Below are 138,634 nucleotides of genomic sequence, written 5' to 3'. Positions count from 1 at the left end.
AAGGCTCTGATCCAAGTCCCCCCGACTCTGGATTCCACTCTCTAACCGCCCCTCACACACACACAGGGGACACAGCGCTGCTGACCAGGATCATCCAAGCAGGAAGAGTGATGAGCAAAGAGCCCCGGGGACACAGATGCAGCAGCCGGCTACCGCTGTGTAACAGCCAGCCCCAACCTAAGGGGCTTAAAGCAACCATCATTCATGTGTTCACACCCCTTGGGGTGCTGATCCCAACAGGGCCCAGGCGGACGGTTCATCTCCGCACCCCATGAGGTGTCACGGGCTCACCTGTGCACAGCAGGTCTGTGGGCCTCACTCCCCTGCATGACATCTGGCTGGCAGCAGCCGGGATGATGGAGGGAATGGGCCCCCCGCTCTCCGTCACCCAGCGGGCCGGCCCAGGCGTGTTCACGTGGCAGTAGTTCCTGGGTGCTCCCAAGAGCACAAAGACGGGGCATGTCCCAACCCTCGAGCACCTTTTCTGGCCTCTTTTTTTTTTTTTTTAAGATTTATTTATTTATGATAGACAGAGAGAGAGAGAGAGAGAGAGAGAGAGAGGCAGAGACACAGGCAGAGGCAGAAGCAGGCTCCATGCACCGGGAGCCCGACGTGGGACTTGATCCCGGGACTCCAGGATCACGCCCTGGCCCAAAGGCAGGCGCTAAACCACTGAGCCACCCAGGGATCCCTCGGCCTCTTTTATGTCACATTTGCTACTGTCCCATCGACCACAGCGGACCAAGGAGTAAGCATCTGGCTGCCTCCTGATGCAGACAGCTACGAGGTGACATTGCGAAGGGGCAAGAGGACAGGGGACAGGGGACAGGGGTTCTGAGGCACTTTGGGTCGATGGCAATAGAGAAGGCAAGGCTCAGCCTTACCCGGAGGACTCTGGGGAGGCCCCCAGGCGTGGGGACATCTGAAGCAGGTGGGCCGGCACGGAGCCCGGAGAGAAGGAAGGTGCCTGCCTGCGTTCACCCGGCCCCGAGAACAAATGGAAGCCTTTCTGCCTGCGCAGTGTCAGACCTTCTTCCCCTCAGATGGTCGCTCCCCGCGCCCTCCCGGGCTCGCTCACACTCCCAGATTGAAGTTACAGCCATTGAGATCCACACAGGCAGCCCCAGCTCCAGCCCTTGATCTCATCCTCTGCCCTAGAGAGACCCCCTCGGGGTGCGGAACGGGTCGGCCACCTGGCTGCCTGTGTCCCAGGCCCCCGGCTGCCACCTGCAAGGAGCGTGCATCCCCTGGTGGCATCTCCCGGGCGTCCTCCTGTCTGTCCTCACCACGGCCTACAGACACCAGCCGGCTCAGGGCAGCAGGCTGGCCCCACCCAACCCCACCACCCCCCACGGGACCCCAGCCCCCCTCTGCCAAGAGTCAGGGTCACAACACCCCAGGGCAGAAGGGCCTTGCAAAGTCCAGCTCGTGCTCACGTTGCAGATGACAAACTGAGGCCGGAGAGCAGAGGGCACAGCTCGAAGCCTCAGGGAGGGCGGCCGGGTGGGGGTTCCAGAGCCTTGGCTCTTAGCTGCCTGAGCCAAAGCCACCTGTCCAGGGCCACCTGCTCCAGGAAGCTGCCCCAATCCGTCCGTCCCCGCTCAGTGCCCGTCTGTGAGTAGGTCCAGCACGCTGCCTGGGGCCCCTCGGTAGCGTCTGTACCCGTGCCGTCCCTGCTGGCCCCCTGGCTGACGGGAGTGCACGCAGACAGCGGGGGCGAAACCCCTTTGTGAACTAGAAGGCCACCCCCGCGGGAGCTGTACGGTGACAGTGAGGACAACGAGGTGCTGCCAGATGGCACAGAGTTCCCTGTCCGTCCTACAGGTGGACTGTGACAAAACACACCGAGGGGTGCTGGCCCCCGGGGTATGTCTCCCCATGGGTCTCCAGGGCCCGGTGGGCGGCGGGGGAGCTGCCCACCCTGATCCTTCCCGCCCTGCGGCATGTCAACGTCCGCTTAGCCCCACAGGGAGTGGCTGCGAGGTGGAGACCAGCCCTACCGTCCTCCGTGCACAGACACACACACGCACACATACGGGTACGTGTGCATGCATATGCGCTCACGAGGCCGTGCCCGTGCCCTCCACCCTGTGTACATGCTCACATATTCCTTGTTTGTACACTTGCCCACGTATGCACACTCAAGTGCACATGCGGACGTGCTATTCCCTCCTTGCACCTGTGTATGTGCAGCACAGTGGTGCGCACGCATACTCACTCTAATGCACAAGCACACACGCCAACCGCTCTCTCGGGAGTGAGGGTGTCACACAGTGAGACTGCAACCAGCCCCCACAGGACACAGGGGCGTGAGACACCATCGTGCACAGTCACCGTTGCTTCTGTTTGGCTTGAGTCACGACAGCAAACTCATCTCACGATTTCAAATACCAATGAAGAGAGAGAGGCTCTTCGGCCCCAAGCAAAGAGGGGAGGCCTAGGGATCTCGGCCAGGACCCAGGGACCGTTGGCCGGGTGGCTGAATCTCCCGGGGGCTGCCCCTGGGCTCAAGCACCTCCACCCCCTGCTCCCCACCCGGAGTCCTGGAAAGCATCCCAGGGCCTGCCAGGGTCCCGCAGCCCTCAGGGGCGCGGGGGCAGCTGGGGTGACAGTCCTGCGGGCAGCATGTCCCAGGGGAGCTGGCAGGGGCAGTCACGTCAGGAAGCAGTGGACGCGGGGATGGAGGAGGGGAGGCGCCCGGGGAGGTGAGTGGGACCCACTCTTCCCCACTAGCCTTCCACCGGCCTTGAGTAATGTGTGCGGGGTCAGCTGGAGCAGAGACGAGGTGCAAAGTGATTCCGTGACTCACCTCCAGATGTGCGGGGGTCCCGCTGGAGAATGAGTCAGCCCGCAGTCTGACACGGCGACCCCCCAGGGCTTGGCTCCTCCTTGAGGCCCCGGCAGGCAGGTGGGGGCCCTGCTGTGCTGCAGGAGGGCAGGGAGAGGGCCTCGCAAAGCCAGGAGCAGTGGCCGGGGTCCCCCAGGAGCAGAGGGACGCCGGGGCCGGGAGGCCAAGGACAGGCAGCAATGCCCTCACGGAGAGAGACAGAGCCTGGGGCAAAAGCAGCAAATGCTGGCCGGGCTGCACCCCAGGAGTCGGGAAGGGGTCGGTCGTGCGGGGTGCTCTGGGGCCCCACGTGGGCGTGGCTAAGGTGCGCAGAGCATGGCCCGGGCCCCGGGAAATGGGAGCCTGCAGGAGGGAAGCGGGCAGAGCCCGGGCTGGGGGCAGAGGACAGGGTCCCCCCAGGGCGAAAGACCTGCAAGGACACACCCCTCCGTGCAACCTTGCAGCCCAGAGCATGCCCAGTGCGCCTGCTGCGTGCAGGCTGTGCCCGGGGGAGCCCCTTGCCCCCGCGCCCGGCTTACCTGGCCTCTCTCCCTGCTGAGGACTCCCCACCATGGGCCCTGCCGGGCACTCCGCTCACCTGTCCACGCTGCTCCCCGGCGTGCCCTCCTAGGTCACCGGTCGGTGCCCGACACTCAGCAGGTCCAGGCAGCTCTGGGCAGGGCAGTGCCGTCAGCAGCAAAGGGCCACTCGCCGTGGCAGGCTCCGGGCTGCAGATGTGCAGGACACAGAGGGACCTGGTCACCCACACAGGGGCCGGGACAAAGCCCCTGAGGACGCGACCCTGGCACCGGGTCACACAGGCTGGTCTGGGTGGACAGAGGATGGAATACGGTGCCGGGGGCAGACAGAGCAGCTTGGAAGAAGGCCTTGGAGGCCTGAATAGCGTGGCCCACCTCCGGGGGCGGCAGAGGGGGCAGCGAGGCCCCCCGCGGGGACAGCAGGGGCTGGGCAGGCCCACTGAGTCACAGGACTGAGGCACCCATCCTGCCCTTTGTGCCACACCAGGACCTGAGCAGCGGGCGGAGCCTCGATGGACAGTAGCAGGCACCCGGGTGTCGTGCGGGGAACCGGTGCAGGCAGGTGCCCCTGGCTTCTCAGTGCAGCCCGTAGGTGCGCAGGCGCCTGGGCCCTGCTGACCGAGCTGACGGTGGAGGGGACGGGCCAGCCACTGACCCCTGGGGTCTCCAGACACACTGTGGGGACCCCACAGAGAGTCTGGGCAAACTGCCTTCTCTCCTGGAGGCCCTGATTCTGGAGAAGCTGCGGGGTCTGCAGTGACCCACAGTGACCCACCACTGACCCGCAGTGACCTGCAGTGACCACCACTGACCCGCAGTGACCCACAGCCGGCCAGGGACACACAGAGGAAGAGGCTTTCCAGTGTGAGGCAGACCCTGCCAGCCCTTCATGAGGCATGGCCGACGGGCCAGGACACGTCCCCAGTCCCCAGGGCCTCACCCCTGGCCCTGCTTGCCAGCCTGGAGAGGCACGAGTCCCAGCGAAGGTGGCACAAAGGCCGCAGAGCACCCGCCTCCCCCTGCCCTCAGCTGCAGGAAGCAGGGAGGTGGGGCCTGGCATCCTCTGTGGCAGGAGCAGGGGTGGCGCCTGCAGGTCCTCAGTGTGGCAGGGTCACCAGGCCCTTTGCTCTGGGAGCCACAAACAAGCCTCAGTATCCTCCAGGAAGCCCCCGGGCTGCATCGGGCTGGCAGAGACCATCTCTAAGGGCCTGGTCTCAGAGGTGCTGTGCAGTGAGGGGCCCACCCACCTCCCAGAGGCCCCTGCCCACCTCTCCCAGTGGCATCCACGGGCACCTGCTCTAAGTAATGACCCCACTAGCAGGGTGCACAGCCATGGGCCCCCCCCAGACACCCTGGGAGCACACCTCGGGCTGACCTGGGGAGGACGCTCTGCAGGATCAGAGGCACCGAGGGGAAAGTTAGCCACTCCAGGCCCCACCCGGGCCCCTCCGCCAAAGCCCGGGGGAACCACAGCCCAGACGGCCCCTGGGACCCCCAAAGCTTAGGCCTGGGTGAGGAGAAGACACCCGATCACCCACGGGTGGGAGAAGGAAGAGGGGCAGCTGCCCGCAGACACGTGGGAGGGGCTGGCTCAGGGTGAGGGGGTCGGGTGTCCCGTGGGCGCTGCGGTGACAGCCTGCGGGGTGTGGGGTCGGAATGTCGGGCCTGAGCCAACATGCAGCCCTGGAGAGCCAGGCCCCGGGGCCCAGAGCTGCTGCAGCCAGGAGAGAGGGCCAGATTTGGAGGCCGAGCGCCTCGCCCCCTCTCTCCCCAGCGCACCCCGCCCTCCACGCGGGGGCGGAAGGATGAGGCCAGAGCGCCGGTAAGCACCCCTCTGGAGCCCCTAAATCCTGCCCGCACACTCTGTGCCACTCCTGCAGCCCGGCTAACGGCCCGCCAAGGCGTCTGGCTGGCCCCAGGGAGCACTCACCGCTGGCGCTCAAATGTTAAGTGAGCCCCAGGCCCGCCTCCTTCCAAATGTCACTTTCTATAAAGGAGACGAGCCTGAGCCACTGCCGCTCCCGCCCCAGGGACGGGGACCCTGCAGCAGGACCCCGCGGTGCCCTTCCCAGCGCCCCTTCCTCGTTCGGGGGCAGAACAGGGCTCCAGGGCCACCCCCGCCATGGACATCCCACCACAGTGCTGGGCACTGAGCATTTATCAAGCGCCAGCTGCATGCACCTCGATGGTTTAACCCCCGCAGGCGCCCAGGAGAAGACGGTGTTCCCCATGGTGAGCTAAGAGGCAGTCCCTGGCCGCCACCACCGGGTCCATCCGCTGCCCCAGCTCCCCAGGGGCTGCCTGCCGGGGCAGATGCCCCCCACCTGTGGGCCGAACCACTGGGCAGCCAGGGGCTGACCTGCACTCAGCCTCCCTGTTCCCGGGACCGGCCACGGGAAGCAGACGCCCTGCCAGTTCCCTCACTGACCTTGGCCGAGCGAGACCCAGGGCGCGAGGTCCGAGAGTGCGGGCTCCCAGGCCTGTGCTTCCTCCAACCCAGCTGGCGCCCTCTGTCCCACCGTCCTCACCTCCACGCCGGGCACGTGGGGTTCCGGTAGGTTCTGCCCAGGAACAAATGGAGGGGAAGGCCTGTCTTGGAACCGAAGGCACCTCTCAGGTCCTCCCCAGGTTTCCACCATCACCGCGTCCCTGGGGCGGTCATCCCGGAGACTGCTGAGCGGGCCGGCCCCCCGAGGCCCAGGTGCCCGCATGCTAACAGCCAGATGGCACCCCCTGCTGCTTCCTGGGACCCCACAGGCCCCAAAATAAACCACATGCACTCAATTCCCTGCTCAGAATGTGCTTTTAGGGGCACCTGACCTAAGGGGACAACCCTCTGAGGCATCTGTTCTACAATCGAGGAAACCGAGGCAGGGAGGGGCAGGGTGACAAGGGTCACAGCCAGCCAGCGGTGGATGCTGGGTGCTGGGCCTTGACGGCGAGGCTGGCTCTGCTCTGGCACAGGGCCTGTGCCCTTGGTGGCTCCCGCATCCCACCTCCTCTCCAGCCGGCATGTCCCGGGAAGGGGGTGCCACATCCCATCCTGCATCCTGGTGCCTCCACCAAGGTGTGTGGTCAGGGCGGCCAGGACGGACAAACAGAGCCCCCGTGCGCCTGGCACCCGCGTGGCCAAGTGTGCACCCCAGCCGCCTGAGGACATTTGTCCTAACAGAGCCTGGCCCTCCAGCGCCCCTGGCAGCGCGGCCCCTCCCGGTCAGCCGCTGACCCACGCGAGGAAAGCTGCGGTGTGCGCACGGGCCGGGAGGCCACGGCCACGCAGCACTGGCACCGGCTCACGTGGACAAGCCTGGGGAGCATCTCATCGCGGTGGTGTGGGGGCCGGTCGCAGCCGGCCTCATGGTGCTGACGCCCCGTGCATGAAGCGTGAAGCATGGACAAACCTACAGAGGCTGCCAGCGGGTTCGCGGTTGCAAAGCCAGTTTGGGGGGGGAGCGGTGTGGGCAGGGGAGGCAGGGGTGCGGCCCAGGGAAGGACCTCTCCTCTTGGGGCCACAAAAGCATTCTCAGATGCCCGTGGTGACGACCACGCAGCTCTGGAAATGCTGTGAAGCCCACGGAGCCGTGCGGTGGGGATGGGTGGACAGGACGCGGCGGGGAGTGGACCTCAACACCGATCGTTGTTTCAGTGTTAACAGCTTTCTTCAGGCAAACCCAAGCTGAGTCCTTCGAGGTCACCCGTTGCTCCCAGACACTCTCCGGCCCACGGCCTGGCCCTCCCGGTGCCTGTGAACTGGGCCCCCTCCACGCCCCTGCAGACTCCCTGCAGGCCCCCCCCAGCAGGGGCAGCCGCCCCACGGAGGCCCACAGGCCGGAGGGGCTCCCCACGGTCCATGTCCTGTCAGGAGCCCCCGCGGACAGGGGAGGCCAGTGCGATTGTAAAAGCAGAGAAGAAAAAGAACACTGGGTCCCAGCACTAAGGACTGGCGAGACGCTGACGCTCCGGGCGCGGGCCGCGGGCGGCGGGCGGGGGCTTCCGAAGGACAGCGTCCTTGTCGCCAGGGCGGCAGGCGGAGCGGCAGGTGGGGCACGGAGAGGAAGGGCCGAGGGGGGACGTTTCCTCTTCATTTGTCCCCTTTCATGGCTGATTTCCGCCTCGATTTGGGTAATTACTTGCTACTCAGCATCATTTCTTTCCCTCTTTCAAGGAGGGGAAAAAACACCCCAGAATCTCTGTGGGGGAAGGAGGCTCAGACTCTGCAGCTGTTCCTCCGCACCAGGGGGCGGGGGCTCTTCAAAGTTGCTCCGACTGCCGTCTCCTGAGAGCCACCCTGTCCTTCCTCACCACGTGGGGCTCTCTGGAGGCCGGGCCTCGGGTCACGGGGCGATGCTTGGTCCCCGACACCGGCCAGCAGGTGGACGGGAGCCGGGGCGGGCATCCTCGCCGGGCAGGGGTGAAGATGCAGACAGGGAGGGCGTGCAGGCCGAGGCCCCGGCGGGTAAGGAGTGTCCGCGAAGTCCCGTGCCTAGCTGGGAGCACCCCGCTCCTGCCCTCGCCAGGCCGTGAGGACACGCTGCACCACGCGTCTGCCCAACGTTTGCCGGGCAGCTGGGTGTGCGGCCGAGGGACAGGCCGGGGACGCTGTGGGGAGTGAGGCCTCCGGGGGCTCAGGTGTGGTCGGGAAGGGGGAGTCAGACATCAGGGCACGTGGCTGCAGGGCGGGCACCAAGCGCAGAGCCGAGGCTGGGGAGGCGGACACAGAGGCCCCACCGGGCACCCTGCTCAGGGAGGCTTCTCAGAGGCGGCGACAGTGGGGCATCGGTGGGCCAGGGCCCCAGAGGAGGGGTTCCAGGGGGCAGCCAGGTGGGAGCTGCGGCGGAGACCAAGACTGGGGTGAGGACGGGGCAGGACGGGCCTCAGGGAGGAGCCCTGAGGGACCCCGGTCTCCCTGTTCCAGGAAGCCCTCCCCGACCCTGGGGCCACCACACCAAGCGCCCTGTGCCCCCCACACAGGCCAGGGCACCCTGAGCTCTGCGCAGGAGGCCCTTACGCTTCCGCACCCATACTGTCCATCTGTCCCCCTCACGCCCGAGGCCGTGTACGGTTTCCTGGGGCGGCGGCAACAAAGCACCACAGCCCGGGTGGCATCACCACGGGGCAGAAATCGATGCCCCCCCCCCAACCCCGCCCCGTCCTGGAGACCGAGGTCTCAAGTCCAGGTGCCAGAAAGGCGGCTCCTTCCGGAGGCTCTGACGCAGGCCGGCTCCTGGCCTCCGTGCCGCTCTGGCTGCACACGCTCCGTGCCAGTCTCTGCGTCCAAACGTCTGTCTCCTTACGAGGACGCAGTCACACGGGTCAGGGGCCCACCCCACGTTCCGGGCTGACCCCATCTGAACCCGCTTTCCAATAAGGTCACCTTCACAGGTACAGCTTCTGAGGATGGCTCGATTCAACCCACATCAGTCGGGGAGCTTGTGTGCACGGAGCGCGGGCCCCCGGATGTTTGATGATCGACTCACGGACCAACCCCACCGTTGCCACCGCGGGGACACAACTCCCCGCACCCTTTATGCAAGACGACCCCCGCCCAGTCCCCGGAGGCTTGTCTGAATGTCTGAGTCTGCAGGCGAACTGGGGTCCCCGCCCGCACCCCCGGAGCACGGCGACGCCCAGCCCGCCGCCGGTTCCCTGGGAAGACTCCCCGCGTGGACCCTCCCGGGAGGCGACTAAAGACACAGCCGCTGCACAGACTCAAACCCCCCTGGAAAAAACATGCCGAACGCCAGAGCAGTTAATATGATTTATTAATCTGCCAGGGACTTTTCAAGATTTTAATGTGGTATTTAGAGTCTGTTTAACTGGGTAACAAAACCCCCGGCACCAGGAACCGTAAATAATTATCACATCCATCGGGTCTTTCATGTGTGGACGCGGCGCCTTCCTCCGAGCGGCTCCGCGGCAATTTCAGCGCTTCTCCCTGCGTTTGGAACAAGCTCCCAGTTCATCAAAGAAGGTGCCAACCCAGGGCTCCAGGAAGCGCCGAAGACGGACCCCTGCAAGTCTGTGATTAGAATACAAGAGGGAGGATCAAGGTAATTAATTTTTTTTTACTTAAAAAAAATTTTTTTTGTTTAGTTTCTCCATCAGCCCCAGCAAAGCCGTGTGAATTATATCTGCTTATGTAAATAAAGCTAACGGGCGATTACATTAATTAGCGGCATAAAACTTTTGCTCATCTGGCTGGAGATAGCAGGTAGTTGGGGGAGAGGATTAATTTCTATTTTAATTAGAAATTTACATTTTTGGCAGCTCGGCCTCCAGCAGTGAACAATGTCAGTGCCCAGCGAAGGATCCCAGTTCCTTCCAAAGGTGTCTGCATCCGAAAGGGCACCGGGGGCATCTGCCCACCCCCACCCCACCCCCACCCCCGCCAGCGGACTCCTGGTTCCTGCCCAGCCGGCGTAGAGCCCACTGGTGAACCACCCGGTGGCAGGATGGGAGCCGCCCTGCGTGGGGCGGGTTCCTGGGGGTCCACCCACCCACCTGCCATCTCTAGCCCACAGGAGCCCTCGGGGGCCCGATGGGAGGGCAAAGGGGAAGCTGTCAGGGAGGACGCAGCCTCTGTGGGGTCACGGGAGGCTCTCACCTCCCGCGCCCCCTCCCCTACCTGCCCCTAACAACCAGCGAGGTGAGCCCTGTGTCGGACCCAGCGGCATCTTCGCTGCGGGACGGTGGGGGGCGAGTGCCATCCTCACACCCTCTGCTCACTGAGATGCACCTGCAGCCCCAGCCAGGTGAGCAAGCGGGGCCCCAGGTGGGCCCTGGTACTCTGCAGTCTGAGGGGAGGGGCGTGCTCTGTCCACACGTGCGTTCTGTGCACGTGTGACAAGCAAACCACACCTTCTGAATGAGGTTTGTGTGTCTGTGTGACTCGTGCCACAGAGATGTGAGTGCGGGGAAGTGTGTCCGATGGGGATGTGCGAGCAGGGTTGGTGTGATGGGGATGCGCAGGGGACCGGGGATTTGCTTCTATGCGTGTGTTCATGTGTGTGCGCACACATATGTGCACATGAGGGTGTGGGTCCGTGTGGTGGATACATGAGGATGAGGATACAGTGTGAGGATACATGCCCCGTTTGTGCAGTGCACGGGATGGTGCTAATTTTGTATATATGCGTGCTGGTGTGCCGGTATGTGCGAGTGTGAGTGTGCATTCACGTGTGTGTCCGTGTGTGGGTCTGTGCATGTGTGTGTAAGGGGTAAGGCCTGGGCCCGGTCACCCTGAGTTCACACTCTCTCCATCCTTCACTAGAGCCATGTGGCCTTGGATGGACACCACAGCCCCCCGTCCCTCTGTCCTCATCCAGAGGGTGGGAGGGAGGGCACTTGTCTCACGAGACCGTCGCTGAGGACAGAGATGAGGACCCTGAGCCGCTGGCACGAGGGAGGCGGCCAGCGTGGGGGAGGCCCCCGTCCAGGCGCACACCCGCACAGCTCTCCCCAGAGGAGGGGACAGGCCCCTTTCCCATCTTTGAGATGTCACCTGCCACTGCTCTGACAAGCTGGGCCTTCCTGTTTCGGGGACACTGCAGACGGGCAGCCCACTGAACACTGGTACATCCCCGCCACGGCCCTGGGTGTGCAGGGTGGGTCCAACCCATCTGTGGGACCCCTCTGCCTGGACACGCAGGGGGTGTTGCCCAAGGTCTTCGCGGCTTGCCCTCCTGTGTGGAAACCGTCTTTCCAGATGGCTCCCGGGTCCTAGAAGACCAGCCCGGGGATGTTTGGATGAAGGAGACGTTCTGGTGCTTCTGAGCACCTTATCTCATAAATCGGGACCTGGGGCCACAGGTCCCCCAGGGTTAAGGCAGAGGTTCTGGGGGAGGAGTTGGTGACAGGTGGTGAGGACACCGAGGGTGGTGCTTCAGAGTCCCCCCCCCCCCCGCCCGAGAGCCTCCCCGCCTTCACCATCCTAATGCCATCCTGGATGAGAAAGCAGCAGAGCTCTCCCTTCATGGAAAGCCCACCTTGCTCCCCTCCCCGTGGGGCAGCAGCTCAGGCCACAGGGAGCTCTGGGAAGAGCCTCTAAAAGGAGCAAGTGTCCCCCCAGAAGCCTTGCCTAGCTCTGCGCCCCCCTCCCCAACTGGTAATTAGGTTCCAAAAGGGAGACTGACGGGAGCCGCAGCAGGTAGACACCAGGATAGACAAGCAGGGGGACTTTGTGTACCCCCAGGGGTGCCGTAGAGTCGGGGGCAAGTCCAGGGGAGCCCCCAGCCCAGAGCAGGTCTCCAGCCCCACCCAGGTTCTACCCACACGCCCATGTCTAAACACCGCCGGCAAGCTGGGCCAGACAGGGCAGGGTCAGCCTCAGCCGATGCCCCTCCGTGGGGCTGCCCACCGGCCTCCACTCGTTGACCACGCTGATGACTGATGTCAGGTTCCCGGCTGGACCTGAGATCCAGAGGGGGGACCTAATGAGGGTCACTCACCTCTGAGTCCCTGGATCTCACCGGGTGCCGAGAAGATGTTGGATCATAATCATTAACAGCCAACACGTGGGCACCTGTCTGGGCCAGGCATTTTAAGGACCTTAGATCCATGGCCCCATTGAATCCTCCCAACCACCTGCTAAGGTGGGACCTCCCGCATTTCACAGATGGGTAAATTGAGGCACAGGGAGATTAGTGAATGGAGCCAGAAGGCAAGTCAAGCAGCCCCTCCAAGGCCATGCCATGAAGAGCTGTACTAGGAAGAGACCTCATCGGTGGATACTCCTGGCATCCCCCAGAGTGGAGGGGAACCCCGAAGTTGGAAGGAAGAGAAGCCTGAATGGGGGCTGATGGAGAAAAAGGCAGGCATGGCAGAAGGAGGGGAAAAGCAGGCTGGGCCAGGCCACAGGGCCCTGGATCTAAGCTAAGGAGCTGGACCGCTTCCTGTGTACAGGCAGGGTCATGTGGAGACTCACTCTCTGAGCCTGAGTGTGCAGAGCTCCGAAGGATGAGCTACTTATTGACGTCAACCTCCTCCATTTCATAGATGGGGAAGTTGAGGCCCAGAGAGCCCCCTGGTTCATAATGAGCCAGCCCAATTTGAAGTGAGAATTCAGTGTCTAAGCCAGTCATAGATGGACAGAGGGGTGGTGGATGATACATGGGTGGGCAGGTAGATGGATGGATGGGTGCATGGTGGGTGGGTGATGGTTGGATGGATGATTGTTAAGGGGTGGGTGGGTGGGTAGGTTGGTGATGGATGAATGGATAGGTGAGTGGGTGGATGGGTGTTGGATGGACAGATGGGTGGTGGATGGGTAGATGGGTGGTGGTTGGACGGATAAACAGATAAGTGGGTGGATGGATGGATGAGTGGCAGGGGGTGATGGATGGATGGGTGGTGGATGGATGGATAGATTAGTGGATGGGTGAGTAGGTGGGTGTATAATGGATGGATGGATGGGTAGGTGATGGGTGAATGGATGGTGGGTGCGTAGGTGGGTGGTGATCGGACAGATAGGTGGTGGGTGAGAGGATGATAGTTGGACAGATGGGTGGTGAGTGGGTGGGTAATGGGTGGACAAGTGGGTGGCGTGTGGGATGGATAAACAGATAGGTGGGTGGTTGGATGGATGGATGGAGGAGTAGAGGGTGGATGGGTGATGCATGGACAGATGGGTGGTGGTTGGGTGGGTGGGTAATGGGTGGACAGATGGGTGGTGAGTGAGTGGGTGTGTGATGGACGGATGGATGGGTGGTGGGTGGGTGGAAAATGGATAGATGGACGGGTGGTGGGTGGGTGATATTTGGATGGATGGGTGGTGAGTGGGTAGGTGGGTGATGGAGGGATGGATGGATACATAGGTGGATGGGTGGATGGAGGGATGGAGGGACGGATGAGTAGTGGATGGGGGATGCGTGGACAGATGGGTGGGTGGGCGGGCGGGTGAGTCTGTCCCACCCACGTCAACAGCACGCCATCCCCCTTGGCATCAGGCTGGCCAGCCCCACTCTGCCCCTTCCTCTTTGTGCCGTGGCAGTTCCTTGGCCTCTCTGCACCAAGTGTCCTTACCTGGGGGACAGGACAGCAGCACCTGCCTGGCAGGTCCCTGGGAAGCGACTGACGACATACGGCAGCATCTGGCACACAGTAGGTGCCTCATAAGCAGCAGCTCCCGTCTGCCAGCCCACGTCAGGGCCAGCCCCACAGACGCCCTCCTCCGGAGCTCAAGGGCTCCAGTTCTGAACCCGTCAACGGGCCCCAGTGCCTCCCGCCAGCCCCCTGGGGGTGGCATATGCTCGTCGGCGCCAGGCTGCTATTTTTGTGCAGCAAGTCTCTTCCAAGAGAGAATCTTCCAGCAGCTCTGGCGCCCAGGGATGAGCCAGCCCTGCCCCGTCGTGGCCAGAAGGAGGGGCAGTTGGATTTCAGGCCCCAAAAAAGTCTTGAAATTCCAAGAGAGGAGGCTGGAAGGGCTGTGGGGTTCTCTTACCCTTCACAGCAGGTTTCTACCTGCTAGCCACGAGGGTTCACGGTCACTCCCAGGGTCCCCAGCAGAGCCCACACAGGACCCAGTGACCTCACGCCACGCATGCGCCCTCAGGACCATGTCCTGGGCCAGTGTCCCAGGTGAGCGGGGCCCAGAGGCAGGAGGAAGAGGAGCCCCCTCCTCCAGTGACTCTGGGGTCAGCCCGGCCAACTGACCAACAACCGTGGAGAGCTGCCCAGCCCCCCTGTTTTGACCAAAGGTGCCTGGAGCTCAGCTGGGGCTGCAAGGGGCTCTCGAGGGGTGGAGGGACAGGGAAACCCCCTGGGGATCCACTGTGGAGAATCTGGGGTCCAAGGCTTCCCCCGGGGTCACAGGTGCCTTTCCCACCTACTGCCCCACCAACCCGGGTGGGGAGCCGGCCCTGAGGGCGGCCCCTCTTCCTCCAGCACCCCCCCATTCAAGCGGCTGTGGGTGCACAGGTCCCGAGCCCTTGGACTGGTTTCCTGAAGGCATCCTGTCGTTTGTCCAGAGGCCCCCGCCTGGTGCCCGGCCACCATCAGACCTCCATGAAGAGATCATGGGGAACCCCCAGCATTGTCAGCTGACCCAGCTCCCCGACATGCCCTACTGCCTTCCCGGGCGCTCCCTGAACCCCTCCTGCTGTCACCCTACCCTGGGACCCCCAACTCAGTAGCCACATGGCCCTTTAACAATGTCCACGCAGAGCTTCCTGTGGCCTCCTCTGTCCCACAGCTTGCACCCCAGAACCCTGGGCCCCCGTCCCATGGGTTCACGTCCATACCTCCTGCCCCCATGTCCCCTTGCCTGGAGCCTCCCCAGTGACAGCTGCCACCAAGTGGCCCCCAGTCCTCACCCTGCCGCCATCCCCGTCCCGTCTACCTGACCCCTTGTAGGGGTGGGGGTGTCGTGACTGGCAGGTAAGCTCCGGGCACCAGCAAAACCCAGAAGTCCCGCTCCAGCAGCTCACCACAGCCGCTCCCGCTGAGGCCAGCCCTGCGCCTCAACTTTTCCCTGGGACAGCAAAAGGAACGTGGCCCTGAGAGCCGGACACGGGGGCTGCCAGCCCATCCCGGAAGCCTCCCCCGTCCCGGACACCCAGCCCGGCTCATTCAGCCCGTCTTCCCTCCGTTCGTCTGCCCCAGCCTCCGTCCCCAGTGTGCGGCAATGGGAAAGCGGTCCTCATGACAGTGGCCAGGGAGCCAGCTCTGAGGGGGACTCACCAGGGAAATCTGCTCTGCAGAGGCCTGAGCTGCGGACCAGGGTGGGGTGGGGTGTGGGTGGGGGACCCCAGGGTGAGCGGAGCTGGCCGGCCAGGGTCACCGGACAGCCCTAAGGAACAGATGGCAGACCTGGCTGGGACCCTTGCTCACTGTGGGGCCCCGGACCGGTCAGCTCGTCCTTCTGAGCCTCAGTGTTTTGAAAACAGACATATTGGGGCCTGTTTTATAAGGTTTGTGGGAAGATTATCATCCCCAGTGATGATTTTTAGAACTTCTACAAATGCCAGGACTTTAGACCCTCTGGCCTTCAAAAAAGCCCTTTGTGGAAGGATTAACTCTCCCTCGTTCCAGAGGGAGAGGAGGGTCCTGGGGGGAAGAACCTGCCAGGGCGACTGGAGCACTAGGCAGTCGGGTCCAAGTGCAAGCACCCTAGACTGGGGTCGTGACCCTAAAGGCCCAACTTCCCTGGTCCCTGGGCCCAGGCCACAGAACAGGGCTGAGGCCACCCAGGACGGCCAGCAGGGCACAGTTCCCCACCAGGGGTAAGAGGCGGACACTAACTGAGCCCGTAACACACCCAGGACACTCACACACACCTGTGCTCCAGGCACAGATCCACAGAGGTTGGTCCCGGCATCACCAAAGGCCTTCTGAAGTGACAGGGCTCCATGCAAGCGTCCCGACGGGGCTCCGTGTGAGCATGCAGCTGGGGCTCCCTGGGAACCAGGTGTGGGAGCCGAGGACGTGCCAGGCTCTGACCTGTGCCCACCTGTGGGTGGCATCACCTGCCACCTGCACACGCTCTGCACAGGTGTCCACACCAGAGGCACGCAACTCTGTGTGCTGTTGTGAAGCCGGCTCTGACCTCTGGGTCCTCTGGGGACGCCTCGGGCTGCACAGGCCCCCCTGAGGTTAGGGATGAAGGCCCCGGGAAGCAGGGGTCCTGTCTGGTCCCCTCCTGGACCCGCACCAGCCTGGAGGAGGGGCTGCTCACTGAGCTGTCACCTCCCTTTACACGTGTGGAAACACATCCAGAGCCTGGTGGTGCTGAGCCCTGTGCCCCGCCCGGCCTGCCCCCAGGCTCTGGGCCCCCCTCCCACAGCGGCCCTGCATGCCCTGTGCCCAACGCCGGGTCCCCAGGCCTCCTCCTCCCTGTCCAGGCTCCGCTGCAACATCACATCCTCGGGTTCCCGCCAACCCCGCCCCGGAGTCCCCATTCACCTCCCCAGCGATCACCACGGTCCACGTGCCCCCTAGGACCCACCCTACACGTCTCCCAGCACTGGGCACGAGCTCCGGGAGTGCAGGGGCTGCATCTCGTCCCCTGTGTGTCACCGGGGCCTGTCCCGCGCGGCTCAGAGTTGGCGCTCTGCAAATGCCCAGCCAGGGAAGGGCTGCATCCGGGACCGTGAAGAACCGAGCCTGAGGTTAGGGGTGACAGGTCCCTGGGCCGACCGCAGTCTCAGGACCTAATGTCCCCACCTGGATGCACCCGCTGTCACTGCTGGTCACAGGGAGCACTGCTTGCCTGCATGGGGAGGAGGAAGACAGGAAGCCCCAGATCCTTGGGACCCGGTGTGCGCGGGGCTCTGCTGCAAGGGTGGGGGGGACCCTGAGAAGGGCGCCTGTGCTTAGCCCAGAGCCCAGGCTCCCCAAGGGGCTGAACCCCCACAGCCTGGGCTCCATTAAGGGTCACCTGTGTGCCTGCCGTGTCGCCCTTACGACCCACACATGAGGGAGGGCAAACCCTCAAGCAGAAGAAGCGGGGTTCAAAGAGGTTCTGGGGCTTCCCCCAGCTCACACAGGGGGCACAAGGAAGCACTTGGAAGCCCCCCTGTCCAAAGCCCATCACCTTAGGACACGCCACTCCATGTACCCGCCCCAGGCTGCACGCCCAGCAGAACGTCCCTGGGAACAGGGGCATCGGAACACTTAGACATTCAAAGCCTGGCAAGGACCATGGGGTGGTCCGGGTCCAGCCCGGGGACACCCTCCCCTCGTTGGCTCCTCCCCCCACACAGCTCCTCCCCAAGGCTGACTCGCCTGGCCTCCTGGGAGCCACTCCTCTCAGGGTCCCACCTCGGCGAGGACCCTGTTCCAGTCCTGGTGACGCCGACAGCACCCAAGCTGACCCCACCTGTGGGCAGCCCACCTCCCAGAGCTAAAATCTTACCGTTTGGGAAAGGGGAGAGCAGGTCGTCCTGGTGGGGGCATGTGGAGAAACGAGGAGCATGCACACACAGGGCCTACCACACGGACACACCACCACAGCCACTGCACCGGCTGTTCCCACGAATGAGACCACAGGGCTCCTGAGGGACTGGGGACCCTTGCAGGGCAGCAGGAGGGAACACTGTGGATTGAGAAGACCCTTGGGTTCCTGGAAAGCTGTCAGCAAAGGAGTCCATCCCACGACACATTCCCAGAAGCCCAAATCACCTCCCTGGGACCACGGGACGACCCTGTGTGCTCTGACCCACCAGCACAGGTCACCGAGGTCACGAGCACATGAGGACAGGCTTGGTCTGTGAACATGATCAAGGCTCAGTCCATAGGGCTTGGTCTGTGAACATGATCAAGGCTCAGTCCATAGGGCTTGGTCTGTGAACTGATCAAGGCTCAGTGTATAGGGCTTGGTCTATGAAAATGATCAAGGCTCAGTCCATAGCGCTTGGTCTGTGAACTGATCAAGGCTCAGTCCATGGCTGTGATTGGGGATCAGAACATGGCCAGGAATAGGGCAAAGTTTGTAGTGGGGCCAAGCCTCCATTAGTGCCTGGGATCAGGGCTCAGCCTGTGACTGCAGTCAGGGCTCAGTCCGTGACCAGGGTCCCCGCTCAGTGTTTGACGGGGATCAGGGCTCAGGACGTGGCCAGGATTGGTCTCAGTGTTCAAGCAGGGATCAGGGCGGGTGCTCCAACCAGGGGAGGGCTCCACGTGGGACCGGGTCAGGGCTGGGGGCAGGCTCAGAGGCACACTCGTGTCCCTGCAGGGCTCCGTGTCTATGTGGCCGTCGGTGGGGTGTCGGCCAAAGGGGAATCTCAGGAAATTGGCTGTTGCTCCTGACAGCAAAGCACACTTGTTTTGCCTGATTTTTTTCTCCCTTCCCCTACCCTCAGCCCAGCCAGGCAGCCAGGGAAGGTGTAATTAAAAATCAGGTTTGTTAACACGAACACGACGTACATAATATTTAAAACATCCAAGCCCCTTTAACTCACTACCGACGTGCATTTGCTCATTAAGCAGGAATTTTTTATGGCAGCAACACTGCAAATAGCTCTTATTAAAATGCTCAAAACGCCATCTGGTCGTTCGCGGAGACTCGGAAGCGCCGCGGAGGTGGGCCAGCCTGCCTGGGGACGTGGAGATTCCCCGAAGAGCGGCATGACCGGTCCCCGCCCAGGTCCCCGAGTTCGCTGGGGTCCTACGTGCACCTCACTTCACTTCGTCCCCGCGGACAGACGAGGAGCCAGAGACGGGCAGGAAGACACCTGCCCGATCGGCGCCGCTACTCGGAGGAGACGCCTGGGCGGGAGCCTGCGTCCTTCTGGCCCGGAGGCCCGGCCTCTCCCGGGAGGCTGGAGTTTGATGAGGCAAGGAGCCCGGGCACCTCGAGGAGGCTGGGGCGGAGGGCAGGGCCGGAAGAAGCCGGCGGCACCGCCCCGATGCGGGGTCCCGCGGCACAGCCTGGGACCCGGCCCTGTGGACGGGCGGAGTCCACTCGCTCACCAGCCGCGGCCCCGGGGACGCACGGAAAGGGCTTTGTGAACTGTGCCCAGGCTGGGGAAGGGCTGCCAGGCCTCCCGAGGCCTCCCGAGCCCCCCGGGGCGGGGCCGCGTCCAGCGGGCTGTGGCCGAGCACCCAAAGGGAGGTCCCGTGCTCTCGCGCAGACTGCTGGCTCCTCGCCCCAGGAGAGGGATCCGGGCGCACCCGCCCCGCCGGCCCCGCGGATCGGCCCGCTTCTCTGCAGCCTCGGCCGGTCCCCCGCTGCTCGTCTGGGTCCCCGCAGCCCCCTGGGCCAGCTCCCGCCCCAGGGCTGACACGCAGACAGGACCCCCACCGGCCTCCGCCAGGCTACAGGCGGCCTCAGGGCACGCAGGCGGCCGTCGGCACCGGTGCTGCCACCAGCGTCTGGGTCTGTCTCCGCACATCGCCGCGGGAAGTCCGTGCTGCCCGCCCCTGGCCCCCCGGCCAAGCACCCGCCACAGCTGGAACCTGCCCGCCATCCCCCAGGGACGTGGGGGGGACTCAGCGTCCGGGGCAGGAGATGGGGCACCTACTGCAGCCCGAGCTCCTCACAGGTGGCTCACGTCCCCAACACGTGGGACCACAGAGCATTTGCCTCTGTGCCCCCGGCAGGGGACGGCACCCGGCGGAGCGACCGTCCCTGAGCTGGGCAACACCCCCGGGGTGGGGGGGGCCGCCCTGGGGGATCCCAACTCTGGGGTATGGGAGGAGCCAGGGAGGCTTCCTAGAGGAGGTGCGGTCCCCAGACCGCCTGAGCCAGAGAGATGGAGCCGAGGGGGAGCAGAGAGGCGCTGGGCTCCCGGGGGAGGTGTGGGGGTGCGGGAGGAGCCAGAGACTCCCCAGGGCCATAGGGGAGGACAGTGGGCACAGCTCACCTGTGAGCCTCGGGGGTGGGGGGGTGGGGGACGTACAGGAGCACAGCCGGGGACACCGCCTGCAGGCAGGTAGGCTGAGGTCACCGGGTGGCACGAGGTGGGGAGAGGCCTGGCAAGAGCAGGGGGCGGCCAAGGGGGAGGGAGGGGCATGAGGGGCAGGAGGGGCTGCCCCCACCTGCTCACCCCCCTGTGGGCCTGGTCCTCGGGTGTGGCCCCTGGCACGACCCTGGCACGACCCCAGACCCACTCAGGCACAGTTTCCGCCTCAGCAAGATGGTCCTCAGATCACGGAGCCGGAGCCCAGAGCTCAGTGGGTGGAGCTTCCGGGACCGCAAAGCGCTTTGTTCATTTGCCTTCGAGAAACACTGGTGGGCGCAGGTGCCCACAGACACGCACGCACGCTCATGCACACATGCAGATGCACGCAGGTGCACACGTGTCCTCACCCGCAAGCCCACGTGAAAACACAGGCGGGTACACACATGTACGCATGCACACGGGCACATGGGCACAGACACAAGCGATTATGTGCACGCAGCTCTTGCAGCTCTGCACACCCAGTGCCCACAGGTGTGGCCTCGGGCAGGATTAACACGCGTCAGTCAGACACCCTGATGATAAGGAAACAGGGAGCGATATTCCAGTTAGTAAACTCCTGAGGACACGCCCCAGTGCAAACGAGTCACATGCAGAAACTCCCCTCCACCGCCCTTGGATGGACCTGTCTTTGGGGTCCTGGTTGGTGAGCCTGCCTCCCCCCTGCCGCCCCCCCAGCCCACCCTGCACCTGCCCTGGCCTTGCCACCCCCAGCCTACCCCGCACCTGCCCCGGCCTCGACACCCCCCAGCCCACCCCGGACCTGCCCCGGCCTCGCCCCGTCCCCCGGCCTCCCCGCACCTCTGGAGAAGCCAGGAAGGATCCCATCCGGCCATGCGCACAGTCTGGGCCTGGGGCTTGGCAGGCTGGGCTCCTCCCCTGCCCCGTCCCCAGGCAATAAGTGGCAGTTTTTAGAAAGTGTCACTGTATTCCCAGCTGTTGTTGCCAAAAAAAGGGGGAAAAAAAAGACAAAAAAAAAAAAAAAAAAAACTGCTCCTTGGTTTCAAGGAAACTCACAACAACTTCAGAAAAACGCGTGAACATGATGGATGTGCTCATTTCCCTGAAGATTCAGCAAAGGCCAGAGGCCCCCACGTTTTGTCACAGGCAGTTGGGGCCGCGGGAAGTGGGCCGGGCGGGGGCCGGGGGCCTGGTCCGGGTCTGGCATTGCTCCTTCCCGGGCGACGCGGCACTTCCTGAAAGGAGCCATCCTTTATTCCCCTTTATTCCCGGGAATAACGGCTCTTGACATAAACGAGTCCCGCTAGCAATTAGCCGTGATTAATGTAGAGTTTCGCTGCACAAGTGGAGGAAGCTCGCGGTCCCCCGGAGGAGGTGGGCGACAATCGCATATTCATGGATCTGGAACAAATGTGCGTTTAAGGGGAGTGGGGGCGGCTCCCTGGGACTTTTTCCAGCCGCAGCGCCCGGCCTGGGAACCGGCGGTGACTCAGCGTGGCCGTGACCGCGGACAGGACTGTGGTCAGGGGACGGAGGCCCACCCCGGGACGCCCCGCCGTCAGATGTGGGGCCGAGCCCTCATGAGCCAGGCCTGGGCCGAGCGCTGACACACCCCGGCCCCTGGGGTCCCCGGGACGGCTCAACCCCGTCCCCCATCACCCCACTTGACACATGAGGGCCGCGGAGCTCGGAGAGGTCGGGGAGCTTGGCCGCCACGCAGGGCCGCCCTTGGAAGCACAACGGAAACCCGCCCAGCCATTGTGGCATTCCTCAGTTTCCCCAGCTGAGAAACTAGGGGCTGATGGGGATCCGCCTGGTCTGGGGCTGGGACGCTGACTCGGCCAAACTTCAGAATTCCCTGGAAGCCTCCCGGCGCCCTCCGAGGTGGAGCCTGGCGTGGCCTGCTCGAAGCCACCCCTCCCCGGCCCCCACCTGTCCCCGAGGTTCCTCTCAACTCCCCCATGGCTGGGGCCATCAGCAACTCCCCTTAGTGGAACTTCAGGGCTCACTGGTGCTCGGAATTAAAGGGCCACAGGAGAACCCATCGCCCCTAACTTGGCGCCAGGGCCTGAAATGGGCCCCAGCGGCGCTGCCAGGGACAGTCCCCGGCGCCACTAGCAGAGAAGACCCGGGCCCCGGGCACGCACGTGCGGGCCGGCCCGCTGCACAGACGAGAAGCCCAGGCCCACGTGCACGCCTCGGGGGCCATCGGGGAGACGCAGCCGCCATCGGACAGACCTGCTTCGGCGCTGAGCCTGTGAGCCCGCAGGCCTCGCCGCCTGGGCCGCCCCCTCAGGGGGCTCCCGAAACTCCGTCCCTCCCAGGCCTGGGCGCCCCTGGCTGCGCCCTCCCCTGCTTCCCGGGCGGCTTTCAGGAAACCCTGCGGCCTCCCCGCTCCGCTCCGATGTCCAGCAGGTCCGACTGGATTGTCCCCGCCGGCCCGCCCCCAGGTCGCAGCAGCTGAACGAGCTCTCTAGACCTTCCAGACCTTTCCTTCGTTGTCACTGCACACATTTCCTGACTCGCTGCCAGAACCTTGGACCCACAGAGGAGGCAGGCGTCCTGCGAGTGCACCGGTGCCCACACACGAGGGGGACGCCCTCTTCATCCCCGGGAGCCAGGCTGGTGCCCACCCCCAGGGCATGTTCCAGAGCCCTTGTGGGGTCTCTCCGCTCCCAGCCCGCCGTGGGATGAGCCGCTGCGAGGCCCCGAAGGCCGGCCCCGGGCCTCGGGATGCTGGAGGAGCCACTGTCGCCAGCACCCCCGGGTCACCAGGCAGAGGGACTCACGCTGGCCCAGAAGTGACAGACACATGGCGCCCAGGACCCATTGGCCGACCCTAGTCACCCGACCCCACCCATCGCCCTGGGTTGTTCCAGAAGGCGGGAACAGGACACTCTCGGTGCGCGGTGTGGGCGAACCCTCCCGGTGCCCATCCAGTCGCCCACGCCGACGCCCCCGGTCCCGACCTGGGCATTGAGCCCTCCATCCAGACGCCTGCCTGCAGCCTCCAGTGGCCGGGCCTTCATTGTCATTCCAGGCCAGCGCCTCCGGCTGAGCAGGGCGTTATCTGAAGGGGGAGGGACTCAAGTGGGTCCTCACGGCAACTCAATTAATCCTCCATCGGAAATTCTAACACAATCAATTTGGGGAGCCGGCCGACATCATAACACAGTAATTAGGAACAACTTTCAACTCTCGGCTTCCTTTGAAGATTGTAATTGCAATTAATTAAACATCCTCGCTGCTCCTCAGAGTCTGTTCCAGAGGAAAATGGAGCAAAGGCGGGGGGCGGGGGGGAGGGTGCCCCGACCCCTGTTCTCAGCAGCCCAGGAATCCAACAGAACGCGGAAGGGCGTGACACCCCCCCCTCTCCCTGGGAAGGCCCGTGACGACGGTGAGGTAGGGGACCCAGCCTGGGGCTCTGAACCGACGCGCCAGGGCCCTGCCCCTCCCCCGGGGCCCACCTGCACCCAGAAGGGAGGGAGGACCCCGGTTGTATCCCCAGGCCTTTGTCACAAATTCAGAAAATACCAGGTGAGCACCCACTGTTGCCAACACGGGCTTCCCCACTGCACGCTGACAGGTCACAGCCCTGCCCCCGGGGGCTGCTGCCCCAGGGCTGGGAACTACCCACGAGGCTGTGGGCTCCCCCCGCCCCGACCTGAGCGAGCGAGTGAGGCCAGCGAGCAAGGTCAGCGGAGGGAAGGTGGGTGCCAGGCTCTGCGGGAGGCACAGCAGGCAGCAGGGCCCCGGACAGAGGAGGGGCAGCCGCCGGGGTGAAGACAAGGGGACACATGATGGTCACGACGGAGGCAGCTGTCCTCTCCCCGCCGGGCTCTGCCCCAGGGCGACCTGACCCACAGATGAGCTCTGACCATCCCAGTGGCCAAGCGAGGGCCCCGGGCTCTCCCCGCGGGACAAGCAGCGACTGCCCACGCGCTCATCTAAGGGGTGACAGGCAGGTGATGTCCTGACATCCTCCCAACCCTGCGCCTCCCCCGCCTGAACGCTCGGCCCCAGCACTGGACCCAGCACCTGCCCCCCGTGCTCAGAACACTACTCAGGTTTTCCACCCCGCTCTACACTGAAGGGCAGACGTTAGTTTTTCTGACCACGCTCCTCCGTGGGACCAGCACATCTGACTGGAAGAGAAAACGTGTGATTTGGAAGATGTCGTCAGCCCTGGGGCCAAATGCCCATGCCTCTCGGCTGGGATGGACACGGAGGCCGTCCCCCATCACTCCTCCCTCCTCCCCTATCGAGGCTTGCACGGTGCTCCAGGCCCGGTCCTTACAACCCAGTCAAGGGAACTGGGGGGGGGGGGGGGGGGGTTCAGGCAACACGGGCCCAAGCCAGCCAATGTGCGCTACTGCCCGAAGCAAGGCTTGAGTCCTGGATCGAACCTTACCTGAAGCTCAGTTTATTTCTGGATCTTCCAGTTTTATAAACCATTTTTGAACCTTTTGTAGTTTAAGCCTGTTAGGGCAGGCCGTGGTTTTAACTGAGTTCTAGAACACATGGCCTCATGCCCCTGGGCAAGCCCTGTGCCCTCTCGAGGCCTCCATGTCCTCGTCTGTCTGCCATCTCCACGGAGGTGCCATGAGGATGACATAAGGCTGTGGTTGTGCAAGGGCCCTGGGACCGAGAAGCCTGTGCCCCCGTGAAGAGAGGGGCTCTGCGTCCCCCGCCCTGCAGCTCCCTTCCTGACCACCCTGTGTGAAATACCGTCCGCCCCTTCTCATTTTCTTCCTAGCACTTATTGCCGCCTTTTACTTTTTTTTTTTTCTTTCTGATCATGTGAGTGTCTTCATCAGGTAACTCATCTGGGATCTTTGTGCCCTCGGTCAATGCCTCTCGAACAAGTGGTGGCAAAGGACCAGCGCTTTTATTTCCAATCTGTTCCCGAGTAATAATATCCTTTCATCAACTAGATTTATAAAAAAAAAAAATACATTTCTAGAAAAAAAAATTCTACTTAAAGAAAAAATACTAAGCAGAAATCCTGAATTTTTGTCATTACTCCCTGCGGCCATAAAATTCCTCTGCCAGCTTGTTTCAGGAATCTTTCAATGGCGACTCTGTTTCTGCTGTTTTGGGAGATGCACGAGCTCTGTCCCCACAGGGCCGGTGGAGCCGTCAGAGGAGCCGCCCCGGGGGTGGAGATAGACCCCTGTCTGTCTTGCCCCTGGGGTGGGGCATGCATCAGCACCCAGCGCCGTCTCCCAGGGCCCCCACGGGGACCCCCCGGTGTCCAGAGGGTTAATTCTCTGGGCTTCGCACCTGCCAAGGCCTTCCTTCCCTCCTCTGTCACTTCCTTGCTCGCCCACTTGAGTGTCAACTCTCAAATAAACTGCATTCGGATCCATGTTTAGGGACTGCTCCTGGGTGGACCTAAACAATTAATACACAACATAGGAGGCACAGCACCTGGTGTCATTACTGCTGTTGCCCCATGGGGAGCCAGACGCACAGATATTACAAAGGAACTGTTGTGCATCCCAATAAAATGGAAAAGACAAAGTCGACAGGTGGAAGGAGCCTGGAGGGGTGGAGGGAAAGCTGGGGACCCCTCTCCCAGAGCCCAGGGACCTCCTTCTCTTCCAGAGGTGAGCCCTTCCTGTCACTGGTTCTCCAAGCAAACCAAGCAAGGCTCTGGAAAAACCATTTCTGCCCACGACTGGGAAGCTATAAATAACTCCCAGATCAGAAGAAAGGAAAAAAAGAACCTGGATTCTGTCTGCACCGGAGTGAGAACGCACCCTCCCAGGGCGCCCGTCTCCCCGGCACACCTGGAATCCCCCCCCACCCCACCCCCCAGGAGGACACCTAAGCCTCTGGCCCCCGGGGTCGGCCGAGAAACCTGCCAGGGCCATGCGTGCGGAGGCTCTGTGCTGCTGGAGCCGCCCCACAGCGGGAGGCGCACCCGGGATGGAGGCTGGCTCGCCGGTGGTTGTTCTGGGCCCACCAGAGGCTTTGGGGGACATAAGAGGAGGCTCCCCATCCCCCCAGAACTCTCATCTTGGAGGAAGGAGAAACCACTGAACTGGAGGTCGGGTGTGCAGGGAACCCGATCCCCATGCTCCTTCAGGGCCTCAGTGTCCTGATCTGTGGGATGAGCAACCACCCCCAGCTCTGGGGTCCAGAATGCAGGCCCTGCGGGTGGCCGCCCGGCCACAAGCCCCCATCCCGGGCCCCATCCCTCCGACAGCCTGCGCCAGGGGCTATTCTGACCTCACTCCTTCACTCGATGTGCCCTGGAGCCCCGGGTGGCTCCCGGGCAGCACCGGCGACCGGGTCGCGCCCCGGGCTCAGCCCCCTGTCCCGCCTGCCCGGGGATGCCCAGCGAAGAGCCTGGACGAGCGGAGCAGAGCAATGCTTTATTGGCGGCGTGGTTGCAGCTAGCCCAGCCCGGGGGCCCCGGCGGGGGCGGCCTCGGGCCCCGGGAAGGCGGCGGGGCCGGGCGCAGGTGCCAGCAGCAGCAGGCCGGGCCAGGGCGCGCCCGCGCTGGCGTAGCTCAGGGCCAGGCGCTCGAGGCGCCGCTTGCGCAGGGCGGCCTGGGCCGTGGCGTGCAGGGGCCGCAGCAGCGCAGGGGGCGGCGCGCCCGGGCCGCGCAGCAGGAAGTCGAAGCCCGCGCGGTCGTGCGGGTCGTAGAAGAGCGGCCCGCGGGCCGGGTCGGGCCCCGGTGGCCAGGCGAACGGGAAGGGCAGCGTGAAGTCCTCGGTGAGCACGCGGATGGCGAAGTCATCCTCCTTGCCCAGCGCGCGGTAGGCGCGCCCGATGCCGCGGAAGTGGGCCGCCCAGAGCTGCGCATCCCCGCCGTAGATGTCCGGGAATGGGGGCTCCGGGGGCACGGCGGGACCTGGGGGGGCCACGGCCCCGGGGGCGACAGAGGGCAGTGCGGCTGGCCCAGAGGCGGCCCCAGGGCGCACCCTGCAAGGCCGCGGTGCCCCCATCCCCCCGGGGCTGACAGGGGAACCGCGAGGCCAACCCCCGAGGGCCCAGGGCCCGAAAACAAGGAGGGCAGAGGGCGCCGAAGGGTGGGCCCCTCGGCACTGCTCCCGGGAAGACTGGGACAGAGGAGCCCGGGGAGCTTGGCAGGGCCTCCTGCACAGTCTCTGACGCCGGGCCCAGCTCACAGCAGCGGCCGGGGAGGGTGATGTGGTCACTCTGGGTGGAAAGTTGATGCTAGGCTGTGCAGAGGGGGGACCGCGGGAGCCCAGCCTGCAGGTGGGATCAGGGCCCGTGAGGATGAGGTGAGGACACAGCACGGAGAAGCACTTAGCCGGGAGGAGACAGAGGGGCCCAATACCAGGCCTTGCAGGCGGAGGTGACAGCCGTGTCCCAGCCTGGCACAGCGACCCTGGGGCCCGGGGGCTGGAGCAGCCCCAGGGGACAGAGGGTGAATTGGTTCTGTGTCTGTTGGACACCCTCCCCTGGGAGCACATCAACCCTCCGGTGTGTTCAGTGTCCCCCTCTAAGAGTTGGGAACAATCCAGCCTGTTCTGCACCCTCACAGACGAGATGGCACAGACTGATCTACTTTGTCACCGGAGGGTGATTTCCCAGCTTGGTCCCATGGATGTGCCCAAGCCACCAGTCCCCAGGTGGTGGCGTGGTGGGGATGGGGGGGATCTGGCTCTGAGGGGGCTGTGGACAAGGCCAGAGGGGCCAGTTCAGGGACCGTTGTGCTCAGCACCGCGGGACAGCTCCAAGGAGGCCCGGGCAGGGCGCTCCCATCATGGGGCTGAAGGGTCCCTGTCCATCCCCCAGCCCGCTGCCCTGCAGGCCTCCTGGGGGGGCGGCTGGGGTTCAGTGCCAGCAGGTAGGGCAGGCTGTGTGGTGTGGCTGTGAGCTGGGGATGAGAGAAAGCTGCAGAGAAGAGAGGAGGTCTGGAGGCAGCCCCCAGAGGAGGAGAGGGGAGGACCCTGGCACCCGTGAGAGGAGTGCCGCCTTCTGACTTGCATGTGGCCAGGTGAGCCTGGCTGTTGCGGTGCAGGCAGGTGAGGAGGTAAGGGCGGCAGCAAGGGGCCCAGGGTGCAGGCAGGGCAGCGATGCAGGTGAGGGGCCGGTGGAAGACGTGGAGGACAGTGGGCTTGGAGTCTGAACTTGGGGCAGGGGCTCCCGGCTGGAGCGAGACCCGGGGAGATGGAGCGGAATGAGGCGGAGGGGCCGGGGCATGGAAAGGGAAGGGCCTGGGGCCCCCCTCTCTGAGCAGGCCAGGGAGAGGGGGAGGAGGAGGAAGCAGTGACGCGAGAGGAAGACCAGGAGCACAGGCGAGGAGGAGGGGCGCTCCTGGGCCCAGAGACGCTGACGAGTCCCATCAGGCGAGGCCTCAGAGCTGACCCCGCTCTCCTCCATGGAGGTCACCGGTGACCTTGAGCAGAGCCGCTTTAGTGAAGTGCCGGGAAGGGAGGGCGGCTCTTGAGCGGGTGGGAGGGGAGACTGGGAAGCCGCGAGTGTACCTAACCTTTGTGAGGAGTCTGCTATAAATGGGGAGCAGAGAAACAGGACGGTAGCTGAGAGGGAAAAGGGGTCAAGAGACAGGGTACAACCGCATGCTTTTATGTCGCTGGAAAGATCTAGCGAGGAGAGAAGATGTCACGCTAGTGGAGAGGGAGGGTGGGGGTGGCCTGAGTAGGCAGGAGCGCCTCCCCCTCTCCCTGGCCTGCTGAGAGCCGGGATTGGGTGGACAGAGCCGCCATGGGCACAGGTGCAGGTGGGCAGGTGCCTGGGGGGCTGGGGCCCCGGGAGTCCTCTTCCGATGGCTTTAGTTTCTTGAAAGAGGGAGCAAGGCCAGCAGCTGAGTGGGGAAGGTGGGGGGGCTCGGAGCCAGAGAGACCGGACAGAGGGAGCGATGCGGTGGGAGTGGGCGAAGACCGAGGCCCTCAGGCTCACAGTCAGGAATTTAAAGAGCATTAGCGGTTGAGTTTATCCCCAGCTCGCTCAGCTGCATGGGTGCAGGCGGGGCGTGGGCGGGCAGCTGGGGGGTTGCCAGGCTGGGACAATAAAACACAGAGGGCCCAGGGAAGGAGGGTGTGTGTGCGGGTGTGATGATCGTGGCAGGGCTGGGTGAGCGGAAAGGGAGGGAGGGAGAACACAGAACGTGCTGGAAACGCTGGGCTGCGGTTCGCCCCAGGAGGACGGGAGTCCTGCTCTGAGGGCCTGAGCTCGGGCGAGACTCCCGACTCCAGAGGATGGGGTCAGGGCCAGGCTGCAGTCGGGGCGCTGATGAGGCCAAGGGCACGGCCAGGGTGAAGGTGGGGGATGGGGGCAGGGGGACAGGATGCTGCAGGGGAGTCTGGGGAACCGAGGGGCCAGGGTGAAGGAAGAAGCCACCTCGGCCACGACCACAGGGATGGAGAGGGTCAGGGCCAGGGTCCCAAATTCAAGGGGGTGAATGACTGCCCCTGTCCAGGAGGGGTGATGGGTGTGTACGCCTGAGGACCGGGGACCCGGCACTGGGGTTTTAGGAGGCAGTGGGGAAAGGGGGGCAGAGAATGTTCTGGAAGGGGCCTGAGGGGTGAGGAGAACCCCTGAGTGGCTCAGGGACCCAGGGGTTGCAGGACCCCCGGGAGGGCCACAGGACAGTGGGCCGAGAGGGGAGAGGGAAGAAGGGAATGTTGGGGGGTGAGGTCAGTGCCCCCCCCGCAACCCTGTCCTGCGGTGCAAACTTGGCAAACCTCCCCCCTCCCAGGAAGAGGGGGCAGGACAGCAGCCCCAGAGGCAAGGATACCTCCTTCTCCCCCGTCCCTGCCTCCACCGCGGAACTCACCTGGAGGGGCCACAGGAGCAGGGGGCAGACCTACAGGGCTGGGGTCCGAGAGAGGGGAAGCCATGTCAGCAAACTGCAGATGGGGCTTGTTTACCTGGCTGCCCAGGAGACAGACAGGGCGGGGGGGGGCTTCTGTGAGGGGAGAGAACCTTGCATTTAAAGGGACCCCACCTGGAAGTGAGCTGGGCCCTGGAGGGGGAGGCCCCCGTCCCCCCACGCCCCTGCAGCTCACCTGCCCTGCTCAGGAGCCATCTGACCCCACCCTGACACCCAGACACCTCTGGGCCCCTCTGCACCAGCCCCCACCCAGGTTCAAGGGCCTCCACGCCTCTTCTTCCCCCCGGTCCCCATCCTCTGTGCTCACGGGGCGACATCCCGCAGGCACCCCACGAGTACTCCCAGGGTCGGAGGATATGGTGGATCTGCAGCCCCATCTTCAGCGACTCCAGTAGTCAAACCAGGCCTCTGGCCTCAAGGGACCAGCTGGGCTCTGGGTCCCTCGAAGGGGACCCAACACCACCGGGAGAGTGGGGACGTGAGCCCGTGACAGGTGCCGGTGGGTGCTGACTGCTACGGGGGTCCTCAGCACTGTGGCCTGCACAGGGCTCCACTGGCCATGCTCGGGGAAGACCGGAGGCCCCGACCCCCAGCCTCAGACTGGTTCCTGAGCAAGAAATAAGCTCTGGCGCACACCACGGAGCACGGGACAGGGGTGAGGGCTGCCTGTTACCCGAACCCACTGAGCGCTGCAGAGCCCAGCACCCAGGGGAGGAGGAGGGGGAGGAGGAGGGGGAGGAGGAGGGGGAGGAGGAGGAGGAGGAGGAGGAGGGGGAGGAGGAGGGGTCTTCCGACGCCTGGCCCCTCAGCCGCTCTCTGGTGTGTGTGCATCTCCACACCTCCTCTACGGCGCAGACTCACACCCATGGTTCAGGCCCCGGCTCACACTGCCTCCTCCAGGAAGCCCTCTCTGCCTGCCCCATACACCTCAGAGGCCCAGCCGGCCCTCCCACTGGAAGTCACCGGGGGCTGTGCCTTGGCTGGTTAGAGACCTGGGGTCAGGTGCCTAGACCTCAGGCCTAGGAAGGTGCCTGAGTAGGAGGCCCGAGAGGCCGCGGTTGCCATGGTGAGGATAAGCAGCTGCTCCATCGTCTCCCTGACGGGCCTGACACCCTGTCTGGGCCAGAGCTCTGGCGTGGTCGGCCCCAGCAGGAGGGCTGAGCCCCTGTCCCCCCGTGAGCTGCCCCTCAGGGGTTCCCACCGCCCTCAGAAAAGCAGCTGAGGAGGGGGCAGAGCCGGGATGGGGCTCGGGAGAGGACGCTGGACACGCTCATCGCAGGCCGTGCAAACCACGTCACCTCGCTGGGCCTCAGTTTCCCCATCTATAAAACAGCTGAAACACCTACCTGGCTCCCGTGGAAGAATCAGGGTACCCAGGGGGCCTGGGGGGCTCCGTGGGCTAAGCATCCGACTCCTGATTTCGGCCCAGGCCGTGATCTCAGGCTCGTGGGGTAGAGCCCCACACCCTGGTTCAGGCCCCTCGCTCAGCAGGGAGTCTGCTTGGGAGTCTCCCTCCCTCCACCCTCTCCCCCCGCTCGCACACGTGCGCTCCCCCAGTAAAGACACAAATAAAATCTTTGTTTAAAACATTAGTGTGCTGAAGGATGACACAATGTGACAGGAGTGGAAATGCACCCCGGACACAAAGAAGTGCCCCCGTCCCCGCCGGCTGGACCTCGGGAGGGGGAAGCTCCAGTCTCTGAGCTGGGGGGACCAAGGCCGGACCCTCCCCAGCTCTGCTCTGCGAGCTCTTGCTGGTGCATTGACGCTCGCACACAACGACAGGGGCACAGGGTCCCCCGGATTCCCCAGTTCCACCCTGAGCGCCCTCCCCCACCATGAGCACAGGCCCCGCGGAGCATTCCCGAGGCCCCGGCCCTGAGGGCCATGGCGGGGTCCCGAGAAGCAGTGCCCCCGCGCGAGGCACAGCACCCTCCTTTGGCCCAACCCACCTCCTGAGCCCCCGGCCAGGCCAGGCCCCATATGGAGGCTGAGCACCGGCCCCCACGCACTCATGGGCCAGGGGCACCTCCAGCCGGAGGCCCACGGGCACGGGGGTGCCGGTAAGTCACGTGAGGGGCGTGTTCTCCATCATCCCAAGTTCCAGCCACTCAGTCGGGGCAGTGGCGGCGCTGGGTGGCGGCTCAGGCTTCCACAGCATGGGGTCAATGCAGGACCACATGATACCGCCACCAACATCCGTGTTCTGCACACCATGCCTGGGCGCCTCCGGGGGCAGGACCACGTCGCGGCCGCTCAGCGGAGCCGGATCGACCAGGGTGCCGTGGGAACAAAGCCCCCAGTCCAGGGAGCCTCGTCCCTCCTGCAGCGTCTGCGGCAGTGGCCAGGGCAGCTCCCTGGGGTGGGGGCTCCCCCCAGCTGCGCCCCCCATGCAGGTGGTGCCCCCATGCGGGCGGTGCCCTTCGGGTATCAAGCCGCAGGGCATCCCAGAAGGGCAGAGGGGCAACAGGCAGTCCTTGCAAGAGCACGAGAGGGAAGCGCACATGGATGCTGTCGCTCCATGTCCCCAGGTGCCCCTGGCTGCCGGGGAGGCTGGGAGGGGCACCCACACCTGAGCGGGCGGGTGCCAGCACCTGCAGGACGGCTTCCAGCTTGCCCCCACCACGCACACAGACCCCGGGTGTCTTGGCGCCCTGCGTTCGTTTGCTAGGGCGACCGTGACCAATCACCACCGACTGTGTCGCCGGGGGTCGGAACCCAGGTGTCCGCAGGCCACGCTCCCCGCGAAGGCTCCAGGGGAGAATCTGTGCTTTGTGTCTCCCAGCTTCCAGGGGGCGGGGGGCTGCTGGCCTCCCCGTGTGTGGCCGCGTCGCCCCACTGCCTGCCTGTGCAGTGGCATGGCCTCCTTTCCGTGTATCAGAGCTCCTCCTGCCCCTCCAGGATTCGTGTGACTGCCTTGAGGGGCCCCCCAGAAAATCTGGGATAATCTCCCCATCTGAGGCTGTCTGACTTCATCACAGCCACAAAGTCCTGCTTTGCCGCGCACGATAACAATCACCGATTCCAGGGATTTGAACGTCGGCGTCCCCGGGGGGATGCAGCCTCCCACCGCACCCGAAGGCAGATGGTGTGAGGACAAGAGGTCACCTGAGGAGCAGTCCCAGGGCACGCTGTGGGGGTGGGAGGAGGCGGGGGGGGGGGGGCCAGGCTCAACCGCACCTCCAGACCCCACCCCGATGCCCGGGGCCAGTGGCGACGCATGGGGTCACGGCGGTAGAGCGCCTTTCTCCCCGTGCCTAAGTGTGGGGCCATCGTCAGCCGGCGGCCTGGAGCCCCCTCAAAGACGACAGGCCGGCCCTGAAACACCAACAGTAAGCGCCCAGGTGATGCGGGTGCAGAAACTGTGTCACCTGCTCCCCGGTCCCTACCTTCACGGAGGCATGAAAGACAAGTCAGTAAATAAAACAACTATCAATCATGATAAAGGCTAGAGAAAGAAGCTGTCAGGGAGTTGGGAAGGGGCCGTGGGAACACCCCATGTCCTGGTCTGTGACCCGAGACAGCTTCGCGGGAGAAATAACATCGAGCTGAGGTTAAGGAAGGACAGTATGTCGTGTGAAGTGGGGAGAAAGAGGGTCTGAGAAACCCTTTGCATATGCAAAGGCCCTGTGGCAGGAAAGACACTGTGCTTGAGGAGCACGAAGTCGCCCAGGAGGCCATGTGGCCGGTGAGTGATGAGCTCACCAGAGAAGGGAGGGCAGCAAGGACCTGGGGAGACCACGGGGGCCAGGCCCCTTCTCCAGCTTGGAGTCACGGCCCAGGCCCAGGCGTTCCTTCGGCTACCATCTCCTCCCAGGCCTCCTCCCCTCTCAGCAGCGCTCCCACCGTGTGTCTTCCCTCTGTGACTCCCCATCTCTAGGGAGGGAGGTGCCTGCCTCCTTGAGAGGCCGCCCAGGGTGTCCAGGTGGAGAGAGCCACGCAGGGGGAGGCGGGGGGCGGGGAGACCCGAGGAGCAGAGGCCCCGCGCAGCCCGAACCCCCAGATAATCCCCTCCTGGCGCTGCCACCACCTCCGAGTTATTTTTAAAACCTCATTTCCAGAAAGTGGAGGAGAAAACCTTTCTCTGCTTTCTTCTGTGACAGATTCGGAGAGGGATCTAGAAAGCGGTGTGGACCCTGGAAAGCACAGCGTGTCCTGGGCCACGCACCTGTGGGGACCCCGGGGCCAGACACAAGGAGCGCCCCCACTCCCACCCCCACCCCCCCGCCGGGGCAGCCTCCACAAGGGAGCACACCTGCTGCTCTCGCCGGGTGGGCTCGTCATGGGGGCCTACTGGGTGCTGGGGTGCAGCAGGGAGGACTCCGTCGTCCACCTTCATGGAGCACGAGGGCTAGAGGGGACCCCCCGGGACTGGGGGGCCGGGGCAGGCGCACGAGGCTGGCCAGGGCCGTCAGCAAAGGCTGCCCAGAGCAGTGACAGGTGCTGGAGCCCGGGGCGGACGAGTGTGTGCGTGGACGGAGCAGAGTGAGCCTGGGTGGGCTGCCAGCACCCAACTGACCGGGGGCCACGGGCTGCACCGCAGGGGCCTGCAGGCAGGCAGACGCCCTCACCCGCGCCCACAGGAGGCTCAGGGAAGGGGTGGCGCCCGCCCTGATGTAGGAAGTGCTGGGGCCGGAAGTAGAGCCACGGAGCCCAAGGCCCAGAAGGGGGAGCAGCAGCGAGAGGTCCCAGAGCCCCAGCCTGGGTGGGATCCCGGCCCTGCTTACGAAGCCCCCTGAGGCTCGTTGTACTCCATGCGTTTAAGCAATATGAGAGGTCAGGGGGTCAGATGGGGCCCCTTGTCTCCTGGGGCACGGTCCTCCAGGTCCTCCGGTCCTCCGGAGGGAACTTGTCTGCGAGGCACCTGCTGTCACTACCCCGCCTCCCCCTCCCTTCCCCCCCTCCCTCCCCCCTGGGGGCCCAGCAGGAGCCTGCACTGGGAGAGTTCACGCTGAATAAATATGAATAAATGCTATGGGAGCCCAGGGAAAGCAGGGGTGGCCTCATTGGGGAGGTGGGGAGGTGACGGGGGGGGGGGGGGGGGCCTGAGGGCAAATAGGGGAGTGCAAAGAGTTTCCCTACGAAAGCAGGGGTGTGGTGGGGAGGGACTGGGTGTTAAAACAATAGGATGACACTTGTTGAAGAGGGTGAGAGGGATTTATTGGAAGGGGAGCTATCATAACAGGTGCAGAGACCAGGGCTCTGGGGTCGCTCTAGGGTCCAGCGTGGTGGGGGGATGAGGACACTGATCAGAGGTGGGGGGCCTTCGGGTGGGGGGCTTCTTGCTAAAACTGGACGTCATAAGAGGGCGCAGCTGGGCCCAGAAGAAGGTTCCGGAGCTTGACCAAGCAGAGAGTCTTTGTCAAGGGCATTCCAGGGGAAGGCACCGCTCAAGGCCCCAGGGGCTGACCTGGCTGCAGCCCGGAGCAGGAGGGGGTGCGGGTAGAGGGAGGCCTGGTGGCAGGTGCCCCCCCACCCCGCCCTGGGGCAGTAGCAGCATCCCCTGGCGTGGTCCCTCGCAAGGGTGGAGCTGGAGGGACCCTGCGCAGAGGCGTCGAGCGGGGAGCGAGCTGGCGCTGGCCCGCAGCACCCGCCTCCCCGTGGGCAGTGGGGTCAGCAGCCCCAGGTTGCCCAGGGCCCCCTCCCCAAACGCCTTCTGGGCAGGGAGGGCTGCGGGGTGGGGAGGGCTGCAGGGATGAAGTGGCCGGAGGCCTGCCTGGGCCCACAGCGCCATCTGCCGGCCACATGGGGAGGGACAGGCGGGCACCTCCCTGCCAGCCCCGCCTGCCCCCTAGGAGTGGCGTGAGGGTCCACGGGGCACCCCGACCCTGTGTGACCTCCCGCCCACCTCCCCTCTCTGGGCTTCAGCCCCGTCCGGGGTGGTGAGCGCTCCCAGGCAGGGAGCCCGCATCCCTCAGAGGCGGTGCCCCTGGTGCAAGGATGCCCTGGGTCTCAGCAGGGGCACCAGGCATGACCCAGCCGGCAGCAGTTCGACCCTGACAGCTGGCCATGTTGGTGGTGAGCAGTGGGGAGAGGGACAGATGTCAGCTCCCAGGTCACAGCCCGTGACCTCCCCGCGTCCCCCAGAGCAGAGGAGGGTCCACAGGGAGGCTCATCCATTCCCACCGCCCCGGTGTGAAGATCAAATTCCCAGGCATCTAGTCTGGCCTGAACCTGCAGGGACCGGAGTGTGCCCCCTCGGAAGCGGCTCCTTCATCGTACCTGGCCAGGGCTTGCCGGAAGGTTCTCCCTCAGAGAGGAGGCTGCAGAAAAGTGGATTAGCCCAGGGCGTGGCCGGAACCCGCAAAGGCCCAAAGGGGCCAGAATCTGCAGGGCCCCAGGCTTGTCCCCTCCTCTGTCGCCTCCCCCCTGCCTGGACCCTTAAAGGGGGATGGGCAGCCCTAGGGGCCCCCCTCCCAACCCCAAGGTCTAGTCTTGGCCCCAGTTGCAAATTCCCAAGTGGGGGAGACACGGGTTGGCCCATGCTGCGCAACCAGCCTGGCAAACATCTACAAGGGAGCTCTCTGAAGAGAAAGGGGGGCCCCACTTGTGCCTCATGGGCGGCCATGGGGTCCCCCCGCTGGGGCTAATCTCCTGCCACGGGCATCCCTGCAGTGCAGAGTCCCACAGAGGTGCAGGATGGCTCCCCGCAGACAGATCCCTGGCTGTCAATAACCCCTAGGGCACAGTGAAATCTAGTCGAATGATCCGGAAGTGATGAGTTCGGGGTATGTGTCACCTGTTTGTCATACAACGCATTTCGTGGTGAGCTTCTGTGGCTGTGCTTAACAACCAGCTCTCAAGATTCCTGGAAATTTGGGAACAGACATGAGAGCCTTTGAGAGGGCAGCTGCAGCACACCCCTGGCCAAGGCCACCAGGTGCCCCAGGCACACTCCAGAGGCATCAGAGGATGAGTCTCAGAGAAGGGGCGCCCGCCCCCCCAAACACCTGCCTGGCAGCTTTGCAGGGTCCGGCTTTCCAGGCACCTGCCCTCACAAACGAGCGCATGGGCCTAGTTCTCCGCCCTTCGGGGCTCTGGGAGGGAGCCAGTGAGGCTCAGGGTTTCCAGCAAGACCCTTCCCATTTCAGAGCTTCAGCTCTGGGCCTTGGGGGGAATCCGGGCTCTGTTGTGCACCGAACACATCTCACAGAAAACCCGAAGCCCCTGGGGGGAGGAGGGCACAGTCAGCCCGGTTTGGGCAAAGCTCACAGCTTCAGACAAGTCAGTCCCAGAGCTGGAGTCTGAACCCCGGGGGATGCCCACGGCCTCAGGGGTGAGCGGGGGCTGTCTGTCGTCTATGAGGCCTCCCCCAGCAGGGCCCTGGTCGCAGACACATGGCTGTTTCCGGGGTGCAGGGCTGCATGCACCATGTGGCTGCAGGGGCTTGAGCCCGGGGGCCGGCTGGGCAGGGGGAGCCACGCCTGGGGCTGGAGGTGGCTGGTCAGCGTCCCAGCAGTCCCTCGCTCCAAGGGGAGCCCCACCCGTAGGGCTTCCAGCAGCCGAGTATGGTGACAAGGGGCCGTGCTGGGACCCCGCTCTCTCCACGGCCTTGCAGCTGGACTGTGGCGCCGGGTGATGGGAGGCCATAACCTAATTCCCACTCTCCCTGGAACAGAACATGGGCTGGTTATCCGTTGCTGGGTAACAAATGACCCTGAGACCCAGTGGCTTCAAACAACACACATTTACTACCTCACAGTTTCTTAGGTCAGGAATCCAGGCTTGGGGCAGCTGGGCCTGGGGGTCTCAGGGTCCCTCGGAAGCCAGAGACAGAGGGGCCGAGCCCGAGGTCACATGCAGAATGCAGGTACACGCAGGGACTGTGCCCAGAACAGGGCCCAGGTCCACAGCACTGGCCCTGGGAAGCCCACGGGCACTGGGACCATTGTGACCTCAGGGGTGAGGTCAAGGCTGGCCGGGGCGGGGGAGGGGGACACCCGGAGATAGGGCTGCCCCACCCAGGACAGAGCTCACTCCTGGGGCCTGTGGGTTCTCCAAAGGTATCCCAACATGGACGGGCAGCATTCTGAAAAGTCACAGAGCGACACCACGGCTGATAGGACGTCATCAGCCATGTCCCAGAACCCCAGGGCAGCCCAGCGCCAGGCTGGAACACGTGGGAACCCAGAAGGGGATGCCCCATGCCCTGCTTCCCACAGGTACCCTGGCTTCTCTGTCTTTCAGGAGAGCACCTCCCTGCAGGGCAGCGAGGGGCACCCCCGGGGGCGCATCTGGGGGCTGAGCCCAGGCCCTGAGCCAAGGAAGGAGGAGTCCCTGGGGTTGAGCCCCACGTGGCAGCCCTTTGCTTGGTGGAGAGGAGGCTGGGAGGGACGGCATTGCATTCAATACCACTGCTGGTGTGGCCTGGGGGTGGGGGGTGGCCGTGTGTCCCTGGCCCTGTCCACACTGCAGGCGTGAAGGAGGGGACGGGGAAGCTGGGCTGACACTATCCCCCTGCTTCCCTGAGCCTCAGCTTCCTATCTGCGGAATGGACAGTAGTGCAAAGACGGGCGCATCCTGAGGAAGGCGCCCCTCGGCCGTCGGGCAGCTCCACCTGCCTGGGCCCCGGGGAGGCCGGTGGGGGTGCAGGTCAGAGGCCGGCAGGCGCCCTCCCCTGCCAGCTCAGACCCCACCCCCACCCCGGGCACCCTCCGTGGGCCCCCGGGGCGGGCCCGGCTCTCCCGACTATCCCCGGCGGGTTCCGGAGCAGGATTCCCGTGAGGGGCGCCCATCGTGGCGGGCTGTTCCAGAAGGAGCAGCTTCGTACCTGCTTTGAACTCAGTTATTTTGATCTGCGCGCAGTTGCCTCCATGTGTGTGTTGTCAGGCCCGTCTCCTCCTTTGCCACATCTTGGATCATCACTTCTAAGGCGAGAAAACGCTCCCCTCTGCAGCTGTTTGCTTGACTATGCTTCTGTCGTTTTTCTGTATTTAAAAATATATTCAGTTTTGGTCGTCAGAGGGCTAGGATGCCATTTTAGGGCAGGATACGGGGCCAAGTGCTTGCGGGTGACACTGAGCAGCCCGAGGTCCCCCCTGCATGCGGAGGGGAGCAGGGCCCCAACCCGTGGCAGCAGCCAGCCTCCGTCGGAAAGGCCGCGCTTCCTGGGAGCGGCAGGGAAGTGGCTGGTTTGTGCGAGGCGGTAGGAAGGTTCAAGTGTGCCCTGAGCCCCGCCAGCCACCATCCCACCATCCCACCATCCTGGGACAGGTCACTGGGCCTGTCTGGGTCTCCGCACAGCGTGGGGTGGGTGTGCGAGGACCGCGTGGAGTATGATGAGGTGGGGGCGGAGGGTGGGAGGTGAGGGGACGAGAGGGGCGCCCATCGCTCTCCGGCAGGACGGTCTATGCAGCCGGGGCAAGGGCCCCCCTCCCTGAAGGCCTCCGTCCACACAGCGCTCATCCTCCTCCCACCCAGCGCCCCCACACCAGGCACCCCACTGGCTGGGGCTCCCCGCCCAGGCTCGTCTAGCACAGCCCCACAGCTTGTGCAAACCCTGTCCCTGCTCAGCTTCTCCATCTCACAGGGTCTGCCCATCGCCTCCGCCCTAGAACGCGAGCACGACGAGGAAGGGTGTTCTGTGTGTTTCGTTCAGACGGCCCCCAGGGCCCGGAGCAGTGCCTGGCACACAGAAGCATTTAATAAGTGCTCACCGAGGGGATGACAGCAGGAAGGGCCGAGGCTGCCCTGTGCTCTGCGGAGGGCTCCGCAGCCACCCCCGGCCAAGGCCCAGCCCGTCTCTGCCCCGACACCCTGTAAACGCCGTCATCCCAACACATGCCCCAGACCCTGCGGGCCTGCTGAGGCCGGGCTGGCCGAGTGGGGAAATGCAACATCCCTGGCAACCCCGGGAGGGTCCCCTGCTTGGCCATCCGGTCACGGGCTCCCACAGAGGCAGATGGCGGGGAGGGTCCTCGGCTTGGGCATGGCTATGGGATGGAGTGAGTGTGAATGCCATCTGGGAAGGGAGCTGGAGGAAGCAGGACTGCCAGCAACAGCTCAGGAGGATGGGAGGACGGGAGGACGGGAGGAGGAGGGTCTCACTGCCTGAGGAAACCCCCCCCATGCCTCAGACTCACCCGCGCACGCGTTCCTTCTGCAGACCCTCACTGATAGCTGCCCCGGGACGTGTTGGGGACCCAGCGACAGACGGCACATCCCCAGGGACACGTGGGGAGGAAAAGGTCCAGAGGGTGGGTCAGCAGTGACACCAGAGTGCAAGGGAGCCAGTCAGCCGGGGAGTCCAGGGGAGGCACCCCCAGCCCCGGGACACTCCTGCCAAGTCCAGGAGGCTAAAGGGTGGGCGTCTGTGCGCTGCCCTGAAGGGACAGGGTGAGAGGAAGAGAAAGGACCCATGCTCTGGGCAGCGGGCCCCTCAGAGCAAAGGCCGACCAGTCAAGGGGGACAGGCCTGGGCAGCTGGAGCCTGGCGAGGGGGCTGCGGGGGGAGAGCTGGCGGCTGCCACAGGGATCGGGATGGACGGACTGTTGCTTTGATACATCGCTCTACCAATCATCCCACAAATGTTTGCTGAGCGCCTGCTGGGTGTGCCAGGCTCCGTCATAGGCCCGAGACAAGACCTAGAGACCCTGCCCGGGGGGCTACCTCCGAGGGGGCAGACCGCCAATCAGCAGTAGATGCAATAAAGTAAGTTGTAAAATGTTACAAGGTTAAGAGTGATGTGGGAAAAACAGAGAGGGGCAGGGGGTGGAGAGGCAGGGCGAGGGGCAGGCTGCAATCTTAAATAAGTTTGTCTAGGAGGTAGTGACTGAGCCAAGACTGGAAGGAGGTGAGAAACTGAGCCAAGGAGCTATCTGGAGGAAGGACGTCGCCCAGACTCAAGGGCCCGCCAGCACAAAGGTCCTGAGGCAGAAACGCGCCTAGTGGTTGGGGGGGGGGGGGGCAGCAGGAGCTCACTGGGGCCGGAATGGCATCAGCAAGAGAAGGCAGGAGGAAATGAGGCCAGAGAGGGGGTGAAATCACCTCTGTTCCTAGATACCCTGCTTTCTTCTCTGTGACGGTATAATTTACGCGCAGTAAGAGTCACCGTGCGTAGTGGACGGCCGTGCAGAGCCTGGACAACGTCACACAGCCGTGAACCCGCCACCACATGCAAAGATCTGAAACAGGTCTAGCTCCCCGGGGTCCCCCATGCCCCTTGCGGCCAGCCCTCCCCCCCAGCTTCCTGTCCCCAGGAAGGGGACCGCTCACCGGTTTCCTGTCGCATGTGACCTTCTTCAGAGAGAGTCAGAAAGATGGGGCGACACGGCGAGGGGCTTTCAGGGCCTGGTTTCGCTCACGTGGCGCATGATGCGGACCATCGCCGCCGTCCTGTTTCTCAGCGATTCATTTCTTTTTTTCGTTGCTGGTCGGGTCAGTACTTCCGTGGGTATAATACACAGTTGATGCAGGTGCCAGAGGACACGTGCGTTTCTTCGGCGTGGGGCTGTCCCACACACAGAGCCGTTAACAAATGCTCGCGTACAGATTTTGTGTGAACGTGGGTTGTTAGGTCACCTGAGCGCACATCGAGGAGTGGAGCAGCAGCGTGGGGTCGTGAGCGTATGTGTGACCTCCCAAGAAAGTGCCGCACCACTTCCCGCATCCTCACCAGCCCTGCGAGAGGCCCGATTACCCACCCGCGCGTAGTATTTCCAGGTTTTTCTTCACTTTTAGCCATCCTAGGAGATGTGTGGTCTTATCCCACTTTGGTTTTGACTTGTCTCCCTCATGAGCAATGACAGGGAGCACTGGTTAGGTGCTTATTTGCCATCGGATTATCTCCTTGGGTGGAACGTCTGTTCAAATCTTTTGTATTTTGTTAGATTGTTTGTGCTTGTGTTTGAGTTTTTGTTTGGTTTCGTGAGTTCTTTATACATCCCGGATACAGTTCTGCATCGGATATGGGACTTGCAAGTATTTCCTCCAAGTCCACAGCTTATCTTTTCATTTTTTTTCTAGGCGTCTTTCAAGAAGCAGAAATTCTTGGGTGGGGGGATGGGGTAATGAGGTGACGGGCATTAAGGAGTGCGCATGCCTCCGCGATGAGATGAGCACTGGGTGTTATACTTTATGTTGGCAAAATGAATCTAAATTAAATTTTTGTTTTTCAAAAAGAAGCAGAAGTTCTTAATTTAACGTTTTTTTTCCTATGGATTATGCTTTTTCGTGTCACATCTAAGAAATCTTTGTCTAACCCACGATCACAAAGATTTTCTCCTACATTTCCTTCTAGAAATTTAGAACTCTAGGTTTTACTTTTAGGTCTGTGATCCATCTTGAGTTAATTTTTGTATAGAGTGTGAAGGATAAATTGAGCATTTTTGCATGTGTACCTCCAATTATTGCACACCATTTGTCGAATACAGTTTCTTAGTTGAATCACTTTTGCACTTTTATCAAAACCCAGTTGACCTTGGGGCCCCTGGCTGGCTCAGTCCATAGAACATGTGACTCTCGATCTCAGGGTTGTGAGTTCAAGTCCCACATTGGATGTGGAGACGACTTTTAAAAATTAAATTAAATTAAATGAATAGAGCTCTGACTTTAAAAAAAAAATCAGCTGGTCTTGTACATGTGAGTCTTTTTCACATTGAATATTTAGATAAATTTTGACAAAACTGACATCATAACAATATTGTTGAACATGATATATCTTTCCACTTGTTGAAGTCTTCTTGATTACTTTCATTGCTAATTTTATATTTTACAGTTCTCAGACCTTGCAATTATTTGCTAGATGTGTACCTAAATATCTCGTGATCTTTAATGCTACTGTATATGGCACCATTTTAATTTCGATTCCCAGTTGCTCAGGGCTAGTATAGAGAAACATGACTGATTATTGTATCCTGACTTTATTTTCACAAATTTGCTGGACTCACTGTTCAGTTCTAGTAGCTTATTTGTAGGTTCTTTGGAATTTTTTAACTAGGTGATAACATCCTAAGTTAAGATAGCTTATTTCTTCCTTTCCAGTCTGCACACTTTTTTTTAAAGATTTTTTATTTATTTATTCATGAGAGACACAGAGAGAGAGCGGGGGCTAGAGACACAGGCAGAGGGAGAAGCAGGCTCCATGCAGGGAGCCCGATGCAGGACTCAATCCCGGGTCTCCAGGATCAGGCCCTGGGCTGAAGGCAGCGCTAAACCGCTGAGCCACCCAGGCTGCCCCAGTCTACACACTTCTAATTTCTTTTCTTACCTGTTTGTATTGACTGAGCCCTCAGTACCAGGTTGAATAGAAGTGGTGAGAACAGACATCCATCCTTCCCTCATTCCCAATGATGTGGGGAAAACATGGATGTCTTCACCACAAAGTATGACATTAGCTGTAGGATTTTTGTGGATGCTTCTTATCAAGTTAAGCAAGTTCTTTTCATTCTTGTCTCTATCGTGAATAGATGTTGAATTTTGTTTTCTTTGCCTATGCTTTCTCTGCATCTACTGAGGTAATTATATGATTTTCTTCTTTCATCTTCCAATATGGTGAGTTACACTGATTTTCAAAAGTTGACCAGCCTTGCATGCCCAGGATAAGGCCCACCTAGTCATGGTAGATGTGCATGTCTATATATTTTGGATTCTTAGATTAAGAATTTCTTTGGTTTTGGTATCAAGTACTAAGGCTCACCTCACTGAATGAGCTAGGAGGCATTCCCTCCTCTTTAATTTTCTACACGAGTTTTATAGCATTGATACCAATTCTTCCTTAAATACTTGGTAGAGTTTAAGAGTAAAGCCACCAGGGCCTAAAGTTTTCTTTGAGGGAAGGCCTTCAACTACAAATCGAATGTTAATCGTAGACAAAGGGCTACTCTGGTTTTTTAGTTCTTCTTAATTTTAAGCTTTGGATTTTATGATTAAGGAACTCATCCATTTTATCTGGGTTGTCAGATTTATTAGTATAGAGTTGTTCATAATATGCTTTCATATCCTTTTAATGTCTGTAAGCTGGATCTTTAATGATGTACCCATCCTCACTCTTGATATTAATAATTTGTGTCTTCTTCCTTTTTGGCCTAATAAAGCTTGATAGAGGTTTGTCAAATGCAGTCATCTCTTCAAAGAGTCAGCTTTTGGTTTCACTGATGTTTCTCTATTATTTTTCTGTTTTCTATTCATTGATTTCTGCTCTACTTTTTATCATTTTCTTTCTTTGGGCTTCATATGCCCCTTTCACCCTAGTTTTTAAGTTTTTCAGACCTCTATTCTTTTCTAATGCTATAGGTTTTCATGCTATAAATTTCCCTCAAAGCACTGCTTTAGCTGCATCTCATGTATTTTTTATATATTGTGTTTTCATTTTCATTCAGTTCAAAATACTTTTTAACTTTCAATTTCTTCTTGACTCATGCATTATTTAAAATTGTTATTTAGTTTCAAAATACTTGGGATTTCCCATCTATCTATCTGTGATTCATTTCTACTTTAATTATATTGTGGTCAAAGTGTATGCTTTGTTTGATCTGAATCCTTTTAAACTTACTGAGACTATTTTATGGCCCAAGAACATGATCTATCTTGGCAGATGTTCCACATCCACTTGAAAAGAATGTGTGTTCTTCTGTTGTTAAATGGAGAGTTTTGTAAATGCCAATTAGATTCCATTTGCTAAGGGTACTGTTCAAATCTTTAATATCCTTAATGATTATCTATCTTCTTGCTCTATCAATTACTGACAGAGGGATGCTGAAATCTTCAACTATGATCCAACTATTCTTCAATTATCTCTCCTTTGAGTTCTATCTTTTTTTGTTTTATATATTTTGAAGCTCTGTTGTTAGGTACATGAACATTTAGAATTGTAAGTCATCTTGGTAAAATGATGCCTTTATCATTATGAATTCATTCTCTTTATCCCTGGTTATGTTATTAGCACCCAATTATACTTTAGCTGACATTAATATAGCCACTCTAATTCTCTTCAGATTATTGTTAGCATGGTATATCATTTTCATCCTTTATTTTTCATTTATTTGTGTCTCTTCCATTTCCAGCATATACCTTATAGGTAGGTTATACTCGGGTCTTGATTTTTTATTCGATTTGACACTCTCTGCTATTTGATTGAGATATTTAAATCATTTACATTTAATGTGACTATTGATATAATTTGGTTTTAATCTACCACCTTGCAATTTATTTTCACTTTGTTTCTTCTTCTGTTTGCTTCTCTTTTCCTCTATATCTTTTGTTGACCTATTAGCTATATATATTTTAGTTTACTCTTTGATTTTTTTAGTGATTGCTTTAGGGCTTATAGTTTACAAGTTTACCATATCTCAGTCTACGTTCAAATGATGTTATGCTACTTTACTTATAGTGTAAGAATCTTACAACATCTTATTTCCATTTCCCTCTGCTGGCCTTTATGGGACTGTTGACATACATTTTACTTCTATATTTGCTTAGGCCCTACAAAGCATTGTTATTTTTACTTTAAACTTGAACAATCAGGAGAAATATTTTACATTCGCCTACATATTTACCATTTCCACTGCTCTTTATTCTTCTGTGTAAGAAAAGAATTTCCATATTTCCATCTGGTATTATTTTCCTTCTCTGACAGACTTCCACAAACATTTCTTATGGTGAAGATCTGCTGATTATAAATTCTTTCAGGTTTAGTGCATATGATAAAGGCTTGGTTTTACTGTCAATTTTTTAAATTTTTTTCTCTGTGTGTAGAATTCTAGTTTGCCAGGTATTTTTTTTCCTCTTAGTGCTTTAAAATGTTGCTCCATTTCTCCTGGCTTGCATTATTTCTGACTATAACTATACTCTTGCTCTTGTCTTAAACTTTTGCCTATAATCCACCTTTTTCCTCTGGCTTTCTTTCTTAAGATTTTCTCTAAGCATTGGCTTTAGGCAATTTTATTTCAAGATCATTTTGTATAGTTTTCTTTATGTTTCTTTCACTTGAGGTTCATTGAGTTTCTTGGATTCGTGGGATTTTTAGTTTTTATTAATTTAGAAACCTCAGATATTATTTCTTCAAATATTATATTCTTTCCCCCTTCTTCCCCCATGAGGATTCACATTACACACACACTATGCCCTTTGAGATTGTTCTACAATTTACTGCTGCTCTGTTCCATTTTTTCCAGCCTTTTTTTCTATTTGTGTTCCATTTTTTTGATAGTTCCTGCTGTAGTGTCTTCAAGTTCGCTGATCTTTGCTTCTACTGTGTCTAATCTGCCCTTAAACTCATCCAGTGTATTAATCTCAAACGTTGTATTCTTCATTTTGTTTTCTTTCCATGTCTCTCCTTACGAAGCTTATGTTTTAATCCATCATGCTGAACATGTTGAATATTGTTACAATAACATTTAATGTCCTTGTCTACTAATTCTATCATTTGTGTCATTTCTTTTTTTTTTTTATTTGTGTCATTTCTGTGTCGCTTTTGATCAATTACTTTTTTTTCTCCTACTTAGGGGTCATATTTTCTTGCTGCCATGTGTGCCTGATAATTTTTCATTTGATGTGAGCAAGACAACAAACCATGAACAAATTCAATAGGTACATTATGTGGTATATCAGAAGGTGGTTCGTCTCTTAACATTTATCCATTAATTTGTTCTACCACATAAGAAATGTATGTCAGATCATGTCACTCAGAACCCTCTATGGTTCCTCACTGCACCCAGGAAAAACCCAAAGTCCTGAAGATGATGAAAACAACACCAGGGCTTCCCTCCAAGATGGAACAACAAGGACTAGATCCCCCCTCCTGCCTTAAATGACTCAAAAATTGAGAAAAAAATATACAAACCCACTAATATCAAACATTAGATATCCTTATGTCCTTATTATATCCTTAACAGCTAGAAAGGACACACCATGACTGTGGTCAGTACTTGGGAACCAGGAACTGAGAGTGAACAAGAAATGAGGTCCCAGAGTGTAGAGTAGAACCCAATCCTGCCAGGAGGATCCAAGAAGTTGTCACCACCCCCTAAATGAAGAATGCCTCCTTTTTTGGACCACTTTGGCAATGGGCACAGTCTAAGGGATTCCTATCCCCATATTTGCAGAAGAAGAGGAGGGGAAGCAGAAGTAGGAAGAAACCAGTTTCAAGGAGCAGATGTCATTTCCTTGTCCCTGCCACATAGTTCTTCTCAGTGTCTCCATCACACACATGTAATTGTTCTCAAGGACCAGGCTGGTGGACTGTGGAGCACAGATGGAGTTATGGTCCAGTGGATCCATTTTCATGGCTCCTGCTCCCACAACTCTTGGATCTCCCTCAAAGGCTCCTCAGTGACATCTGAGTAGCCAGGGCAGTCTCATGTGTGGCCCTGAAAAGACAGGCTCCTCCAGGTCAGTGCAAGAGCTAGAGCTGGGGATGCCATACCTGGAGCCCTCCTGGTCCTGCCAGCCACGTCTATGCCACCAGCCCTTGCTGGGAAGCCAGGCCTCTCCAGGCCCACAGGCAATGCTGCCTACTTACCGGCATCCCCCTCTCCAGGCCCACAGGCAATGCTGCCTACTTAATGGCATCCCCTCCAGACTCCCTCTTTACTCTCCCCCCCTTGGAATTCAGCCAGACTATTAAATAGAAGGACAGACACACCAAAGCATGTTACCAAGCCTGATCCTGACCAACATGGCTCTCAGTGTCTACTGGACTTGCATTCATGAATGCACACAAAGGTGCCCAGATATGTACACCCTGGACTTCTTTTCCATTTCAGAATCTCCTCCCCTATCTCCAGATCCATGAAGGACCTGTCTTGTATGAAGGTACCTCAGGACCCTGCTCACAGGGACAAACAGGCACACCCCACCACCATTCTTCTCTGCAAGTCACGGAGCAGCCAGGCTGCTCTGATGCCCAAGGAGCACAAGATGTTCATGGAGGAAGCCTACAATGCAGGTGATCACCAGCCCTGGGACTCTGCAAGGTAGAGATGGGTGGTCAATAACAGACTCCATCAGGTCCCTCCACTCAAAAAAGTCCTGGGGAATGAGGGCCAGAGGGAATCTACCACCCCCTACCCCACCCCGAGACCTTATAGATGTCAAGGACCTTGTAGACATAATGAGGCTTTCAGCAATGAACCCTATACAACCTCTTTGGCCTCTTCATGCCTCCTGAGGCACCATCCAAAGCCCCAAAATTCCCTCCCTCACACCTCATCTTTCACTTTCTTACCACACCTCTTCACACCTTAGGACCTCAACCTAGGCCTGACCCTCTCACAGGAATGCTGTTCCCCTCATTCAAAGGATGACTTGCCTTCATCCTTCTAGGCAAAGTTAAATTGCCACCTCCACTGAGTAGCCAGTCCTGAATGGCCATCTTTTTTGGGATGTATTGCCCCTCCCCTCTCTGTGTGCCCAGGGCCTTCTATACAACTACAGAACCAAATCCACTGATATTGGGTAGGGCTCCCATGGCTGAAGGCTCCCTCAGAACTGAGCTGGGTCCTGACTCCTCTTTGAGGCCTCATTCACAGTGCTATGACCACAGAGAAGGAACATCATTGAATGTTGAATGACTAAATGGAGGGTGAAGAGGTGAAGGAATGGATAGATGGAGGGACAGTGGGATGGATGGCTAATTTGAGTGGATGAGTGATGGATGGATGGATAGATGGATAAATTTATGAATGGGTGGGTGGATGGACAGGTGGGTAGATAAATTTATGAGCATATGATGGACAGCTAGATGCATTTATTACTGCATGGATTGGTGCGTGAGTGTAAGGATGGACAGAGAAGTGAATGAATAGATGAAATGATGTACAAACAGACATATGGAGGAATGTGTGGGTGGATGGACAAATGGATCAATGGATAGGTAGATGATAGATGATTGGATAAATGGAGGCATGAAAAAGTGGTATAATCAACAAATGGATAGAAATATACATGGGTATATAAAGGTGTGAAACCTGCATGCATTCCTGCTTCCTACCCTATCTCGAACTCCAGGAGGACTGTTTGGATAGTTAGGTGGCCCAGGAATTCCCACTGTGTATGGTTCTTTAGTCCTCATTTTCAGAACACTATTTCCCATTCCTTGGCCCTACCCCCTCCCTGCTCACCTGTCCCTGCTGGCACAATATAACCTTCCCACAGCACTTCCACCCCACACCTTTTTCCATCTCCTTTAGCCATTTGCTTCAAGATGCTCCGTGACCTGAATGGGTCAGATCCCCTCCATCTGAAGTACATCATCAAGAAGATCAAAGGCATGGCTTACAGAGCCCCCAACCTGGTGCTGGAAACCATCCATGACTACTTGGTAGACAATCCAGAGGTGGGAGCTGCTTGGGCCATTGGAGGGTCTGCATGGGGAGTAGTGGGGAGGGCCAGACCTCAAGGCTGGTTCAAATCTTGGCTCTTTGGTGCTGCTAAATTATTTGAGGCAAGTTTATCTCCTCATATGTCCAAGGAGCTAAATGGGGAGGAAGGAAGGTGGGCCATCCTCAGAATAGTCTCATGATATAGATGTTATGATCCCCATAGATAAGAAAACAGACTTAGGAAAGGAAAGTGATCTGCCTAAAGTCACAGAGTGATTAAGTGGCAGAGAGGGATGGATAGATGGTTAGATGGATAGGTGGATGGGTGGATGGATGGATGGATGGATGGGGATGGGTGGATGGATGGATAGATGGGGGTGGATGGTTGAATAGATGGATAGATGGTTGGATGGTGGATGGGTGGGTGGGTGGATGGGTGGATGGATGGATAGGTTGGTAGATGGATGGATAATTAGGGGGAAGATATGATTAAGTTTTAATGAATGGGTGAATGAATGAATGAACTGACTATAGAGGCAAAATGTTTTTAAAATCCCATAACAGTTCCTGAAGGTAGAGACAAACTTTTATTCATCTGTCTCTGTAGAACCTAGTTCAGGGCCTGCTCATAATAAATATTCACTAAATGATTATTGGACAAATGGCCAAGTGCATCCACTGGGCCCTCCCCCTCTGGCTTCCTTGGCCTCCTCAGCCTCCCCACACTGGCAGCCAACTCCCCGTGTGACCAGACCCAGTCTGTCCCTGAGCCTCTGCCCACTTTGCCACCCACAGATCTCCTCCCGGCACAAGTTCCGGCTTTTCCACGTCCTGGAGGCAGTCATTGAAGCCAGCAACTCCCTGGAAGAGGCCTGGCAGAAATCATTCATGCAGCTGGCCCTGGAGAACATGACCAAGTCCACGGTATGCCTCCCATCCCAGAAAATAGGCCACTTCTGGGAATACAGGCTGCTGCCCCCAGCATCCAAATAATGCTGGGGATGGTCAGCCCTATGGTTGACCAAGTGATTTCTGTCCATTTCATTTTCTTACCACCAGCCTTTTCAGAGGGACAACCTCATGCACCCATTTTACAGTTGAGAAAGGTGAGATTCGGAAAGCTCATGGCTTGTCTGGGTCTACTGGCCCCGAAAGTAGAAGAGCCAAATGTCAGCTGGAGCATAAAGCCCTCTCCCAGAGGTCCCAGCCCTGAGATGGGCCCTGGGTGCCCCCACCACCACCTGTCCTACTGTGGATGCTTCCCACACCCAGGCTCTGGAAGCCCTCCTGCAAGTCCCACCCGTTCTCCAGGCTTAACTCAACCTCCACTGCCACCTCCTGGTCTCGCCTGCTGGAGACTTCAGTTTGGTCCCGAACCGCACCAGCCCTACCTACCCCAGGCCTGGCCATGGCCTTGGCTGACTTCAGCTCCAGGGACTTGGGGGCTGGTGGCTCTTCCTTAGACCAGCCCAGGACTGCCCCAAAGTGGACGTGACTCGTCACTGAGGCCCACCATCACAGGCCCGAGTCTTGGCACCCCACAAAGCGGGAACAGGTCTTTATGACCCCTGTTTACAGATGGAGGGAGGCTCGGCGGTCTAGGAGACTTGCCTGCAGCAGTTACCTGGCCGGTAAATGGCCGGCGTGACCAGCCTCCACGCTCCCTGCAGAGAAGCCTGCGGACCCTTCCCAGTGTGGGAGTCAGGGAAAAACAAAGAACAAAGTCCATAGCCCGTGTATGTGTGTTCTAAAATTCTGTCCTTTTTTTTAAATTTAAGTCATTGTGTGAAGCATGTCAGGCATATTTTTAAAATGTAAGGCACCTATGTATAGTCGACAGAGCAGTGCTAATACCGGGGCACGGGGCACGCAGGCTGTCCATGGCTGCAAGGCTAGCGGAGCCCACCAGTGTCCAGGCGCCAGCCTGGCTCAGCCTCCCTGAAAGTGGACAAGAGCCTCTCCGAGGCTGAGCCGGCTTCTGTGCACGCCGCCGCCCACCGCCAGCTCTCCAGCGTGGGTCGGGCACTTCAGCAGGCACCGCGAGCTGGCCCAGGGCTCACAGGAGACAGCAGGCACCTCATCGCCCAGGTCCCGGCCAGCCCAGCCTGTCTGCAGGCGTCTTGGTGTCCAAAGCCCAGTCTAGGGCAGCCGAGGACAGCGTCCCGGATACCCCAAACCTTCCTCTTTCCTGGCCTGCTCTCTCCCTTTGAGGACACACACACACACGCGCGCGCACACACAGCAGCTTCCTGAAAAAGGGTGTTTGGGAAGTACAGGTGGCGAACAGGCATTTCTGGAAATCTCTCTGTTGTTTCACTCCGGACTCTGTGTTGGAGATCGTGGACAGAAACATCTGAAATGAAGTCAGGACTGTCGGGGTGGCAGCAGAGGCCACCAGGGACGTTGGTCTCCTGCACGCCCACCCCTGGATGAGGGTGAACTTGAGGCCGTGCGAACCACAAATGGCCACGTCGTGTTGCGTTTCCCAGAGTGAGGCTTGTTTCGCTGAGCACCGCCCCGGCGACCAGCAGAGGGACCTATCCTGTGGGGACCAACCTGAATCAGTTTTGCCTCCGCCAATCGTAGTCCTTTCAAACGGCTTCCATAATAAGCCTGTGGTTTCTGCCTTTATAAACTCTTTCTCTGAGCCCCTGGGCGGCTCCATCGGCTCAGGTCATGACCCCGGGGTCCTGGGATGAGCCCCACTCGGGCTCCCTGCTGAGCCTGCTTCCCCCTCTCCCTCTGCCTGCAGCTCCCCCTGCTTGTGCACACTATCTCTGTCAGATAAATAAATAAAATCTTTGGAAAATGAAAAAAATCTCTCTCTCCTCCCCTCTCCCAGCACATTCCCATTGCCTGCTGGATCTGTGTCTCCCAGATCAGAATTCCCCAAAGGCCCCAAATACACTTTTCGTTGGCTTTGCAGGTCAGTTCTTTCCTGTTTGACGAGATCATTGTCACGTTGGCGATAATGTCCCACTGCCCTGGGTGTGGCCAGAGATTTCAGAGCCATCCTGGACGTTAGACCTTCGTCCCTCCCGCGGGCCGGCCTGCAGCACCTTCCTGTGTCTGCGGCTCCCAAGGGCGCCTCGCTCCGCGTCTGTCCCTAGCCACCATGCCTTCTGGCCCTGCCTCCCGCTATCTGGCTGCTTGGGCCCCTTGCTTCTGGAACATTCCTCCCATACTTCGCTGATGGTCTGGCCCCCTGGGTTTCTCTGTCCTCATCCCCCCGAGGCTTCAGAGACACCTAACACACAGGCATGGGGTGTGGGGTGCTCGGCGGTCACCCCTACTCTCCCCGGTCTCCCCCCAACCAGCTCCCTGTCCTCTGTTCAGCTCTCTGAAGACTCATAGTCTTGCGGACCTCCCGTGGCATTTCCAGCTCGGGCCCCTGGTGCCTCCAACTCTCTCGTGATCTTGGTTTTCACCTCCAGAATGTTCCTTTTCACATTAAGCAGTTTATAGCATTCGTGGCTGCAATACCTCCTCTTATCTCTCGGGATGTTCAACACATAGCTTTGCTCAAAGTTTTTATCTCTGTTTGGCCTGTGTTTCCTCTGAGGAGCTGTTTTCTGGTTTTGTCGGGTGTGTAGTGCCGGTTTTCGTCTCCCACACCCGAGGCTTCTGCAGCGTGGCTGTCTGCCCGGGGTTCGCGCCGACGGGGAGCTCGGAGCACCCGGGCGGGGTGGGGGGCCGGGGTCCGCTGCCGCCCACCACCCGTGCTCACCTCCGTGTCTCCCATCCCGGGCCGCCCAGAGTTCCCAGGGAAGACCCTGCCACAGCGCCAGCTGGAGGCGGAGGCCCCGGGGCAACACCTTGGACGCCTGGCCTCCTGCCACAGGCCCGCAGCTGCCCCCTCAGGGGACCAAGCCTCCGGACTTCACTGGACCTTCCAGGTGCACGGAGTGGGCACAGCATCCGGGCACCTGGCTCCTTCCTAAACCTCCGAACCCTCCCCAGGCCCCCTGGGTGCAGAGGGGTGGGAGACGCGCCCCCCGGGAGTCCTGCCGGCAGTGACAGGGCCAGCGCCTGGGCCCATGCTCAGCCCCACCACCTGTCACTCCCCGTCTCTCCAGCTCCCAGGCCGTGGCTGCTGTCGTCCTTTGTAAATCATCTCCTAAATGTCGTTTTGCTGAGGTTGTTTGTTTGTTTGCTTGTTTGTTTGTTTGTTTTGAGGTGTTTGAAAGAGCAAAATCTGGTGCCTGGGGGGTTCAGTCAGTGAAGCATCTGCCTTCAGCGGGGGTCATATCCTAGGGTCCTGGGATCGAATCCCGCGTGGGGCTCCCTGTTCAGTGCAGAGTCTGCTTTCTCCTCCCCTACTCTTTTTTTTTTTAAGATTTTATTTATTTATTCATGATAGTCACACAGAGAGAGAGAGAGAGAGAGGCAGAGACACAGGCAGAGGGAGAAGCAGGCTCCATGCGCAGGGAGCCCGACGTGGGACTCGATCCCGGGTCTCCAGGATCGCGCCCTGGGCCAAAGGCAGGCGCTAAACTGCTGCGCCACCCAGGGATCCTCTCTCCTCCCCTACTCTTGTGCTCTCACTCGCTGGACTGTGTGCACTCTCTCTCCCTCCTTCTCAAATAAATAAAGAAAATCTTTAAACAGAGAAGAGCAAAATCGGCTTCAATGCACCATCCGGATGCGAAGCCCTAGTATGGAAACTTGCAGTGAATTACCAACGACAGAATGATTTCATATGAGGAGTCACAGCATCACAGCATCACAGGGCCTTCAGGGACCACAGGCCCCTCACTTTCAGATGCCACCAAACACAGAGCGGACCCCTGGCCTCAGCCCGACGACGACCGTGTGGCACCCCCCTCACACCCGCAGCCACGGAATCACCTGATGGTTCTTACTAAGAATCAGAGAAAAGAGGAAGCCAAACTTCGCCAGACCATGGTGGGCCTGTGGCCCCTGGCACCTGACACTCTGGCTCCTCGGGACACAGAAGTCCACGCAGGAGCATCAGCTGTGGCTCTGGATTCCTGGTCATAAAGAATGAAAGGCTATGACATTGCCCTGAGCTGCCAGGAGCTCAGGAAAAGAAGTGGTGCTGACGGGAGCCTTCGGGGCGCATCTCCGGAGCGAGGGCCTCCGGGCAGCCTTTAAAACTGGGCTAGATCTGGGGAGACAGGCGGGCGGGAGCAGCGCTCCAGGCTCAGCAGCAGGAAGCGTAGGAGGAGCAGGGGTGCAGCAGGGGTACTGAGAGTCACGGGAAGCCCTGAGCCCCGGGGGAGCCTGCGCTTCAGCTGGCGCCTGTGCGCCGGGCTAGCTTGGCCGCGGCTTCCCAGCCCACCCTGGGTGGACACTAGCTGCCCCGTCTACCAAACCGACCCCGCGTGTGAGATGCCAGAGCTTGCTCCGAGCGCCCACTCTTCCTTTTCGCCTCCCGCCTCCAGGAGCTGGAGGAGGTGTACCAGGACGCAGCCAGCGACGTGCTGCTGGCCATCTGTAGGCACTCATGGCGCGTGGTGGCCCAGCACCTGGAGACCGAGGTCCTGACGGGAGTCTTCCCTCACCGCAGCCTCCTCTACGTGATGGGCATCCTGACCTCGAATGGTATGTCCTGCCCGAGGGGCCTGAGGCACCCCCAGCCTGCCCTGGGCCGGCTTCTATCCCCGGACTCCCAGGAGCAGCAGGGTTTGGGGAGGGAGACATCACAGGGAAAGATGCAGAAGGGGGCTAGGTGGGACACACGCGGGGCCAGACTCCAGCCACATGACAGGCAGGCCTGTCCATGCCAGAGCACCCCCACGGCTCCCACCCCACGGCCAGCCTGAGCCACGTCGGGACCCCCATGAAAGGAGACCGCCAGCCACCCAGCCGCATGTCACAGGCCTGGGGTGTCGAGCTTCCAGTGCCTCTAGAGCAGCCACTGCCACTGAGCCGGGGGAAGGGCCGCCCTGGACACCCAGGGGGTGGCTGAGGACCTTGAGGGAGGACCTATAGGGAGGGGCCTTGCCGGGAAGAGTGTTTAGCGAAGGCAAAACAAGCAGCTCTGACTGAGCACCTGCCCTGTGCCGGGCTCCAGGCTCCGGGCCTCAGGAGCTCACGGCCTCCAGAGGGAGTCAGGAACCAGCTTTCGTTCACTGCTCCCAAGCGTGAGCCAAGCACACTGCTGTCCCCAGAAGGCACTGGGCCACTCTAGTGACCTCAGGGAGGGCTTCCTGAAGGAGAAGGCAGCCACGTGGGAGCCACGTCTCGAGGAACATGTAGGAGTTTGAGAAGGGAATGGTGCGGATCCCCTGCAGGACCTCAGCAAGGGGTTGGGGTGGTTGAAGGAAATGGATGTAGGGAGCTCGCCCATCTAGAGGGGGGCCCGGCCCAGCGGGGGAAACCTCAAAGGCTGAGCCTGGGAGTTTGGCTCCGAGGCCCGGAGGAGGCAGGCCCGGGCTTAACTGGACTTCGTACACCCTTCCCAGGACTGGCAAGCTGGGTGGAGGTCCCTCTGTGCCCGGATGAGCTCTGAGACTCCCAGGGTCATCCCCAAAGCAGCTGCCCTCTGAGCTTGAGTTTCCAACGTCCCATAAAAGCTTTCTATTCTCACAGCACACCACTCTCCAGGCCCTATTTCTCCACCCTCCAGAGGATTCTAGAACATTCTAGCACATTCCCAATGGCCAGGCCCAGAGGGACGACCCCTCCATTCACCATCGGTGAGCTGAGGCCCCGAAAGGCAGCATGTCTTGCCTGAGGTCACACAGCAAGGGTGGCAGGGCCACAACCCCATCCAGAGCTCGAGCCCAAGCTCAGCCCACCCCCCTCCACAAAGCCAGGACAAGCAGAGGCAGGACGGTGCCACCCTGACTCAGTCCAGTCCCTAAGGGCTGGGGGACAAGGAGCCAGAGCTCCAGCCCCAGTGCAGACATCAGACTTGACCTCCACTGATGCCCTTCTGTCCCGCAGAGGCCATCTTCAATGAGGGAGAGAAGGCATGCTGGGAAGAGCAGCTGGCCCAGGTAGGGAGGAGCCCAGCCACTGGGGCCTCCTGTGGGGACGATGGTGGCAACAGTGGAGCAGGACACCTGCCGGCCCTGGGAGGAGGGGTGGGGAGGGGAAGGAGGGAGAAGCTTCACTGTCACGGATGAGCAAACAGGCCTGGAGGGGAAGTGACCCATGGAGGAGCTGGGTGTTGAACCTTGGTCTCTGGATGCCTGGCCCAGAGCAGGTGTCCAGCCAGACAAGGCCCTTCCTCCTCATCCTGGGTGCTGGACACACAGTCTCGGGCCCAGAGAGCACACAGAAACCCTGAGACCCGGCTGGGAGGAAGCAGGCCAGAGTGGACGGAGCCGCCACAACCGAAGCATGGTGTCCTGCAGGTGCCCTCTGACCACACGCCCGCCTGAGGGGCTCCTGTGCTGGGGGAACGGACATGGGCCCCCTGACGTACCTGGGTTCGAGTCCAGATTCAACCAACCACAGCTGTGTGACGTGGGTGGCCTGCTTTGCCTCTCTGTTCCTTAGTTTCATCGGTCCAGTAGGGATATAAAATACCTGGTTCCAATGTTTGTTGTGAGGACTATAGGATGCAACCCACGCAAAGTGCTTCTCACTGCTCCCAATACACGGGAAGCCCTTGTTAAATACTAGTTATACTTTCAGTTACTAACAACAGTAACCCCAGAACAGCTGTAACAAGTGGCATCTGGTAGAAATGATACCAGGGTGGCAGAAATACGGGTAATTGATAGAAAAATAAGACAGAAAATCACTAAAGATAAAGAAGTCTTGAACAACATAATTAACAAAATTGATCTAATTGACGTTTCTTTCAAATGTAAATAGAATATTTACAGAGACAGGTCGTTTGCTGGGCACTATATCAAATTTTAATACGTTTAAAAAGTCTGAAATCAAACAGAGTACATTCTCTGACCAGAATGTAAATCAGAGATCAATAGCAAAAATGTAACTGGAAAAAATATCCAAATATTTGGAAATTAGACAATACACCTTTAAATTATCTGTGGGTCAAAGAAGTCACAAGAGAAAGTAGAAAGTACTTTGAACTGAACACTTATGAAAACACAGCATATGAGAATTTGTGAGTTTCAACATAAAGCAACCTCAGAAGAAAATTTATGTTTTAATGCCAATATTAGAAAAAAAGGTATAAATCTATTATCTAAAACGCTCTCCCAAGGGTGGAAATTAAACCCAAAGTAAGAAGGAAGGAAATGAGAAAATCGAGAGTACAAATCAGAGAAATTTTTTAAAGTGACAAATAATAAACCCAACAGTAAGTTATTTAAAAAGGTTGATAAAATGATAAGCTCTTTGACAGCTTGATCAAAGAAATTAAAAACACAAGATCCCGTTCTCAGAATAGCAGGATTATCGCTGCACATCCATTAGACATGGGACAGCAATAACAAAATATGATTCCAATAAACTAAGCAATTTATATTGAATAGACAAAGTCCTTGAAAAATACAAACTAACAAACTATCAAACTAACACAAGAAGAAACAGAAAATCTGAATAGTCTAGTATCAGAGAAATTGGAATCATAATTATAAACCTTCTCACAAAGCAAACTCCAGACCCAGATACTTCACAGGTTAATTCCATCACATAGTTAAGTAATAACACCATCAATTCTCTACAAATTCTCTCAGAAAAATAGGAGAAGAAGGAACACATCCCAAATCAGTTCGTGAGGCCAGCACAACCCAGAAAAGACGTTAGAGGAAAACTATGGACCAACAGCCTTTGTGAAGATGAAGTCAATTCCTTAATAAAATATCTGCAAAATGAATCCAGCAACACAGACAATACCCCATAAGGAAGGGGGTTTACCCCAGGGACACGAGGTCAGTTTAACATGTGAAAAGCAGTAAGTGCGATTCAATACATTAACAGAGCAAAGTCTGGAAATTATGGTCGTCTCAATGAAGGAAAAGCATTTGACAAAAGGCTTCTGATTCCATGCGTGTTTTCCAAGGCCACAAGCGATTCTCCAGTTCTCAGTGGACACTGATCGGGTGTCAATTCAACTCTGACATAACCTGGAGGCGGCATGCGACCCCAAAGGTTGAGGGCTCTGTCCCACAAGATGCCCCCCCTTCAGATGCCAACTGCAAGTCCACCTACCACCTATGCTTTTGACCAACCAGCTACAGATCAGACGTTCCTATGTCCCCTGCCATGGGTTTGATTCATTTGCTAGAGAGGCTCACAGAATCAGAGAAGCATTTCACTCACTGGATCACTGGTTTATTGTAAGAGGATCCAATGCAGGAGCAGCCAGATGGAAGAGGTGCACAGGGCACGATGTGCAGAAGGGGAGCAGAGCTTCCGTGTGCTCTCTGGATGTGTCACTCTCCCCACACCAGCACCAACCTGGAAGGAAGCTCCTGGACCCCGGTCCCATTGCATGTGATTGGAGTCTTCACTACCAGGCATGACTATGAAATTTTTGGCCAGTGGTAATGAAGTCACCATGCAGCTCCTCTCTCCTCCCTGGAGGTGGGGGGGTTTCCTCCTCATGGTTGGCTCTCCTGACCACCAGCTTCATCTTGTGGTTACCTCCGGGCTTCCAAAGTCCCCACATTAACATGAACTCAGGTGTGGTTGCAAGAGGCTTGAATGAAAGCAAAAGACACCTTAATCTTTCTTATCACTTAGGAAACCCTAAGGGTGTAGGGGCTCCGCTGGAAATGGGATGAAGAGCAAATATATCTCTCCCATGATTAATCACAATATCATGATGATAATGGCCCTGAACAAAGAAGGAGAATGTGGAAACTGCCACCCATGGAGAACCTACACCCTATACTATAGATGACCAACTGAGCCCCGCCCCCCCCGGAGTCAGAAAGAGTGCAAACAGTCCACTCCCTGCACTCCTGGTCCAATTTCCCAGACATTTCTAACCAACCAGAAAAGGTGGGAAAGACCTACGGGTTGCAGTGGAAAAAGTAAAACTATCTTTCCCTGCAGACAATGTGATTGCATATGCAGAAAATCTTACAGACGCTTTAAAAACAGTCAATGACTAGTAGAAATTAGCAAGATTTTGAAATACAAGATCAATAAATAGAAGTCTACTGAATGTCTATATACTAGCAACAAACAATTAGAAGATAAAGTTAAAAAAAAAAAAAGTGACAGGAGTACCTGGGTGGCTCAGTGGTTGAGCATCTACCTTTGGCTCAGGGCATGACCCCAGGGTCCTGGGATCAAGTCCCACATCAGGCTCTCTGCAGGGAGCCTGCTTCTCCTTCTGCCTATGTCTCTCCCTCTCTCTGTCTCTCATGAATAAATAAATAAATAAAATCTTTTTAAAATTCTTAAAAATAAAATAGTGATTTTAAAAACATAAAAGACTCAAAGACACATGTAACAAAATGTGCAAGATCCTCACAAAACATCGTAGAGAGCAATTAAGGAAAGCCTACATGAGAAGAGACACACGATGTTCATGGATAAGAAGATTCAACAACGGTAAGATGTCAATTCTCCCCAAAACCGATTTATAAATTCAGTGTAATACCCAACTACAAAACTTTATATTTTAATTACATTAAAATTTTAAATAAACATTAAAATTTGACATGGAAATTTCAAGGGATCTAGAATGGCCAAAAAAATCTTGAAAGAAGGAGAACATTGCAATAACAGCACCTGACTTCAAGATTTACTGTTGCTTTTTTTTTTTCTAAGATTTTATTTACCTATTCATGAAAGACATGCTGAGAGGCAGAGGAGGAAGGAAGCAGGCTCCCTGCAGGGAGCCCGATGCGGGACTCGATCCCAGGACCCCGGGGTCGGTCACGCCCTGAGCGGAAGGCAGACGCTCAACCACTGAACCACCCAGTTCCCCCAAGATTTACCATTGTTAAAAAAAAATGTGACTAAATGTAAAGATGAAACTGGCTTTATTCAACAATTCATCAATCAGGCACCATCCCATCTGGCAGAGAAGGGAGCTGCAAAGGGCTCTCACCCGGGAGATTTTATAGGCAGAAGAGATGGGGACCAGGAAAGAGCAGGGGTCCGGCAGGGATCTACCGGGCATCTGCCTCACCCTTGCTGATCGGGAGATCCCTGACTGGCCCCAGGTCACAGGCCCGGGGGAGGCGGAAAGTGCAGCCAGGTGAGGTGCTGAGCTGAGGTTTGGTGACTGCGTTTGGGGCCTCTTGCTTCTGTAGTAGCAGCGGCCTCTTGGGCAGCCTGGCAACTTGACGAGAGGTATGGTCCGAAGCCAAGGCATTCATGCCACCCCCACCCCGGCTGTGAGGTTCTGCTGCTTCTGTCCATCCTGTGTGACATCCACAGGCCTGGTGTGTTTGCTAAATCTCTGTGATAGTCACAGGCCAGGACTTGAGGCTCAGTGCTCAAGCCGGTCACTGTCTGTCTTCATTTCTTCTCTGGAGTTCCAGTCTTGGGGAGGTCATTGGCTTGGTGAGCAGTGGCTGGGAACATACATTTTATTTTTAAGATTTTATTTATTTATCTGACAGAGAGAGAGAAAGAAAGCACAAGCAAGGGGAGCAGCAGAGGCAGAGAGAGAAGCAGGCTCTCTGATGAGCAGGGAGCCCGATGCAGGGACTTGACCCCAGGACCCTGAGATCACACCCTGAGCCACCCAGGCTCCCCTGGGAATACACATTTAAAGCCTCAGAGAGAACAGGGTGCAGCAGGGTTGTTGGCTTGTTGCTATGATTATTACGAGCAGGGTAATGCGAAGAAGCTGGCGGGGTGGTCATCAAGGCTCGCATGGTGTCCCCGTGAAGTGGGTGCCTGCATCACTGGAGATGGCGGGAGCTACACCCCAAGGGGGAAACACATTTTCCAGCAGTTTGTTGGTCACCGTGAGGGCCTGGGTCTCGCAGCAGGGGAAGCCTTCAGCCCGTCCGGACAAGAGCATCCAGGAGCAAGGATGTGTCGATAACCCCTGCCAAGAGCTGGTGGACCAAGTCCAGGTGCTCAAAGCGTCTGGAGCGAGGCATTGGAGGCCTCTGGGAACAAGATTAGTCTCCCTGGGATTTGGGTTCGACAGGCCAGACACTGACAGTAGAAGGTTTTTGCAATTTTGTACAAGATCCCCCACCGATGCATATTCATAATTTGAGTCATTTAAAATGCACCACAGTAGATGAGGGAATCTAAAAACCTCCCAAAATGAGGTTTGCCAGGGAGCCAGGAAGAACCAAGTGGCCGTTTCCCAAGACTTCGACCATCCACCGAGTTTGCAAACCGTCGTTGGCCCGCTGTGGTGTCTCGGGTTCAGGAGCAGACGGCTGCCATGTGTCGGGGTGGCAAAGACCTGGCAGCAAGGGGTCATTTTTTGCCAAAGCAGAATGGACTTCAGCCCTTGCGCCACAGCCTTTGCAGATGGTGTAGCTGCCACCTTTCCACGAGGGCAGCCGGGTGCCTCCCAGGCTCAGGCTCAGTCTGTGTTGCGTGAGTCTTGGTAGTGATGCTGGTGATTCCAGAAGGAAGGGAAACAACAGCAGGAAGCTCGTTTACTTGGGGTCCATTTTGATGGAGGTCTCAGAGGACGTAAGGAAACCCCTTTGTCTCCAGAACATCCCCCATCATGGACAACCCTGCAGGCAAAGCTGCTGAGAGTATGATATTACATTTGTCGTCTGGTCACTGAATGCTCTGACGAGGGCCAGGAGCCCTGCTTGAGGGATGGATTCAGTGTGCACCAGGCCCCCCACCCCCGAGCAGCATAAGCAGCTCAGAAGTGTCCTTTCCCGCTCGCCCAAGAGGACCCATCGCATAGTTAGATCAGGATTAGTCACGGGGACATCTCGTAAATCAGGACACAGCATCACACAACATGTGATGACCTCGTCATCATGGGCCCCTCTCCAGGCAGAGGGGACATGACATGGGCAGGGATGACACCGCAGGAGTGTGTCTGATGTCGTTTGGGTGGAGAAAGCAGAAGGATCTCATAGGAGGTGAGTCTGCCGCAGAGAAAGAGTGAGTCAGTTTGGAGTCACGAAACTCGGGACGGTACGTGCAGTTGGCAAATAAGCCTCATTTCCTAGGGTTGCAGCTGCCAGGGCTTCTACTAGCTTGGCAGCCCCAGCGGGGGCCTTTGGGCCGCGGGGTGGACCAGGCGCTGGAACACGCAGTAGGCCACTATTTCCCACCGTGCGCACACGAGCATCCTGGGGTTGTCTCTCTCCTGCACAAACGAGGGAAAGGGTGGAATGATTACGTGGGCCTGAGGTGGCCGGTCCCTGCAGGCCGATTTTAGTCCTATGAAGCTGCTCGTGTTTACCTCCCCCGAGGAGTGCGTTCAAGAGACTGGAATTTTAATAAGTTCGTAGCGCAGAGAAGCCAACGGAGAAAAATGAGGAGCCCATGTTCCGCAAGGAGCCAGCCTCGAAGTACGAAGTATGGGAAACTGCTGCTCAGTCGTGGGCATAGGACGTTCTCTGATTAGCTTAACCCTTCCTGAGGAGAGCTGGAGTCCTCCAGGGCGTGGATTATGACCTAGGAGACGAGCGGTGCCTCGAGATAATTGCAATTTCCCTTTAGACCCTCGATGTCCCTTTGCGGCTGAGCATGGCAGCAAATACTTGGACTCCTCCATGGACATCTTGCTGGGAGCTGAGCGCAGCAGGAGGTTGTCCCTGTACCATAGAGCCCCGATTTCCTGGGGAAGTAGGGATACCTCAATCCTGGGGCACTTGGGACAGATAAGAAGGGGGCCTCAGGGAGGCCTGTCCAGGATTATTGTCAATTTTTCCAAGTCAATGCAAACAGATATTGGCTGTTGGGGTCCAGGGGTGTTGAGAAAGACAACTCTTGGCCGGGGGGAAGAGCAGAGGGAGAGAACCCCAAGGAGACTCCACGCCCAGCACGGAGCCCAACGTGGGGCTCCATCTCATGACCCGGAGATCATGACCTGAGCTGAAATCAAGAGTTGGACGCTCAACCGACGGAGCCCCCCCGGGTGCCCCAGTGTCCACGATTGTGAATAGTGGACCCCCGTGAGTCTGGTGGAACTTGGGACAAAAGGGAATCCGGATTTGGGAACAACTGGGAAACGTAGAACAGCTGTCTTGGTGGCTATCAGTCCGGACCTATGGCCCTCCTGTCCACGAGGGTCCTGGATGGGCAAGATGGCCTGTCCAGGGCTGGTACGGAAGCGATCAGCCCCTGGGCGGTCAGGTCTTTCTCCCGTTGGCGTGAGGCCTCGTTTGAACTCGGGCTTCCGTGGGTATTGAGGCAATTTGGGAAGAAGTGTAGTTGTGTCCGTGTGAATCTTTATAGGCTCTTGACTTCTATTGTCCCAGAGTCGGCATTAGAAGTGGCCCACGGGAACCTCAATTAAATTAAGGGACTTGTGTTGAAATACCTCCTCTTCTATGTCAAGGACAGATTGTAAAGAACATAAAAGGTCCCCATCCGTCAGGAAATTCTAAGGCGAGGTCTCCACTGGAGGCAAAACCTATTAGCCCTTTGAATTCAGAAAGGAGGTCCCCACCGAACAGGTTGGCAGAGGCTGTACCGTACAACAGGAAAAGACCGTGTTCCAGGGAAGGGGCCCCCGGCTGAGACAGGGGCTCCCTCTGCACTCGGCCAGATGCCTTCCCTACGGAAACCCTCCTGGCTCCAGGGATGTGCTGTCCGGGGAGAGCGCGTCCCAGGAGCCCTGGGGTCGATCAGAACGTGGCAAGGCTGCCCACCAATTTAATTTGAGTCCCTCGTGACTGTTTAAGGGAGTGGCTGAGATCAGAGAGCCCCGGGAGCCCCCGCAGGCCTGGGAGGTCCATGTGGGGCCCCGGCTTGGGGGCGGCCCTGGGGACGCTCGAGGTGGTGCCGGCGAGTCCCCGTGGGGCCTGGGGGGACAGCCGCTGTCCGGCCGATTACTGCGGAGATGCCAGGTCTGGAAGGCCCAGGTGCTGCTCTGGGTCCCTGACCTTGACGCCGTGGCCATCAGGCCAACAGGTGGGCGGACTTTGTCCCGTTAGTGGCCTTGCTCCGACGTCCTTCCAGAGTGCGCAGCTGTGGTCCTGAGTTCAAGTCAGACCCCTGGCCTCCCATCCTGTTTTCTGCCTTTCTCTCAATCCACTAATGTCAGGAGATGATCCATGTACAAATAGGGCAGCTGGAACACGTCGGGTGCCCCAGGTTACTGTCTGGAACCCGGAACGCCGGAGGATGGGCCTTCCAGACAGGCTGTAAAGTCTGCCCCTGATGCGTCCGTCGTTGGCACATTCGAGTAAAGACCAACCTCCCAGGAGCCGGGGGAGCTCTAGGAATGGCTTGTGAAAGGTCACCGCTCTCTGCAGTCCCTCAGGGGACCCTGGTGAATGTTGGGCACTTAGAAGAGCACCCTCAGGTGACCCCATCCTGCCTCTGTATCCACTTTTGGGCTCCCCAGGGCCCCACCAGCAGGTGCACAGATGACCCAGACCTGGCATCCTGGGGTCACGGCCCCTGGTAAGGACAGGAAATTCTTCAGGAAACTTTTGGGGACCCTCCTTGGGCTTAGGAAATTCTTTGACAATTGTCCTTAGTTTGGCCTTTGACCAAGGAGAAAAAGACGCTGAGGAAGACGACTGAGCCTATAGTTGGTTTCATTTTTAAAGGGAACTGTCAGGTTTAATTCGATCGTTAGTGAAATGGAATAGAGAGGCCAGACGAAAGTTGGTCGAAACAGGCTTTTATTGGGATGCACTCTCGGGTGAGGTTCCGAGGTTCCGCGGCCCGCACGGGAGAGGAGAGCCGGGAAGTTGCCAGCTGGGAAGTTGCGCCCAGGCAAATCGCAGGGGGGTCTATAAAGAGTTTTTGGCGGGAAGATGGGGGCAGGGCGGCATTCCAATTAGGGCAAGGGTTACAGGTCTTTGTGTGCCAAGTTAGGGTAGGGTGGCAAACACCTTATTGGGAGGTTGCTGGCCTGGGGTCGGCCGTTTTGAGGTCCCCAGTCTTGCCAGCCCAACAGGACTGTGTCAGGGATCCCTGGGTGGCTCAGCAGTTTAGCTTGCCTTCAGCCCAGGGCATGACCCCGGGGTTCCCGGATTGAGTCCCACATCGGGCTCCCTGCATGGTGCCTGCTTCTCCCTCTGCCTATGTCTCTCTCTCTCTCTCTCTCTCTCTCTCTCTCTGTCTTTGTCTGTCTCTCTCATGAATGAATAAATAAATAAATAAAATCTTTTTAAAAATAAAGGGAACTGTGTCATAGTCTCTGCAGAGTCAGGAAAGCATGGGGACACAGGTCAAGGAGGAAGGAGCGAGGAGATGGGTCCCGTCAGCCCCACGGTCTTCTTCTAGGCCCCTCTTGTGTCCTCTTGCTGTTCATAACCTTCCTGCAACGAATCTCGGCTGCAGCCTTTCTGGGATGGTGAAGCCTTTTGGAAGCTTCTCCAATGCAATTAAACTGGGTCTCCTGTTCCGTTCGTTTAGCCTGGGAAGCCTTGCTCTCCAGTTCCCCTTCAGAAATAAATGATCCTGTCTAATTGGAATCTTTCCCATAATGGCCTTGTGCAAAGTTAGGCTGTTTTTAGTAAGATTTTGCCATTTTCGCAGATTTTTACAGCTCCAAGACCACAGTTTCGAAACAGGAAACAAGCAGGTATGTCAGAAAGCAGGGCCCTTGGTGCCCTGGGGCTTAAGGGTCTCATTCTTTTTGTTCATTTGCCTTTTCTTTTTTAGCTAAGCCTTTGGGGTTCCTCAGAGCCAAAATAATAGCTAAGAGGGATGTGCTGCTGGGTCGGGGATGTGCCTGTTTTCCAGCACACCTCAATGTATGGAAATTTTCTTGAGGTCAGCAGGTGACCCAGTGTCAATCTAACCCATTCTATGACCAACTGACCCCAACACAGGGTTTCTGAGTTAGGTGGCAAACGCTCTAACATTGCTATTTTTTTTAAAGATTGTATTTATTTATTCATGAGAGACACAGAGAGAGAGGCAGAGACACAGGCAGAGGGAGAAGCAGGCTCCCTGCGGGGAGCCCGATGCGGGACTTGATCCCAGGACCCCAGGGATCACGCCCTGAGTCAAAGGTTCAACCACTGAGCCCCCCGGGCGTCCCTCGCTCTAATAGTTTTTAAGTGTTCGACTATGCCCACCAATTCTTGTGGCTCTTTGGGCTTCCGAGAGCCCCGTTAGCAGCAGCCTTTGTCTTCAAAGCAAGATGCACACACACAGGCAGCTTCACCCGGCAGCAGTGACCGGGACCACCAGCAATTCCTGGCCTGGAAGCGGGGGCTGGAGAGTAGACTGGACCAGCAGACCCCAAAACTCAGGTGTGGGGACTGGGCTTTCAAGCAAAAGGGGACTGCAAGTGGGGCACCAGCGAGACCGGAGCTCAGTGCAGAGGGCCGAGCTCAGAGTCTGCAGGGGAGGCCCCCTGCAGCCCTCGAAACACCCTACCCCCACCAGCCTCAAGCTGGAGACAGCCCACCCAGACAGAGCAGCGCCCCCACCAAAGACCTGAAGTCTGTCCGAAAGCCTCCATCTGAAGAAGCTGGAGGATGACGAGCAAGTGGAAGAAACCACAGAGGAGAAGGGGAATAGAAGTCACAGGACGAAGGCACCGCAGACCAGGGCTGAGAATATCAGACACACAGACGAGTCCGTGCAGGATTCCGAGTGTATGAAGTTCCAGGAAAGGCAAAACTAGTCCATGGTGATATAAGTCAAGGTTCTGTAGTGATGGAGCTTGACCGGGAAGGCACATGCGAGAGCTTTCTGGGGTGGTGGAGTAAGCGCTAGTTCTCGGCGGGCCGCAAGTTGTGTGGGTCTGTACGTTTGTCACAGGGCATCGATCTACGCCTTTCACTGTGCGGCCAGCACCCCTCGATAGAAATAGTCAAAACCCAGACACACGGATGGCCAACAGACCCATGAAAAGATGCTCGGCATCACTCGGCATCGGGGAAATGCCAGTCGGAACCACAATGAGATGCCACCTCGCACTTGTCAGAATGACTAGAACCAAACACAGAAGAAACGAGTGTTGGCGAGGAGGCGGAGAAAAGGAGCCCTCGCGCGCTGGTGGTGGGAGCGCAAACTGCTGCAGCCACTCTGGAGACCGGTATGGACGGTCCTCAAAAAAATAAAAATAGAATTACCCTACAGTCCGGGTAGCCTACTACTGGGCATTTATCCAAAGAAAACAAAACCACAAATTTGAAAAGATAGATGCACCCCTGTGTTCACCGCAGCATTAGCTACAATAGCAAGATATGGAAGCGGCCCAAGTGTCCCTCCACAGACGAATGGATAAAGAGGTGGTGTGTATACACAATGGAATATTACGCATGTGATCTTGCCGCCGGTGACCACATGGGTGGAGCTAGAGGGTATAAGGCTGAGTGAACTGAGTCAGACAGAGAAAGACAAACACCATGGGATTCCCACTCATTCCACTCATATGTGGAATTAAGGACCCAAAACAAAAACAAAAAACAAAACAAAACAAAACAAAAAACAAAAAAAAAGGAACTAAAACAAATGAAGAAAGAAGAGAAAGAAAGAAAGAGAGAGAGAGAAGAAGGAAGGAAGGAAGGAAGGAAGGAAGGAAGGAAGGAAGGAAGGAAGGAAGGAAGGAAGGAAAGAAAGAACCAGATTCCTAAATACAGAGAAGCATCAGAAACCTGGTGGCAAAAAAAAAAAAAAAAAAAGAAACCTGGTGGCTGTCAGCCGGGAGGCAGTGGGAGGATGGACAGAACAGGGGAAGGGGACGAAGAGGCACAGGTCTCCAGGAATAAACTAAGGACGTCACAGGGATGGAAAGCGCAGCGTGGGGAATGTGGTCAATGATACTGTCATGACCTCGTGTGGGGACAGGTGGTGACCACACTCACCGCGGTGACCGCTGTGTAACGGGCAGGCTCCTGGCTTCCAGCCTCTCCTTGAACACCTCCAGGGAGGGGAATCTCAAGGAATGAGTTCCCCGCTCCTGGAGACAAATCGGAGGGCTGGCCCTGGAGACTCAGAGGGAGGAAGGCAGGACCACGATGGAGTCAGGGCTCGAGCAGCCGGGGTGGGTGGGACTGGCCGAGGCTCCAGCTCCAGCCCTGCCCACCCCCTCTGCTCACAGTTGGCCGTCAAGTCGGTCCAGTTCCTGAACACAGACATGTGGTCCAAGGAGCTGCTGTTGGCACTCACCAAGCCCGACCGGACACATCAGGAGCAGCCCCCCGAGAAGGTGGGCCACACCGTGTCCCTCACCAGCACCCCCTGTGCCCACGACACAGGCCCAGGGCCTCTGTCCCTGGGATGCACACCTAAAGCAGGGCCTGGGGCCCTAGAAAGACACTAGGACCCCAGAAAAGCAGAGGACCAGGAGCCTGAGCCACAGAACTTGTAGCTGCACCCTTGAAACTCCACCACCAGCAGAGGCTTGATGGTCTCAGGGCATGAGGGTGGCTGCGGGAGCCTGGTCAGGGGAGGTGGCGGGCCACTGGGGTGGACAGAAGTGGCTCCAGCCCAGGACAAGAAGCTGAACCTCCCCCAGGCTTTTCTGTTCATCTACTATGGGCTGATCCTTCAAGCTGAGGACAACAGCACCACCGTCAGGACACACCTGAGAACCCTCCTGGACACGTCCCATCAGTGGCCCAAGCAGAGGGAGGTGAGGACTCAGCCCCCAGCCCATCCCAGAGCTGACTTGAAGTCAGCTCCCCTGACTTCAGCCTGAGCCCTGACCCTGGTCACACCCTGAGCCCTGACCCTGGTCACACCCTGAGCCCTGACCCTGGTCACACCCTGAGCCCATCACAGCTTGTGTCCTCTATTTTGTCACTCGTCTATTTTCTGGACCTTTGTTCCTTCCTCTGGCCCAGGTCTGCTCAGAGGTAGTGGGGGCAGAGGGAGGTAAAGGCCTCTAAGGAGTCACCCTCCCTGCTGCTCCCACACCACCCACCAGCCCCCATAAGTGATGCCCCCACAGGGTAGGCCTCAGAGGTGCATGTCCTAAAGAGCACGGGGATGGGAGACAGATGCCCTGTGACCTTGGACAAGTCCCCTCCATTTCTGGTCCTCAAGTTCCACACCCCCCGAGGGGAGAGTCCAGGCCTGGTCCTGTGACCTGCATCGGTGGCCTTGCTCCCCTGTGCCTGTAGGGTATCGCGCTCACCATAGGGCTGGCCGCAGCCCGCCACCTGGACCACGTCTGGGCTGTCCTGGAGCAGTTTGGCCGCAGCACACCCATTAAATGGAGCCTCCACAGCTTCTGCCTGAAGGTTCTGGCTCTGGGTTATTGGGGGCCTCAGCAAGGGGCTGGGACGTCAGGACTCCCCCCCCGCCCCCCCGCCCCATGAAGGTCTGGGCCTCCAGCAGGGTCTCCTGGGATCCTTAGGGGCATAGGCTTTGCACCAAGCATCCTGGCCTCCCACCTGCCTGTGCCCTCTTGCCTCAGTTTCTCCTCTTGAATGGCCATTCCATTCACCACCACCAGCTGTTGGGATGGAAATGAGGCACGGCTCGAGGTGCCTTGCACATAGCAGGTGCTCCAGGGACAGCTCTCACGGTGCTGTGGGCGCTGCTGTGTTTATGAGTGGTGTTTGACCACGTGCCCTGCCAGAGAGAGAGAGCAGGGCCTGTGCCCCCGTGATGGACGGCATGCCCTGGGCCCTGCTCTCGCAGCTCCCCGGATGCCGCCTCCAGGCAGAGACAGTGCATGAGGTGCCTCACCCAGAACAAATGGGGAAGTCAGTTAGCAATACACAGCCCAGCAAGGGCCGGCCACCTCCTTGGGGTACCACAGCCGGCGGGGGGCAGAGCAGGGACAGGGACCCACAGCTCAAACTCTCAGAGGAGGCCTGGCCACTGGTGGGCAGCAGAGCTGTGTGGCCCTTGGGTGACATCTGAGGGGTGTCTCGGATGGCCCCTGCTCTCTGGGGGTCCCTCAGATCCCACCTCTCTAGGTTGAGGCATGGTCCCCAGCAGCCCCGGGTTGGGGGGGAGGAATGAGGGGGTAACTGGTCCCAGGCTCCAGGGGAAGGGGCTTCCGAAGGGCAGGGAGGGTGGGGCTAGGACTCTGGCCCCTTATGGCAGAGCCAAGCACCTGCACACACCGTGGGCAACCCCCCAGGCCCATTCCAACCCTCCAGAGACAATTTCATCTGCCCTGTTTTCCTAATGAGGTAAACTGAGTCTTGCCAGCACTCAGGACAGGGTGGCTGCGGTACTGTGCTAGGGCCCAGAGTACTTCCTGTCGCCACTCCCCCAGGGAAGGGTCAGGAGGGCCCTGACACTCCATCTCTGCCCCCGCTGTGGTCAGAACGCAGAGGACCTCCAGTGGAAGTGGGCCAGCAGTACCATCCTCCTGTCCTACGGTCAGATGGCGGTCAGGGCCAAGGCGCACATCCTCCCGTGGGTGGACAACATCCTGTCGCGGATGGTCTTCTATTTCCACTACAGCTCCTGGGTACGGCTCCCGGGGGCCCCCTCTCTGTAGCACAGCCTCGTCCCAGCCCCAACCCCACCACAACCTGAGTCCGAGAATTCTAGAACCTTTCAGGGCCTCGGAACCCTCCCCCCCTCTTCTACCCCACCTTGGACTCAGGAAGAGCCAGGCTTCCTCATTGCCCCACCTACTCACCTCATCACCCCTCCCACAGCCACCAGGGCTTCCATGAGGACCCCAGCCCCTCAATCTCCCTGGTTTTCACCAGGTGGCATTGGAAGGCCGGCTAAGTACCCCCCCAACCCCCAGGACGACCTTCCCCTTACTCTACGCTCTGCACCTGGGGCATCCACCCCAAGGGCTAGGAGGCCCAGCCAGGCCTGTGAGGCCGCTGCCTACCCCAGATCTCTGGGCTCTAGGGGACCACATGTCCAGGGAGGCCAGACATCGGGCCGTCCTGATGTTGGAACGTGGTCAACATAGTCACATTCTTAAACCAAACCCCACAGGGTCCCCCGGCCAAAGCCCCACTTAGGTGGCCCCAGCTAGAGATCTCTGCTGTACCCCCCCAGCGGTGCCCTGCAGCCAGGGTGACTGTGGCTCTCCCTCCTGCCCCTCCTGTGCCCCCGGCACCCCCCCACGGCCTAACCCCATGCCAGGACGAGACCCTGAAGCAGAGCTTCCTTAGCGCTGTCCTCATGCTGGTGGGGGCCGTCAGCCGTAACGAGGGGGCCCACAGCTATGAGTTCTCCCAGGTGTCTGAGCTCCTCGATTGTCTGATGGTGAGTCAAGGTCCCGGGGCAGAGGAAGGGGCCTCTTGGGACCAGCGGCATCCACAAGGGCCAGGAGTTGGAAAGGGGTGGGGAAGCTGGATTTCTGGGGTGCAGCTTAGCCCCTCATAGGCTCCTGCAGCTGAGAGCACATGCGTGCCCCCCTCTTCCCTTGGTTCTTCGGTGACCCTGAGCTGCCCAGGTATGTCCACCTCACAGCTGATGCAGCTGAGCCCAGAAAGCCAACACCATCCATTCCGCTAATACTGCCCTCGCTCTCACCTCTGCTCATAGAGATCTGGGGCTCAGAGAACCCCAGGGTAGTGGAGGAAGCGTGCAAGTGAGGGACAATCAGAGCCGTAACAATAAGATAACAATTTACTGAGCTCCTGCTGTGACTCCGACACTGTGCTCGGCACACCTTGCCTCACACATAACACATGTGCAACAACGTCATGTTATTTGTGAATAAACAAAGCTTGGAGCAGCTTGGAGACTTGCTCAAGGTCATGCAGCCTGTACGTGGGTAGCCAGGACCCAGACATGACCTGTGCATGCAAAAGGCTGTGATCTAGCTCTCTGAGTGGAGCCAGGTGACAGAGGCGCCCACGGGTGGGTGAGAAGCTGGAGCATAGTCTTGTGGGTCCCGGGAGCACCAGGCACCGAGGTCTTCAGGATGAGGGGTGGCCTGGGTGTCAGAAGTGGGATAGGCCCAGGCCTGAATGACTCAGGTTCACCTGGGGACCTGCAGGTTTTGATGGAGAAGGAACCCCGGGACACGCTGTGCACGCCAACCCGCCAGCAGACCATTCACATCATCTCCAGCCTCTGGTAGGCTCCCCAGCCCCACACAGGGCCAGACCCCAGGGCAGTCCTGTAACAGGCCCGCAGCAAACAGTAGCTACAGCTGGCATCATGTGCCAAAACCGAGCCACCAACGTTCCCGGAAGGTTGAGAACCAGGCCTGGGTGAAACCGATCTGTCCAGTTAAGGGGGAGCCTGGGGTACAGGGCTTGTCAAGCGTCTGCTCCCAAACAGGCCACACTAGCCCCTTACAAACCCTTGTTGGAATTCACCTGCCCAGGAGGCCCTGCAGGCCAGGGAGGCAGAAGTGTACACTCTACAAGTCAAGTGTACGCTCTCTGGTCAAGAGCAGACTGTGCAAGGGGCTGCTGCAAGGGGCTCCCTGACTCTATTCCAAAAGGTGGCCCTGTTGCAGTCACCAGCCCCCACAGCTCTCCCTCACAGCCCTCTACCTCCAAACAGTAAGCTGAGGCCGCCCCTGGACTTGGAGAAGAAGTCACAGCTGCTGTCCACCTGCCTCCACAGCGTGTTGGCCCTGCCACTGCTAGACGTCCTGGAGAAACACACCTGTCTCTTTCTAGAGCCGCCCAACATACAGGTGCAAAGCGGGCACATGGTACCCCTTCCATGAGAGGAGCCCCGGCTCTGCCTGCTGCTCATGGCTTGTGAGGGGGTGTGGGCTAAACAGGCGGGGCCTTTGGCCCCCTATAGACAGGGCTGGGAGATCCTGGGCATGTTTCTTAACTGCTCGGAGCCTCCTCTTTGCCCACCTATGACATGGGGGTGATAACTGTGGAGCTGATGGTGCGTGATACTCGGGCTGGAAGGGACACTGGCATCCCGGTGCAGAGCCCTCTGAATAGGAGTACACGCGGCCTCAGTCCCTGCCGGCCCTGAAAGCAGCCCTGGGCTCAGTCTCACCTATGAACCTCCTTAAGCTGGTCACACCACACCCAGGACCCTGCCGACCCACCCTTCGCTGGGCCAGATGCCCACCCCCTCCTGCGATCTGTTAATAAAAGCCTCCACTGCAGGGGGCATGTACCCGTCTCCCTGAGGCACCACCAGCAACGGATCCCCAAGTGTTTACTGTAAAGGGCAGGGAGCTAGTGCTAGCTGAGCAGCTGCTATGTGCCCGGTCCTGTGTGCACGTTAGCTCCCCTCACCAGCACTCGTCCAGAGGGCGAGGAAACCAGCTCAGAGAAATGGAGGTGTCTGGTGGGAGAGTCAGGGTCGAACTCCACCCCGGCCCCTGGGCCCTGATCTTCACGCCACACTCCTAGGCTGGGTCCAGACTGGAATAGGACATATAAGCACTTTGGGGTGGGGGGAGCAGTGAGAGTACAAAGGGTCCCCTGGGTCCAGGGCAAGACCACAGCAGCTCCCCCAACCCACAGGAGTCCAGAGCACCCCCATCACCAGATGACATCATGGCTGGCTCACCCAGGGAGCTTAGCCTAGTGCCAGGCACCAGGCTGGGGCTCCTGCTCATCCCCACTCAGGGTGCACCCCCACCCTGGCAGGTGGGGCTGGCCATACACCCAGTTCTTGGGTCACCAAGGGAGGCCCAGAGAGCTGAAGCGAGTTCCCCAGGGCATCCAGGGAGTTGATGGCCAGCGCCCAGGGCTCTCCTCCATTGCACTCTGACAGGGAGGTGGACTGGGTGCTTTCTGTGGCCCTCTCCCTCCCCGAGCATGCCTGGTGAGCCAAGCAGCAAAGATTGGAGGTCTCCCATGAGACCCAAGAGTCAGGACCAGCTGCAGAATTTGCCACAACTCATGGAAAATGAAAATGTGGGCCCTTGCTTAAAGCTTATGAAGGATTTCAAGATGGGACCACAGAGCACTAAACCAAGTAGATCCATCCGGGCACCAGGCCTTCTGCAGGTGGCCTGCCCGAGAAGCCAGCCCTGCTGGGAATGCACTGACCTGGGCCCCTGAGGACCAGACCTCGGGCAGGTCTGACCCAGAATGCCCCCCACCCCGATCTCCCCAGCTTCCGAGCAGGGAGTGTGACCAGGGCCTGCCTGGACATGGTGTGAACGCCCAGGGTGTGCAGCCCACCTCGGGAGTGTGCAGGAATGGGAACCACTCTCATTGAGAAACGAGCGCACTCGGGCCCCGCCGCAGGCCTTGGCACTCCTTCGCAGCTGGGGCTTGGCGGCCGCCTGACCTGCCCCACGTCCCCACACAGACCCTCTACAACAAGACCTCAAGTGCCCTGGACCAGTTGCTGCAGAGCTTCATCATGCAGAGCCCCACGACCGACGAGCTGCACTTACTGCTGTCGGTGAGGACCAGCTGGCACTGGGCAGGGGGTGGGGCGGCCCAGGCAGGGCAAAGGATGGACAAAGGAAGATGTCCCAGAGGAGGTAGGGCCTCAACTTGGGGTGGGGTAGGGGAGTCCAGGAACACAGAGGCTTGAGGGCTGTCCACCATCGGGGATCACAGTGGCTTGGAGGACTGAAGGGTGGTACAGCAGGTGCACAGGGCGCTAGGTGGGCCTCGAGTGCTGCACATACAGGGAGCTGATGAGGAAACAGGCCCTGCCCCTGGCTGGGACCTGCCCTCCCTCCCAGAGAACTTGTTCTGCAGCCATGTCTCCAGCTGTGAGGAGGGGGCTCACAAGCAACACCTCCACTCTCTCACTGCCTTCCAGGGCGCTCACCTTGAGAGGAGGGAGATCAGTCAACAGGCAGGGACAGTCCAGGGGGAAGGGAGGAATCAGAGAGGGGACACTGGACCGAGGAGGTCACTGGATAGGGAAGGGAAGGGAAGGGAAGGGAAGGGAAGGGAAGGGAAGGGAAGGGAAGGGAAGGGAAGGGAAGGGCCCAGCAGGCAGAGGGCGTGGCGGAACCAATGGTGAGACACGTGTGAGCACAGCACAGAATGGAGAGAACTTTGCACGGCTGGAGCATGAGGAGGGCGCTCAGGTGGGGGCCAGCTGGGTGCGGGTTCGATTAAGTCAGCAGGGCCAGACCCCACCCAGCCTGGGGGCCTGGGGAGGTAAGGGGAGTCGGTGGCTCTGCTCAAGCAGGTGCACACACGGAAGTCGGGGTGTGAGCCCGGCTGGGGGGAAATACCTGCATTTTCGCTCACCGCCCACTGCAACAGTGTCCCTCCTCTGGAAATGTTGGCCACAAACGACGGCAGTGCCGGGAGTGGCAGTTGGGTCACAGGACATTGCTGGGGCACAGCATCTCCACGTACTGTTTACTGTCATCCGACTTGAGGATCACTAACTGGAATCATCTGTCGCTTGAACAAGGAGGCTCACATCGGGCTTGAAACTGCTCGATATACCTGCTGGCATTGCCCTGTAATTCTGTGCATTCACGGGGTGCACAGAAAAGCATTGTTTGGAAACGGGGTGCGTGTCGCAAAGCGGGTTAAAAGCCAGGAGCCTCCAAGGGCTTTGGACAGGGAGTGAGCCGTCCTCTGGCGCCAGGGGTGGGGGGGTGGGAAGCACAGGACCCCGGAGGCTGAGCAGAGGGACCGGAGGGCAGGGCAGGGGGCGTGGCGGACGGGGGCGGGGATTATTCGAGGGTGGGCGGGGCCTGAGCCGAGGCCTGGGGTGGGCGGGGCCGGGCCGGTGGGCGGGGCCTGAGCCGAGGCCTTGGGCCGGTGGGCGGGGCGGGGGCCGGTGGGCAGGGCAGGGGGCGTGGCGGACGGGGGCGGGGATTATCCGAAGGTGGGCGGGGCCTGAGCCGAGGCCTGGGGGTGGTGGGCGGGGCCGGGGCCGGTGGGCGGGGCCTGAACCGGGGGCGGGGCGGGGCCGGGGCAGGGCTGCACGCCGCAGCACCCCCTCCCGCACCTGCCCTCCCCGCAGCACCTGTACCCCTGGCTGGCGTCGGAGAAGGCTCAGGAGCGGCAGCGGGCTGTGGACCGCAGCACCGCCCTCCTCAGATTCCTGAGCCACAGCCACTCCCTGGACGTGAGTACCGGCCCCACGCGCCCGCCCTCCGCTGCCCCAGCCGGGCCGCTCTCCTCCCGGAGCCTGGCGGGCTCGTGGGGTTCAGGGACCCAGTGGACAGGGGGTCCCTCTGCTCAAGTCCTGCCAGCTGGGCTCTGGGCCCAGAACCCGGACCCCTGACCCAGGACGCTGGGCTCCTGCCCCCGCTCCCCGAAGTCTTGAGCAGGTTCTTGCACCCCCGAGCCTGCTACCCGCCCCTGAAACGGGAGGATGTGAGTCCTCAGAGGGGTACACTGGGGATCAGATGAGGTGCAGCCCCGCCCCAGTCCGGGGGCAGCAGTGACCGCGGGCACGGCCTCCGTCCACCACGACCCTCCACCCGTCGTGACCCCCATCCAGCCTGTCCTGCTTCACAGCCTAACAGCCACCTGCCACTATAACCCTTGGCTTCAGTGAATGTGGGCGCCTTCGGGGAGTGAGCGCTTCTGCATTTCTCAGCCCAAAGCAGCGCTCACTCCTCAGGGAGACTCGTGGGGTCGTGAGAAAATTAGCTCCTCTGCTTGATGCCCGGCGGGCACGGGCAGCAGGGGTTGCCCTGCCAGGGGAGAGCGCCCTGAACGCACTCCTCTGGCATTCCCGGGGTGAGGAGGACCCCTCTAGAGGGCCTAAAAGGGCCTGCAGTTTACTCGAAATCAATTGCCACGACCAGAATGGGGCCTGCCGTCCACAGGGAGTCACTCACCTGGGGCACAAAATCTACCAGGCACCAGGGCTCTCCACAATCAAGATAAACACTTTAATGTGATGTTTTAAAACAATCCACTCAGCAAATGGCCACCAGCCTGGCTGCCTGTTGTTGTAAATAAAATTTTATTGAAATCAGGACTGGGGTTAGGGCCAGGGGAATGAGGCAAGATGAGGCAAGGTCATGGAAGCGCAGGGACAGACCATCTGTATTTAGTTTTGAAACTGTGCTCCTCGGGACTGTTACCTTCATTTTGATTTTTCTAAATATTGCATCAAAATATTGCAAATTTGGGGGCAACCTCTTTGGGAAAGCTTTGGCCAGCGTGCCCTGGGCTGATAACTGTAGTCGCCCAGCTGGGTGCGCAGAGCCTGGGCCTGGGGTCCTGATTGCTGAGTCCCAGCCCTGCCACTACTGTCAGAGGGGATGATTCCTGATGCTGGCCTTCCTGGGGTGAGTGCTTAGCAGGAGGGAGACTCAGGGTCGGGTCTCTCACCACAGCCAAAAGAGGACTTCAGGCGGATTGGGCAGCTGGTGGGCATGCTGGGGATTTTGTGCCAGGACCCGGACAGGGCCATCCAGCAATCTAGCGTGGAAGGGCTGGGCCACCTGTATCAGCTCCTAATAAGCCAGACAGGTGAGCCCCCGAGGGCCGCCCCAGTGGGCCCACTGCCACCCCAGCCACAGCCACAGCTGAGACCATGTCCACACCCCCCAACACACCCCACCCCAGATCCACTCCCAAACCTACCTCTAGCCCCAACCACAGCCCTATAAAATGTCTCCCACCCCTGGCCCACTTGGACTCCCTTCCCCAGACCGGCACAGACCTGACCCTGACACCAAATGACCCTGACCCTAGCTCCTGCCTGTCCCATCCTAGACCCCAGGCCCACCTTTGCCCTATGCTCACCCTTGCCCACTCCCACCCCTGGCCAGCCAGGGCAGCTCCGATGGTGAATGCGCAAGCCCCCAAGCAGCTTTCCCCGGCCAGCGTGGATGGGGCTCCCGTCTGGAGCAGCGGAGACCAGAAGACAGCTCCCCCCACCCCTCCGGAGATGACATTCCCAAAGGATCACATCTTCCAGCTTGACAGCTCCCAAGTCATCAAGGTCAAAGCCCTTAGGGTGGCGGGCAGGTTCGGGTGGGTAGGCGTGGCCATGCTCTGCTCTGACCCCCACTGCCGCCCCCTCTGATAGGGCTTCCAGCTGGACCCAAGGGGTCAGAGCCTGGGCCAGGTGTGAGTGTTAAAACCAAGGCTGGGATCTCCCCTGTATCTTTGGTGATCAACTGGGAGTGTTTGAAGAGGTCCCTGGCCCTTGGCCTAGGACTGGGGAGTTGGGGGAGAGAAAATTGGAGGGAGGAACCAGGGATAGACCCTAAGGTCAGCAACCCAGGCTTGAGTCCCCGCTCTGTCCCTCATACCTGTGTGACCTCGACAAGCCCCTTCTCCTCTCTGAGCCTCCGTCTTCCTCCGTAAAATGGGTAGAATGGTGCCACGAAGTCCTGGCCACCATGAAGACCCGGTAAATGGTGCTTTAGGATGGCTCCCATGGCAGGGGTTCTGAGGCACCATACACTGTCCTTCCCTTTGAGTCTGAGTTTTTGCAGGATGAGCAGCACTCCGCAGAAATATCCCCACAGTACTCATTTTCATTTTCCCGGGGGCCTCTGTGAATCCTCTGAAAGCCAGGCCCTCCTCCTGTGAAGGCAGAGCATGTACGGCTTCTCTTGCACTGCCATCTGGCCTACCTCAGCCAGATCCTCCTTGGTCGGCAGCCTGGGGGAGCCCAGCAGTTCCCCAAGTTCCCCAGTATCCCCCTCATCACCCTAGGGAGGTCCCATAACTTTATGACATTCTGCGCCTGATCTGACGTGTGTTCTCTCCTGAACACGAGCACGGCTAGGGCGCGGGAGTGTGGGCTGGATGCTGGTGTCGAGGGGACGAGCCAAGTTCCCCGGAGCCTCATGTTCTGGGTGGTCAGTTGACGATTTCTCCGGCGACTCTGCTGGCCCAGCCCTGGTGTTGAGCCTGTGGCCAGGAGGACCCGCGTCCTCGGGGTGCTTGTCAGTCTCCCCCTGTTAGACCTGGAGCGCTCCGGGCCAGAAGCAGGGTCCTGCCAGGGCCCAGTGCAGGCCGTGGTGGTAGAGCCAGAATTTGATAAACACACATTAAGTGCCCGCTACACGTGCCCCAGCCAGTTCTGAATCCAGTCCTGGCTGAGTCCAGCACCTGCATTCCCTGCAACTGCAGTGAGCTTTCAGTGCCACAGTCGATTAGAAGTTTATTATGGAAAATCTAAAGCCCTTAGGCCAATATCAATTTTCCAGTCCCAGAATGGGTAAGCCTGGCTTGGCCTCAGTTTATGTCAAAGAACCTGGGCTGGGGGCAGAGGTGGGGCTGGGCAGGAGGGTTCCCTGGCTACCAGCTCAGAGGGAGCCCGTGCTGAAGGGGCCCCAGGGCTTTAGATTTTCCACACTAAACACTCAGGCTCTCAGATAGGCTGAGTGGGCCTTTTGTATCCTGCCCTGTCCCAGGACAGGGAGTGGGTGTTAAGCCCTGGCTCTCTCTCCTCGGACAAGACACCATGGCCGGCAGGGGCACGGAGAGGAGAGGACAGGAGGGTGTGCTGAGCAAGGGATGGTGGATGTGGGAAGGTATGGAACAGAGACCCGACCTGGATTCTGTCCCTAAGTATGTCCTTGATTCCCTCTGTGATCTTGGATACACTACGTCTTCATCACCATCACCACCACTATTATCACCACCACTTCCACCACCATATCTCTAGCACCACCATCATCACCACATAACCATCACCTCCATCACCCCCATCACCACCATCATCACCACCATAACCATCACCACCATCATCCCCATCACCACCAGCATTACCACAACCATCACCACCATTATCCCCATCACCACCATCATTACCACCATAACCATCACCCCATTAGCCCCATCACCACCATCATCACCCCCATCACCACCACCATCACCCCCATCACCCCCATCACCACTCCCATCACCACCATCACCACCATCACCACCACCATCACCCCCGTCACCACCACCATCACCCCCATCACCACCATCATCACCACCATCATCACCACCATCACCCCCATCACCCCCATCACCACCCCTATCACCACCATCACCACCATCACCACCATCATCACCGCCATCACCACCTCCATCACCATCACCCCCATCACCACCACCATCACCACCATCATCACCACCACCATCACCCCCATCACCCCATCACCACCATCATCACCACCATCACTACCACCATCACCCCCATCACCACCATCATCACCCCCATCACCCCCATCTTCCCCATCACCACCCCCATCACCACCATCACCCCCATCACCACCATCATCACCATCATAACCACCATGTCATTTCACATTCATTCATGCCCTGGGTTGAAGTAAGACATCTCATGGGTATTTACCAATCCTGAGATTGCAGTATTGCTGGATTCTAAGAATCTAACCAACAATCCAAGTTGCATTTCTTCACAAATATGCTCAATGCTAGAACTTTAACCAAAATTTAACATTTCAGAAAACAATTTTAAATGTAATCTTGTAACAAATGTTCTAACCAGATGTATAATGGCTTAAGGTTATTTTTTAAAGTTGTTATAAACTACAAATATGCCATTAAAATCACTTTAAACATTCTAACCAACAAATAATCCTAACGTTCTCACATTTTACCAAAATTTTAGAGTGATTATTCTAACATGTTATTTAATACTTATTTTTTATCTAATATAAACACAGACATCCTAACAGACTTTCAAACGTTTTAACAAACATCCTAACATGCAAAGAAACATGTTACTATCCTCAACATGCTTGCAGACCTTATACTTTTCTACCAAGCCCCCCATTACCAGTCTTCTATCTTCCTCTGATTATCAAGTGTTCCACATCAGAGCCTTCCAATAGAACTTTCTGGGAGGAGAGAGTGCCTCTATCTGCACTATTCAAGGTAGCACCGGCGACCTGTGGCTACTGGACACTTGTAATGTGGCTAGTGCTAACAGGAACGGAGTTTTTCAATTTTAATTAAGTTTAAACAGCTACACGTGGCTGGTGGCTACCACGCTGGGCAACAATGCTCTAAGTCTTTCTGGAAGGTTCCACCTGGGTAGCCCCAGGCTGGCCCAGCCCTCCCTCTCAGAGACTGTGGTCCGAGCTATGGAGCAGGGGTCCCACCCACCACATTGCATCTCCCCAAGCTCCTCTTCATTACCCCGAGTAGCTCACGGTCTAGACTTAGAGCTGCTCCTGGGAAAACATGGGCAGAGAGAGCCTCTTGGGAAGGCCCTACTGTGGGACAGGAGCCCTGGGCTCTGGACCCAGCCTGTGCCGGGGTGAGGGTGCCCAGGCACCTCTCTGAGGCCTGAGAGTTGGTCCAGGTGACCTTGAAGACCCTTCACAGCTCTGAAGTTCAGTTCTTCTTGATTAAAATGCTGTGAGGAGGACAGGAGCCTGGCACAGGGAGCACCCAGGTGGGTGGAGGCTAGCTGACGAGGAGGTCCATGAGGTGAGGAGGGGTGGAAAGGAGACAAGCTCCAGGGTCTGAGTGAGGAAGGGAGCTGTGCGTCTGCCCTACAATGGGCATCACGCTCTCCCTTCCTGAACCCGGTTGGCTCAGAAACATGTGCAGGCAAGCAGCCTGCCAAATGGGGTACACGTGTGGGGGTCTAGAGGAGCAGGGCTCAGAAGTCTGGAGGTGCTCAGCGACCCGGGCAGCCTGAAGCCAAGGAGACAGGGAAATGAGACGGCAGGAGGCAGACACCTGGGCACAGGTGACTCAGCCCGGGTGACAGCTGCCTCCTCTCCTGCTGCTACAGGAGGTCATGAAGCATCTCACGAAGGCAGAGCTGACCGACCTCATCTGGACAGCCATCGAAGGCCTGGGCTCCGCCAGCCCCTTCCGCGTTCAGGCAGCCGCCGACATGCTGCTCACCACCATCAGGGAGCATGGGGCCAAGCTGGAGACCGTGAGTGGCTGGGGCGCCCACTCAGGGTGGGCCGGGGCAGGCGGGGGCAGAGGGACGCCCGGCAGTCAGCACCCTGGGGCTCGGGCCTCTGGGGGCCTCAGCTTGCCCCTGATGCAGGAGACACAGCACCCCCCCCCCCCGCCCCCCGGGCTGACAGGTTCCAGTGAAGGAAGGAAGGAATGGCCCCAGCAGGTGGGGCCCCGAGTGGTGTTTGCAGGGCCATGGGGCACGCGTGCACGGATGGAACAGCCGTTCCAGGCTCTGGTGTGGGACATGGGGGAGGAGAAGGCACAGACCCTTCTGGAAGTTCTCAGTCTCACGGAGGGGATAGACACAGATAAGGACTGGACAGCGTAGGTAACGCAAAGGCAACGATGTGCCCCCAGTGGGGTGCGGGCCCCTCCCCAGAAACAGGATGATCCATGCCAAGTCCTGCAGATGAGGAAGCCCCCCTGGTAGGCAACACTGGACCCAGGTGGGTGAGCAAGAGGGACCAGAGGTGGTCCCGGGGGGCCAGGCCAGCACGCACTGTGCTCGGAAGATGTGCAGCTGGTGTGTCTGTGCCTTCCAGGGACTGGGCCGTGTTGGGACAGAGTGGGAGCGCCTCTCACACTGTGCCTCGGGGGTGGGGCCTCGCTCCCCTCGGCCTGGGACCCCCCTCCTGGCCAGGCAGTGGGGCAGGGAAGTGCCGCCCTCAGACGTCCCTGCCGGCGCCTGGCCTCCCCCTCAGACCAGCCCTCTCCCCTCTACCCCGCCTCCCCGTAAGGTTGCCAACCTGGGCCGGGCCATCCACTTGCAGCTCTGCTCTGTCTGCATCCCCCAAGCCAAGGAAAAGGCTCTGCACGCCATCACCCTGCTGGCCCAGAACCACACCCCCGAGCTGGTGGCCACCTTCCTGGACTTCTCCGTACCCCTGGACAGGTGCCAGCCCCCCGCTGCCCTCAGCTCTGCCCTCCTGCCTGCCCCCTCACAGGGACCCCCAGGGCTCTGGGGGCAGGGAGGGAGCCCACGTACCCGTTCATTTACCGCCCAGCTCCCGAGGCAGGCTCCGGGGAGGCACCGCTCACCATCCATCCTGCGGATGTCACCCATCCTACAGGTGTCGCCCACAGAACTTCCCGCCGCCGCCACAACCTCAATCACTCACCTGTAGCCTCAGGGGGAGGGTGCCAGGCCCCGAGGTGTGCGCCAAGCAAGACCCCAGCCACCACCAAAGTCTCACCATCCTTCCTGATCCTCCAAGGACCTCCCTTTCCTCCCCGCCCCCCCCCCCCCCCCCCCCGCCGTGGCCACCCTGTAACTCTCATGGCGCAGGGGGCGGGGGGGAGCTGGCTTTCTCGTGAATTCCTCAGACCCCCAAGTCTGGAGGTGGGCCAGGGTCCTCTTCCTCCCCAAAATCCCAGCTCTGAAGCCCAGGTAGGTGCTCAGTCTAGCCCCCCAGCTATGCATCCATCAGGCACCTGCATTGCATCATCCCTGGGTCCTTGAAGGTGTCGCTCCCGGTCAGACACCGTCTCACTCCCCACCACCCCCCCGTCTGGATCTTGGGGTTTCCCTCACCCCGACTTCTCCATGCCTAGATCTCCTCTGCCCTGCACGGCCTCCAGTCCACCACCCACCTTCTCAGCGTCCCTTGCCGTTGGGAAGAGGGCGTCGTTCTCTCTGCGTCAGGTGGGAGTCTGGTGTAGATCACAGATTCCCTGGACGACCGTCCACCCCGATCTGTGTCATCCTAGAACACATCAGAGCCGTTACCAGTGCGTTTCTCCCCACGGCCCCTCCCATGTCCTGCGGTTTTTACGCTGCACAGGGGTCTGCATACATGTACCTCCCTTAGCAAGCGTGACTTCAGCGTGAAGTGGTGCCCGGCCCGGTCACATTTAATGCTGCAGGGGCTTGGGTTCCACTTTGTTCTCAGGATGACAGGAGCGCCTTGTGTCCACCTTCTCCCGTCGTGCCCGGTATGTGCTCCCTGTCTTACACGCGGCGTAGACCCTGGCTCTGATCTGTGATCCAAACTGCAAGTCCGTTTCTCTCAATAAGTGAGTGAAATCCTTCCTTTCACGTTCGTGGACACGACCGGTTTGTGGACTCTCCGCTCCGGCATCATGTCCCGTAGCCGTGTGCACCTGGCTTTGTCTGTTACCTTATTTTCTTTTTCTACAGGCTGTGTATTCTTTGATCCTTTTTTTTTTTTTTTAATTAAAGAAGAGGTGTATTTTTGCAGTAGGTGTCCCGATCCACCTTGATGCCCTCAACCCTTGTGTTCTTGTTTGAGCTTTCACTGTCTGGTCCATTGCTTTTTTTTTTTTTTTTTAAGATTTTATTTATTTATTCATGAGACACACAGAGAGGCAGAGACACAGGCAGAGGAAGAAGCAGGCTCCCTGCAGGGAGCCTGATGCGGGACTCGATCCCGGGTCTCCAGGATCATGCCCTGGGCTGAAGGCAGACCTCAACCGCTGAGCCACCCGGGTGTCCCAGATCCATGGGGTCTTTTCCGGCACCCCTACCGGGCCTGCACCTGCACATCACCACCTGCCCCCTGCTCCTCCTGCATTTTCAGCTGCGCATATTCAGGAGGTGGAAGTCTGCCCTCTGCTCACCTGCTCAGGGCCCCACATCGTTGCTCCTGGGTCCCCACAAGCGCCCTCCATCCTCCGCTGGAGGCTCTGGTCCTCTCGCCCCCGGACCCAGACTTGCCTCCGACAGACGCTGCTCCCGAGCGGCTCCCCTGTGCCTGAAGGACAGCCTGGCTGGACATAAAATCCTTGGTTCGCACTTTCTTTTATGGAGTATTTTTCAAGTGCTGCTCAATTGTCACCTTGCTTTGTATTGAAAAGTCTACAGATGATGATGTTTGTTTGTTTGTTTGTTTGTTTGTTTGTTTTTGCCTCTGTCTAGTTGGTTGCCTTTGTAAGAGGTCTTTCCACCTGGACACCTTGGAGGGTGTTTGCTTACCTTGGAAATGGAACAGTTTTATTAAGAAATATGTCAGAGTTGATCATTCTGTGTTCATCCTCCCAGGGACCCGGCAGGTCCTTAGAATATGTAGATTTAGGGCTTGCGTTCTTATTGCTTCTGGAAAGTTCTCTAGGTGATAGTTTTAAACAGCACGTCTGTTCCCCCGTGGCACTGGCCCTGCCACCCTGTTCCCGCCCTTCCCCAATCTCCAACACTTTCCCTCTGGTCCTTTTCCCAGTTTTCACAGTCGTCTTTCTGCTTTTGCCCCAACGCCCCTTAGCGAACGTCCTGTCCCTCTTGGGCATCTTGCATTTTTTTCCACTTCTGAGATAATTTTGTCCTTTTTTCTGCCTCTTTCCTGAACTCACTCAAACCCTCTTTTCCTTTCTTTGCTGAGGTTTGTTGGGGTTTTTTTTTTTTTCCTTTTTTTTTTTTTTTTTTTTTTTTTGAAGTTATAATTCACGGTGGGTCTGCCTGTTTCTCGTGCTGCTGTAGCAGAAGGAGCACCATCCGGGGTATTAGCCTCACGGCGTTGTCTGCACCGTGGCTGCTTTGGACGGGAGCTATTCCTCTTTTGTCATACACTGATTATATTTTTTTTCTGGGTTGTTGTTGTTTTGCAATAACTCGGTGTATCTGTTCATTTTGTTCCTGTTCCTATAAAACGCTGTTGGAGTGTTTTATAGGATTTCACGTTCAATGGCACCCTCTTCTGTTAGGAGAGCAGAGTCCAGAGAATTCAGTTGATTCTTTGTCTAGGCAGCAAGTGAAAGGTTCATACGTCCTCCTGTTTGGGGGTTGTTTTGGGGTTGGGTTTTTTGTGGGTTTTTTTGTTTTGTTTTGTTTTGTTTTGTTTTTAGTTCTCTTTTCTCCCATAGAGTTTTACATTTTCCTTCTCTTGCATGGTCCCTTTCACCACCCAATCTCCAAAGGCACCTGGTTCTTTTTCCCCTATTTCTCTCCCAGAGCTGTGCATCTTGGAGGCTGCCCAATCCCTTTCCCCGTGGTCATGCTCTTCTCTCTTTTCAAGCTGGGGATGGATTTCACCATCCTGGAGGTGAGTGGGCTCGACTCTGGGACTTTTATCTTGTTTGCTCTCAGTAATGTTGAGTTTGGGCATCCTCACAGTTTCCATGCAGTTTTACTTCTCCTCCCTCTTGCTCCACGTTGTCTTTCAGGGGTGGGGACCCTGGAGGCCACAGTTGTCTCCAGCTGCCCAGGAGGCTGTGGTTCACCTCGGTCCACGTTGCAATTTATACCCTATTTCCTCCCTTCTAAGAAGCACATTTTTCACATTTGAACATCGATAAGATGGGAATGCATCTTACGTCGTCGTCGAGTGTGCCCGACACCTGGACTCACAGTTACCCGGGGACGCTGTCAGCCTGGAACCACTTCAGATTTAAAAGTCTATGCCTGAGGCTTTCTTTGAGCCTCACTGCTGGTGTGAATTCAGACCCCGGAACAGGTTTTGTGATTCGGACTCTCCCAGTGAGGCCGGCGGGCTTCCTGGCTGTTTCCTTCTGCAGACAGTTGGGTTGGTTTCCATCATCCTTACGCTGGACATGCAGCCCTTGGGGGCCCACCTCTGTGATGGACGTAGATCCCCACCTGGAAGAATTTTTCTTTTTTAGAAACACTGGAAACAATGTGGCGTGTCCTGACACTGTGAACAAAATTGTGTAGTACGTAGCCTTCCAATATAATTTGGGTATGTGGCTTTTCCCCTCGACAACGCGTTTACGATTCATTCCGATATGTTACACAGAGTCGGAGTTCATTTGTTTTTGTTGCTGTTTGGTATATCGTGAATGCCGGTTACCCTTTCTGCCGCAGACGGACACTTGGGTTGTCCCCTGCTTGGGTATGTGGCTAAGGACCGCACCCACTTGCTCCTGCGCATCCCGATGCACATCAGCACTCCGTCTCCAGCATGCATGTGCGCGCGCGTGTGTATGTGTGTCTAGGACGCAAACGTCTGCACCACAAAGCCCTGCATGTACCCAAATTCAACAGGCACATCAAATCGTTTTCCAGAATGTTCCTGCCACCTCACACTCTGCCAGGGATTTTGGGGGGGACATTCTTGTTGCTTCACATCTTCATGCACCCTTAGCCCCAACTTCCTAGCAACTCATCAAAACATTAGCAACCCGGTGGTATGAATCGCACAGTGACATTCATCTGCAAGTTCCTAATTAAATAACGAAGCTGAACATCTTTTTATCTGCTTTTTTTTTTTTTTTTTTTTTTTTTTTGGCCATCTGAGTATCTCCTTTGGTGATCTGTTGGAGCATCCGACCCGTCCTCCTATTGGGTCGTCCCCTCTTTTTCTTATCAATTCCCGGGAATCCTTTATGTGATCTGGATTCAAGGCCTCTGTCGATTGTGTTAAAAGCATCTCCTCGCACTCTGCAGCTTGTCTTTTCACTCCCCGGATGTGCTTTTTGATAAAAAGGAGTTTCAGGTTCAATCACTCGCATCCACGATCTTACACGAAAAAAGTTCTGGTGATTGCCTTTCAAACACAGGTCTCCAGCCGACCCATAAGGGAGGTGGCTGCGGACGTGAGGTCGGGCTGCAGTTCTGTGGAACCGCCAGCATCGCTCAGTGACAGGCCTGCAGCCCGGATGCTCCCTCCCTCCCAGCCGAGCACCCGCAGGCCGCAGTCTGTCGCTAGCCTGTCCCCATGCTCACACCCAAGGTCCCAATTCCTATGACATCCTACAGCTTCTCCGCACCAGATACAGAAGGGCTTTCCCGCTCCTCCTTCCCCGACGCTGCCTCGGCTGCCCTCCGAGTGTGGCATTTCACATTCCTACGTGACCTTATGCTCGGCTTGCCAAGTTTTCTTTCTTTTTTCCCTGTGTTTCTCTTTTACCTTTTGATGACAACTCAGCTGCACGCCAGCGGCGTGGGCATGAGCCTTGGCTGTCCATCATCACTGCATGCGTGTCCTGCCTTAGTTTGGCTCTTACGGCGCTCATTCATTCCAGTGATCGAATGCACGCCGGTGAGGCCGACACCTGCACGAAGGCTGGGATCCAGGTCATGACCTCCAGCGAAGGACAGGGACAGCGGGGAGGACCACCAGTCCCCGGCCCCCAGCCCACCCCCACCCACCCACCCACCCAACGCTCGTCATTCCTTTCCCTTCTTTTTCACTTCATTGTGGCTAAACGTATTCCTAAAAACATGTTCTTGTAGTTTTTGCAATTTCACTGAAGAGTGTGGTGGTGGTGCCTGTAGTCTTTGGAGACTTGTTTCCTGACTTCCTGATGTTAACACAAATTTTTAGATGCAGGTCGTCTGTCGTAGTACAAATCCAGCAGCACCAGCTTCACTTCCTTGGGACTGCGTCACGTGGCTCTTCCCAGCCCTTTTTCATTGTTGTTGATGTTTAAATTAATAAGTCTTTGCTTTTGGAGCAGTTTGATATTTGTAGAGGACTTAGGCAGAGCATGCCCCGTCCCGGCCGCTTTCCTCCTCTGCTCACACCCTGCGTGGGGCGGCGGGCCCATACTGGTGCATCGTCGTTAACTGCGGCCCCACACCCAGCAGGGCTCGCTCCTGGCGCTGTTCGTCCCGTGGGCCTCGACAATGTGCAGTGACGTGGGGCCACCATCGCGTGTCCTGCAGGGTAGCGTCGCTGCCGGAAAAACCTTCCGTCCCCCCAACCCCTGGCAGCCTTTTACCGTCTCCGTGGTTTTGCCGTTTCCAGAAGGTCATGGAACTTGGAGCCGTGCAGCGTGTAGGCTTTCGGGCTGGCTTCTAGTCCTCAGCGATACACGTTTCGGGTTCCTCTGTCTTTTCGTGGCAACCGCTGTCTCCCCCGGGAACACCTTCTTGACTTGGCTCCCAGAAGCCCACGCCCGCCCGGCTCTCCTCCCACCACCTGGCCAGTCCAGCTCGGCCTCCTCGCTGGTCCCTCCTGTCTCCACATCTCTCAGCACAGGGCCACGGGGCTTGGTCCCCAGAGCTCCCTTCAGCTACACCCACCCCCCTGGTGGCCGCTTCCATTCCTTGGGGCTTTAAGTGTCCCCAAGCAGACGCCTCCTGAATGCTCAGCCCCGCCTGACAACCGCACCTGGACATCTGGGAGGCATCCCACACTGGAACCCCCTGGACACCCCACCCCCGCTGGCCTTCCCCTGAAACTGTCCTCTTGGTGGGCTTCCCCGCGGTGATGCCATCAGCCCAGCTTCTCAAGCCAAAGCCCTAGGGGCCACCTTGATTCCCCTGTCCACACCCAGGCCCCTCCTCCAGGAATCCTGTACCTCATCTGGCCACCCCCGCCCCATCCCCTCCAGCCCTGCACTCCCCCAAGTCGGGACATGGCCAGCACACATGGAGTCCCTGGCTGTTTCCAGGCGCCCCCATCCCTCCTAGCAGCGGTGTGGAGGCTTTAGAAATCAGTCGGACCACATCCCTCCTCTGCTGTGGACCCTCGGAGGCCCCCATTCAAAGTCCAGGCAACACCTTCCCAGTGGTGTCAAGGTCAGCACCTGGCCCCGCCATCTCATGGTCCTCCTCTCCCAGATCCAGTCTCTCCACCCCGACCAGGCTGCCGCCCTGCCGGGCCCAGGCGCACCAAGATCAGCTCTGTGCTGGGGCCAGAGGTTCCCCCCAGCCCCAGGGCAGCGTGGCTCCCCCTCACGCCCTCGGGTCTTGGCTGCCATCCCTTCTGGGTACAGGCCTCCCAGCCGTCCCCGAAAACCTGACCACAGCCAGATGCGCCTTCCTGCTGTCCCCCTCCCGCCCCACCCCTCCTCCACCCGATGCACTTAGTCTGACGCACCCTGTTTGCTGGCTGTGGGGCCGTATGAGGTCACTCCCACGCAGGCAAGGACTTTACCGGTCCTGTCACTGCTCTGTCCCCAAGCTCACTGCCCGCATGTGACGGTGCACGCTGGGCGCCCCTGCTCCTGCAGAAGCAGGTCACCTAAGCCTCCCGAGGCGGGCCCCATCCCAGAGACGCCCCCAGAGTCCCACAGAGCACGGACTGGTGCCCGGGTCCTTGTGACAACAATGTCAGAGTCCTTGGAGCTGTCGTGCCCACCCGGCCCAGGGTCCTTGCTGGAGCGGGGGTGGGGGCTTATCCAGGTCCCCACTGTGGCCCCCCCGCCCCTCCAGGGGCACCCCTGCCCTCCAGCCCCTTGCACCCAGCACTGGGGCCCGACAACCACCTAGCACAGGAAACAGGGCCGTCAGGGTCACTGACACCTCGGGAGCCCCCAGGACCCCCAGGCCCATGCCTGTGGACCAGGTGGGAAGGCCCCAGAACTCACCCAGACCACACCTGGCCTCCAGCCCCCGCTCATCGGTCAGGGGAGGGCCCGATCATTCCTCAGTTTCTCCACCTGCAAAAGGAGCACGAGGAGACTGTGAAGCTCAGCGCATACAGGTGGACGCCACCCACCGCCCCGACCCGGGTAGACCAGGGAGCTGGACCCCAGCAAACCCAGGCTAGGAGGAGGCGGCCAGGGCGGGCCTCTGGGCAGGTGTGCGGAGCGGGCACAGGCCAGGTGTGGAGGGGTGCTCTAAGCACAGGGGCGACGGCCCCGTGGAGGCCCGAGGCAGGACGGGAGGGCAGAGGGCAGAGGGCAGGGCTCAGCTGGACTTGTCCTGTAAGAACCTTGGAGCCACTGGGTGATGGAGTCAGGGTCTGTCGCTGGGGTACAGGGAGCCTGCAGGACGGACCCTGGAAGCAGGGGCCCCCGGAGCACGGAGCAGGGCGGCTGGCCCACCGTCTACTGGTGTCCCCCGGGTCCCCGCCACCCACCCTCACCCACAGGCCAGGGTCCCACGCAGGACCCATCCCCCCTCCCCAGGCCCTTGCGGCCCCCTCACGACTCCTCTTTGCCCACAGCCACGCCTTCTGCTTGTGGAGGGCCCTGGGGGCCGAGCAGCCCGTGAGCCGCCAGGTACTGGCTGTGCTGCTGGCCTGGCTGCAAGAGCGGGCCCTGCCCCCCGGGCCCCGAGACGGCAGCCCCCAGCCCAAGGACAAGCCCTGCCCACGCTCGCTCGCTGTGAGTCTCTGCCACTACCCCCGATGCCGCCCCCGCTGCCACCGAGTGGGGGCTGGCTTCACATGTGCACGGCCCTTCTGGCCACCGCTGTCCCCAGGGAGGGGCGGCCCCAGGGCCGGGCCGTGGAAGCCACCCTGTCCTGCGCGCACCCAGGAGGCAGGACTCCCCATGGGTGGCCTCGGAGCACAGGGCCTTCGGGAGGCAGGTTCAGGCAGAGGACGGCTGTGGGGACAACGGTGGGGCCCTCCGTCCACATTTGGGGTCTGGGGTTGTAGATCTGGGAGGCATCTGAGACGCTGCCTCCTGCAGCCCCCGTGCTCCCAGAGAAGCCCTCCAAGCCAGCTTCCCTCCTCACGGGGCCGCGGGAACAGGGGGCTCACTTCCCGAGCCGGCCACACCTGCCCTTGGTGGACTGTGACGAGGCAGCTGCAGTGGCCCGACCCCGTGTTTTTCCAGGCTGAGACACCCCCCACCCCAAAAGCCCCCCAACACACAGCAGCCCAGAGCTCCCCACGGCCCCTCCCCATCCGGGGCCCCTCAGACACCTGCGGCCTGAACACAGGTGTGTGATGGCAGAACATGGATGCAGAGGCCAAGTGCCCTCTGTGTGTCCGGCTCCCGCTCCTCCCGGACACCCCCAGCCCCGGGCTGATGCGGGCCCTTCCTCTCAGAAACCATACAGCAGCATGGGGTCAGCAGGGGGGCCTCCACTGTGTGCCGCCACACCCCAAGAACATTCTGCACCGAATGCTCCGAGGGGCACAGGGTGCCTCGGGGCCGCTGTCCGGTAGCTCTGCCTTCCAGGGCCACTTGTCCCCCGGCTGTGCCAACAGGGGTAGAGGCCCACCCGGCCAATCCTCCAGGGCCGCAGAGCAGGGGCGGGACGCAGGGGTGGCAGCCTGGGAGGGGGTTGCGGGGGAGGTGTCCGGGACGTGCCGGGTCGGAGGGCACAGGGAGGGGGCCGGAGGGACACCCAGAGATAGGGCCGCGGTCCTGAAGGCTGGGGCGGGAAGGACAGACAGGTCAGCCGTGCCCCTGCCCCCCACAGGCCATGAACATGCTGCATGAGCTGCAGTTTGCGCGGGAGTTCAAGAAGGCCGTGCAGGAGGCCTTCCCGCAGCTCCTCCTGGCCCTGCTCGCCCAGCTGCACTACACCCTGGAGCTGCACCTGCCCCAGGAGCCGCACCTGCCCCAGGAACCGCTCCTGCCCCAGGAGCCACACCTGCCCCGGGAGCCACACCTGCCCCAGGAGCCGCACCTGCTCCAGGAACCGCACCTGCCCCGGGAGCCACACCTGCCCCAGGAACTGCACCTGCCCCAGGAGCCCCATCTGCCCCAGGAGCCGCACCTGCCCCAGGAGCCGCGCTCAGCCCTGGAGCCGCAGCCCGGCCACGAGGCCCCAGAGGCCATGCCCAGCCCGCACAGGTAAGGCCAGGGGTGCTCCGCGGCAGGGGCAGGTGGCTCAGGGAGGCGGGCCACGCTCCCTCTGGAGCCTACGCGGGAGGACCCCCAGCCTCCTCCCCTCCTGGCACACCCGATGGTCTCCGTGCTCCCTGGCCTGCAGACGAGCTCCCCCCTCCCCCCCCCCCCCTCCTCCCCTGGTGAGCTCCCCTGCGTGTCTCTGTCCCGGTTTCCCTTTCCTCCAAGGACTCGGGTCATGCTGGACTAGGGCCCCCCTACTGGCCTCATCCTAACTCCAGTCCAGCCGCAAAGACCGTTTCCAAATAAGGTCCACATGTTGGGCGTTAGGACTCGGGTATAGTTTTCGGGGACACGGTTCAGCCCCGAACACCACCGTGGCCGGTGCAGCAGGCAGCACGGAGGGGACAGGGCAGGCACAGGGCTGTTTCCGGGCTACCCCAGCCGCTTGGCAGCACAGATACCCAGAGCCTGCTGGCATGTGGGGACCTCACAGGACAGCACTGCCACCCGCCCACACCAGCACCACGTCCTCCCGACTGTGGTCCTCGCAGGAATTCTGTGAGAGGGACGTTGTCTTGCCCACCGTACGCCTAAGGACACCAAGGCTCAGGGTCAGAGGGTTCCCCGGGACACGCAGCATGCCCGCGGCTGGGCTCGAGCTGGGAACAGCCCCACGGAGGCCCCCAGGCCCCTGGCCACTGCCCGACCCGGTACGCTCGCACCCCGCGCCCCTGCACAGCACGGCCGGGACCACGGAGGAGCGTCCACGTGCCGCCCCTGCCCTCGGCCCCGAGGCGGCCTGCCTGGCCCTCCCGCCGCCGGGCACGTCCTGGGAAAGCCAACAAGCTGCTCTTTGAAAGCCGCAGGGCGACTGTTCACTTGTTTGTATTATGATGTGCTTCGTGCAGTTTGTCACTTTGAACAGCTCTCCCCGAGCACGTCCCTGGAAAAAATGTCACCTCTTCTCATATTGCTCCTGAATTCGAATGTGCGCTGAAGTTCCTTTTTTATTCAGATCAACCATGCAAAATGCATGAATCTTCCCTAATAAGCTAATAAAACGTTCTCCTCCCAGAAACGTACGTGGGACGGCGACAGTGAGGAGGGAGCAGGGAGGCAGCTCCACCGGCCCAGCCAGCCCCGGCTCTCCTGCTCTGCCCCCTGCCCCCTGCCCGCTCAGGCCAGCCCCCTGCTCTCCTGCCCCTGCCCCCCTCACCCCACCCTGCTCACCCACCCTCCCCCTGCAGCCCAGCTCCCCTCTTCAAAACATGTCCACAGCCTCAAGCCCCCCTGCCCCTCCCCACTTAATTCAGAAAGAGCCAGATCCTTTCAGTGGCCCAGAGACCCCTCTCCCTCTGGCTCCCCATTGCCCCCAGGACCTCATTTCCTGCCACACACCCCTCACCCACACTGTCTGCTCCTGCCTCAGGGCCTTTGTACTTCCTGCTCCCTCTTCCTGGAATGCTCTTCCCCGGTTTCCTCACCTACTGCGAGTCTCTCCAAACACCTTCTCTAAAATAGGGGTCCTGCTCCCATTCTGCTGTTCCCCTCCAAAGGCCAGCACCACCTAGCAACTGTTATCAGCACCCTGCAGAAAGGGCTCCCCCAGAGAGCAGGGGTGTCCTCCCATCCCCCTGGAGCTCCCCCAGAGAGCGGGGGTGACCCCCGGCCCCCTGGGGCTCCCCCAGAAGCGAAGCTGTCCACCGGCCCCCCGGGGCTCCTGGGCAGCCCCCTCAGGCAGGCTGGCTGGAGCCGCTCAAGCAGCAGCCGCCCCTCCCGCCCCCAGCTCGGCTGCCTGGCCTCTCTCCCGTGAGTCCCCTCCAGGGAGGAGGGGGTGGCCCCAGGGGTAGTCCACTGGCTCTGACTGGCCTGTCTCAGATCACATGCTCACCCCTGAGCCGATCGCCTGGACCACAGGGGCGCGTGGAGCTCCTGGCCCCCACCTTACCCGGAGAGGAACCCAAAGGGGCCCACAGGAAGGACAGGCCGACCAGCAGCGATGCCCGTAGACAGCCGGGGGTGGCAGGGGGTGAGCAGCCGCTCCCAGGGCCTCAGAGGGCCTTGTCACCCAGGTGGGTCGCTGCCGTCCAGGCTCTGATGCCGGGCAGCTGGGATACCATCGAGGGAGACGCGGCCAAGGAGGGGATCTGGGCGCCCACTGCTGAGAGGCCGCCTGGCTTGCAGGTGCCCTGCCGCATGGGGTGGTGCAGGGCGCCGGGTGGCAGCCCAGTGGGCCTCGGGGCAGGCTCAGGCTACTCCTAGGGTGCTGAGGTCCCTGGCACCCTGCGGAGCTGGGCCGGCCTCTCGGACCAGCAAGTGGGGGATGTGGGCATGGCGGCCTCCCCCCGGCAGGGCTGCAAAAGCTCTGCCAACCCTTCATTTCCTTTGCATCTCTGACGACCAAAGCCCCTTTCTTTAGACACTGTAACTGCTTCAGTCAGTTCTCAGCTGGGTCCTCCTCCAGCCAACGTCCACCCCGCCCCACACCGGGGGGGTCCTTTCGTGTCTCCATCGTGCGTTGACTCTCTTCCATTCTCACGGAGCATCTGATTGCTCCTTATTTCAAAGACATTCTCTTGAACCACTTACAAGTACGAACAACACATTGTCCTTTTGGCCCTGGCTGCCAGGAAGCTCACCTCGAACGTCAGTTTCCAGCAGAGCCTGGTGCTTCCTTTTTGCTTCTCATCTCCTTCTGATTACTTGTCTTTTAAACTTAAAGCTTTAAAAGTAAATAAATGAAAATTAACGTAAAGCTTTAAGTTTAAAGTTTTTGTTTTTTTTTTTTTTTTTTTAATTTAAAACATGGTTCACAGTCCTGGATTTTGGCAGTTGAGGAGGAACTAAGAAGCCATCAGTAATGCTATGCTGTCTGGGCCTGAGTGTGCGATCTAAGCCCTCGTCCTAGCCTCCCCGACGAGCACTCTGTGTGATGGGCTGGTCCCTGCCCACACAGCTGGGAGGGGTGGTGGACTGGGCAGCCTCTGTCCTGGACACAACGCGATGAGGGGCCCTGGACAAGGGGCCGACACTCCTCTGGGCCTCGGTTAAGGTGAAGGGTTCGATTGCACGACCCCAGCCCCAGTTGTCCATCTGCCCCGTTGGCACGTTGTGGTCTCAGGGGCCCCGGGACCCGCAGGGAGGGGCTCACGTGGCACTATCCCAGCCCGTCCGCTCTTACCACCCTGGGGACCCCCGCAGCCCCGCCCTGACCTAGTGTCCTTTCCTGGCTCACCTGGCCCCGCTCCATGTTCCCTCCAGCTCATGGAGGAAGAGAAGCAGGAGGACTGGCAGACGGTCATCTTCGTCAGCATTTGCTAGGGGCCACCGTGTGCTCCACTGTTGGCACTTCCACTTCCACAGGCGCTCGCCAGGTCCCAGACCACACTGGTCACCAGAGATGGGTCTCTCTGCCTGGGAGCTCAGAGCCCCGGAGAAAGGCAGATGGGGTCAATGACAGCCCAGTGACAGATGGACAGATGGACAGGTGACACTGCGGAGAAGGCCCCAAGGGAGAAGAGTCACCGCCTCCACAGAGGATGACCCGGAGCGTGCCACCTGTCATGCGGTCCCCGAGGACCCAGCTCGGAGCCGAGACCTGAGTGATGGCTGAGCTCCCTGACTGGCGGAGGGGACAGGACGGAGGGGAGAGGAAGGAGGCCTCGAAGTCAGCTGCACACCGGGACACTGGGGAGCCACGGAGGGCTCTGTGCAGAGCGAGTGGCAGGGTCTGATGGGCACTGGGGAGGGTGGCCAGAGTGTACAGTGTCCCGGTGGGGGAGACCAAGGGCGGCCCTCCTGCGGCTCCCATGTGACCCGGAGACTCCCGAAAGGGCATCTGGACTCTTAGCCGAAAAGAGAAGCCGGGGCCTCATTTCCTCCTGGCGTTACTGGGGACGGCAGTGGACGGCGGCCGAGGCATCGGAGGGTCAGACGAATGCTGCCCAGGACGCCCAGCTCGGAGCCCACGGCGGGCTCCAGGCACCTGCACCTCCCCGCTCACCTCCACTCACCCACACCTGCAGCCAAGGCGGCGGACACTGGCGACATGAGAGATCCTCGCACGCGGGAGGACGGCCACCTCCCAACACAGCCCCCGCTGCGGGGGTGAAGGACGGTGCAGCGACAGCTCCTCAACATGTCAAACACAGGATCACCGTGGGACGCAGCAGCCCCCTCCGGGCAGGAGCCTCGGGGCAGGTGTGCACGCCGTGCGCACAGCAGCACCCTTCCCGGGAGCCAGGATGCAGAAGCCACCCCGGTGTCCGTCCACGGATGCAGGGATCAGGAAAACGTGGGCCATCCACACGATGCTGCGACTCGAGAGGCCCTCCCGACCCTGGCACGACAGGGCTGACCCGTGTCCTCACGTGCGCGCGCCCCTCGAGAACGGCCCGACCCAGGAGCCCACGCGGCACAAGGCTCCGCTCCTCAGAGGACCCTGGGCCACCACGCGCACGCGGACGGAGCCGGATGGTGGCGCCAGGGGCCAGGGGAGGGGCGTGGTGTTGACCGGGACAGTCTTCCAGGGCCGGACGTGAGATGCACTTGGTTCTGCCGAACTGTACACGCGGGAATGGGTAGGATGGGGAACGTGACGCCGCGTGCGTGCTGCCACAGTCCAAGTTAGCAGGGGCCCGCGGGGGCTCAGCGGCTGAGCGTCTGCCTTGGGCTCGGGGCGTGACCCCGGGGTCCTGGGATCGAGGAAGCCTGCTTCTCCCTCTGCCTATGTCTCTGTCTCCTGTGAATAAGTGGGCAAAATCTTTAAAAAAAAAAAAAAAAAGGCAGCAGAGGGACGTGCAGGGGGAGACAGGCCGTGCTGAGGTGAGGCTGAGGGGTCACGGCCTCGGAACCTGCATGGCCGGGCTCACACTCGAGGGCGTCTGCATCCGGGGGGTCTGGGGCTGCGTGGTGTCAGGCCACACGTGGGCCTGTGCACAGCCGGGCGTCCCGGGCTGCGGGTGGTTCCAGATTTCAGGGCCCTGCAGGGGCCGCTGATCCCCCGGGAACGCCCACGTCAGCCGAACACCGTCTCCCCGGAGCCCCGATCCCACGCACGCTGACGCCCTAGGTGCCCCGGGGACCCGAACCTTCCAAGAGTCGCCCCAGAAGGGACGAAGCGCTACTCTGCCTTGAGGTCCCCTTCTCCTGAAACTGCCGTCACTCTGGCCGAGATTGCTGCTCTTCAAGCAGGCGTGGGGGGCAAGGCGTGGGGGCCGTGTGGCACATCTGGGGGTGACACGACAAGCCAGCTGGCATTTGCGCTGATGCCGCCGGGGCCTCCGGCCGAGTAGGACTCCGTCCCTTGACACTGGGTTTGGCTCAGAACCGTGCTTGGTCCAAGCTGACGCCTCACGCGGGGGGCTTTGCTCACACACCCAGGGCGATTCGACGGGTGACGCAGGGCCGGACCTCAAGGGACGGGGCACAGGGTGGCTGGGGTGGGAACACAGGCCACTGTGCGGGGCCGCCCTGCTCTTCCAGGGCCGGCTCCCCAAGGCCGGCCTGCAGTGCGGGGGGGCAGCCCTGGGGGCAGGCTGGAAGCCAGGCTGCGACGGGGTCCGGGCCCGTGCCCCACCTGGCAGCTGCCGAGCACACGATGGCGCCGGGCTCCATGTCTGGCATCCTTTCTTGCTCACGTGCATGTGCCCTGTGGAACCTGTGTCCCCTGAAGGCAGAGGAGTGTCCGGAGGGGCAACCGGACACTCCTCCGGGCTTCCTGGCGCCGTGCTCCCCAGCTCTCCTCCTCGCTCCCCACGTCTAACGGCATCACCCCCCAGGGCTCAGCCTGGACCCTCCGTACCCTGTGCTGTGGGTGCCCACTGACCTCCGAAGCTCCCTCCAGCCCCGGCCCTGGCCCCGGAGCCGCAGCCTTGGAAAGCCAGCCACGGACGCGTCCGGGTGTCCCCTGAGGGGCTCCAAGCCCTCCTCACACTCCCATGCACACAGCTGCCACAGCTGCCCCCCACTTCTAAAGGGGCAGCCCCCCGGGCTCCTGCCCCAGCAACAGACCCTAGAGCCTAGGCCCGGGGTCTGAATGGACTCTGTCCCCTCACCCAGCACAGCTCCCACCCATGCCAGGCCTCACCCCCAGGGAGGCCTCGGGGCTGCAGGGGCCCTAAGCCAAGCCAAGACTAGAGCCAGAATGTACCCTTCCACCCGGGGCAGTGGGCACCCTCCCCGGGGCAGGGCTGGCCAGTGACCCCCTGATTCCAGGGCAGCAGGCACCCTCCCCGGGGCAGGGCTGGCCAGTGACCCCTCAATTCCAGGGCAGCGGGCACCATCCCCAGGGCAGGGCTGGCCAGTGACCCCCCTGATTCCAGGGCAGGGGGCAGTGGGCACCCTCCCCGGGGCAGGGCTGGTCAGTGACCCCCCCGTCCCACTGCAGCACATCCCTAGAAGCACTGAAAAGCCTGCTGTCCACCACGGGCCACTGGCAGGACTTCGCTCACCTGGAGCTGCAGGGCGGCTGGAAGCTCTTCTCCACCATCGACACCTACCCACAGGGCGTGAGTCTCCTCGCCAGGTAGGCAAGGGGCCGGGGCCTGACCCACGCCACCACCTGTCCAGGAAGCTGGGCGTACCAACCCCGGTGCCCCCCAGGACCTGCCTGGGTGCACAGCCCAGGGACCTCCACATGTGAGGCATGGAGGGCGGTGCCCCCTGTGCCCGTCACGCGCTCGCCCACCGGGAGCCTGCAGGGTCCACCCGGCCCAGGCCGCCCAGGGGCCTGCTGCTCTGCTTCCCGTGCACCAGCCCAGGTCCGGACCCTGAGGGCGGCCAGGGGGGCAGAGGGACAAAGAAGGGGTGCCCGCCCACCTCTGGCCCCTCAGCCCCAGCTAGGCCTCCCCGTCACCCCAGGGCCATGGTGCAGAACCACTGCAAGCAGATCAAGGCCGTGACCAGCCAGCTGCTGCCCAATCTGCAGAGCAAGGAGGCGCGGGAGCGGAAGGTGGCCATCCTCATCCTCACTGAGGTAGGGGCCCGGGCGGGGGGCCTGCGACACAGCCGCCGCCGCCTCCAGCTGCCTCAGTGCCCCCACCAGGACCTTGCCTGGACCGAGGCCCACCTCACACCCCCTCCTTCCCGCATCTGGCTCCAGGGCGGTGCACGGTCTGGGGCTCCTGGGGCCCCCCACTTCTCAGGCCCCCGTCGGCCTGTGGCCGGGGTGAACCTGTCTCTCCCCTCGCCCTCCCCAGCCCGACCCCTACAGGGCTGGTCAGTCGGCAGAACTGGGCTCAGGTCCGCCCTGGGACCAGGAGGCCAAGGGGGCACCGGTTAGACCCAGAGAGGTGCAGGGCTGTGGCGGGGCTCGGGGCAAGGCGTGGGGGCCGTGTGGCGTCTCCATGACAGACATCGAGCCCCGTGCCACTCCCCACCCCCCCAGCAGCAGGAACATCTAAGCCACTGTCCACAGGGCTCTGTCCCCAGATGCCCCCTGAGCCAGGCTAGTGCTGTCCCCTGACCCCAGCCTCGCTGTGTGACATCGGGCCAGGCCCTTTCCCCCTCTGGCCTCGGCTTCCCCAGCTATACATGGAAGAGTTGAACCAGCTTGGAGGGGGTTTCAAATACTCACTAACCTAGACACCCAGAGGGTGCTGATCACCTGCCCGCCCCCCGCCCCCAAGCCCCTGCCAGACCTGGCCCTGGAGCCCTGCTCCCAGACGCACATGGAGGCCCCTACAGGAAGGTGCCAGGCCTGACCCGCCTGCCCTTGGGGGCTGCCCCAGTTCCTCTACAGCCCCACCCTGCTGGAGGTACTCCCCAGGCAGGCTGCCCTGATTGTACTGGCCCGAAGCCTCAGGGACCCCAGCCCCGAGGTCCGCGTGTTGAGCCTGCAGGGCCTGGGAAACATCCTCTTCCACCCAGAGAAGGTAAGGGCCCGAGGGACGTCGCCACTGGCACACGCCCTCCAGAGCGCCTGGGTGCGGGGGTCTGGAGGGGCCTCCTGGGTTGGACGCTGGGCCTCAGTGTCCTCATCGGTAGATGGGCTTGGTGATGGCCCCTCGGCAGGGTCATGGGAGGGGCTGAGTGTCTATCCCCCCGACGTCGTCTCCTCCACACCCAGGAGACACTGAGCACTATTGCCGGCTCCAGGGGCCTGGGGGGCTACCAGGCGTGCACCCACAGCTGCCAGAGGGGAACTTGCCCTGAGAATCTCAGGGGAGGATCCTCCCATCCCCTTCCCGCCCCGCTTCACTGTAGCAGCCCCCTCCCATGGTGAACAGCCGGGGGCATCAGCAAACAGGCAGGAGAGAAGGCCCGCGACACTGCCCTGGGCACCTGGCCACCCCACTGGGGCCCCCAGCTCAGCCCTGACATGCCTGCCGTCGCCCCGCTGTGGGATCCGAGGGCACCCCCAGTGGTGGAGCACCCGGGTCCCTCCCGGCCTCACCCCGCACTAGCAAGTTTCTTCAGCCTTGGGCCTGACTCAGTGCCCGTCTCTGTACCGTGGGAGGGGTCACACGTGCGGGGCGGAGACCACGCGTGTGCGGCACAGGGGGCACCTCCAGCCGTCTGCTGTCGCGGGCTGCGGCCTTTCCTCCGCAGCTCGCGGACCGGCCAGGCCAGTGGCTGCCGTCCACCGTGCGATAGAAACGTCAGGTTAGAGAAAGATACTTTCTCACCTGATCCGGAGCGCGCAGCCCTCACCCCCTGCACCGGGAGTCCTTGGCGACACCCCCCCACATCGGGAGCCCTCGGCCCCCCGCCTCCTCCATCGGGAGCCGTCGACCCCCCACCCCCTTTCCTCCATTGGGAGTTCCTCAACCCCCCCACCCTGCCTCCTCTATCGGGATCCCGCGGCCCCCCCCTCCATTGGGAGCCCTCGGCCCCCCGCCTCCTCCATCTGTCCCAGAGGCTGCTTGAACACCCAAGAAGACAAGAGGCCCCGACCCCACCTCCACTCCTGAACATAAGGATTCTCAGGGCTTGTGGGAGAAAGCGTCCAACGGCAGGGGCGCCACAGGAGGGCCAGGTTCTGAAGACATTCTGCGGCCTCGCCTGTCACTCCACCTGGGTCCCATTCTGCTCACCGCGCACGTCCCCACGTGGTTAAGAGGAGATCTCCCTCAGGGTCACTGCTGGCAAAGCCCTGCGCCCTGCACATGACATGTTGTAGGTACTGAGTAAGGGCCAACAGCACTTCTTCACTGGTCTGTCCATCCACTCGTCCACCCACCCATCTACCCACCCATCTACCCATGCCAGCCGGCCACCCAGCCAGACAGCCACCTACTCACCCATCCATTTGTCCATCTGTGTGTCCATCTACCTATCCACCCATCCACCCACCTCTTCATCCACCTCCCCACTCATCCATCCATCCATCCATCCATCCATCCATCCACCCATCCACCCTCCCATCCACCCTGCATCCATCCATATACCTATCCATCCATCCCTCCATTCGTCCATCTGTCTGTCCATCTACCTACCCATTCATCCACCCACCCATCCACCTACCCACCACCCATCCACCTACCCACCCATCCACCCATCCACTCATCCGTTTGTCCATCTCATCTACCTATCCACCCTTCCACTCGTCCATCCAGCTGTATACTCACCCATCCATCCATCTATCCACCTATCTGCCCATCCATCTGTCCATCCACCCATCCATCCACCCACTCATTTGTTCCTTGGGTCCTTCATTTATGATTTATTCTTTCATTATTTTCTGCTCATTCTTTATATATTATACACTCACTCAGTTATTCACATTCGCTCTGACATTCACTCAGTCGGTCAGTGGACTAGTCGGTCAGTCGGTGAATCATCCGTACACCTTCCTCCAGCTGTTCCTGCAGGCAATCAGTAGGAACCTTCCATGTGTCTCTGCGCCACACTGGCTGGGGTCCTGTGGGGAATGGAGAAGACAGACAGGAGGGCCGCCACCCGGACGGCCAGGGCCGGGGAAGGGGCATGGCTCCCCAGTGGGGGGTGGGCCGGTGGCCACAGCGGGGCTGGGGGACGTGCGGATCCAGAGCACTGCCAGCCAAGGAGGCCTGCTGGGGTGGGGCCAGGACCAGCCGACCTGGGCAGGGATGGGGCAGGCCCAGGGCTGAGGGGGGTCAGCAGTCAGGGCCCCCACGCCAGAGCCTGTTCCCACCCGCCGGTGCGCGCCTTCTCGGCCACCCCTCTGCCATCAAACAGAGCCCACCAGCTGCGTAGTGGCCCGCGTGCGAGGAGGCCCGACGTGAAGCCCACACAGAAGAGCCAAGCTGACTGGGGCTCTAGCCCCCCAGCCCTGCGGCCGTCCTGGTCTGCGGTCTCGGGGACGCAGGCTCCTCCCGATGGCCCCGCGGCCCCGCCCCGCTGCGCCCCTGCGGCCGGGGGCTGCCCTCACCACCACTGCGGCCACTCCAGTCAGCAGGCACACCCTACCCCTGGGGGCACCACCTACAAGGGCTTCGCTCACTTCTGCTCTGGGCCGACGGCCCGCGTGGGGAGGCGAGGCGGGGGATCCCCGTCGGGGCACCTGTGCGGCCCCCACAGCAGGCGCCCTCCTGGCGAGACGCCTTTGGTGCCCGACGGACACCGCGTGAAGACGCCATCGCCATCACGCCGCAGGACACCCGCCCCTGAAAGCAGCACAGGTGTAGCCGGGGAGGCGGGCAGCCCGGCAGGCAGCAGCCCCCCCACTGCCACCCCGTGAGGTCACCGTGGGGCCCCTCAGCCGGCCCATCCGCACGCGGGGCTGCATGACCTCCATCCCCTGGGCCCGGGACGCCTCGCTCGTTTGGTTCCCCCCCACGCTGCCCCTACATCCCCTCAGCCTCCCGTCCCTGGCGTGGCCCTGGGCCCTGCCCCCACCCCCTCCTTGCCACGCCCCTGCTGCCCTTCTGCAGCCTTCCCGTACGCCTCCTGGCCAATTGTCCCCAGATCCGAATCCCGCCCCCTGCCCGTGACTCTGCTCGGACCCTCACCCGCATCTCGAACACGGCGTGTGCACAACACACAACTCACCCCACCCCAGACGGGTACCTCCTGTGACCCTCATCTCCGCTGATGGGGACCCCAGACCTAGGGGCCATCCAGGCAGTGGGAAAAAGCCCCAAGCAAACCCAGAATCTACCTGTTCTGCCACTGCCCTGCTGCCCTCCCTGAAGCCACCAGCACCACCCCCAGACACTGCACCCCCTGCCTGGTCCCAATGGCCGTCCCTTCTCCTGCCCCGGAGGCTCCCCCAGCAGCCAGCAGGCTCCTGTGACGATCTGAATCCATCTGTCCTCCTCTCACCAACAGGGCAGGCACACTCCTGCCTCAGGGCCTTTGCACATGCTGCTCCCTCTGCTTGAATGCTTTTCCAGCACCACCATAAGCATTTCCTCCATTGTCACCTTCTTGGTGACACCTTTTCTGACCCTACTTACTTAAAGTAACCCTGCTCCACGCCCCGCCCTGCTCCATCTTCTCTCCCACGGCTTGCCCCCCCCCACCTCTGGCACACATTGGGTGGCATGTGCTTTGTTTTCTGGTCCCCCCGCCACGAGAACCCCATTCTGCTCGTTCCATCCCAGCCCCCGCGCTGCGCCCAGTAGGTGCTCAGAAAGCCTTGCTGTCAAACGACTCACTGGCTGAAAATTTAATACCGTAAAACCAGACAGAGCTCAGGAAGCCACCAAGGCGGCCTAAAACTTGTCTTAACGTTGTAAAAATCGCCCTGGCCTTCCACCGTCACTGACAAGGGGCCCGATGGCGGGAAACGTCCATTGGCTGCCGTGTTGTGTCCATTCATCCAGACGCTCCGGGAGCGCCGGGCGAATGGCAGGGGCGACGGCATTGGCCGGAAATGGACTCAGTCGTCTTGACAGTCGTGCAAAAGTGGGAAGTGGTCACTGTGGTGCAGGAGGTGCCGAGCCGCCTCTAGTGCACCCACCGACCCCGCAGTGGGAGGAGCCCGTGACCCCAGATGTGCACACCTGGCTGACCTCATCTCGTCCCGCCCCCAGGCCCCGGCTGACCCACCAGGAGGCCCCCTCCCCAGGAATGGGGGCGCAGGCAGGGCGCAGCAGAGGAAAGGGGGAGGGTGGTCTCCAGGACTGGGCGAGGGGCCCTCCGGCCAGCATGGGGACAGGAGAAGGTGGGGGCCACCTAGCAAGGGGGTAACATCCCTGAAACCAGGACGGGAAGCCGTGTCCGCGACCACACAGCTCGCAGCGCGCAGACCAGGGAGGAGCACGGCGGCTGCGTGTGCAGGGCCAGGGTGGGATCCCTGCGAGGCTGGGCGGACAGGGCCGGGCGGGCACGCGGGGGACCGTGCGGGTGCCCGGGGCCAGGAGAGGGGCTGGGAAGGGCCGCAAAGGGAGGGTCTGCGCTCGTGCTAGGTGCAGCTAGGTCCAGGGGGCAGGGCTGGGGCAGGACGTGGGCGCAGCCAGTCCCCGTGGCCTCAGCCCCCCGTCCCCTCCGTCGCCCCCAGGAAAGCCTGCTCCGCAGACAGCTGCCGCCCTTCCTCGACGGCTTCTTCCAGAACAACGAGCAGGTGGTCGTGCAGGTCATGGGCACCGTGTCGGACGTGCTGCACCGCCTGGGCGCGCACAGCGCCGCCGCCCAAAGCCTGGGGGTCGCCATCAACGCCCGCTCCTTTTTCGACGACGTGAGTGCACCCGGGCAGAGGCGGGGTCTCCCTACTTGTGCCTCTCCTGTGCTGCCCCCTGGTCCTCAGAGGCAGGGGGACCCGGCTGCCCTCCACCTGGGCTGGGGAGACGAGGTCCCCAGGGGTGGGCGGTGGGGACACCTGGGTGTGCACAGGGCACTCCTGGGCCGAGCCGGGCCGAGTGGCCGCCAGGTGGCGCTCCGCCCCTTCTCCACGGGGCTGGACCACAGCATCCTTCACCCCTGCAGCCCTGCTGTCCTCACCTTCCCCACGCCCCCCCCCCCCCCAGAGCTCACAGCGACTGTTTCCCTTCCCTGGGGACCTAGAGGGATTGGCCGCCCCGCCCGCAGCCACATTAGTGGGTGGTCAGGATGAGATTGTGAGGGAGCAAAGATGAGCTCAGGTCCTTGCAGAGGCCTGGGACCCTGGAGGGGGAGGCACGGCCCTGCCCGGGGGAGGGGGTGGTACCAGAGCCTGGTCAAGGGGTTCTGCTGTGGGCACGGAGACCCTCCCCTCCACAGGTGGGTGGGGAGCCCAAGTTGAGTGGAGATGGGGGCCCCAGGCAGGTCCATCTGTGACTCCGAGCCCCCGGGACTTGCAGGAGCGGGATGGCATCCGGGCGGCGGCCATGGCATTGTTCGGGGACCTGGTGGCCGCGATGGCGGGCAAGGAGCTAAGCAGCCTGCGGACCCAGGTCCACCAGAGCATGGTGCCCCTCTTCCTGCACCTGAAGGACCACTGTCCGGGTGTCGTCACGGTCAGTGCCTGCTGACGGGCTCTCCCCTCGGCGGGGCTGGGGACTGACGGGTAGCCGGGGTGGGGGCCGAGGCTCCGCAGGTGGCAGCAGGGCCCCCGAGAGCACAGCTGCCTCCCTGACTGAGGTCCACCCTGGGCACACGCACACACGCAGGCACACGTGTGTGCACACCTGCGGCTGTGCCATCCATGTGGGCAGGACCTGGCCTGCTCCGCTCGCGGCTGCGTCCCCATCGTGTGACATGTGGCAGGGCTTCGGGTCCTTTGCCAAACTTGGTGAAAGGATCAGGCTTTCCTGGGCACCCGCCGCGCCCCGTGCTGAGGCCCGCAGGAGCCTGGCCGCCGGGAAGACAGGCAACAAGCGGCCGGTTCCAAAAGGAACCGGAGGATTCCCTTGGGGCCAGGCTGGGGCTGCGCCGTGGGGGCGGGAGTGGGGACTTCCCGGGCCGACCGTGGGCTGAGGGTACAGCTGGGGAGCCCGGCGTCGGGCCTCAGAGCCCACTCGAAGCTCGTGGTCTGGGGAGGGGACAGGCGTCCGGCCCAGAGAGCCGGGGCGGCGGGTGACCCCTCCCGCGCTGTCCCTGCAGCAGGCCAAGTTCACCCTGTACCGCTGCGCGGTGCTGCTCCGCTGGCGGCTCCGGCACACGCTCTTCTGCACGCTGGCGTGGGAGAGGGGCCTCAGCGCCCGCCACTTCCTCTGGACCTGCCTGGTGAGGGGCCTGGGGCACGAGGGACCCGCCGCCGGGGGCTGGGGGGCAGGGCCAGGCCCTCCCGTGTGCTCCCACCCCGCACGCACCCCCCCGGGGCTGGCAGGGGAGGGGCCGGGTCCGCCGTCCAGCAAGCACTGGACCATGCTGTCCCCCGGCCAGATGACCCACAGCCAGGAGGAGTTCGGCATCCACCTGGCGCAGGCCCTCAGCTACCTGCACAGCCGCCACCGCCACATCAAGACCTGGGCAGCGCTCTTCATAGGTGAGCGGGTGCCCGGCCCTGCCCCAGCGCCCCGGCCCTCGCCTGCCCCGGGCCGCCCGCTGGCACCTGCAAGGGAGGAGCGGCGGGCGGCGGGCGAGGGGCCCGGGCCGGGCAGGGCAGGGGCTGAGCCGCACCCCCGCAGCCCCTTCCACCCGCCAGCTCCCCCGTCTGCCGCGCAGGTTACACCATCTGCTACCACCCCCAGGCCGTGTCCCAGATGGTGAGCAGCGTCGACACAAACCTGCTGTTCTCCAGTAAGCGCCCCACGGCCCCCGCGTCCCTCCCACCCCCCCACCCCCACCCGGGGCTCTGATGATAAAGCAGGGCGGCCGGTGCCTTCCCTAAAGTAGGGCCAGCACCCCGGCCTGGGAGGTGGGAGTGGGGACCTGGGTGACGTCCTGCCACCACCTCCACCCCTGCTGCCCCCCAGGGACCCCAGTGGGCAGACGGGACCCCGGTCACCCCGGGCTTGTCTCTCCTCCCCCTCAAGCTTTTGAAGATCTCAAAAAAGACCCGGAGCCCAGCATCCGAGTATTCGCCACCAGGCAGCTCTACTTCCTCCAGAAGGTGGCGGCCAGACCGTAGTGACCTCCTCCGCCTCCCTCGCCCCCGTCCCCTCCCCCGTGCCCACCGCACTGGTCAGCCCTGCCCCATCCACACAGAGCTCGGTTGCATAACATTTTTCCACTTGAAAGAAAGATCTAGATTCAACAAAGAGCGTCGCACCTGTCGGCTCCCTGCCCACCACCTGGCCCCAGAGGATGGAGGCCAGCCCAGGCGACACTGGCCGACAGACCAGGTCTCCCAGAGACAAACCGTGACGTGTGTGCAGGGCCCCCCAGTGACCGCCCCTCCCTGCCCGTGCGCCCCTGCGGGGGTCAGGTGGAAGCCCCCCGACCCGACCTGACCAGAGCCCAAGCCAGCAGATGGAGCCGTTCACCGGGGCCTCCCTGACCCCCAAGTCCTCACCCCTACAGTCCCTGCCCAGCTGCGGGGGGTGGGGGGAACGGCCGTTGGCTGGCCTCCTTCAGGCCACAGGACTCCAGGTCTCTGTCCACCCTGACCCCATCCTCGTGGGGACAGTCAGGACCAGAGCCAGACCTTCCCAGTGGGGCCGGGATGAGCCATGTGGCCTGAGGCAAGGGTCTCTGCTTCCCGAGCCTCAGCTATTCCATCTGTAAAATGGGTACTAAGACCTGCCTCCCAGACCCCTCCTGAGTCCACAGGAGGTCCTGACCTCGCAGGCACCCCCGCCTCCCAGGGGGCCACCCGGAGACCCGCTGACCATCAGTCAGGTCCTCCCTTCTCAGCCTTGGTTTGCCCACATGTGAAATGGGCAGATGGGCCTCTCCCCTGCCCGCTGCAGTTCCTCAGAGCCTCACCCCAGGCCAGCCGGCCCCCCACTTGTGTGCCAGGTGCCCACACTGACCCCTCCTTCCACCTGGAGCACGTTCCCACCCTCCCCCCCGGGGGGCCCTCCACGCTGCCCCGTGCCCCGGGGGCCTGCCTGCATGTCCCCGCCACAGGGAGCCCCCAGCCAGCCCCTCCTCAGCCACGGAGCCTGGGCCTCCCCTCCCTCGCACCAGACCCCACCCCCCAGAGACTGTGAGCCCCTCGGGGCAGGGATTCGGCCTCCAGGGTGGGCACAGGGGGAGTCCCCGCAGCTTGGACCCTGGGTTGAAAAAATACAGCGAGCTTCACAGAGCACAGATTTACTAGCCTTCTCGGAGGTGCTTCGTTTGGTGGAGCTGGGGGCCCCCCTCCCTGCCCCGGGGCACAGAGAGGGCTGAGATCTCCCCCTCCCTATGTCTTATCCGTCTGTCCATCTCTGAACAGGGCCACAGAGGAGCGACTCTGGGGAGGGGAGGGCGTCTGCCTTTTCCCCACTCCCATCCTGTGCACTAACCTCCGTGGGTGCTCCACCCCCCAGCCGGGGCAGGGGGGCCATGCTCCAGGTTCACGGGGTCCCCTGGGGCCAGCCTGGTGGCTGTGGCCCCTGGGCAGAGCTACCATCGCCCCTAAAAGGGGAGACTTCCCTGAGTTCTCCCACCAGGTGCTCCCTCCGGCCCCGGCTGGGCCGTGGGCAAGGAGGCCTCCTCCACACTCTCCTCCGGGAAGCCCGGCTCAGGGAAAGCCGGGGGCCGAGTGGGCCTGCACCCCATGGGTTCCCAGACCACAGTGGTGTGATAGACAAGCCTCGAGTCTGGAGGCGGGGAGGGGCCCAGCTCCGACCTAGCAGGCCGCTGGGCTCTATGGAGCCGGGCACACGGAAGGCGCCCCATTAGCAGTGTCCGCGGTAACGGTCACTGCCAGGCCAGCTGCGGCAGGCCGGGACACGGGGAGCGGGCCTGGGTCCCCGCTGGCCAAGCCCCGGGGCCCCGAGGAAGGGGCGGCCCACACGGCCACCCCAGGGCCCTCCGTTCAAGTACGAGTGGAATGGGCCCAGGGAGGGGCACCTGCATCCAAGCACGCCCATCTGTGCCAAGGCTCGGCCGTTGCCCTTCCTGGGCCCTGGGGCCCCTCCCCTGGGAAGCGGGGAAGGGGTGACAACCCCGGCAGCTGGTGAGCCCTTCCCCGCAGACCTCTCAGTGTGTAGGGTGCAGGGTGGACGGAGGGAGGCTCGGGCCAGGGTGACTCCTGAGACAGGCGCTGGGCCCAGTGCCTGGGGGATATGCCATCAGTGTGGCCTCCGGGGGGGGGGGTGTCCGCAGGTGGGTCACACCCCACTCTCCCAGCCTCTCCCCACGCAGCCAGGCCCCTCCTCCCACCTGTGCCCCCGTTTCCTCGGCCAGGGAAGGGCCGGCCCCAGCTCTGGGAGGCCCATCCACAGGGGCACCCGAGCACGGCCCTCCATGCGCCCAGGCAGGCCCTGGCCGCCCCGTCCTGCACCCTCAGACTCACTCACCCCTGTGCCCCAGGGTCACCCTCTGCCCCCCTGGCTCCCCTCCGTCCCCTGGGCTGATGGGATGGTGCGCCCCTCCGCCTGGAGCCAAGTCGGCCACCACTGCCCGTACCCTTCTCTGTGCCTCTAAGGCTGAAACAAGGACACCTACTGGGGGCAGGACGGACGGCGTCCCCACTGGATGGGGGCCCTGAGAAACCAAGTGAACCCCCGCCCACCCCGCAGAGGGGCGACACTGGTGACCCAGCCTCACCTTCTAATGCCCCGGGGCCCCCCAAAATGGCAAGAAAACTGGGTGGGCCCACATGGGGTGGCGCTCCCTCCAGCAAATCAGGGACGTCCCCTGGCCCTAACCCGGGGCGCACAGGGACAGGGCGTGGACGCCAGGGGGAGCCCCGGTGCAGGAGGACCTCCCGGGGGTCCACCCAGTCTGGGGGGGGGCACCGTCCACCCCGCCTGGCCCACACCCCGCTCTCCACGCACACACACAGCCACAGGGTCCTGTTTATTGCCTTCGAGTGTCCAGGACATCTGACGGTCTCCAGACCCAATCACTGAAAGTGCCAAGGACAGGTCAGGGCGCGAGGCCGTGGAGGAGGGGTCAGGCCCAGTGGCTAAAAAGTCCACCTGCCCCCTGACAAAGGAGCCTGAGAGGAAAGCTGCCCGGGGGACCGGGTGGGAGGGCAGGGCAGGAGGGCGAAGGCCAGGGGCGCCCCACTGAGCCTCTGAGAGACGCGCGGAGGGGGACAGGGCCGCGGGGGCAGGAGGAAGGGGAGGCGCGCGTCCAGAGGGGCGGACACAGCGCACGGACACGCGGGGAAACGGAGGATGGGGCCGGCATGGGGCACGCAGGGCGAGCGGGCCCGGCAGGCGTGGGGTGCCGAGGCGCCGGGACAGAAGGTGAGCCGCGGCAGGGGGTGCGGGGCGCGGGGTGCCTGCTCGGGGCCCCCGGCTACATGACGCAACACTTGGTCTTGTGCGCGTGCGGCTCTTTGAAGCGCAGTCTCTGCTTGGGCCGGTATTTTTCCAGGTAGGTGAGCTGCTTGCTGTTGATGGCTCCGCGCCGCTTCCTGGGGAGACGGGACAGGGGGGCGGGCAGGTGGGGGCGGGCCCGGCGCCGGCCAGGCCCCGGGAGCTCGAGTACCCCTGTGGGCCGTCCCCTCCCGGCGTCACCTTTCCCCACCCGTCGTCACTGCTGCTGGCCCTCGGCTGCCCTGGCTGTCACCTCCTCCAGGCAGCCCCATGGCGCCCACCCTCGCGAGGCCCCTCGTTCACCCAGGCACTGCCCCAGCCCCATTGCCACAGATTAGAGCCTGGGCATCTCTGCAGCCCGGGAGGGAGGGACAGAAGGGGGGCCTCAGGTGACAGGTGAGGGTACGGGGGACACCTTAGGCTGCAGGAGGTCATCTGTCCCACCCCCAGCGCCTCAGGCATGGCCCTTGCTCTGGCCAATGGAGCACGAATGGAAGAGACACATGTGTGCCCAGCACAGCTTCCTGAGCCTCTCGGCCTCAACACTGGCCACCCTGGAGAGGTCCCAGGGCCCCCAAGCAGAGCCCCTCTTCACCGCCTCTAAAAGTCACGGGGTCAAGCCTGAGCTGTGCTCGGTGCTGGGGTCTGGACCTGTCCGGTGCTGCAGCCCGTCCCCTGTCACCGTCCACGCAGCCGCAGGCCACGGAGCCGGGAGCCTCTCCTCGCTGGCCCCTCCCGGCACCAGGAGCCTCACAGGGACCCATCCTCGCCCGGGCGGGTGGCCTGGCTGCGTGGGACCCGGGACATCTGTGAGGTCACCCTGCAGCCGGGGGTCAGGAGCGCCCGCTGGCCAGACGGGGCGGGGCGTGCAGGACCACGGCCCCTCCACCCAGACCTCCTCTGCGCCCACCCGTGCCGGCCACTCACTGTCGGATGAACTGGATGGCATCTTCATACTTCATCCCGCTCTCGATGAGAGCCAGAGCCACGAGGACCGGAGCCCTGGGGGGAGACGCAGGGCTGTGTCACCAAGCCTCGGTCAGCTCCCCTGCCCCTTCCCCTGCCGGGCCGCCGCTCAGGCCCAGGCCCAGGCCTTCACCCTCACCGCCCCCCAGGCTCCCCCGTGGACAGCACAGGTGGCAGCCCAGCCCCACCACGTGCTGTGTGGCCTCAGGCGGGCCAGGCACCCTCTCTGGGCCTCAGGCTCCCCGAGTGTAACCGTGCTGGACAGTCAGAGGGAGAGCAACCCTGGGCGTGCATCCGGCCCGAGAGGAGGGCCCGATGCCGGCCAGCAACCCTTGCCCTGGAAACAGGGGTGCACCACCCGGGTCACTTCGGTCACACCTGGCTGGAGGGGCTCTTTGTGTCTGGGGGGGCCACCGGCAGCCGCGTCTGGCTCCAGTACGGGGACAACACAGTAACCCAGCCACAGGCCGTGGGATCAGACTTGGGGAAGGACTTCCTCCCTGCGGTCACGGCCGAGGGCGCGCCAGACCGCGGGACCCTGGGGCAGCGGGCCCCGCCCGCCCAGCTCACCGTCCCAGGCCGGCCACGCAGTGCACGGCCACGCAGCTGCCCGGGTCGTCACAGAACTTGGCCTTCAGCAGGCTCAGCCAGTCCTCCACCACCTTACCAGGCGGGGGCGCCCCGTCGTCAAACGGCCAGTCCTGCGGAGGCCAGAAGGCCGTGAGGCTGGGGGGCCGGGCTGCCCTGACGACGAGCAAGGGACCCCACGAGGGTGCGGGAGGGCAGGCCCCTGGGGGCAGAGAGCTCCTCATCCTCTCCTGCTCACTTCGGCCGCCCCTCCTCCAGGAAGCCCTCCCAGAACACCACGCCCTCTTCTTTCCCGAGCGCCTGAGCCTGTCCCCTCCGTGCCCGCCCACCGTGACCCCGACCAGCCTGAGGGTCTCTGGCTCAGCAGCCCCAAGGGGTCTGGGCCGCACACCTGGCTGGCGCGGGCGCCTGCCGCACCACGCGGCCCGGCCGGTTACCGACCAGGAAGGGGCCAAGAAAGGGCGGTGGGCTGACACCCGGTTCAGCTACGGCGGGGACCTCTCCAGACGTTCGGGGATTCATTCGGTTTTGAAAACTCAGCGGCCCAGGCGCTGTGCAGGGGGTGGCGAGGCGAGCCGCGGGGTCAGCGTAGCCAGGCCACTGCGAGGACCGACGCTCAGGGGGGCAGCGGGGGCCGCTCCAGAGCCAGAGCCGGTGGGCGCCAAGGGTGAGGCCAAGGGGCCCACGGAGGCTGACGGGGAGGCGGGGCCCCGAGCCAAAGCTACCAACTAATCCTCCCCGACACCAGCAGGCGCGGCCCGCAGAGCTGGGGGTGGGGGGGCCCCGCTGGACCCCAACTCCGTGCCCAGGGAGCCCTGCACTAGGGGAGATGCCACAACCCCGCGGGCGTGAGGCAGCACAGCCACCCCATCCTCTGCCTGGACTCGGTCCCCAGGGCAGGGGACCAAGGAAACAGCTCCAAGGCTCCCTCCCCACAGCCTCCGCAGAAAGCCTCCGGGGGACGGGCGGCACAGGTGCACCTGCCCTCCCCTCCCACCCCTGCCCACCCACACGCCCCACACAGCAGGCAGCAAGAGGCACGGGAGCCCCCAGACCGCCCGGCTCGGCGAGCCGGCCAGGGGCCACGGCAGCCCACCCTCCCGCTGCTCAGGACGCCCGTCCCGCGGGGCCGTGGAGGCCAGGGCACGCCGCCTGGGGGGGTGGGGTGCTGCTACGAGGTCCCCTCCCCAGGGGGTCCAGCTCCGGCACCTCCCGCAGCCGAGCCTCAGGCTCCCACGGCAGAGCCCCCGTGGGGCAGGTGTGCCGCGAGCAGCGGTGGTGCTGCCAGGCCCCGGGGAGGACCCGGCTCCGTGCACGCACCAGGCGCTCCCACTCCCAGGCCCCAAGGCCAGGGACAGGCTGGGCCACCCAGACAATGTGCCGATACGTCCTGCGGCCCGGCCCCGACATGCCGGGGGCAGCAGGGGGTGCGCAGCAAGGCCTGCCTCCCGGCACGGGGCTCCAAATTCACAGACCCGGCCGCCCCTGCCCCGCAGCCCCCCCACGCCCCATGCTTCCGGAGCCAGGGGCCCTCACCACAACGGTGATGCCGTCCTTCTCCAGAGGAGCCTTGTCGTAGGTCACTTCGCACACTCGCACCACGGTGGTGGCCCCATACTTCTTCAGGTCCTGGCAGGGGGGAGGGCGAAGGCAGGCTGGGCTGGCGCCGAGGGCTCCCGGGTGCGCACCCCCTGTCCGCGGCCCCCTCAACAAAGCAGAAGGGCTGATGCCAAGCGTAACCACCCAACGAGTCACTATGGGTGGAAGACGCTTTCCCGACGCTTCTCGGGCAGGGCGTTCCCCACCTGCTGAACTGCAGTGTGGCTAGCCAGTCCTGAGCCTTGCTTCCAGAACATTCCCACCCTCACCTCGGGCGCTCAGGAGCCCCCATGGTACCAGCATTTTCCAGACAAGTCAGGGGCAAGACAACGCGGCCTTCATGTGGCCCTACAAGGTCCCCACTCAGAGCTGCCCTCGTAGCCAGGGTCTCATGGGCCCCACACGAGGGCCTTCAGAACCTCCAGGGACAGGCCTCAGCAGGCAGGGCGACCTCGGGCACGCGGGCAGGCATCTGTTCAGATGGTGGCCAGGAGGAAGCCAGGCCATGCACACCAGCAGGGAAGCCCCAGGCTACCAGAGAAAAGGTCAAGGTAGTTGACAGCCAGGCTGTTTATATTTATCCTGTAAGCGCGGGGACCACTCCATGGGAGCCACATGCAGGGGCCACTCCCACCCCACCTGCTCCAACAGCTATTCTGGGAGCACTGAGCAGTCATCTGCTGGACCCTGCTTATCATGCAGGACATTGGGCACAATGACAGCAGGACACAGCCATTCTGAGAATGCAGGACAGACGGAAGCGGACAGGGCTCTGAGGCCACAGGGGCACCTCGAAATTCCTCTGTGCCTGCAGCAAAGTCTGGAGCCACCCAGCCCAGGGTTGAGCCCTGACCCTCAACACAGACTGACCTTGACCTGGTCACACCCTGAACCCTGACCCTGGTCACACTCTCAGCCCTGACCCTGGTCATATCCTGACCTCTGACCCCGGTCACACTTTGAGCCCTGACCCTGGTCACACACTGAGGCCTGAGCCCTGACCCTGGTCACACCCTGGGCCCTGACCCCTGACCCTGGTCAGACAGAGACCCTGAGCCTGGTCACAGGCTGACTGCTGGACTGAGTCTTTCCCCACGTCCTATTACCTCAAGGGTCTCAGTTGTGAAAAGGGGCAGCCCTCCATGCAGGGCTCTTGGTACAGTGTCCAGGCCCCAGGTCCCTGATGGCAGGGTGCCCCTATCTCCATCTATATAGGCCCAGGTTCCCGATTAATTACAACAAGCCCCCGTGGGGGCTGCTCTCATGTCGGAGAGGGAAGGGTTGACGGTCTGAGACCACAAATGCACTCATGCACCATCACAGGCTCTGCAAACAGTCCTGTGCAGGCTCTGCAAACAGTAAGGAGTTCTACAGAGTCCAGGCTTCTACAGGAGAGCATGTGGAGAGCTGCAGGCTCTGCAAACACATCAGTTCACCCCAACAGTGGCCACTCCTCCCCGTGGCCAGCTCAGACTGTTGCCCAGCCCCTCCTCCCAGACATCTTCACCCCGAGGCCTCCAGCCCAGCGTGTTCTAACCCAAGGCCTCCCCAAGAGCCAGCAGGCTTCCTGCAGCCTGGGCTGGCCATGGGGCCACTCCACGCCCTGACAGCCTGTGTGCCTGTCCCAGCTGTGTCAGTGGCCACTTCTCAGGGTGGGACCCCTCCCTCTTCCCTCCTCCCTCCTCCTCCTCCCTCCTCCCTCCTTCTTCCTTCCTCCTTCCTCTTGCTCAGCCTCCACACAGAGGCTGGGGACTGCTCCAGCCATGGGTGATGCCGGAGGAGGTGACACCCGCTTCTCTGTGTCTGCTTAGCGTGGAGCCTCCCGCCCTAGCCATCCACCCTGCAGGCCCCCAGGGCGCTGCTGACCCTCACATGGAGCTCCCCAGGACACCCCCCCGGGCCCCCCGCCTTGGGGTCCTACAACCAGAGTGACAGTTCTGCCCCAAAGGGTTTGCAACTCCAAACCCCAGCCCCACCGACTCTGGGGGGGCACATCGGACACCCCCCCCGGGGCCCACTCACCTCGATGAAGGTGCTGAGGGTGGCATTGGTGGGGTTGTGCGTGATGAGGAAGCGCATGCTCTTGTAGCTCACCTCCACGGGGGCGGGCCGGTTCATCCGAGCCATGCTCCCCCAGGACACGGCGGGGCCCCAGGAGGAGGGCTGCACGGGGCTGTGGGACCGCAGCAGGGAAGGCCCCCCACGCCCTGAGGAGACCGAGACCCCAGAACAGGCCTCGTCAAGCCGCCCCAGCCGCACAGATACGGTGCAGATAGCTGGGAGGCGGAGGAGCCGGGCAGCGAGGAGTCCAGCTCTTTACGGAGAAGGAAACGTGCAGCCCCCACGGAGCGCCGGCCGGGCCCCCGGCTCTGGGAGCCGGTCCGCGGAGGGCCAAGGGGACCACCGAAGCCCCGCCGGGGACCCTTCACGAAGCCCAGCGTGAGTCTGCCGTCGGGGCTCCGTGCGGCACCCGTGGAGGGCGAGCGGCCCCCTGCGCTGGAAGGGGCGCCCCGAGCCCCCGGGGCCGGAGAAGCCCGAGCGCGGCTGAAGCCACGGGGCAGCCTGGGGGCGGGGGCGGCGGGCGGGGGCACAGACACGCGGGGCCTCCGTCACGTTACCCCATCGGGGAACTGCGAGTCCCGCGGGGGGCCCGGGGGCTCAGGCGGCAGGGCCGGCCCGGGGCGGGCCAGCGGGGGCCATGGGCGGGCGGGGGCGATGGTGAGGCCCAGAGGCGCCGGGGCCTCCTCAGCAGCTCGCGCGGCAGTGATGTTGGGCCCGGCAGTATCCGGAGCTGCCCCCCGAGGCCCTCTCCATAAATCCCCGGCTGGTCAGCAGCAGGCACCGTCTGCAGGAGGACAGGAGAGAAAATGAACAGACGGTGGGGTCCCGGGGAGCCGCTGCGGCCGGGGAGGGGTGCCGGGGGAGTGAGGGACCCTCGTCAGGCCTCAGCTTCCCCACCTGGGAGCACAAGGAAGGACAGCTCCCGCGGGGTGGACTCACAGCCTTGGCGGCCACACCAGGGTGGCCTGAAAAAGGACAGAGGGAGGGATGCCGGGGACACACACCCCAGCAGCATGCTGCACCCCAGTGAGCAGATTTCAAGGCAGTCTGTAGCAAGAGGCCTGCCTGCCCCCCCGGAGCCTAGTCCACCCCCGCCCCCCGGGGCCCGGCCACCCCTGCAGCCTGTGACCAGCAGACACCCACCCCGGCCCAGGGACAGTCACACTGCCCTGCGGAATTCCGGGCCTCTGTGGAATTTCTGAGCCCAGATTATTCCGGGGCGGCCCGTCCTCAGGGAGGGGGGTCAGGCCCGGATGCCAAAGTGCCGGGACACAGGGGGGACACGGGGTTCCAGCCCCGCTCACGGCAGCAAACCACCGTAAACACATCTCTCGGGTGCCCCATGGGAACCTCCGGCTCCTGCCAGCCTCCACCCCTTGCTTCTCCACCACTCACCCACAGGGCTGGCCAGGCACGGGAGTAAACAAGCAGGGCTCTGCCCTTGGGGAGAAGCAGAGGCCGACCGCCACGGCCAGAGGGCCAGCGACCACCAGGCACACACCAAGGGTGACTATGCAGGTGGCCAGGGGTGGGTCACCCCACGGTGGGCCCAGGGAGGGATGCGGCCGGGCTGCAGAGACAGCCATCAGGCACCTCCACACTGTCTCTCCCTCTCTGGCCCCAAGTTCCTGGCCGAGGGACCCCAGCAGGAGCACCCAGCCCCACCTTCATCCCACAGACTGGCTGGGGGGCCTTGGGCACATCGATGGCCTCAGTTTCCCCACTTGCACAATGAGCAGTTATAGAGATGCCCCCATGGTCCCTCTGGCCGTGACCCCTCCAGCCACTGAAGGCGGTCCCAGCCCCACCAGCGGCACTCACCTGCTCACCGGGCCAGGCCCTCCATCCCCCAACCCACCATCTCTTATCTTTGCCCCCGCCCCAGCACCCCTTCTCCAGCTGTCCCCCCAGGCAGGCAGAGCCCGGGGGGTCTCAGCTTAGGAGCAGGAAGGGCCCAAGGCCTGGGACCCTGGGTAAGAAGGGACCAGCTGACCCAGTGTTCCCAGGCTCAGGGCAGGTGCCACACCTCACCCACGGCCCCCGAGGGGCAAACAGGCAGAGAGAAGGAAGCCCGTCCCGGTTCAGCCGGCCCCAAGCCAAGTGGGCCCAGAGCAAGCTTCAGCTCGGAGCACAGGTGAGGGAAGCACAGCCGCACGCGCCCTGAACACCACACAAACACCTGTCCCTCCTGGGACGGTACGATGATCCCGAGTGTGTGCATGTGTGTGTGTTTACCAGAAAGTAAGAAGAAAAAAGGCCCAAGGAAGCCACGGGACTACCAGCCTCTCCCTGAGGGGCTGCCCTGCCACCCCACGCCCACCTGGGGAGACCCGGGGGCCACAGCGCAGGGCCTCGCTCTGCGACCCAGGCTCCCTGAACAGGTCCTTGGGGCTGAAGTTGCCCCCCACGGGCAGGAGTGAGGCATTAGACTGGCTGGAGGGCGGGAGCAGGATCCAGGCTAGACGGGGGTCAGGGGTCTGGCCCAAGCTGGACTGGGGTCTGGCCCCACACCTCGCTTGTCTGTGTGGAGTCGAGGTGGGAGCAGGCAGGGATGCCTCACCCCTGCTGACCCAGGGGGCCCTTCCTCCCAACGACACCCCCCAGTGAGCCCCGGGGCCCCTAGGCAGGGGTGACCCAAGTTCGCCAGCAGCCACCCCCATGCCCAGCACCATGAGGCAGCCGATGGGTCCCCTCGGGCCCTCCTGCCTGTGGCCCGCATCCCGGCTCCTGGCCCCCAGCAGCCTCCTCCACCTGCAGGCACCGAACCCTCTGCTGTGTCCAGAGCAGCCATCGTGTGGAGACCCGTTAGGAGACCCGGGTCATCCGGGTCCGCAGGTGAGGCGACAGGCCAGGGAAAGGCAGCAGCACCTCTGGGCCCCGACCAGACAGACCGCGGGTTTCCTCAATCTCAAGTCGAAGCGGCAACAGCAACCCTGAAGCCCGGTTCACAGGAGGGCAAGTCCAGACTCAGGGAGGCTACAGCCCGCCCCCTGCCCCCCTGCTCCCCGCCTGGGCTTCAGAGCGGAGCAGCCCCTCCTGACCCAGGGAGATGCCGGGGATTACAGATCACGGCGTGGGGTCCCAGGAGAGGCCAGGCAGGGCACGGGGGAGCACCGGGAGCCCCGTGGGCAGGGCTGGGACCCGCAGCACCCGCGGGGTCTTGGGCGGGGGCCCCCACGCCCCGCGCTGCACGAGCCCCCGGCGCCTGGAGCTGGTCCCAGGGGTGCAGCCCCTCCCCCGGCCGAGGCCGGGGTCCCCCGGCACCCCCGCCCGCCCCAGCTCACCCGGGCTCACGCGCGCGCACAGCCGGCCGCCGCCGCCTCCATCCGCGCGGGGCCGGACAAGACAACGGGAGGGACCGGGAGGGACCCAGAGCCCGGGGCGCGCGCGGCCTCCCCGGGATGCTCGGCGGCCCCGCGCCCGGGAGCTATTTATAGCACGGGGGCATCACGTGGGCGGGATGGCCGGTGCCCGCGGGCCACCCAGCTCCCACACCTGCCGCCTAAATATAACCGCGGGCGGCCGGCCTGCCCAGGCAAACAAAGGGGCTGCGGGGCCGCGCAGGGGAGAGGAAGCGCAGGAGGAAGGGGAAATGCAAGGGCAGAGGGGAGGGCGCAGACCCTGCGAGGCGGGGCCCTGCGGCCCAGGCACCAGCCTCCTGCCCTGGGGCCTCGCAGCAGGAGCCCAGCAGCCTGGGCGCCCTCCCCGCACGCTCCAGGGCTCCCGGGCCCCTCTGGCAGGAGGGCGTCCCACAGCAGAGGGGACTCCCCAGGCCAAATTCCTGCAGGAAGAGCTGTCCACGTGGCCAATGAGAAGAGGGGCCCCGGCGCAGGTGGGTTGGGGAGGGGAGGCGGACCCCCCGGGGGCCTGGTGTTCCCCTGCCCAGCTCTCGGGCCTCGCCCCAGGACTCCCCCACGTCCTGAGCACCTCACCCTGTGCTGGACACCGCTGACCCTCACTGGCTCCTCCCCATGGCTAAGGGGGCCATCATCCCGCCCACCCCTTGCTGTGTGCCGATGGGGACACCGGGGCACTGGGGCTACGAGCCCGCGCAGGGCACCCAGGGAGCCGTCTCCACATCCCACTCACCCTCACCGACAGGCCCTCTGGGAGGCTCCCAGGTGGAACCGTGCCCGGGGTCTGGGCCTAAGTCCTCCGGCAGGGTCCTGGCTTTGCCACCTGGGAGCACCAGGTAAGGAACACCAGTGCTCCCCAGACCATGCGCCTCAGGAGCGGAGCCTGGCATCACGGTCAACGCCACACCTGCCCTGGCCAGCCCGAGGCCCTCAGAAGAGAGGTGGAACAGGGTGGACAGAGCCCCCAGCGCGCAGGGTCCCAGGAGGCCTCGCCTTGCTGGGAACCCGGCTCTGAGCCCGGCTCCCAGCCAGCCAGCCTGGCCCCTGCAATCAGCAGTCAGAGCGGCAGGGCCGGGGAGAGGTGTGGGGGCCGAGGGGTGCTGGCAGGGGCCCAGCCGGAACACGGCCCCCTCCCAGGCTCTCCCCGCACGTACACCCAGAGAGCATCAGCCGTGCCGGTGACCTGGGCCCCCCCAGTGAGCTGGGTGAGCAGACAGGAAGGAGGCCTCGCAGGAGCCCCACCCACAGGTGCACCCTCACCAAGCTAGGTGGCCTGCCCAGCAGTGCAAGGACCCCAGGCCACAGCCCCTACCCCCATGCCTCCCTTCAGCACCAACGTGGGCTTCGGGCCAGGACTCCCACTGCAGTGCTCCCCACTTCCAGCAGCACCTTCCGGAAGGCCATCTCCAGGCACTCGGTGACCCCACCACCACCAGTCTCGTCTCCCACCTTGACCACTTTCTGAGGGTCTGTCCCCTCCGATGCCGTGCCAGACACTGCCTCCCGTGAACGAGACACACTGGCCACACTGTACTGATGAAACACAGCGGGTCAGAGAGGTTGCGTGACCCGCCCAAGCCACACAGCCAGGAAGCAGAAGAACCACTCTCGGGGCTGAGTTTTGCTGAGCCGCAGAAGCCCTTGCCCTTGGCGACTCTGGCCCTCTGGAGGAAAGGACCTCTGGGCAACTGCTTCCACCCCCCCAGCCCTCCATCTGCGTCCTCCTCACCCCTACAAGGTAAAAGTTTCTCACCGAGCTCTTTGATACTGTGCCCGAGACACAGGGCGCACGGCGCTGCTCAGGCTGCAAACCTGGGCCCCAGCAACACTGCCCTCCCCCCGCCAGGGGCACCCGCTCCGGCCAGGCCTGGGGGGCACCTGCTGCAGCTGGCACAACCCCAAGCCCTTCGGAGAAGTCTATTTTTATCAGAGCAGGAGCCGTTCCTGGAATCCTCCCAGAGCGAGCCCAAGTCCACACGCAGCTAGGGGGGCCCGGGGGGCAGTCATGAGCCGGCCAAGCCCACCCCGGCCCCCCAGGAAACCTTCCCAGAGCTCCCCCCGGCCCCTGCACCCAGCAGGCAGGACTAAGGGTCCCCCCCACTCGCCAACCACGCACTGCCACCCCCCTCCATCCCGGTCCTGCCCCCAATCCCTTCAGCAGCAGTGTCCCAGCCCCGGGGAAGGCATGTCCCAAAGGAGGGACACGGAGCCCGTCAATCCCACCCTGCCTCCCGCACAGGGCCTGGCACCAGGAGGGCTCCCCACTTGTTTATGGAAGGAACAAGTGACCCAACGTTCTGGGCAGAGGTCCAGATCTGGGAAATGTCCAGAACCCATCACGGGATCTCAGCCCCTGAGGTCCAGAGGAAACTCAAAGGTCACCTACGCCACCCAGGCCCCCAGCTCTCGCACACCTCCAGTGACAGGGAGCTTCCTACTCCTTGGCAGCACCTCTCTGCCTCAGACGCTCCCTGAGTAATCGGTTCGGCCCCCCAGCACCTGCTGAGCGCCTGCCGCTGGGCTGGGGACCGGCGGCGGGAGGAAAGCTGCTGAGCCGATTACGCCGGCGGGGCGAGCATGGCCGAGGGCAGCGCCGGAGGGTCAGGTGACCGGGAGGCTTTCCTGGAGCAGCTGGCCAGCGGGGAGCCCAGCTCGCGGCTGCTGCCCGGAACCTCGTGGGAGCCTGACCGGCTCCCCTGACGCCCTGTGCCGCCCGGGGCCCGGGCCTGCCCTCTCCGGGGCGCGCGGCCTCCTCTGCACATGGAGACACTGCCTGGGAGGAAAGCCACCTTCCGAGATGGTGCCAGCTCTGAGCCGGCCACGGGGCACCCAGGCCAGGACCTGGAAGCAGAGCTGATGACAGCGGGCTTCGGTCTCCACTGGGGTGGCACCTGTTCTCCCGCCGGGATCTCGAGGTGGGCAGCGCCACAAGCAGGCTCCCCGAAGCTCGGCCACCACCCCCCCCCCGGGGCCTGGCACCGGCCGTGCCCACCACCCCCGTGGCTATAATGACGACCTGGTGTCGGGGGGCATGGTGCAGGCTCGCCAAAGCAAGCGGCGCACCCCCATGGCCACCCTCGCGTGCCACCCGCCCCCGGCACTGCTGGGCAGGCAGGCAGCCCCCCAAGAGCACAGGTGAGGCTGCGGAACTCCACCCCAGCTGTCACTAGTGGCGGGGAGCAGTGCCAGAGCTGCTCCCGGGACAGCGCCAGCCGTGACGGTCAGGGCCGGCCTCGGGCTCAGGGGCCAGGGCTCACCGGACATGGCCTGCGACCCCTTCCCCTCGGGGTCCCGGCCCCTGACCTGTAAAGATACGACTAGCCTTGCTGGGGCGTCAAGGGGACAGACAGGGGGAGGCGATGATAGCCGGAAAACGGGTGGCCCCCACTCCTCTCCACAGACCCACCTGGTGGCCGAGAGCTGGGGCACCCCCCGCCCCCCCAGACCCCCCCAGGACCCCAGGCCCTTCCTGCTGGGAGTCCACAGCTGGGGCCAAGGATGGGGCGGGAGGTTGTGGCTCCTGCTGCCAGGTGCCCGTGACATCACACGGTGACATGCTGGCCACAGGGTATCCAGGTGAGGGGACGGGACGGCACATCCAGGACTACCCACCCCTGTTTGGAGCCCCGCCACCCACCCGGCGCCGACCGGGGCGCCCCCACCCCAGCCCCAGCACCGGCCCTGAGCACTGCTGTGCCTTGTGTGCCCTGCAGCCGGCCCTCTCCCCCTCCAGACCGCAGGACTCCCACCGAGTGTTTGCTGAGCACCCCCAGCGCCAGGCCCGGGGCTAAGCTCAGAGATGCAGGGAAAGCCGTCAGCAGAGGGGCACAGGCTCCAGCCCTCCCGCCCCCCAGACGGGGCTGCCGCCACCCCCCATCCCCCTGCCCAGAGAGGCCACCCCCAGACTTCCCCCCAAGGGTGCCCCCCACGCAGGCAGCACTCCGGACCCTGGGTCCCCCGCCCCCATCCCTGGAAGAGACCTCATGCCATCCTGTGCCTCAGTTTCCCAAGCTGTCACATACAGGGTTCAAATGTCCCTGGGCTGCTGGGTCACACCTGCCCCCCACCCCAAGGCTGGCAAACGGGGGTCCCAGTTTCACCCTGCCAGCACCCCTGCCCTGGGGAGCACCAGCCCCTTGGAACTCCAGCCTGACCCCCGTACGCCGGTCCCCTCTGTGGTCCCCGGACCCCACGGCAGCCCATCTCCTCAGGCTCGGTTCCAACACGGGCTCCTCACGAGGTCGTCCCTGACGGGGTGACCACCGGCCCTTACTGGCTGTGCCTGCTTCTGTGGGAGGGAGGGCAGCAGCCGCCTTACGGGGACGCCGCCAGGAACCACGAACTCGGTCCCGAGGAGCGCGCAAACCAGGACCCCTCGCCCCGGAGCACACTGCCCTCCCCAGCCTCGGGCCCTGTGGGGCCGCCAGGCCATGACCCCCATCTACCCCAGCCTAGACTGCCCAGGACCCCACCTGAGACACACACTGGGGGACACAGGGTGGCCCTGGAAAGACACCTGCACACCCTGCTCCCCGATGCGGGGCTCTCCCCACCCCGCCCCCTTCCCTCCCACCAGCTGGCCCACCCCCCGCCCCAGGGTGAGCATCAAGAGACGCCCCAGGTCCCGACAGTGAGACCTGGACGTAGCAGGATGGCCTCGTGCTGCGGCTGCTGCTCACACACCGCCTGTGGCTCCCTATGGCCCCAAGCCGAGTTCCAACTTTCCTGCCTGGCCCACTGGCCCCGTCCTCCCCGCCTCAGCTCAGGGGTAGGAGGAGGCAGAGACTGCAGGATGTATGGCGGCGGTCACCCCTCCCCCCTGTGCAGAATGCCCCCAGACACTGCACACCCTCGAGGCCAGGTGAGGGCCCTCCTCCTCCAGGAAGCCCTGGGTGCCCTCACTGCTGGGGTTTCCCCCCACTGAGTTTTCATTCCTCTGTGTACCCGCCCAGCACCCTCTCTGCTCCGGGCCCCCCTGCAGAGAGCACAGGGTGGGGGCGGGGGGGAGGAGAGGCCAGGAGTGAGTGAACCTTCAGGGGGCCCACCGTGTGGGATGGGGGTCGGTGGGGGGACACACAACAGCCAGGCAACGGACTGCATCAGACAGAAACAAGACGGGGGGTGGCCCTCCGGGAAGGGGGCCGTCGGGCAGAGATGCAGGATGCACCCCAGGAACGTGGCCTGGACGCCCCCGACGCCAGCCCGGCAGGAACGGTCCTCGCCAGCATCTGCTCCTGCTGCCACTCCGGGAAGCATCTCGGGCCCCACGTCCCCCTCACCCCCACCCCTACACCCACCCTTGCCCCCACCTGAGGCCCGAGGCCAGGGCCCCACTGCACGCGGGGGCCAGACGCAGTGGAGCAGAGCGGCCTGGAACCCAGTGCTCCGCTCCTAGGCCCGGGGTCCCCGCTGCCCTTCCCCACCACGAATCCCGCCGGCCTCACCCGTGCAGACCCGGGGCCCAGGGCGGTCGTAATAAACACAGGACCTGCAGGGCAGCCAAAGTAGGGGCCAGGAGGCCCAGCCCCGAGTATCACCACTGTGCCCCCAGGAGACAGGAGAGCCCCCAGGTCCCCAGCTTAGAGCCCAGCCACTCCTGCTTACACCTGCAGACCCCTCCGGGTCACCGAAACCCAGCCTTACAGCCAGCGACCCTCCAAGCCGCCCTCTGCAACCGATTAACAATATCCGTGGCAGTTAGCACCTGCCCAGCACCCGCTTCCTGACAGAGCCTGAAGGCCCTTAGGGTCACACCGGCCCTACGCTCCCCATAGTTCCTTAGCTGGACCTAAAGGGGGTCCCTGCCTCCCTGAAGCCCACTGACCCCTGGGGTCCTCCGAGCTGCTGTAAAAGCCACACGAGGTCTGAGGTCTGCACCCCGGCTGGAGAGGGCGTGGTCACCGTCAGCATCTGGGCGGCCGCGCCAACCACAGGTCCCGCCAGCCAGCAGGGCCGTCCCCACAGCACCTCCAGGGACCCCTGACGACCAGGTGACCTGGGACGGGCCCGATCACAGGGGCTGTCACGGTGTGATTACCCACAGCACCTCCCTTCACCCCCTGCTAACGATAAGTGGTCAACTACATGGTCCTGACGATAGGAGCCTCACAAGAGAGGACCCGGGCCCAGAGGGGAGGGGCGTACCCCCTGGGGACACAAGAGCCAGGCACGGTCCAGTGTGGGCTCTGGAAGGAGAAGGCTGCATCACTGGGGCGCCCCCCCCTGCACCCCATTTGACAGAGGAAGCCACTGAGGCTCAAGCTGAGGGGGTGTGAGCCCTGCCGGGGACCACAGCCAGGCCTCCCGCCGCCCCACCTTCCACACCTCCCACCCCCACCGACCACAGGAGCGCAGGGAGCTCACCCGCCTTCCCTTCCCGTCGGGGAGTCGGAGTCCCTGGGGCGCAGCGCCCCCGCCCAGCTTTATCCCCGCCTGGCTGCCCGCCTCCCTCCCCCGTCAAGGCCTGCTCTGTGCTGAGGGAGGCGGGGCGGGGCAGCCCCAGAAGGATCCCCCGCCCAGACTTTGGCTCCCACCCCACTCCCTCCGCTTCCCAGGGCTCCTGGCGGCAGGGACAGCAGGGGAGCGGGGCTGGGCCAGGGTCTGAGGTCGAGGGGAGCGCCCTGGACCCCGCGGTAGGCAGGCAGGAGGGCCCCCGCCCCCGCTGGGCCTGCTGGTCCCCAGGGCCCCATATCCAAAGGCAGCCAGACTCCGGAGGTGGGGGGGCAGACGAGGGGGCCGGGAGGGGGCAGGAGGGGCGGGCACAGGGCCAGCCCGGAGACAGTCCGAGGCACCAAGGCCCAGCCTGGCAGGCGGCGGGGTAGGGGGTCGGGGGGACGGCCCGGGGCCTCCCCCGTCTCTGGCCTGTCTGCCCACCGCCCACTACAGGCTGGGAGGGGGATTCCAGGCCCCTTCCCCTGCTGCGGGGGGTGCTCTTTGTACAGAAACGGCCTGGCCCCCTCTGGGCTGCCCCCCAACCGAAGCAGCGCCCCCCCAGATTGCCCCAGGGCTCCAGAGAGCTGCCCAGGCTTACCCAGAGCCCCCTGCGAGCCCGCCCTCTGCTCCTCCTGTCCTGTCGTTTCCTCCGCAAGGAAGCCGGGGAGGCCAGCGGCCGCCCGCCAACCCATCCCACCCAGGCCCGGGCCCCAAGGCCCCGCAGAAGCGCTGAGGAAGTGGGAACCCCACCAGAGGGAGGGGCTGTTCCTGCCCCTGAGGGCCAGGGTCACTGTCCCTCCTCCCACCAGGATGGATGGGGGCGGGGGTATCCCAGGCCAGCCTGGCCCCAAGAGGCCACCAAGAAGCCCACGCTTGTGCCTTCCCCCCCTCAGGTGACCAGTGGGGTCAAGCCCTGGCTGTACGAGGGGCCTCTACCCCTGCCCCCCGCACGGCCGCCCCCTGCCCAGGCAGCCCCCATCCACACACACACATACCCCGGTTCCCACCAGGTGCCTGCCAGCTACTACCAGCCCACCCCCAACCGAGGCCTTCCCAGGGCCCACTGCCCAGGCTCAGGCCCTCCCCAGGACCCTGGCCGGACCCCCAGAGCCCTCCTCAGCCACCCGGCTGGTCCACCCTATGGCTCCTCAGCGCACCTACTGCAGCCTCCGCCAGCGGCTGTGATTCACACCTGCCACCTGGCCTTGTCCCTTGTCCCTTGTCCCTGCCTGCCCTCCATCCTGCTGACCTTCCCCTCCCGCCTCTCCCGACCCCACTGCACGAACCTCTCCTCGCCCCAGCAGCCCTGCCTCCACTTCCCGGCCACGTCCTCCTGGGACCACCCAGCAGTCTGGGTCCCTGGAGGGCAGGGCCACGTCCCCTTCAGATCTCCCCAAGGAAGGGTGCATTTCAGAGGGTCGGTGCACACAAGTGGACCGCGAGGCCCGACAAGAGGACAGGACAGCTCGGGTGGACCAGGTCGGCAGGTCAGACAGGACCACCTGCGTTCATCGCCCACCACCCGGCGTGCGTGGGAACCCAGCAGGGACACAGCCCGGTGGCTCACTCGTGCCGCAAGGCGGATGTCCAGACCAGGTGCCTGTGCCAAGGCGGTGGGGACCCGAGGCCCTGCCCCGCCATGCCCACCCCTGGGCCCGGGAGGACTCGGCCCAGCCTGGAGGTCAGACCACAAAGCTCTCGCGCTGTCCTGGCACCTGTCTTGGAGGGGACAGGGAGGGGCTCATCTTGTGTCCCAAACTGCACCCTTGCTGATGGGCGGGTCCCAGGCTTCACCGCTCCCTATAGGGCCCCAACCCCCCACCCCGGGCGGCTGCCAGGGGCGCTCTACAGTCCCCGCTGCAGACCCCTGCCCCCGGGGCCTCCCCCGCCCCCAGCCTGGGGAGCCCTGCCTGGGGAGCCCCGGCGCCAGAGGTCTGGTTATGTGTCAGCAGCTTCCAGCCTACAGCCCATTACTCTGCAGCATAGGGTGTTGGGTCGGGAACTCGTGGGCTCCAGGAGGAAGAGCTTGGAAAGCCTGCCCCAGCCTGCACCCACTGCCCCCAGTGCTGTCCCCTGGGCCCCACGGGGCTGGCACTGACTCCCGGCACACGGCACCCGGTCTCCAAGGTCCCCTCAGGCCAGTGCCCAGAACGGGCATGGGGCCCAGCAGGGCACGAAGCTTCATGGACCCACTGGGCCCCCAGGTCAAGCCCCTGCCAGGGATGGGGAGGCCCAGAGGGCGCCCCCAGTCCTTGCCGCCCTGCCCAGGACCCCCCAGCCCCTCCCGTGCCACAGGTGCACACACAGGACCCTCAGCAGGCAAAGGGAACGCGGTGTCAGGCCCAATGCCAGCGGGGAGCAGGACGGGGCCCCAGCCCAGCATCCTCGGGGGAGGCGGCTCTGCCCGTAGACTCAGCGGCCAGTCCCCGCGCCCGTCCAGCCACTGTACCCACAACACGACACAGCAGCTGCCCAGGAAGCTGGTGGCCCACGGTGGCTGGGCCTCAGGGCATTGTGGTGTGGAGGCCACTGCTCACCACCCTCCAGGAGCCTGGCCAGAAGAGGGGACTGCGGCCGGCTGTGCCCGGGTCCACGAGGCACCCGCAGCCTGAGTGACGCTCAGCCGGGCTCAGCTCACCGCTCCTCGCACATCCCAGGGACAAGCAGGGGGCAGCCCCCCACAGCAGGGAAGGCCCAGGACGCCTCCGTGTAAGGTCCCTCCATGCGGTCCCGAAGGCACCCGTCAGCCCACTTCGTGGATAAGGAAACTGAGCCCTTGGCCATGCGGTCAGTGATGGCCTGAGGCCCCAGCCCCATGAGGGCCCGCGCCGGGATTCGGAGGCGGCCCAGGGTGGGCACTTCCGACGCATCTTCTCCCTCAAACCACCCCGGGTCGGGAAGCGGAGGCCCAGCCCTCCAATAGACGCCAGCGCTCCAGGAAGCCTCCTCACCCAGCGCCTGCTTCGGCCCCCGGGGCCCCCACCCCTGCCCCTATCCCGCACGCAGGGTCACTGCGGGCCAGGCGGGCAGGAAGGGGGCGCGAGATGGCCGAGGTAGCCGGGGCCGCGGGCCAAGGCCCTAGTGGACGCGCGTCAGAGGGGCCTTCAGGAACGACGGGAAAGAGCTCTGACCTGGCCTCGGGAGGCCACGTCCAAAATAACCGGCCCCACCGCCCTGTGCGGACTCAGCCGGGCGCACGTACGCCTCTCGGCCCCGGGCGCTGCCAAGCTGGGTGCGGAAGGTCACGGCTATTTCTGGGCCGGCCTGGCAGTGAGACACGGCCCCCCGGTGCCCCCAGAAAACCAGTGCAAGAGGGCTAGGTCGCCGGCCCCAGGACGCACAGCACAGGGGCCTGCAGGTCCCCCCACAGGTGCTGGGCAAGCGCCGCCACCTGTCCTCTCCGAGCCGCCTCTCTCCAGAAGCCCACCCAGTGCCGCGAGGATGTCGGCTCCGTATCAGCGCCCCCGGCACCCCCAGGCCATCGCAGTGCACCAGGCCCTGAGCTACACCCCCGGGCACACACGGAACCCCGACCCGTCTCTGCAACAGGAACAGAGGTTCTGCTCCCCTCCCTTGCAGCTCGAGCCCCGAGTGCACGCAGCCTAGGGCGGTGTGAGCACCCACGGCCCCAGGGGCCACGTGCAGCCCTAACCCCATACAGGTCATAACCTCGTGGGTGCCATCGGCCGTGCAACCAACGGGAACCCAAGGCCCAGAGAGGGCGTGAGACTCTGAGGCGGAGCCAGGCCAGCTCCTTCCGTCACCCCCACCCAGGTGGGGCTTTGCCCCATATTCCTGCTCCGGCTGTGACTGCTCCCAGAGGGTCACCAGCTTGGGATTCTGGCCGGGTTCCCATCCTGGCTCCCCAACCGCAAGCTGTGGGATGTCGGGCTCATCCCTCAACCTCTCTGGGCCTCAGTTGGATCATCGGTAAGATGGGTTCGTTGGAAACTCCTCCTTCACGGAGCTGCGGACGGCTGTTCTGGGGTCTGGGAGGATGCCTCCCTCCCAAGCAGCCGTGCCTGAACCCCTTGACTGCTTCCTCTGTGCCAGACACCCATGGGGACTGTGACAGGACCGCAGGCCCTGCAGAGGACCCACGTGCAGAACGGTGGTTCTCCCCCGGGTTCCTTGGCACGACCAGGGGGCTTCTTTCCTGCAAAATGTCCCAGAGCCTTTACTCCCCTATAGATGTGGTGACCTGGGGCAGGGGGCAGCCAGCAGCCCATTTGCAGAAGGTTTCTGACACCAGGCACGAGCAAAGTGGGCATCTCGCAGAACCTCAGAACACTAGCTCGGGCCGGCCCCAGGGTCCACCCTCCCAGCCGGGAGGGCAGGAAAGCCTCCCCGCCTGGCCTCCCTGCCTCCCGCTCACCCATGTGGCTTGGACCATCTCCTGGTTGTCAGGGCAGCGACCATCACACACAGACAGAGCCAGAGTCCAGGCCGGGCCACCCTGACCCCCAACCAACCCCCAGTCCCCTGCCTGGGGGTCCCCATGGCGGTCATGGGTGGAAACAGGGACACGAGGGTGGCGGGATTAGCTCCTAGCCGCGGCCGTCAACAGCCGTGAGGACAGCAAGGCCGGATACCTAGCCCGAGCGGGCAGTGAGAAGGTGCGAGCCACGAGTGGAGAGGCACCCCGCCCGGGCCCCCACGAAGCGCGGGCCATGCCACCCTCACCGCCGCCCCTGCCGGCCCCTCGGCGACCCCACCCCCACCGTCGGGGCAGCCTCCCCAGACAGAAGGCAGCAGAGGCTCCAGCACGGCACATCCTGGGGAGCCGGCGTCAGGACCCCTGAGCGCCTGCCCAGCTCCCAGAGGGGGAAGCGTGGGACTGTCACACCAGGAAGACCCAAGGGCGACCCCTCTTCTCCGGGGCTTCTGAGAAACCTCCCAGCACCATATGAGGGATGGAGGTGCCCACGGGCCTGGCTCCCTTGGGAAGCCCTGGGCACCGCTGTGGGCACCCAGCAGGGGCAGCAGGAGGCCCGGCCGTGCCACCAGGCCGAGGGCAGACCTGCACTTGGCAGCCCCCGCCGGCTCCAGCCCCCTCTCCCCGGGCTGCACCAGGGGTGGGGCTGGGGGTGGCGGGAGCCCAGCTCCCGGGGCCCAGGAACCTCGTCTCACTTGGCAGCGCCACGGCAGGCCGCTCCGGAGCCAGGGGCACGTCGCAGCTCAGGGGCTTCCTCCGGCGGAGCGGGCCAGGATGCAGCGGCGCAGCTGCTGGTCGGCACCTTGGGGACCAGGATGCCCTGGGGCGCAGCTCCCTGGCATCGGGAGGAAGAGGCCCGCCCCCCCAAGGCGCGGTCAGCGGGAGAGCGTCCAGGGACGGACGGAGGAGGGCCGCGCACAGAGGTGACGAGGCCCTGCATCCGCCTCGCTTCGTCTGACCCTCCGCAGCGCCGTGAGCCCCCCCACCCGGGGCAGCGTCCCGGGCTCAGACACAGGCCGCACCCTGCGGACCCTGCCCCCCCGCAGGACGACAGCCGCACCGCATCGGGGGTCAGGAGGGTCACAAAGCAGGGAGGGCAGGGGACTTCGCAGCAGAACCCAGACCTGTCCTGGAGCCTGGCGCCCTTCACGCCCTCGACCAGACTCGGCGATGCCGCCCCGGTTTCTCTGAGCGCCCTCGGCCCCGAGCACGGCCAGCGGCGGCTGCCCTCTCGGCTGAGCGCGGATCAAGTCCCCCCGTGCTGGCCGCCCCGGGCAGAGCCACCCTAATCCTATTTCGCAGATTTTAACTGAGAACCTGCTCAGGCCAGACTCTGCGGGGCAGGGAGCTGGCTACATTTTTTTTTTTTTTTTTTGGAGATAAAATTTGCTTAACGTGATGTTTGCCATTTTAACTATTTTAAGGAATGCACTTCGGTGGTTTTTAGCATCTTCACGGTGTCGTGTCATCGTCACCACCAGCTTGTTCCAAAGCATTTCCAGCCCCCCAAAAAGCAACGGCTCACCTCCTGCAGTCCTGCCCCGACGCCCCCCCGCCCCAATCCCCACCGCTGCCCCGCTGTCCAGCCCCCGGCAGCCACTCATCGGCTTCGGAGCCCATCTCCACGGATCTGCCGCAGAAATGGAATCGTGCCCCATGTGGCCGTGGTGCCTGGCTCCCCTGGCTCAGCATCACGCATGTGGTCACCGCGTCAGGCTTCACCCTCTTCGTGGCTGAGAACTAGTCCACCACGCGGAGACCACGCTCCGCTCATCTCCCAGGCCCGTCCCCCTTATACCTGTCCCCTGCAGGGACTGTGCCCACCAGAGAGCAGGGCTGCACACGGGGGCCGTTCCAACAAATACCCACAAGCGTCCATTCTTCCAAGGCGCCTGCGGACCTGGGGAGCAGCAGGAGGCCTACACCCCACCCAGCGGAACCAGCGAAGCTCCTCAGGCGCCCACATGAGAGAAAAACTCAGGGAAGGGCTATTCTGGGGGTCGGGGGGTGGGGGACAGGGCCTGGGGGTCCAGGCAGGAGCGTGGGCATGGAACAGGGTGGGAGCCCCTGGTTGGCCCCCTCCCGGGACCGTCAGGGGTGCACCAGGCCGGCCGCCAGGCAGAGACAGGTGGGCCCCCCAGGGCTCCAGGCTGGGTGGCGGGGTGGACCTTCGAGGTCGGGAAGGACTTGTCAGAGCATCTTTAGAGGTTACAAACACAAGGAGCACGAGGAAGTGAGCACGGGTCAAAGATTTATTCGAGGGACAGGGAGACAGCAGGGCAAAGCGGTTCAGAGGTGAATCGCGCACGGAGTGCTCCCAGCCCGCAGCGACGGAGCACCGGGCCCCGTGCGAGGGCCACCATCTCTGGTGCAGGGACGGGCATCTCGGAGAGCTGGGTGGCCCTGGGTGACCTGCTGGAGAGCCCCAGGCCCCAGTGCCCCCTGAGAAGGGCACGCGGGCCGGACGTCCGGGCGGACAGGAGGCAGGAAGGGGCCGGCAGCAGAAAGGTGGCCTGGCCTCCAGGGGAACCCGCGGGGCAGGCAGCGCTGGGCGGCCCGGGTCTCGGGGCACCGCAGGGGGGGGGCTGGTCTCTGCAACCCCAGGTCCAGGTGTGTCACACAATCGAGCACCAGGAGAGGAACAGAAATCCCCAGAACCCCCAGCGGGGGCAGGAGAGCCTCTATGGGGGGGTGACGGGTGAGACAGCACTGCCTCGGCTACCCGAGGTCACTGAGACTTTGGGGAGCGTCTACCCAGAGCCAGCCCCTACCCGGGCATCCTGGGTGCCCCACCCTGCCCCCCACTCCCTTCCTCACACCTGCAGACCCCACCCATCAGCTGCTGCCCCCCCACAACCCTCCTCACCCCTGCAGGCCCCACCCACCAGCTGCTGCCCTCCACTCCCCTCCTCACCCCTGCAAGCCCCACCCACCAGCTGCTGCCCCCATTCCCCTCCTCACCCCTGCAGGCCCCACCTACCAGCTGCTGCCCTCCACTCCCCTCCTCACCCCTGCAGGTCCCACCCACCAGCTGCTGCCCTCCACTCCCCTCCTCACCCCTGCAAGCCCCACCCACCAGCTGCTGCCCCCATTCCCCTCCTCACCCCTGCAGGCCCCACCCACCAGCTGCTGCCCTCCACTCCCCTCCTCACCCCTGCAGGTCCCACCCATCAGCTGCTGCCCTCCACTCCCCTCCTTACCCCTGCAGGCCCCCACCCACTGGCTGCTGCCCCCACTCCCCTCCTTGCTCTGCTGCAGCCTCACCTGTGCTCCTGCTCTCCCAGCGACCTGCCCTATGCCAGGAGCACTCTGTCCCCACATCGTCCTATGCTGTCACCTACCCAGGATCCCTCCTGGCTCCACCTGCCCATCCAACGCCTCCCCCCTCCTTGGAGGCCCACCCACCAGCTCACAAACACCAAGCACCTAGATGCCGTCCATGGCTGTGCTCAGGTCCAAGGAAGTGCGTGGGGACAAAAGTTCAATTCCTGGCACGACAACAAAGTTGGCCATAGCAACCCGGTGGTGACCCTGGGGCCAGGTGCCCACAGATCACAGCCCCTGATACAGCAAGAGAGGCCCTTAGCCCTCCAAGAGCTTCTGCCCAACACACAGAGAGCCTCCTGTCCTCCATCTAGCGGCCACCCAGGCCCCCCTGTGGAAAGGGAGGTGAGTGGGGACCCTGGCCTCGTCCTGTGCCATCGACACAGCCCCTGCACCCAGGAAGGAACAGTGTAGGGAGCTGAGGCCAGCCACCATCCCCAGGCCAGCCTCCCCCGGCTCTGGACTCCTGGACCAGCGCCCCCCACCCCATGCCCCCTCCAGGCTTCTCTCATCGTAAGAGGGTCTCAGCAGCCCCAGGACGCAGCCCCCGCCTCGCTGCCTCACTCACACCTGGTCACGCAGGAGCCACCACCTTTTACAGACTCTCTAGTCCCCCTTACACAGTGGGGCGCCAGGCCAGGGCTGCTCAGTCAGGGGGCAGCCCAGACTCTGCAAACGGGGTGCCCACACCTGGAGGCTAGCCGGGTGGCTGGGCCACAGACTAGTGGGCCCGGTGCGCAGGAGGCTCTCGGAAACAGCTGGTGACCCCCTGGGCCAGGCCCACGGACGCCACTAGAACATCCAGTCTCACCCCAGACCCGCTGATGGCCACGCCTCCCGGCCACGGAGCTCCTGGATCCCAGATCCCGCCCCAAGTCCTGGTTCTCACGCTCACTTCCTCACGGGAGGGGTGGGGGAGACACTCACCCTGCCCCCAGAACCCCGGCACACTCTCATGGACGGCTTTGCCCATAAGGACCCTGCGACAGAGCCCGCCAGAGTGGGGGAGGCGGGACAGGGAGGGGAGGGGTGAGAACAGGAAGAAACGGGGGGGGGGGTGCTCCTTAGCTCCCTGAGGCCCCCAGGCAGGGCCGCCTGCCCCCCAGCCCCCCAGGCTCCTTCTGAGGGTGGAGGCACGGAGGGCGCGAGGCAGCCAAGGGCCCGCGGGGTCAGCATCCTTCCTCGGGCCGGGCAGACCCAGCTGGCAGCGTCCGTGGGAACCATCCCCGGGCCCCGCCAGCCACACTCGGGCCAGTCAGTGGGCATCGGGGCCGCCGCAAATGCCAGGGCAGCCGGGCACGTCCCGAGGGGCGGAAGCCGGGCCCTGATCCTGCTGGAGGCATGTCCAGACCTGCAGGCCGATTCGAGGGTCGCCGAGGGGAGCACGGAGAGAACAGTCTCGGGGCCACCACCAGCCCTACCACCACCATCTGCGCCCCCAGACCCTGCCCACCCCTCTGCTTCACCTCCCAGCACCTGCTCCCTTCAGCCACGCTCCCAGAGGCCACAGCCTTCGCCCACACCCGCTCGCCTGCCCCCTGCCTCCTGCCCCCTCCTTCCGACCAGCTGGCACCGAGGTCCCCCTGGCCCCGGTTAGGGGCCCCCCTGTGGCTCCCTGGGCCCTACCCCTCCCCGACCATCACAGAGCAGCAGGGCTGAGGCTGGGCTTCATGGGCCATGGCCATGCTGGGCCCCGTCTGAGGCCCGTGGTGGGGGAGGGGTGGCAAGCAGGCTGGACGTACAGACGGACACACTTGATGAACAGCTCCGCCCGCACTCCAGCCCGCGTGCCCCAGGGGGCCCGGGAGCACCCAGCTCCGCCCTGGTCAGTCCTCCGTGCTCCCTGCCCCCCTGCTCCACTGGGGACCCCCGGCCACTGGCTGTCCTCACAGGCCTGGGGGCCCCTCGGGACGGCCCTTCCGGTGACTTCCTGCCAGGGAGGCTGGGGGAGGGTAAACAAGGCCTCCAGATGGCTTCCTGCGGCTGCCCGGCCGTGGGAACATCCCAGCCGCCGAGGTCACGGAAGAGCGGGTGGGGGGGCTATGTCACCAGCAGCAGGGCACCCACGGTGCGCTTCGGCTGCCGGGACCCAGCGCCCCTCTTATGCTTCCCAACATCCCCACGGAAGGGTCTCCCATGCCGCCTACAGAGGGGCAAACTGAGGCACGGGCGGGCAAGTTAGCCAAAGGCCAGAGGCAGGACCTCCCCTCTGCTCTCTGGACGCCCCTTTACCAGGCTGTCACCCCACCGGTGGGGGCCAGTCCTCCCTGCCCGACTCCAGAGATGGGAAAATCAAGGCCAGAGAGGGGAGCGTGAGCTGGTGGCCGTGCAGGGCTGGACCCCCCGCGCCCCTCCCCCCCTCACCTGGGGGCTCCTGGCTCCAGACCCCTCTGCGAGGACTGCACCAGCCCGGCTGAAGGAGTTCAGGGCACAGCTGCCTCACACCCCAGCACACTCCCCGACCTGCCCCCCCCCCCGGGTGCCCCACCCCAAACACGCAGCCCCCACCTGGGAAACGGCTAGCTGGGACGGGGGCCCTGGGCGAGATCCCACCACCGGCCCAGAGCGGGGCTGACCACAGAGCTGGCCCTGCGACACTGTTAACTCGCCCCGAGCCCTGGGAGTCACCCCCCACCGCTGCTACTGCAATGCCCACATCCTTCACCCCCAGGCCAGATGCCCCCTCCTCCCAGAAGGCCACCGTGACTTCTTGCCCCACCACAGCCTCAAAGTCTGAGGGTCCCACACTCTAGGAAAGTGACTGCTGTGTCCTGCGGGTCTTGCTCACCCAAGAGTCCCTCCCAGGGTCAGGACCCCCTCCCTCTGCCTTCTCCCATCCCCCAACGGGGGCCAGCGCAGGGCTGGGCAGCTGGGCAGCCCCTGCTGGGTCACAGCGGCCAAGATGGAGCTGGTGGGGGAGCTCCTGGCCTCCTATACACGGGGCCATCCCGACCCGGACCCCTGGGTTCACGGGTGCCACCAGGAGGGGCCCGTTTCAAGTGAGACGTAAACGGTCTGCTCCGGTGAAATCAAGCCTGTGCCTGGAAGCGTGGAGCCCACAGATTGCCTGGGCTGTTTGAATTTTTATGAGGAACTAAATCTGGACTAAACCATCACCATGACAGAGTCGGGGCCCCGTTGGGATGTCCCCCCACCACATGGGCCTCAGGGCAGGTGGGGTTGCCTCTGCCCACCCTCCATGGGCCCACCCCACCCGAGAGCACACCTGACACCCAGAGAAGCCAAGGCACCACGGGCTGCGCTTCCCGAGGTCACGGGCCCTAGGTGAGTGTAGACGGAGAGCCTGGTGTGATCCTGTCACACGGAGCTGATGCGGGAGGGAAGCAGCAGACTGGCTCAGGTGGCTGAAGCTTCGCCACCAAGGCCACCGCCCTCAGCCTGACCTCCCATCCAGTCTGCTGCGAGGTCCATGCTATGCTCTGAGCACCCCATTCTCCAGAAGAGAAAACCGAGGCCCAGGAAGCACAGGGGACAAACCCAGGGTCACCCAGAGAGACCCAGCAGAGCCGGGACCGTGGCTCTGGGCTCCTTAGGACCACGTGGAGAGGACGGCAAGGTTACCGCGGAGAGCCCCGGGCACCCCCAGGCATGGCAATTCCCAGCAGATGGGCCACGGGGCATCCGGCCAGAGAGTAGCCCAAGAGGAGCTCCACAGCTGACCCCGCAGGGACATGAAAACGGAGAAAATGTTTGCTTTGGCAGGTCCTGGTCCAGGCAAGAGAGTGGGGAGGGGGCCCGGGTCCCGGCACCGGCACCAGCAGATGGTGGGGGGCGGGGGTGCCAGCAGAAAGGAGCACCCTCGGGGGTGGGGCCAAGCAAAAGAGGTAAAGCCCACCACGTGCAGCCTCGGGGGGCGGCGGCGGGTCAGGGGCTGGCAGGGGGGAACCCTGGGTGGGGTGGCGGGGAATCCTCGGTACCCTCCCGCGCCGCTTCCAGGAAGCCTGAGTCACAAGAGGGGCCGCGGGGCCAGCAGAGTGGCTGGGAGCACCAGTCCCATGGGAAGGGGCCAGGGCAGGGCCTCCACCGGCTGGACCAGCCCCGGCTCTGGGGTCTCTGCGGCCAGGCAGGCCGTGGGAACCGGCCTCCGCAGCTCCCAGGAGGGGCCGTGGGGACAGAGGCGCTGGAGAGGGCAGCTCAGAGCCCCCCGTCTGCGGAAGGGGAAACTGAGACCCCAAAGGAGAACTGGCCCGAAGCCAGGCAGCCAGTGACCCGTCGTGGACTAAGTGTGCTCTGGGCAGCGGTGCCCGGACGTGGAGGCCCAAGGCAGCGCTCATCCTGACGTCCTCGGCTTAGAGCCCCGTCCAGCACATCAGCCCCCAGCCATGCAGCCGAGACCCCAGACCCCCACGGCTGGAGCCGTCCCCCTGACGCTCCCACTTCTAGGCCCATACCTCAGGGACATCAGCCCTCCAGGCTCTGCTCATGCCACCACCCCTGCTCTAGAACACGCCACGGCTCCCCAGAATCTGAGTCAGGCTGCAGTCTCGGGCTCCCAACCCTCCATCCTGCCCGTATCAGCAACGGTACTTCCTGCCTGGAGGCATCAGAACCTCCTGAGGGACACGTATGAGCCCCTCGAGGAGCACCAAGGCCGGGGGGGTGACCTCGTGGTTGGCGATCACTGATCCTGTCCAGCCCTCATTTGCTGGTAGACTCTGGCAACAACGCCCACCCCAAGGGCCACCCAGTAGGACAGCAGGAGCCCGAAGCCCCCTTCTTGGCCCTGCACCTCCCCCAGCAGGCAGCCCCCGAGCACAGGACACAGGGCTCTCCTCCTTGCTGGCCTGCGGTGACCTTCCACTGTCCCGCACCCTGAGCAGGACCCCACCAAGCTCGGGCCGGGCACACAGTAGGAGCACAGTACCCATGGGCCGGAAGACCCAGGACAGAGCGGGGTCAGCGGCTGGAGGCCTGGACACCTACAGCGGGAGACGGGCAGGGCGGGCACAGGTCTGATGGCTGACAGGTCCCACTGGGCCCCTCCAGGGCCAGACCCTCACCCCAGCCATCCCCGCAGATGGTCGCCTCAGAGAGGGGGACGCTCCAGCCACCTCCGTGCCTGCCAAGCCCTCATGTCCAGAGGTGCCCACCACCTGCTGCCTGGCTGGGGACATGTGCCCAGCTTCTCCTTCCTGTTCCCTGGGGCTGCCCGCTGAGGCCGGGCGGGGACAGACCCCAGACCAGGCGGGGGCAGGATGGCCGGGCAACAGAGAGGTGGCTGCGGCAGGAGTGGAGCCCGGCTAAGGCACTTCCCCCCCAACCCCACTGGGGCCAGCCTTCCAATTCACCCACAGGAGCAGCTCCCGGCCTACCTGGGACCTCGGTCACTGGGTCACAGGGTCAGACAGCAAGGGCGTCCCTCCTGGAGCCCCGGAACCTGAAGGCCACATGACCTTGGGAAGCGAGGAGCCCTTCGGAGCCCCAGCCTTTTGCTGTAGAACAGGTGGGCAGTGCTCCCACCTGCCCCGAACACCGGCACCGAAGGCAGAGTCCACCAGAGCAGGGCCACGCGTGTCCAGATGCCCGTCCTTGGTGCCACATGCCCCAGCTGGCACAGAAGAACCTGGACACACTCCAGGCCCGCCCTCGGCCCCCTCGGCCACCTGCATCATTGGCCCAAGCCAGAGAAGGGTCTGATGAGACAGGGACACACCCACAGGGGCTCAGCCACATGGCCTCCCCCGGGCCGTCCTCCCCAACACCTGCCAGCCCCCGACCCCAGCCCATCGTTTCCTGGCACATTTGCTACTTGCGCCCATGTGAGCTCCCGGGCCGTCTCCTTGCACCTGACTGCCAGCTCCAGAGCAGTCCTGCGTACCGC

The 138,634-nt window shown here is 61.8% G+C and overlaps 2 protein-coding genes and 1 long non-coding RNA gene across 13 annotated transcripts; 1 reads left to right on the top strand and 2 right to left on the bottom strand.

Moving 5' to 3' along the window:
• Positions 1 to 34,754: 34,754 nt before the first annotated feature.
• LOC111098578 lies at positions 34,755 to 37,421 on the bottom strand. Of its 2 annotated transcripts, XR_005368339.1 has the most exons (5): positions 37,249 to 37,421; positions 37,038 to 37,162; positions 36,293 to 36,361; positions 35,776 to 35,816; positions 34,755 to 34,892 (listed from the first exon to the last, which is right to left on the bottom strand). It is a non-coding gene; the product is annotated as an uncharacterized LOC111098578 (long non-coding RNA). The 2 variants fall into 2 exon arrangements; XR_005368338.1 differs by lacking the exon at positions 34,755 to 34,892 and having other exon boundaries at positions 35,420 to 35,816.
• A 56-nt stretch (positions 37,422 to 37,477) lies between these two features.
• MROH5 (maestro heat like repeat family member 5) lies at positions 37,478 to 108,442 on the top strand. Of its 7 annotated transcripts, none has more exons than XM_038555650.1 (30): positions 37,478 to 37,715; positions 47,256 to 47,437; positions 48,681 to 48,826; positions 49,608 to 49,736; positions 54,218 to 54,377; positions 55,725 to 55,777; positions 67,840 to 67,947; positions 68,257 to 68,373; positions 68,864 to 68,983; positions 70,024 to 70,170; positions 70,809 to 70,931; positions 71,671 to 71,750; positions 72,186 to 72,321; positions 73,917 to 74,012; positions 75,552 to 75,656; positions 76,882 to 77,017; positions 77,320 to 77,492; positions 81,264 to 81,413; positions 82,180 to 82,334; positions 90,247 to 90,406; positions 91,455 to 91,831; positions 98,217 to 98,354; positions 98,690 to 98,804; positions 99,559 to 99,702; positions 104,253 to 104,429; positions 105,031 to 105,186; positions 105,773 to 105,895; positions 106,055 to 106,157; positions 106,337 to 106,411; positions 106,648 to 108,442. In XM_038555650.1, exons 1-30 carry the CDS (start codon positions 37,567 to 37,569, stop codon positions 106,740 to 106,742), a joined length of 4,128 nt encoding a protein of 1,375 aa, XP_038411578.1. In that variant the 5' UTR covers positions 37,478 to 37,566; the 3' UTR covers positions 106,743 to 108,442. The 7 variants fall into 7 exon arrangements, with proteins under 7 accessions (XP_038411578.1, XP_038411576.1, XP_038411574.1 ...); XM_038555648.1 differs by having other exon boundaries at positions 104,992 to 105,186; XM_038555646.1 differs by having other exon boundaries at positions 69,973 to 70,170; positions 82,213 to 82,334; positions 104,992 to 105,186.
• A 1,103-nt stretch (positions 108,443 to 109,545) lies between these two features.
• PTP4A3 (protein tyrosine phosphatase 4A3) lies at positions 109,546 to 120,345 on the bottom strand. 4 transcript variants are annotated; one of them, XM_038555652.1, is made up of 6 exons: positions 118,530 to 118,684; positions 115,207 to 116,029; positions 113,122 to 113,214; positions 111,568 to 111,698; positions 110,959 to 111,033; positions 109,546 to 110,129 (listed from the first exon to the last, which is right to left on the bottom strand). In XM_038555652.1, the coding sequence occupies exons 2-6, from the start codon at positions 115,309 to 115,311 to the stop codon at positions 110,012 to 110,014; spliced, it is 522 nt and encodes a 173-aa protein (XP_038411580.1). In that variant the 5' UTR covers positions 115,312 to 116,029; positions 118,530 to 118,684; the 3' UTR covers positions 109,546 to 110,011. The 4 variants fall into 4 exon arrangements, with proteins under 4 accessions (XP_038411580.1, XP_038411582.1, XP_038411581.1 ...); XM_038555654.1 differs by lacking the exon at positions 118,530 to 118,684 and adding an exon at positions 118,114 to 118,166; XM_038555653.1 differs by lacking the exon at positions 118,530 to 118,684 and adding an exon at positions 116,143 to 116,208.
• Between the last annotated feature and the right edge of the window lie 18,289 nt (positions 120,346 to 138,634).

The sequence above is a fragment of the Canis lupus genome, chromosome 13, assembly GCF_011100685.1.
Source record: "Canis lupus familiaris isolate Mischka breed German Shepherd chromosome 13, alternate assembly UU_Cfam_GSD_1.0, whole genome shotgun sequence".
NCBI classification, from domain to species: Eukaryota; Metazoa; Chordata; class Mammalia; order Carnivora; family Canidae; genus Canis; species Canis lupus.
Note: the sequence above shows the minus strand (reverse complement) of the source record. Positions and strands in the feature narration are given on the sequence as shown.

Coding starts and splice junctions, on each gene's coding strand:
- MROH5 (XM_038555644.1), top strand. CDS start 37,567: ATGGACGGGCAGCATTCTGAAAAGTCACAGAGCGACACCACGGCTGAT. Junction 68,374..68,863: donor AGTGGCCCAAGCAGAGGGAG/GTGAGGACTCAG, acceptor CTGTGCCTGTAG/GGTATCGCGCTCACCATAGG. Junction 71,751..72,185: donor CACATCATCTCCAGCCTCTG/GTAGGCTCCCCA, acceptor ACCTCCAAACAG/TAAGCTGAGGCCGCCCCTGG.
- PTP4A3 (XM_038555651.1), bottom strand. CDS start 120,315: ATGGAGGGCTGGGGGGGTGGAAGCAGTTGCCCAGAGGTCCTTTCCTCC. Junction 116,211..120,050: donor ACCCTCAGAAAGTGGTCAAG/GTGGGAGACGAG, acceptor GTCCTTTTTCAG/GCCACCCTGGTGTGGCCGCC. Junction 116,030..116,142: donor GTCCTTCCTTGTGCTCCCAG/GTGGGGAAGCTG, acceptor GTCCTCCTGCAG/ACGGTGCCTGCTGCTGACCA.